The 144,179-nt window shown below is 45.2% G+C and overlaps 1 protein-coding gene across 1 annotated transcript; it reads right to left on the bottom strand.

The window, feature by feature from the left end:
* Positions 1-16,052: 16,052 nt before the first annotated feature.
* LOC311240585 (adhesion G protein-coupled receptor E3-like) lies at positions 16,053-109,927 on the bottom strand (the record flags this gene model as incomplete). Its single annotated transcript, XM_084329160.1, has 20 exons — positions 16,053-16,085; positions 43,704-43,769; positions 45,471-45,630; positions 47,701-47,792; positions 48,518-48,584; positions 50,891-51,132; positions 52,002-52,205; positions 52,291-52,503; positions 52,590-52,765; positions 52,862-52,975; positions 53,241-53,406; positions 56,849-56,886; positions 57,658-57,804; positions 57,934-58,080; positions 76,648-76,891; positions 85,233-85,336; positions 88,379-88,528; positions 95,311-95,406; positions 95,946-96,017; positions 109,819-109,927. The coding sequence occupies 20 exons, from the start codon at positions 109,925-109,927 to the stop codon at positions 16,053-16,055; spliced, it is 2,640 nt and encodes an 879-aa protein (XP_084185286.1).
* Between the last annotated feature and the right edge of the window lie 34,252 nt (positions 109,928-144,179).

Here is a 144,179-nt window from a genome sequence, read left to right on the forward strand (position 1 = left end):
AACCTGTCAATTCACCTTTCACATTCTTAGAGTAGAGAAACCCTACTGCTCTAGCCAGTGTTGGAAGAGTTCCACTCATAATGATACTTTTTTTTTTACTATATCTATAAAGATGATCTTGTGGTGACTCTTATCACGCACAATGGTGCAGACATTCACTGGACTTTAGGAGCGGAGTGAGGGCTCTTTTAAGACTTGGGATTCTGCGAACGGGGAGGTGTATTGTGTAACTTACATATAGCTGTCAGCTGGCTGCTGTCTCTTTGGAGGAGTAACGTTAACGTCTCTGCACTCTGTTGGATGTATATAATTTATGTTGGGAAAGTAAAAGGAAAGACTCGACTACCGTCTCCCGTTTCAGCCTTTCTTGCGCTCCCACATTGGTGACCTGAAGTACGTAAGTGGTTACATCATGACGGACGGAGAAGTGAACCGGCGGATCGTCTATTGTCACTCAACAGTGACGGCAAGCCGTCCGAACTGATGGACAGGATGCTGTCCATTTTGGGCTCGGCAGATCCCCCTTTTTTATTTAAACATGTTTTCATGCGTCAGCTTCCAGCGCCTGTGCGCACAGCTCTGGCCAGCTCTCCCGTCTCCTTCACCAAGGACTACCGCGCGCTGGCTGCCGAAGCGGACATGATTTATCTCGCCAACCGGCAGCAGTTTGTGAATGCGCTGCTTCCAGCCTACCACCCACCTACCCATCTAGTGGACGGTGCGGACGCCGCTGCAGCAGTGACTGCCCATTGCCAGGGTAACAATGGATGGTGTTATTTTCATAACCGGTTTGGCGCCAGGGCCATGCAATTACAGCGACCAGGGAAACGCCAGGGTCAATGCTCATTTTTTTTTTAGTTTAGTTTATTTGACAATTGTTAAAAAATACATTACATGTTACTACAAGTCATGCATCCTAACATTATCAAGGATAGCACAAAAAAGTCACAGACTTATTTCCATTGTGGTCCTTGGTCTCAGCAGCACATGGTATTTTCATAAACATGTATTACACATATTACCATCAGCCTACAGTATATTGCTAAAAATAGAATTAAAAAGTCAAATACAACATTATTAATAAAATATACAAATACAATATACAAATTTACAGACACACTAAAACTACACTTCATTAAAAACTAAAACCTTCCTTAGTTACTCTGGGACATTTTCTAGGAGCCTTTTCCTAACGTTCACCTTGAAACTATACAGGTTCACGATCTGTTTGGTGGTCAAAGGCAACTCATTCCACTCCTGTGCTCCTTTGTGAGCAAATGAGCACTGCCCCATCTTTGTTCTACACCTTGGAGGATGCAGGTTTGCTATGCTAAATCTCGTTCTGTGGCTGTGTGATTCACTAACACTAGTAAAATAGTTACTAAAATATTTCGGGGCCCTGTTATTTATTATTTTGTGTACCATGTTGAGCCTAAGCTGGGCTACTCTGGCCTCAACTGGTAGCCAGTTGAGCTCCTGAAAATGTCTCCTCCCAACATGATCACGAGGTCCTAGGCCCATCACAACCCTGATCAGCTTATTCTGTGACACCTGTAGTTTCTTCTTTAATGAACCTGACAGTCCCTCAAACCAGGCTACACTAGTATAATCAAAATGACACTGCACCAGGCTGTTGGCCAGTAGTCTAAGGCTTTCCCTGTCAAGTAGATTGGCCTTTCTAGCCAAAAACCTTGTGCGACCATTTACCTTACCCAGCACCTGTAAGGCCATTCCCTCCCCCCCCAGACTGTCATCCAGCATACAGCCCAGGTACTTCACTGCCGTTCTTGTTGCTATAACCTCAGACCCTAATTCTACCTTGAGTTCAGGAGCCTTTTTTAATCTGGGCTTAGATCCGAACAAAATAGACTCTGTTTTGCCTAAGTGAAGTGAGAGCCTATTGTCAGACAGCCAATTCCTGACCTTAGAGAGTGCCTCTCCTAGCCTTCTTTGGAGTGTACTCAGATCCTTATGGGAGATGAGCAAAGCTGAATCATCTGCAAATAAGAATAAATTACAAGAACATGCTTCTCTCATATCATTTATGTACAATAAAAATAGCAATGGTCCTAAAACACTTCCTTGCGGCACCCCACAAACTATTTGCTTGGCATTCGACAAAAAACCATTGACCTCTACCCTCTGGTCCCTGTCTATCAGATATGAGGCAATCCACTTTACAGCTGTATCATTCAGTCCCAGAGCTTTCAGTTTATTAAGCAGTAGACCATGATTTACTGTGTCGAAGGCTTTCTGAAGATCAAGTAAGACCATTCCACACAGTTTCCCTTCATCCATCTCCTTTCTCTTTTTTTTTTTTTTTTGGTCTTTTTCCCCCTCCATTTTCCTCCGATTTTCTCCCATCCCAATGTTAGTCGTATGCCAATTCCCAGTCCCTTCCTGGTCGCTGCGCACTTACCCCCCACAGTCAGATCATCTGGGAGAGTGGAGGCTACCACGTGCTTCCTCCGACACACGTCCAGCCAATCACCGCTTCTTTTCACCTGGCAGCGCGGATTCTCATTGAGAGGGCGTAGCGTGTGGGAGGACCACACTATCCCCCTCAAGTCCTATCCGCGCTTAGCAGGCGCCCCGACCGAACTGTAGGAGTCGCTGTTTACAACGACCCGGACCCACCCCGCCAGCTTCTCCCACCCTCTGATACAGCCAATTGTATCAGTGCAGACGGCCAGCCAAGCTGGTGACAACCCCGGAGCTGTGAGCTGGATTCGAACAGGCAAATCCAGCTCAGCTCCGGGGCTGGTGACGAACGCAATCTCCGCTTGGCCACCTAACCGCCCATCCATCTCCTTTCTAATAAATCATCATCATCATATAAAGGATGCATGAGTCTGTAGAATATGACTTCCTAAACCCTGATTGAAATTCATATAGAAGATTGTTCTTGCTTACATATTCTGATATCTGCTCGTGCACCACTCTTTCTAAAATCTTGGACGTGACACTCAAAATGGATACTGGCCTGTAATTACCAGGCTCAGAGCTATTCCCTTTTTTATACAAGGGAATAATCTTTGCATGTTTAGTACCACTTGGTACAATGCCTTGCTCTAGGGAGAGGTTAATAAGATGTGCAACACATGGAGCTATTTCCTGTGCCCCATCTCTTAAAAACGTTGCAGAAATGTTGTCCAAGCCAGTGGCTTTTGCTATATTAAGCTCGGCCAACATTTCTGCTACTTTCTCAACTGTCACTTTGGTCAAGGTAAACGAATTGGCCAGTACCCCTCGGCCAGAATAAAACCTCTGAATAAACTCCTCTCCATATACTCCTGTCTTAGGCGGCAATGCATCAACAAGCTTGTTGGCTACTGAGGCAAAGAAGGCATTAAATTCATTGGTCACCTGTGCTTTATCAAATTCTATTTTACCTTTGATATTTAGGCCAATATTGGGCTTGCCACTGCTGGCTTTGCCCCCACAACCCATGTCTTTCAGAGCTTTCCATAGCTTCTTAGGTTCATTTTTGTTTTCCTTTATTAGATTCATGTAGTACTCCTTTTTGGTTACCTTAATCCTTCTTTGTGCTTCATTTCTGCGTTGTTTATATACATCAGCATCTGCTTGCTCATGGGATTTCTTAAATTTCAGAAAGGCCTCCTCCCTTTGCTTAATAGCATTTATAATTTCTGGGTTAAGCCATGGGCTTGATCTCTGCTTTAACCTAACTTGCTTATATGGAGCCATAGTATTCACTACCTTAAGGAAACAGTGGTTAAACAAATCCCAGGCACCATCAACACAATCATTTTCCAACACTGCACACCAGTCCATGTTCCTAAGCTGCTCCCTAAAGGACTCAACACAGTAGTTCTTGTAAGATCTGATTTTAATGTTTTTATGGCTAGAACATTTTTCTCTATGAACCTTCCTGGTACAGTATGTGATGAAGTGGTCACTGATACCATAAGCAATCACACCATGTTGTGATATGTTGCATTTGTCTGACACCATGATAAGATCTATTATAGTTTGGGTAGTTTTACTTATTCGGGTGGGTTCATTAATCAGCTGAGTTAAGTCAAACAGTTTGCTAAACCTAGTAAAAGCACCATGCGTTGGACAGTCCTTGTTAGATACATCAGTATTAAAATCACCCATCAAAATACATTCGTTTTTCGTCACACCACAGCTAGAAAATACATTCTCTAGATTATCATAAAATGCACTTTGATCAGGTGGTCTATAACAAACTCCCAATAGCACTGGTTTTGTTTTTGTCAGGTGAATGTCCAGCAGCACCACTTCAACTTCATCACCCACGTCAGTCCTAACAGTAAAATTAATATCATTTCTCACAAAAGCACAGACCCCCCCTCCATTACGACTGCGATCCTTTCTGGCTACAGAGTAATTGGGTATATCTATTTCTGAATCACTGATACTGGGATCAAGCCAGGTCTCTGTAAAACAAATAACTCCCACCTGTGTTTTATAAGCCAGCAGACGAATCTCATCTATCTTTGGTAGTAAGCTCCTCACATTCAGGTGCATAAAGTGAAGTCCTTTCGGTCTGAAGACTTCTTCTAAGACTTCATCATGTAGCATTGGGTTATTAGTTACAGGGGAGGGAGGGTGTTGGTCCAGCTGAGCATCCAACACAGAGAAGGTGGTATGTCAGGCCTCGACGCTGGAGATGTGACGTGCAAAGTTTATGGCCAGAGCTGCAATCCCATTGTGATTGGGGTGGAGATTGTCATGTTTGTAAAGATTAGACTCAGTCCAGAATGAGTCGAAGTGGCTGATAAAGCCGTGTCCACAAGCTGAGCTGAAATGTCGCAGCCACTGATCGGCACTGTATAGCCGACTAAAATGTTCTGAGCTCCGTCTGAGGGTGGGGATTAGACCGGAGAATGTACAGGTTTTCCCAAGGCTCTCTATCAGCACTGCCAGTGTTTCGTAATCTTTGGTGAGTTTGCTGTGCCCGTATGTCTCGCGATGTTCTGCTGATTGTCTACACCTGAGGCTGACGTCATTCACTCCCACATGCACGATGACTATGAGCAGATGGGTAGCGCTCCACAATTGATGGGATATGTTGGATTAGATCAAGAATTTTTGCACCAGAAAACGAGTACGAGATGCCCTTGGGAATCGGGACGCTTCTCACTATGGAATCCCCCACAAGGATGTATTCCGGAGGGGAAAACAAAGAGGGCTTGCCAATATTTGCGGTATCCTGGGGAGGTAAATGGCTAGCATCAGCTATGCTAGCTGTAGCAGCGTTATCAGCGTGCGAGGAAACAAGGGAGGCTGTGGGGGCCAGCGGGGAGCATTTGCGTCATGACAGCCATGAGCGGAGGCAGCAGGCTGCTATTTATTAAGGACACCTGATTTGGCCGGCGACTACTAGTCGACTCGGGCGCGCAACGAAGCATCCTGCCTGCTACAGCTGTGGACACTATGGCTGGGGGCCACGGTCCCCCCATGGACGCTGCTAATGGCACGCCTATGCGTATTTACGGAACCCCGTATGTAGAGGTGTGTTTTGGCGGGCGCCGTTTCGGGTGAGAGTTTGTCATGGCCGCTGTGTCAGTTCCTCTCCTGGGCGCGGACTTCCTGTGTGCGTTCAGGCTGCTAGTGGACATTACAAACTGTCGCCTAATCGATGCTGTCTCCTTTGCTACCTACCCGTGCACGCTGGGAGGGGCAGGGACACTAGGCCTGTCCAACATGCTTGCTGCCGGGGATGTATATCAGCGCCTCCTCGCGGAGTTCCCTATCCTCACCATGCCTAAATTTTCCTCAGCAGTCGCTAAGCATGGCGTGGAGCACTATATAGCCACTGTCGGTCCCCCGGTCTATGCACACGCTCTGCGCCTTGACCCAGCTAAGCTCTCCATTGCCAGGGAGGAATTTGCAACCATGGAACGCCTCGGAATTGTGCGCCGTTCGGACAGTCCGTGGGCCTCCCCCCTGCTGATGGTGGGTGATTTCCGACGCCTAAACAACGCCACGACCCCGGACCGCTACCCCGTCCCGCATATACAGGACTTCTCCGCCCACCTGGCGGGGACCACCATCTTTTCCAAGGTGGACTTGGTGCTGTAGTATAATTAATGGTTTTAAAGTGCTTATGTATGCATACCCCCATATCTCCACACAGTAACTCAAATATGGTAAGACAGTATATTTAGGTATTTATCTTGCCATCCAAGTTGATATTTGCTACAATAGAATAGATAATTAGCGTTGTTGGCTCAGTGGTCTGCTGTTGTGGCCCCCTGTCCTGTGCACTTCAGCCCCAGCCTCGTATGTTATCCGGAGTGATGGAGGTTACGGCTCTTTGAAGGGAGCCGGATATTTTGCCTCAGTCTCTTTCCAAGAACCTAAAATAACAGGTCATCGTTCTTTCTTTAGGGGTTTGATTGATTGATTGAAAACTTCATTAACGGATTGCAGAATGGGTACAATATACAGTACAGCTCAATACTAACAACTGCTAAGAGGATGAAGACCAGAAAAATACATTTGTCTTGTTTACATAAGGGTCCTCCATTTTCAATTCATCAAGACATTTATGACAAATATACGGTACTGTGTAAGAAAAAGATATCATAAAAAAATATACATCCGAAGGGGAAGAAACTGTACATTGGAGGGGGTTGGGTGAGTCGGGAGGGGGGGGCGGATTTTGACATTTACCGGGGCCAGTTTCTAATTGCAGCCACCCGTAGGTGGGCAGGGGGGTAAGGCCAAGCAGTAGTCGTAGGGTAGGTGTGGAAGTAACGTTATCAGCAGGCTGACTGATGATGGGGATTTGTGCATCGCCCCTCCCTGCCACAGGAGATTTTTATTAAAAAACAATTACAAAATAATGATGTAGCCAGGGAGTTTGCCAAAGTGAAATCCACACTGAAGTAGGGAAAAAGTTCTGGGCCGGACGGCATTCCCCCAGAGGTCTATAAGAACTGTGACCTTGACAACATCATCCTGGAGTTCTGCAACCATGCCCTGATGAAAAACAACCAGCCTGATATGTGGTCTCTCTCTAACATCATCCCAGTGCCTAAGTCCGGAGATCTCTCGAAGCCAGACAACTACCGTGGCATAAGTCTGACATGTGTTATTGCAAAGATGTACAATCGCATGATACTAAACCGGATACAGAACGCCATCGACCCCCACCTCAGGGAGAACCAAAATGGTTTCCGAGAGAAGAGGACCACTGTGGCCCAGATCTTGTCCTTGAGAATAATCATCGAGGAGGTGAAGAAGAACAACCTGACAGCGGTACTGTGCTTTATCGACTTCAAAAAGGCTTTTGACTCGATACACAGAGCCGTGATGATGAGGATACTCAAGGCCTACGGAGTCCCTCCCAATCTACTCCGGGCCATAGGGACCATGCACACAGGTACAAGGGCCAAGGTGGTAACCCCAGACGGCAACAGTGAAGAGTTTGACATCCTGGCTGGGGTGATGCAAGGGGACACCCTTGCCCCCTTCCTTTTCATCATAGTCCTCGACTATGTGCTCAGGAAGGCCATCAATGGACGGGAGCAGGAACTTGGTCTCACAATAACCCCAAGGAGATCGAGACGACACCCCGCCGTAGTCCTAACAGACCTGGACTACGCGGACAACATCAGCCTGCTCTCTGACAACGTAGAGCAGGCACAGGAACTCCTGTGCAGAGTGGAGACGCAGTGCGCCAAGGTTGGCCTCAGGCTAAATGCCAAGAAAACCGAGGTCATAATGTATAACATCCTCCCGGATCATCCACCTCTAACGACAGGAGGCACTGCTCTAAAGGAAGTCGGTGATTTCAAATACCTGCTGGGCTCGTGGGTCAACTCTTCTGAGCAAGACCTTAAAGTGAGGAAGGCGCTTGCGTGGAGGAGGGCACTGAACGGCATGACCAGTGTGTGGAAATCCAACCTCCCCCGTCAAATCAAGCTCAACTTCTTTCATGCAACAGTTGAGTCTGTCCTTTTGTATGGCAGTGAATAGGGGTGCACCGATATATCGGTCGGGTATCGGTATCGGCCGATAAGTGCCTTGTTGACTGCTAGCTCAAATGTGCCGATAGCAGTCGCCGATAACTAACCAGCGTCAAAAGGCAAAAAAAAAAAAAGTTCACTCGCGACCTACCTGCACAACGCCCGCCGTCCGCCCCACACACACACAAGCTACTGCATCAAAGTTACTATTTATGATTAACAAGGCATTCGTTTTGTGGCATTAACGTTATATAGTTAGTGTTACACGGACAATAACATCAGCATATTATTATTACCCATAGCAGCAAGGCATTACTCCGAGTCCGTTCATAGCCGGGAGGCAGACGACTAACGTTACTGGTGAAAATGTGATTTACGTTGGAATACTCCTTTGCCAACTTGCTGTACTTTGCTTGCAGGTCTGCAGCCATTATTACTGGATTAAGAATAGCCCCAACTTTAGCCAACGTAACGTTATGGCTAAACCTTTAACATTAGTTAACCCTAGCTTTCGGTTAGCTGTTCAATGCTAATGTAATAACACAACCAAGCGAATCCATCAGAGCTCCCCATCAACACCGCTCTGTCGGGAGGATGGCATTTAAGAAAGTATCTGCTGTTAAAATGACACAAACATTCGTTTTGTGGCATTAACGTTATTATAGTTAGTTACACGTTCAATTACATCAGCATAGTATTTACCCGAAGATAGCAAGCAAGCTCGGTTACATTCCGTTGCTCATTCCGTACCCAACTACACATTCTGCAATCTGTTAATAAAGTTTTCAACCAGACAAATGTATAGAAAGGCTTTGTTTTATTATAACATTTGTTGCAGTAAAATCATTGTGTCTCGTTTGGCCATCCTGTGGAGCGCGCTGGTCGGCGGGCACTGCCGGGCAGCTAACTTATTAGCTTGTTGTGGTTCTGAGTTTGACTCGCATTCTCACAAGCAGATCAATGGCGGCATGCCCCGAAGTAGAAAAATGAATAAACGCTTGGTGGTAAGCAGGAGGTGGGTGCTAGCGGTGTGGCGTAATTGGCCGAATCGACTGTCAATCAAAATGGTTCCATTGCATTGGTTGAAAGCTCTGGTTGAGAGAATAGTATCCCGCTGCAGGCCGCCAGAATGGTTCCATTGCATTGGTTGAAAGCTCTGGTTGAGAAAATAGTATCCCTCTGCAGGCCGCCAGACGATACTGGGAGAGGGATCAGTGATACCATAAACATATTTCTTGATGTTTCCTTTTTTAAGTAAGTAAAGAGGCCTACAAATACAAACACACATACAAATATACAGTAGTTTCATTAAAAAAATTTAAAAAATATTAAAAAAAAAATTAAAAAAAACTTATTTTTTGCCACAATTATCGGTATCGGTATCGGCCGATTGTGTTAGTTGAACAATCGGTATCGGTGGCCAATTTTCATATCGGTGCACCCCTAGCAGTGAATGCTGGACCTTGAAGCCCACCCTGCAGAAGTCCCTGGATGGGTGCTACACCAGAATGATGCGTGTGGTGCTCAACATCAACAGGGATGAGCATGTCACTAATGCAAACTTGTATGGGGGGGGCTAAGGGTGAGCGATAAAGTCAGGAGAATGAGGCTGGCAGGTCACTGCCAGAGACACCATGAGCTGCCAACCAGCAAACTTGTGCTGTGAGAGCCAACACACAGGCATCGATCACGAGAGATGCGGGAACAGAATGCACCGGTGAGCTAGCCAGATGCATGTAGGATCGGGATGACTGGAAGCACCGATAGAGGGCCCGTCCGAGGACGACCTCGATGATGATAAATATAATAATAATTTAAGTATAAAACGCCTCTTAAAATCTAAAAACAACCACAAGTAGTGCAGTTCATCACTTAAATAGTATGTGACTGGCAAAGGACATTAATCTTGCATACAGGGCACAAAATCCAAACCTTAACAAGAAATGACTTCAGACAAACATTTTTCTTTATTAAAGGTAAATTGCAGGGACATAACTGTATATAAGACATCAATATGTTACACTTCAAATTAGCAGTGCAAGTCTGTTTAAATCTGTCATACAATATGTTTTTATTGAGAGTGTGTAAATCACTAATAGAACAAAAACAACAAACTGTGCGCGTGCACACGTGTCACAGATATAGCATGTCTGCTGGCCACTTTTTCATATTTGTCTGGCCCTCTTAGAAGACGAAGACCATTTGGCTGCTACATGGCTCGGGTTGACTTGCTCCAGCCTTCCTGATACGGATCAAGTCTTCAGCAGTGGAGGCTGCTGCTGTTCTTAATACCATTCTGGGCTGAAAATCCACGCTCTCACTGAGCCGAGGAGATCGGCATCACAAGCAGTATTTCAGCCAAGTGCAGGAAGTTCTGACATAAAAAGTAACTAGTAGTAAAACTCAATTAATTTATTCTGTAGAGTACACACGACTTTGTAAATTTTGAAGAATATTAAATATTCCCCACAAACCTCTGAACGATATGGCTCCTTGGTGAGCAGTGTCTGCCTCAGCCCTAGGTAGGACTTGTCTGTGAAAGTGGTCCTGATGAGGGTCTTCAGCTGCTGCCATTCCTGAAGGACCTGCTCCGACTGGCATCCACCACTAGGTGTCAGTAGAGATACAGGGAGAGAGATTAGGGGAGAGAATAAGGTATGGGAACATTTAGACGTAACAAATGTGTGAAACTTAAAACATTGAACATGTTATAGATTCATTAGAATTAGTGCTGTCAATAGATTAAAAAAATTTACTAATTAATCTCACAATTTTCTGTAATTAATCTAGATTAAAAATCACATTTTTCTATTTATGACCGAAGCTTGTAACAGATATTTACTTGAGTAAAATCATGGAAATAATGTAGAATCAACACAAAGAAAGTATATTTAGATTCAAATACTATTTTAATAGCTTTCTTTGAATACAGTGTCCTCTCCTGTGAAATACAAATGTTCAACAAAACCATCAACATTGACTCAGCTCTTTCTTATATCCGCAGCGCTAACAGAAATAAAAACAGCCCAGGCCAATGTTAAAGTGCAGATTGGCTTAGAGGACGATAATGTTTTGAATGTCTTATGAACTATCAGTAATATAAATCATATTAACAACAAAAATGTGTTCCATCTTCATGTCAGATGATTTTCAAAAAGGTGCATGAGTCAATGCAAAAAAAGAACAAGTAAAGATACTGTTGAAAGTTCAGAACGTTGAACATTTTTCACTCCATAGATTAATCTAGATTAAGAAAAATTAACGCTTAATAATTTAAATTAATCTCAAGTTAAAGCATTAACTTTCACAGCCCTAATTAAAATACATAACATCTAATCTTGGTCATACCTCTATACTAAAATGAGAATTTGCAATATTGCCCTATCTACTCACTTTCTGAGAAGTTCTCAAATGTTGGAGAAGAGACTGAACCTCAGTCCTGCCATCGTCCAGTAGTGCAGCCAGTGGCGGCTCTACCACTAGGGGCGCTAGGGCGCCGACCCACCTGCTGGCCAGCTGCTGTTAAATCAGAGAAGAAGAGAATAAAACTTTTTCGTTTTTGTGTTTTATAGCCCTATAAATAATATAAACATGTTTAAAATTAATAATATTTACTCATTTTAAGTATGTTTGTATTTCCAATGCACAATATAACGTTATTATCTAAATAAAAAAAACACCGTTTTCCAGAGCAGGAAGTGACATCACGTTTTTTTTATTTTTTTTTATTTTTTCGTATTTCTCGGGGGCAATACGCGATAGCGCTCTGCGTGCGCGTCACAGTTTGATCGCTGTCTCCGTCACAGCCAATCAGTGCATACGGCGTTGTGCGTTGAAATATGACTATTATGTTGGAATCCGAGCGCGATTTGAAGCGGTCTAGCCAGCAGCGTGAACTTCCGTGAAGGATTTTCCATAGCCGCATTTCGCGGAGACGCTCTCTGATTGGCCGACGCCAGTATTTCTTTCCATGGCAGAATTTCACAGAGACGATATCTGATTGGCCGAATCCAATTTCTAGCTTCTAGCTTGGTTGAGATAGTTGTGTTGTTGTGAGATGCATGCAGCTGTTTGCCGTGCCGTGACTGCAAGTTCTTAAGCTTAGGCACTCTTTCAAAGTTGGTTAAGGTTAGAGTTTGTCTTAGAGCATGGCGATAGAACGCCAGGTAGTTTTGCAGTCTGTTCGAGCGGAAATGGACAAAGGTGTACTTGTTGAGTGTTGTGGCAACGAGCTCAGCTGAGCTAACACTTGGCTAACTGCTAACTTGGCCCTGGACGTTCAACTAAACAGTGAGTCTCTCTCTCTCTCTCTCTCTCTCTCTCTCTCTCTCTCTCTCTCTCTCTCTCTCTGTATCTGTATCAATCTTGGATGCAATAATAACGTTACTTACCACACTGACTATCTCGATGGCTCATTGATTTAACTACTGCAGCTCTCTCGGATTGAAAATACGTGGATTATGGCTTGTTCAATATCGTCTATGTTTGAATGAATGAATGAGAACTTTATTAACAGATTGCAGAATGGGTACAATACAGTACGGCTCAATACACACAATTGTTAAGGGGATGCAGACCAGAGAAAGACGTTTGTCTTGTTTACATCAGGGTCCCAGATTTTCGATTCATATCGATAGTTTAATAGCTAGCCTTGGCTCGTTTAACAATATGCAAAATATGTGTACAGCCCTGTACTCATACTGAAGTTATTCTTGGTATATAATAGGTCTGATTGTGTAACGAATCGATTCCACGTCGCGCTGTGTGTGAGAGAGAGAAGGAGAGAGGGAGAGATCTGCCTGTGTTTGTAGACGGGGCGAGTTTTGTTTCTAACTTTTCTATTTATATATTGTGTTTCAAGTTGTGAATTAGAGTCTAGACTATACTTTATTTGACTGGTTGTGTGTTGTTGTAGTAACAGCTGAGCGACTCGTTCATAAGAGCCGATTCATTGCCGTGAGCGTGAGTCGAATCGCTCACGTCTGGCAATGAGTGTTGCGTGGTACTGTACTGTACATGTTTGGTATATGTTTGGTATAGCGCCCCCTAGTGGCGAAACCCACCGGCCGCCACTGAGTGCAGCCTGACTCTCTGACCATGTAGTGTAGCCTGACCTCTGACCCTGTAGTACAGCCTGACTCTCTCTCTGACCATGTAGTGCAGCCTGACTCTCTCTCTGACCATGTAGTGCAGCTTGACTCTCTGGTGTGTCATGGTTGTACTGCAGCCTGACTCTCTGGTGCATCATGGTTGTAGTGCAGCCTGACTCTGGTTAAACATGTTGAAGCTGTCGACTACACCTTCCCCTGACTGACTCATCAAGCAGCTGAAGCGTGATCTCATCTCTTCTACTGTAACAGCTGCTGCCACATGCAGATCACTGAAACACCATCAGTCAAGGAAACATGCAGATTACTGAAACACCATCAGTCAAGGGAACACATGCAGATCACTGAAACACCATCAGTCAAGGGAACACATGCAGATCACTGAAACACCATCAGTCAAGGAAACATGCAGATTACTGAAACACCATCAGTCAAGGGAACACATGCAGATTACTGAAACACCATCAGTCAAGGGAACACATACAGATCACTGAAACACCATCAGTCAAGGAAACATGCAGATCACTGAAACACCATCAGCAGGCACGTGCACACATAGAGGCCAAGGGGTGCTTGAGCACCTGCCTTTTTGAGCTTCATCAAAAAAGTGCCCTTTTTGAAAAAATAAATAAATAAAGATTTTTTCTTTTCTTTTTTGTTACGCATATAGACTGCCCTTCCAACTGAAAAATGTCAGGATAGAATAAAAATATTAGGTAAAGAGAGAGAGATGCCCCATATTCCATTGCAGTTAGCACGGCCTCCTCAGCATGCCTCTCCGCGGACCTATATATTTTATGCATAGCGTGGGTGGTGATGATGATAGAAACCGCTGTGGCGGATACAGTTGAATGCTGGTATTACACTCACTGAGGGACACGAAGAAGTCAAGTCCGATGGGATTTGGGAATCTCGAATACAAATCGGGATTGGAATAAAAAATGCATTTATATTAAACAATACAGAATATACAGCACTTCTTGGGGTCTGTAGGGTAAGCACTTATTCCCTCCCCCCTGAACATTTATGGAGATGTATGGGCCTTTTAAGTCAGTGATAAAAGTGTCTTTCAAGGATAAGTGAGCTTTTGCACTGATTATTATAGTTCAATATTCAATATTTTATCACCAAAACCCCCCAAAAAGCATAAAAAGGGGGCCCCCGCCCGAAAAGGGCCCTTAAAAATCGGGTTTGCGCGCTACGCGTGCTCGGTTAATATATACACACAAGTGTAGTGCCCTTTTCTGCCTTTGAGCACCTGCCCCTCTGAAGTCCTGTGCACGTCCCTGCAAACACCCAATGAGCGTAATTTGATAAGCCATTCGGACAAGTGACCATGTCCAGTTTGACCGGGTCCTGAACAGACCAGTCACCTCTGATGGTAAAAATTATTGAGCACCTTTGTATCCAATGAAATTCTGGAGCCAGGGGTGTCCCACACGAGGGCTGATGCAGCTAGAAAGATAAAGAAGAAGCCGGGAAGTTCTTTGTTTTGACTAGCGCCTCGGAATCAATGGCAGTGGGCGGCGATTTTGGATAATCATGCCGAATTAATGTCGGTACACACATTACACAAACCTTTGTAAAACACAGATTTCCTTGGGATTGTTATCAACTTTGGACCTGTACTAGATAAGACTTCAGGCTATGGAACCGTTATGTTTTCCAGCTCCTACCTCTCAGCTGGAACTCAAAAACAGGCATCTGGCAACAAGTAAACAGAAATGTGAATAAACAAAACTGTTACTTCAGTGTGTTCAAACCTCTGTAACTCTATTTCATTAGCACTCAGAGTGATTATTCCTGTTATGGAAGAAAGTTCAGAATGTTTCCTTTCAAAAGAGACCAGACTCATGCATGTGCTATAAGTATAGAGAGTATAATAAATCGCAAATGACTTAGGGTATGCAATGTATTGACACACATCTGACGTGACATTTGTAGTGAGTACATATTCTTGTTTTGTTTTGTTGTGCTATTTCACCACTGCCAAAGTTGACACAACGCCAATCTTGGCAACGCCAGTCACCTAGACCACTAAATGTGGCTCTGACTTGCTCTCGCTCACCCAGATCACCCCAGCCTGTCCAGAGATTTCACCTTCACCATGAGGCTAAATTACATTGAGTTCAGTTGGTGTCAGACTGAGGGGCAATAGGAGAGGAAACAATGAAGACAGTACTCTACCCCCTCTAGAGACGGGACAAATTCCAAGGCCATGGCCTTATTGGAACAGGCAGGTTGTCTATTCATGCAGAAAAGTGTGCCGTGCAAATGGGACTTTCAATCAAGCGCCGTGTCCACTGTTGCCAACAGGCCTGACACGCTGCTCAATGCATTTAAGAGTACTGTCAAGCTCTTGGCTTCAATGGTTATCTGCAGCACTTCAAATGTATGTGTTCTCTCTTTACCTGAAGTAATCTTTTCACACGCATGTGGTGTTTGACATTGTGCAAAATAAGGGGATGGATATGTATAACATAACATAGAGCTTTAGGAGCAGGACAGACTATCTCCTCCCAACATTCAAAGTGTCTGTTAGTTGGAGGAGTCCTTTGAATGAAGGTTATCCTATAACCCTAGTTATATGAGTACTAGTGAGCGCTCTGCTCTTTAGTGGGATATTCCCCTGTCACCTATTGTGACCTTGAAAGTTTCCTGCCACAATGCACCTACACCTGTCCGGCCACGCCCACTTCCGCCCATGTATTTAAGCGAGGGGTGTGACCGTACTTCCGCTCTTCCCTAGTCTTGACCATTATTCAGAAGACAATTAGGGATCCTCAGTGAGTGAGAGCAGAGCGCTCGCTAGTACTCATATAACTAGGGTTATAGGATAACCTTTGTTATATTTCGTACTAGCTCTGTGCTCTGCTCTTTAGTGGGACACAGGAGCGGAGCAGGGCGGAGAGCCCGACAAATGCACCCGCTGAGGTCCCCTACAACCATCAGAACACAGGGGAGGGTCCCCCCGCCCCCCCTAGTGAGGGGTGGGAGGGGGACAGGACACCGACTGTGTGAAAGAGGGGACAGCACCCAACAAACGCACAGGGTGAGCAGGACAGAAGGGCCTGCGACTAACCGACAGTGCGCCCCGCCCACTACCAGGGAACGTATGTGAAAACATAAGCCTGTGTTACCGCTTCCACACCTCGTGGGGTCGGGGAGGGAGGGGTGAAATGAATGAGAGAAAGAAAACTTTATCTAACAGTTTGCAGAGAAGGTACAATACAGTACGGCTCAACACACAACTGTTAAGGGGATGCAGATCAGATGAAGACGTCCCCCATTTTCAACTCGTAGTGGCATTTTATGACACACAACATTCATGACATCAGCCCCTGTGGCGTCTGGCCCGCCCTGGCATTTTCCCCCTGGAAAAGCTCAGGGCCCTTCGGGTTAACAACATATCTGTGACCCGGCGGGCACCGGGTTGAACTGATCTGGTCCAGTGCGACCAGGATGAGTCACGCTGCCGCACCTCTCCAAAGAAGAGGGGAATAGGTACACGTTTCGATCAAAAGATACCAAAGGAGGCACCACCAAGATTGTCTGCAAACGCACAGCTCCCGGTGGCCCACCTAACGGGCGTGAAACCCCCCTGTCGATGCTTGATCCACCCCGTCATTTCCCCCCGGAAATGTATGCGAGCCCTCAAGCTAGCCTAATGAGCTGGCGCTTGGTAGGAAAAAAAACCTTCCCGGGCGACCGCATAAATGGATAGACCAGGGCACGCTGGCCCCAAAGGCTGTTTCAAATAAACACCTGAGAACACGCCCGGACCAGTCGCTGATACCGGTCCCGTAAGACCAATCGCTGATATCGAACAGTGTGCAGGCTCGGTGGCGGGAGAATTCTGACAAGAAAGAGCCCCCACAACGGTTTCTCCCCCTGTCTGGGTAGAATCAGGAGGGAACCGGTCCCGAAAGGAAGCTGACACGGGGTCTATATACGGAGCCTGGGAAAAAACCATCCGTCACAAATTCCGCTCACACGAGAGGGGAAGACGCCAGGTTTATCTCGGAGAGACCTCACAATCGACAACGTGAGTCGGGACCTGCCATGCAGACCTCAACTCATGGACATATCTCTCGGGCCAATAAGAAAACGTGATAGCCTGTGACGTTAACAATGGCCGGGAACCCCAGCCCCACCCACTAGGTTTGGTGTGGGCATGGGGAATCTCCCCCCTCCCCGTGACGAGCAGGATATGCAACGTCGAGGGAGCTGACGGGCGTGATTACACAAACAAGCCGCATTTCTCGGAGACGCTCTCTGATTGGCCGACGCCTGTTTATACACTGGTTAGGCTTAGGCACTCTTCGAAGTTGCTTAAGGTTAGAGTTTGTCTTATAGCGTGACGGCAAGTTCTTTCGACGGTTAAGCTTAGGCACTCTTTCGAAGTTGGTTAAGGTTAGAGTTTGTCTTAGAGCATGGCGATAGAACGCCAGGTAGTTTGCAGGCTGTTTGGTGTGGAAATGGGCAAAGACACAGCTCGTCACGGATTGGGCAAACGCGTCAGTGGCCAATCAGAGAGCGTCAGTCAGTGCCAATCAGAGAGCGTCTCCGAGAAATGCGGCTTGTTTGTGTAATCACGCAGCTGACGGGGTGGAATCATATGCACTTGCGTGATGACGCCAGAGCACACAAGGGATTCCGAGTGAGAAAAGGTGCGCTAGTTTTGAGCCACGTCTGTTTAAGAGACACGTGCCGTCCACCGAAAAGCCCATGGCTCTGTTTCATAAGCGAAAAAACGTGTTGCCCGCCATGTTTTTCATCTTATCGCGTAAAGCGACATACCGGCGGGATGAAGAGAGGGGCAAAAGCCCTTGGCTACATGCTAATGTACATTGCTTTGCAAAGCTAAAACAAATAGCAACACCACTCGCGGAACAGAGTCTACGTTCGTTTAAAAAACGTGTTCCCACATGAATCGTGTAACTCTCCTCATATACAAGAAACACTACCCATCAATCTTTAGCTGCTTTAAACAGAAAAGACAGCGGGCAGGTCCCTACCTTCCCCCCCGGGTGCAGGGTAGCTGGTACCAGGCCGAGGTACACTGTCGGGCACTCCCCCTCGGTAGCGAGCCTTCTTGCTGGCACTGGCGGCTGCGCTGGCAGTAGCCCTACGGCGCCGTGCGTGGGTGGTCGGCGCCGTGCCGGGTTGGGGGAAGTGCTGAACGAGGACAGGCCGCTGCTTTTCCATCTCCTTACAGGCGACTGTCACTTCATTAGTTAAATATGTATTAGATAACAAAGCAATGCGAACATTGTACTGTGCACTCATATTGCATTATCTTAACTCATTGGACGCCACTCACGAATAAAGTCGGGTTAACTCGCCGACGCTTGAGCGTCAAACCGAAGAAAAGTCGGGTTTTCTATCGTTATTTATTTTATTCGATATTCCTTATTCATAATCCATCGAGGGAGCCTGTGTTATCATTGGGAATGAGTCTGAGATCGCAAACGTACAATACTGCCGCCTGCCGCCTTGCAGCCGGTATTGCACATCCCTTGAAACTCTCTGGCTTAGGCTGTGTGTCGATCTAAAAAGTCCGGGCTGGGTTTTCCTTGTCGGGCAGGACAAGCGTTTATAACGCATGGATTGAGGAGAATCAAGCACTCCCGGTTCATGTTCTTTGATGGATTATGTTGGCAACATGATCGACATCAATACATGGAATGGCGATCAGATAATTGTAATATTCTTTTTGGAGTACATCCTAGTCAAGGTAAGGGCTATATGGTATCAATCTTGCGTTGATCCAAGAATCCATTCACTGCGATCCGAGCGTATGTGTGTAATGTGTGTGTGTAACGTATTCTGTTGGTGACAATCAAAGCATAGAAAAACTACCCCCCACCCTTTCATGCATTCATGATGAAACATAATACCAATAATATAGCGTTGATTTCAGATTGATTGTTGATACAGGCGAGAAACGCCAATTTTTTGGTGAAATGCACTAAACGCTGCATAGTGTCGTTTTCTGGGATTAGACAGGATTACTCTAAAACTATACTCATATTCACCACGGTATAAAACGCGAATGTATGGATGAAAGACTTATTTATTTTTCACAAATTGAACGATAGATACTCGATGTCAAATGGGCAATAGTATTATATCCATAGCTATGATATATAATATATATATATCATATATCTCGGATATAGTTTGAGCCCTGCAAACACCGCCATGTATCCCTATACTTTAAAGCGGTGGCCTTCTTACCACACGGTACACATCTGGCGCTGATTGAGTTCATTACTGTGTGGAAGTATGGGGTAACACCTATAAGAGTAATATAAAACCACTGTATCTCCTACAGAAGAGAGCTATTAGGATTATTTGTAAAGCAGACTATCGAGAACACACCAACATATTATTTATTAATTCGGGATTATTGAAATTGCAAAAGCTAGTTACAGACATTAGTAGTTATGCACAAGGCCAAAAGTAAAGCATTACCAGCCAATCTACAAAACAGGTTTGTCCTCATATCACAGAATGGAGAGCATAGAAGGGAAGGTCATTTTAAACATCAGTGTGCACGGACAACCCTGAAACAGATGAGTTGAAGTACTCTAAAAATATTTTCCAACTAAAAAATACTTTTAATCTAGTTTCTGATACCACCAAAGACTTTCATCCTGTACGAGATGCTATGTTTATGGAAAATAAACATCCTTTAATGATAGAGACAATGTTTCCAGTACATTCTTTTGTCCGGATGCATTAACGGGGGGAAACAGTGTGACAGCCAGTGCGTGGGAGGACTGAATTCCACCAAATGATTGCCTCATCATCAACAACTAAGACACAACGCGGAGACTTAACGGAAGGGCAGATGAAGGCTGATTCCCGAATATCCCAATAGCCAGTCCACTCCTGGTTTTTCAGTGAGGGATGAGGAGGTGCAGTTACCTGCTCTCACCACTTGGGGTATTCCTGTCAGGAAGTCTAAGGTCGTAGTTAAAGCCCAGGTCTCGGAGCTTGACGACGAGCTTGGAGAGGACTATGGTGTTGAATGTGGAGCTGACAATATCAATGAACGAAAGGTTATCCTATAACCTAGTTATATGAATACTGGCAGAGCGTCTCGCTCCTGCCATTATGAGATAACTCTTATCTCCTAGCACCTACTGTGCTCATGAACAAACAATTTGCACCCATGCACCTGACCAGGCCACGCCCCAGCGTCCTCCTATAAGACGCCGGACATGGTCACAAAAGTTTCCAACATTGAAACCCAACCAAGGGACCTCAGGGCGCTGAGAGCGAGACGCTCTGCCAGTATTCATATAACTAGGTTATAGGATAAGCTTTCGTTATATAGCATACTGGTCATTGCGTCTCGCTCCTGCCATTATGAGATATGGGGCAGAGCAGATGCGTGACCCGACAAGTGTACCCCCTGAGGGCCCGTAAGCCCCACTACCAGGGAGGAGGGGAGTCCCGTCCACCCGCCCGTCCTAACGAAGGGGGGGAGGCAGTCAACTCCACCAAAGTGCGAAAAAGAGGGAACCAGGGACCCCTAAAAACGCACAGTACAGGCAGGACCACGTGTGACACAGCACCCCGTGGCACACACCCACACACCCCTGCTAGCCCACCGACTGGCGGGACGCAGGGGAGGTCCCAGACCTCAGAACCGCCTGGGAGACAGAACCCCCAGTCATGTCCATGAGGTAAAACTTAATGAAGGGACCCGGGGAGGACCAGGAGGCTGCATCACAGATGTCCTCCACCGAGGCCCCCCCTAACAAGGCGGCAGATCCACGAGTGGAGTGCGCCCTGACACCCCCAGGGGGGACCTGTCCAGCCAACGTGTAGCAAAGGGCAATGCCCTCACACAACCAATGTGACAGGCGCTGCTTGGACAGTGCCTTACCTGCGCGAGGGCCACCGTAACAAACAACAGTTGATCGGCAGGCCTGAGATCCTGCGTCCGACTGAGGTAAACCCCCAAAGCACGGACAGGACAGATGAACGCTTGCCTCTAACCCACTAGTGTGAGGAGGCGGATGAAACGCCTGAATAACAATATCCCTGGAGTGAAAAGAGCTCCGGATATTCTTTGGCACGAAGACTGGATTAGGCCTCAGAGTCGCACCGCTATTAGCCCGAATAGACAGGCACTCAGGCCGCACCGACAGAGCACACAGCTCAGCCACGCGTTTAGCAGAGGTGATGGCCAAAAAGATGCGGTCTTCAAGACAGCAGATCCAATGGCGCGTGCTCAAGAGGCTCAAACGGGGCCTCCGACAACCGGCCCAGAACCAGTTGGAGGTCCCACTCTGAGACAGAGAGCGTTCCACAGGCTTGAGACGCAGAGCACCAAGCAGGAACATCCCACGAGAGGGTGGCTGAACAACGTTCCGCCCCCACACTCAACCGTACGCCACTCCCCAGCGTAAGCCGCGGTAGAGGATGGAGCGCGCGCATACCGGATAGCGTTAACAACAGAATAGTCAAGACGCATCCCCACCAAGCCTAGAGGCTGCCCCAGAACAGGAAGGCAGAACAGAGTTCCGCGTGACTAAGAGAGGGCCCGCACTGACCACGGAACAGGCCACGGCGGGGCCACCAAGAGCTGAATCAGGGCCGGGGACCACACAGCTGAGCCCCGGCCCGGTGCGACCAGGACCAAGTCCCACGCTCCCGACGTACCCGCCCCAACAGCTGAGCTATCAGGTGTAAGGGGGGGAAAGCGTACAGAATCCCGGACGGCCACGGAATCGGTCCCAGACCTGCCCGACTATGTCTGGACGTAGTCCCCACTTGTCAGGGTGAGGACCGCCCCGCAACATCACACCTGCACCCACATTAACCCTGCCGGGGATGTGGAGAGCCCTCAGGCAGAGCAGATGGAGAACGCCCACAGCCAGAGCCCGACCGCCGCCCGGTGCAGACGGGGGGTGCACACTCCTCCCTGTCCGACAATATACGACGCTGACATCGTGTTGTCCATCCTGACCAAAACACGCTTGCCCACCACAAGGTGGTCAAGCCGTTTGAGGACCAGAAGGACTGCCTTCAATCCCAACACATTGAATGTAGCGCAGACCGGGCAGCATGGCAGCTGCCCCCTACTGCGTTGGTCCGACACGTCCCCCCCCCATCCCATAAGGGAGGCGTTGGTAAGGACCGTGACGTGTGACAGCCTGCTGCCCAAGGGGACCCCGTAGGTGAGAGCACCAGACCCTCCTCAGAAGACGAGGTCCCCCAGTACTGACATGGGAACCTTCAGCCGCTTCCATATGTCTCACACCGGGTCCATTTCCATACTGGAAAAAACCACCTCTGCATCCTCCCCATGAAGAGGAGGCCAAGAGGGACCCCAGCAGCAGGCGCATCACAGACAGCGCCTTAACCGTCCTAGGACGGAACCTCCCGAGCGCGCCGAGAACCCAACCACTCGCCACCGCTCCGAGAGGGATGCCCATATAGACCTTGAGCTTAGAAAAAGCCCAAGTACTCCACCTGTTGACTGGGAAGAGGAGAACTCTACTTCCAGTCTACAGTAAAACCCAAGCTGGTGAGACACCACCTGCCTGGTATGAGACCTGGCGATCTACCCTGACCGGCCAAGGACCAGAACGTCATCCAGGGCAGAAAAAAATTCATAACCCCCGACGACGCAGAGGCCCCAGCGCGGTCTCCACCCACTTGGTGAAGATGCGGGGAGCCAGAGAGTAGCCGAATGGCAGCCTCTGGTACTCGTACGCTAAGCCCTGCAAAGGAAGTGTAGGTAAGCCCTAGGATGGAAGATCGGGATGCGAATACGCATCCTACAGGTCTATGGAGGAGAACCAGGCCCCCACCTGACAGCGTCTAACAGGTGGGAGACGGTCAACATTCTGAACCTTCCATGGGACAGGTCCAGTATGGGTCTGACAACCCCCCCCCCCCCTCCCCCCCGATTTCTCGGGCACCAGAGAATACCGGGAGGAAACGCCACGCATCGCGTCCTCCTTTGGGACCACGACGATGGCTTGCTTCGCCCACAGAGATTTGATCTCGTTGGCCAGAGCTGTCACTGCTGTTGACCCCGACAATAGGGTCTGTACCAAACCTGAAAACGGGTGGGGTTGTGTAAACACAAGTCCCCGCCTCAGCATTCTCTCCATCCACCTCGACATATGGCACTGCTGTAGCCATATGTGATGATAATCCCAAGCGCACCCGCCACCACTTGGCGCTGGTCCGCCAGAAACCGTAGATAGGCGGCCCGTTCCCAACCCTGGACTCGCCAACCGCGCGAGCAGGGCGTCTCATGGAGCTGGGATACCGCACCCTGACACTACCAACGAGGCAATCGCACCCAAGGGGGGACCCCGACAGAAAGGGCCGGTTTGATACGGGGGAAGCTGACATCACACTGGGTGACAAAAGCTCCTCCACTGAACACCTCCCCGGCATGGATTGCTGAGGAACTGTTCTACAGCTGGACATGCAAGACGTGAGGTCCCCACACTGCCCGATAGGGTGGGTTCCTACACACCGTAGCCCTCCAGTGATATTACTACCACCAAAATCACGCGCGCCTGCCAGACCACCGCCAGTCTTCCGGCCGTGGGAGGCACTAACGTGATACCCGGCCTGGCGAGGGCGGGGCTGGGGGAACTCGCGCTGCGACCCCAAGGGCCTCGAGCTCCCCCGCTGACAACCTTTGTTGTTGACAGACACAACACCAGGCTCACCAAACACAGACGCAGAACGTGTGGCGTGGGAGCCGCTTGACAGCACAACATTCTCACGGACAGACCCAGGCCTAGCCAGCAACTGGGTGTCAGCCCCTGTCCCCATGAGAAGCGAAACGTGGGGCCGCTTGCGCTTCATTGAAGGCACGCGGCCCGCAGCCAAAGGAAACAAATCAGAGCCCCACAAGCACGGAGCACCAGTGGTGGCTGCAACAAAAGACTACTACTAGTGAAGCACTGCCTCACTAGTAGGAATGCAGCAACCTCCACTGTGGTGTGCACCCATGAAGGGGTAAATGAATAAATGAACGAAAACTCCACTAACACACCGCAGAATGGGCTAGCCCATACACACAAATGTTAAGGGGATGCAGACCAGAGAAAAACACCAGTCCCGCACACAATTCATAGATTCACAAAAAGCACACCAGCCCTAGGCCTCAGCCCATCCACCCATGAAATGGTAAACAAGCCCCCGTCAAAACTCCCAACATTAGACACCGATTGACCGTCAGCATGAATAGTTAAGAGGAGGGAAGACCTTTTAGTAAAGACAGCCCTCGGCGGGGAACAAGAACGGAGAACCAGCATTGTAGCATTAGCATTAGCTGTGCGCACTAGGATAGCTGGGAAAACACCCAAAACAGAGTCATGACGACCATGTTTTCCCAAATATCCTGCCCCTCACGCCAATACACAACTCGGCTGTCTCACGGGACAACGAGCAGTATCACAAATGCTAGCATTAATGCCTGGCAGCGCAGGCCCTACCTGTGCGCGACCTAGCCCGACAGCTAGCCGCCGCGCGAGGTCCCTCGATCCGCTGTCACGAGGCGAGGAAACCCCAGGACAGGCCCGATGCGCTGTTAGGATGTGCCGAGAAGATTCCAGGGGCTGGTGAATCTCCGGCGAAAACCCAACATTGTGTAATTTCTCTCAGCATTTCATAACAACTAGTTCATGGAGTGCACTGCAGCGTCCATGTTGGAAACAAAAAAAGAGGCAGGTAGAGTGTGACCATGTCCGGCGTCTTATAGGAGGACGCTGGGGCGTGGCCTGGTCAGGTGCATGGGTGCAAATTGTTTGTTCATGAGCACAGTAGGTACTAGGAGATAAGAGTTATCTCATAATGGCAGGAGCGAGACGTGATGACCAGTATGCTATATAACAGCATTCTCACATAGTTCCCCTGCTTCTTGTCCAGGTGTGATGCTGCCGTGTGCAGCACATGGGCTATGGCATCCTCTGTGGACCTGTTGGGGCGGTATGCAAATTGCAGGGGATCCAGGGTTTGGGAGAGAGAAACACATGTAGCCCTTCATTAGCTTCTCAAAGCACTTCATGGCTATGGAGGTGAGATCTACAGGGCGATAGTCATTGAGGCAAGCAGGCATGGGTTTTTTGGGTACAGGAACAACAGTGGATGGGTTAGGTGCAGTGATGGGCAGTAGCTAGCTACAAGTAGCGACGCTACATAGCTTAACTACAACTCTCAGTAGCGTGCTGGTAGCTCGCTACTTTTTAACCAGGGTAGCGATCTCTGTAGCGGAGCTATTTATAGAACGAAGTAGTAACGTAGCGACGAGAAACGTTACACGCTACTTTCGGGAGAAACAGTCTAGACTAGAAGATCTGCGAGGAGAAAAAAAAACTCCCCGTAAAAAACCCACTATGATTGGTTGGTTTGTTTAGATATGAGTGACGACTCACGATTGGGTATGGTAGGCCAAAACATTACGGGTAGGCCAATCAGAGGCAGGATAGGGCGGGACTCCAGCCGCAAAGCAGGAAGTGAAAATCAAAACACAGACGTATTGAATGAATGCAATTTAACGGATTACATGAACCAGTCTGCGCGAAATGGCAGAGGGGTTCGATGGCATTGATGAAGATGATGATGTCAATAACAACAATGACTCTCCATGGCCCTATCTGGGACACATTTATGAGTTTGACTGAAAAAACGGCTAAAACATATGCTGCTCTCTCAACACGTCCAGCACTAACTTGAGGACACATTCAGGTGAGCTGATGAAAATCAACTGTTCCCAAACAGCACACAAGTCAGTACACTTTGTCAACAGCTTTAACTAAGATAGCTGCTATCATGATGTTTCACTGTAGGCAGAAAATGAACAATGTTATTGGGGTGGAGAAAAGAAAAAAAGAGGGAAAAGCAGTGGTTCTCAACCTGTGGGACAGGACCCCCCACATGATTTTGGGGCCATGGAATGTTTTGTGAGTTACATATTTAAATACATTTGGTCATTTAGCTGACACTTTCATTCAAAGCAACTTACAAATTGTGTACAACAAGTCAGTAGGAGTGGTACATATCTAGCAGCCAAGGATAAGTAGTATTGTTTGTCAGTGTCAAGCTTGAGTGTTATACTCTGAGTACATGCTGTAGTAGTATAGACATATTAGCATAGTTGGTAGTAGTATATACATGGTAGCATAATACTAGTAAAATGAAGTAAAACAATTCAGATATTGAAGAAGTGTGTAATACAAGTTCATGTTAAAAGGATGACACAAAAAGCCAGACCGAGGGCTTGTTTCAGTTTTATAATAAACAATCAAACTGAGAATTTTTTTCCCTGCCTATTTGTTTTTCTGGAAACTTGGTCACGAAGTAAAAAAAAAAAAAAAAAAGTAGTGCTGATGTAGCTAGCTATTTTTGCCATGTTCTTGTAGTGTAGCTTGCTACATTTCTTTGGGGATAGCTTCCATTGTAGTTGAGCTATATTTAATCGAGAGTAACTTGTAGTGTAGCTTGCTACATTTTCCAAGTAGCTTGCCCATCACTGGTTAGGTGGGGATGACAGACTGTTCTAGGGACATGAATCAAGAGGTTTATTTGTCACATACATACCAGGGTATACAGTGAAATGCGGGTGGTCATGCCTGCATTGATTGTGCAAAATACAATAATAAAATAGAAAAAATAGGCATAGAAAAAATGATAGATAAGACACAAGATATGCATGGTAAAAAAAGACATATAGGTTCCTGAGAAACTGGTTCTTATATACACTACTATGCAATATACAATTTACAATGTTAACTCTTAATGTATCTAAACTATACAGTACCTCCTTCTTTTAAAGTGTTTCTAAACATAACATTTTTTAAAGTGACATTTTGTTTAAAGTGATGTTTTAGTGGTTACCGCATGAGTGGTGCGTGCGTGCGTGCGTGTGTGTGTGTGTAACAAGTGCCTTGTTGCCTTGTATGGATAATTACACCCCATCACAAAATACACTTTAATACATTCCACTAATAATCCTTAACGTTTTATTTTATTGCTTTGGTTTTATTTCATTGCTTTCGTTTAGTTTTATTGCACTTTTGGGAGCTAAGACTTTTATTTTGAAATCGACACCGCCCCTTCCGGAGCACGTATATCGTCTGGTTCCTGTTTAACACACCAGTGTCTCCCTGGATCGAGACAGGTGAGGTCTAGCTCTATGTTCAATGATAGACTTCGGTCTAAAAGTAGTTAAATATTGTATATAATATTCCTAAACTGTGGAACGAGTTTATAATGTAACTCATGTTGATAATAAGTACCTGTGCAGTTGTTTTGTGGGAGTTTTGACTGGGTTAGGGACAGTGGCGGCTCGTGAATTTTTCTCCAGGGGGGTCGATCGATACCAAAAATGTACATGTACCAAGGCACAATGCCACACTGCACACAAACACGCGAGTGCGCACGCATCGCGAAACCACACACTACTGTGTGCGTCAGAGAGCGTCGGTGAAACCAAAAGCATACGGATATTTAAGTAGGTACAGTTACAGTACAACTATCACCATTGCCATCAATCAATATGATCACAGAGTCCATTCCAAACACTCACACCCCGATCTCAACTCTCTCTCTCGAAAATTAACAACACGCTGTGAGAGAGAGAGAGAGATATCGCAATTCTACCTTGTTGTTAAGTTGGCAGCAGGCAGAAGGGCTTGATAAAGTATATCCACTCCACTGTCCAGACTGTGTTGATGTCCATTGTCCATGCATGTCCATACTGCATCCATATATAGCTTGTTGTTAGCCAACAAGTACTGTATGAATGAAGAGCTGTGTCTTTGTCCATTTCCGCGTCGAACAGCCTGCAAACTACCTGGCGTTCCTATCGCCATGCTCTAAGACAAACTCTAACCTTTGAAAGAGTGCCTAAGCTTAACCGTCGAAAGAACTTGCCGTCACGCTCTAAGACAAATAGCTGCATCACAACACAACAGCTAGCATAGAGTAACTATCTACAGTACTAACCAGAAACAGGCGTTGGCCAATCAGAGAGAGCGTCTCCGCGAAATGCGGCTACTGAAAAAACTGACGTCGGCCAATCAGAGAGCGTCTCCGAGAAATGCGACTACGGAAATTATAGACGCTGCTGCTTAGACCGCTTCAAATCGCGCCCGGCTTCCATCATAATATATCATATTTCAACGCACAGCGCGCTACGCACTGATTGGCTGCGACGGATACAGCGATGAAACAGTGCACGCGCACTCAGAGCGCTATTGCGTCTAGCCCGAGAGAAATACGGCGAGGAGAAATGCGGCTACGGTAACGGAACGTATTCTCTATCAGACAGTGAGTCACTTCCTGTTCAGGAAAACGATTATTTATATTTGATATATTAACGTTATATTGTGCATTGGAAACACAAACATACTTAAAATGAGTAAATATTATTCATTTTAAACATGTTTATATTATTTATAGGGCTATAAAACAAAAAACAAAAAGAAATATTTCTTGTTCTACTCTCTTTTAACCAGGGTTAACCAGGGGGGGCGGCGCCCGAGCGCCCCTAGTGGCCAGCCGCCACTGGTTAGGGAACTTTATAAATGCACTTTAGTAGCCTAGCATGTAGGGGGTTTGCACACACGTGCGCTGGTAACATGCTAATGGTCGTTGCGTCTTCTCTCAATCATACTGTAGCTTGTGCTGCAGATGCCATGATGCCCTAATGCTGCTGCATTTTGTTGCCTTTGTAACCTAACAGGTATGTGTGTACAGTAGCTCCCATGTTTTGGTGTTGGTCCGTTTTGTATTCAATTGTTTATTTTTCTAATGTGTAATTCTTATGAGTGAGAGTGTGTCTCCCTGGATCGAGACAGTTCGTGCTGCAGATGCCATGACTGTCCCTAATACTGCTGCATTTTGTTGTCTTTGTAACCTAACAGGGTGAAAATAAATATGACCAACAGTCTCCCTGTCTGTCATCTTTAAACACAACGCCGTCAGAGTACACCGGTCACACTTGGTGCCGTGACCCGGATGCCCTGGGTGGAGTGAGTTTAGGGGGGTGAGGGTAATGGAGGTACCGCAGTCTATCCACAGTCACGAGGTACAGTAAGTGAAGTGGCTGTGGATGTTAAGCGGTACTGCAAGTAAACTCACTCCCCAGAGGCATCCAGACCCAGTAGCAAGGAGTGAATTCACCTCTTGGTACAGTGGTCTGTGATGCCGCCCGCGACGCAGGAGACCGGGGTTCAACTTCCACTCAGGGCTATCCCTTAACAGGGGTTGAATCAAAATAAACACAACGCAGTAAGATCAGACCGGCTACGCGTGTGTGTGTGTGTGTGTGTGTGTGTGTGTGTGTATTTGTAAGTGGAGAGTTCAGTGTTCTGATGGCCTGGGGGAAGAAGCTGACTGTGTGACTGTAGGCGCTTGCCTGACCGCAACAGGCTGTTGTTGGGATGGTGAGGGTCTTTCATAATTCTGCAGGCTCTGGATTTGCACCTCCTGTTATATAAGTCCTGCAGGGGTGGTAGTGCAATACCCACTCTCTGGAGTGCCTTCCTGTCCTGTGCCGTGCTGTTTCCAAACCAGGCAGTGATGTTTCCAGTCAGAATGCTCTCTACAGCCCCGGAATAGAAGGAGTGGAGTATCTTCCCCGATACTCTGAACCTCCTCAGCTGTCTCAGGTGATAGAGGCGCTGTTTTGCCTTTTTCACCACAGAATCTATGTGTGTAGACCATGTCAGGTCCTCTGTGATGTGGACTCCCAGGTACTTGAAACTGCTCAGCCTGTCCACGATAGCCCCGTTTATCCACAACGGCGTGTGTGTCCCCTACTGTATTCTCCTAAAATCCACGATCAGCTCTTTGGTTTTACCAATGTTCAGGAGTAGGCTGTTATCCTGGCACCAGCGTGCCAGTTCATCAACCTCCTCCCGATAGGCCTTCTCGTCATTGTTAGAGATCAGCCCCACCACCACTGTGTCGTCCGCAAACTTCACTATGGAGTTGGAGCTGAACCTGGCCACACAGTCATGTGTGTACAGTGAATACAGCACAGGGCTCAGAACGCAGCCCTGGGGGGACCCGATACTCAGGGTGATTTTGCTGGAGGTATGACCCCTCACCCTGACCGCCTGGGGCCTGTCACTTAGAAAGTCCAGGATCCAGGCGCTCATGGCGGAGCTCAGACCCAGATCGATCAGCCTGGTGGGGACTATGGTGTTGAAAGCTGAACTATAGTCAATGAACAGCAATCTCAGAGAGCCCCCCTTCTGACTGTCAAGGTGAGATAGTGTGTTGTGCAGCACTTGGGAGACCGCATCGTCAGTGGACCTGTTTGCCCTGTATGCAAACTGCAGTGGGTCCATGTTACTGGGGAGGGAGGCACAGATGTAATCCTTGACCAGCCTCTCAAAGCATTTCATGACCACAGAGGTGAGTGCCACCAGTCTGTAGTCATTAAGGCCTGTTGGAGAAGAGTTTTTTGGCACAGGGATTATAGTGGACATTTTGAAGCAGGCAGGGACCACGGACTCAGCCAGGGATAGATTGAATATGGATGTAAATACTGGGGCCAGCTGGTTTGCACAGGACTTAAGTATTCATCCTGTTATCCCATCTGGGCCAGCCGCTTTCCGAGTATTTATACCCATGAACATTAATCTCACGCTGTGTTCCGTCAATGAGAGAGTGTGTGTCCCTCCCGCGGCAGCCGGCGTGTCAGTGACGTCATTAGCCGGTGAGCTAACGTCACCACTGCTCGCTCCAAACCGTGCATAAAAGGAGTTGAGTTCATCCGCGAGAGAGACATCGGCACTCACTATTGAGGGGGGGCTGACTTCATAATCAGTTATCCTTCGTACTCCCCGCCATAAGCCTCTCGTGTCGCTCTGTTGAATATGTCAGTGAATACCCGGGCCGCACAGACTTTTAGGACGTGTCCAGGGATGCCGTCTGGTCCTGCGGCTTTCCTGGTATTCATTTTCTTAACTCAATCACGGCCAACCACGACTATAGTCGGATTATCTCGCCAACCGCTGAGCGTCAAAACGAGAGTATAGTTAGGTTTTTGATCATTTTCATCGTTTTTTCTTTTATTTGATTTTTTTTATCTATACAGTCTCACGGACCTCTGTGTTACCATTGGAACTCATTCTGAGACCCCGAAAGTGCAATACCGGCCGAATCCTGCTAGGTGGCAGTATGGCCTACCCTTTGAAACCTTATTTCACACTGTGTGTTACATATATCGTTTACTTTAGATTAGGGTACAATAACTTCTGCAAATGATTTATAGATCTTTTAAGAATGTTTTACAAATCATGTATTGAACATGAACAAATAAATGGTGGTACAGTAGTAATCTTTTCATATCCATTTTTCAAAGCATTTACAAATGTGTTACTACTAGTGCTGTAATAGATTAACAAATTAACTAATTAATCTCACAATCTTCGGTAATTAGATTAATCTAGATTAAAAATATCATTTTTCTACTTAAAACCGAAGCTTGTAACAGATATTTACTTGAGTAAAACCATAGAATTTTTATTTTAATAGCTTTCTTTGAATACAGTTTCTCTCCTGTGAAATACAAATGTTCAACAAAACCTCAGCTAGACCTCTTTCTTATATCCAAACAAGCAAATATACTGCTGAAAGTTCAGAACGTTGAAGATTTTTCACCTCCATATGTAGCAGGGTGGATTATCCCTGCTTCGTGGGAACTGTGGTGCACGGTCACTAGGTAGCGAGACACAGTAGAACTCTGGCTAGCTGCACCTCCGCCTTTGGGGTCAGGAGCGTCAACTGGAGGCTGGCAGTGGGGGTGTATGAGGCCCAGGATTTACAAACCTAGTCCGGTACTCTGGTCTTCCTCCCTCTCTCTTGGGCAGTCAGCAGTACTCCCCAACACGCCCTCACTCTCCCCAATTGTCCCCTTAGCACCCCCCCCCCACACCTAATGACCGAATGGTAAATAAATAACTTGGTTCCCCCCGCAAGCAGTACCCTCCCTCATTAACACCAGAAACCTTACAGTGGAAAAGGGAAGGTTGAATAGGAAGGGGTTAATAATAGATATATTACCCGCATCAAAGGGTTAGGATTAGGCTCAATAAAAGACACACACACCGTGCTCCCATTCAGTCTGAGTATTATTATATCATTGGCCTAGTTACACCATAGCTACGTCTGGTGATTATTGCACCATGGTTATTGTTACACAATAATTACAGTCTGATCATTAGGTGATTACGCTCTAGGCACCAAGTGCTCTCGTTGTACCCAGACTAAGTGCGGCCCACGTCTGGGCTAGACACAATATCAATACCTTCCCTAAGGGTTTACATATACTGCTCTACTCCGTAATATGGGGAAAGAAGGGAGGACATAGGGGAGGAATAACAGGGTTCACTGAATGGGAAAATATTATTACACCAACACGGTATCACACTCAAAAGAAATAATCAGAAAACAAAAGAGTGGGCCCACAAAATACCAGTAAAGTCCTATCTTAATGCCGGCATGTATTGTTTGGGGTACCCCTATGGAATGGTAGTAGCAACGTTACTTTCGCCCGCAGGCTGCACCACACTGTATACTGTATAATAACTCGGGAGCATCAATGCCCATTTGTACTCATCCACAATGGCCGCCTCGCCACGCCACTGTTGTCCGGAAAGCAAGATGGCGTCGAACGCTCTCGGTGAGGATGTTAGCAGGCGGAGCTGGGCAGAGAGGCAGCGCCGGCTGAGAGCGTGTGCTGAGCGATGACGACCCCTGCTGGACGGGACAAACTCCCGTAGGCTGCAGGCAGCCGGGTGCAGGTCTGATTGAAGGCAGCCGGAGCAGACTGATTGCAGGCAGCCGGGTGCAGATCTGGTTGAAGTCAGCCGGAGCAGCCCGGTTGTAGGCCCACGCTCGTCTCGGGGCTCGCACTCTATACCGCACACAGTAGCTACTATAACTCGATTGTTAAGGACTTTGATACTTGGTTAGCCGCACGTTACTTATACCGCACACAGTAACTATTATAACCCTATTGTTAGTGCCTGGCTCTGCACTAATTGTTCACACACTATCGCTGGTACTGCTAGGATATCGTGTCCACTAGCAAGTACTTCCTATCACCCGTCGCTATCCCGCGGGGCCCTCCAACATATGTTCTGCAACAGGGCTCTCCGGAGCCCCCGTCCGTTGCGACTGTTCGTGTTCAAGTTCACTGCCGAAGAGGATCTCTTTCCGTCTTCCACTCCCATATATCACGTTCCATCTCTCTCCAACACTCTCTGCCAGACACCGCCCCCTGCTGGTCCCGCCTACTAGTCACACAGGGAAGGATGTTGATTATGGTCCAGCGATACTGTGTATGGTCCATACTTCAGTCGATAGAAGGAAGAGAAACTCATATCATTGCTCGTGGGAATATCAATGATGTCTTTGTGTACAAAGGGGATATAAAACACAAGTCAGCAGTTCTGAATAATAGACAATATTTTCAGACTGCTACACATAGATTAATCCAGATTCATTTATTTTAATGCTTTAAATAATTTAAATTAATCTCCAAAGTTAAAGCATTAATTTTGACAGCCCTAGTTACTACACATTAAACAACATTATTTAATGATGAACAAATCAAGTACAAACAATGTTGATAATGAGTTATAAATAATGTAGAACTAATTTGTAAATGTTATAGTTATAAATTATTTAATAATAATTTACGAATGTATATAAATGGTTTGTTCATGATTAGTACATTATCTACAAATACCTTATAAAGGTCTTATAACTGAGTGTTATTATAAAGTGTTACCAAAGAATGTTGCGTTAACGCATTCACTTTGACAAGCCTTAATATTTATATATTATTTTAATATATTATTATTATGATTATTATTTATATACGCTATTTCTTATGCTGATATTGGCTAATTTTGAGTGAAGAAAAGAAAAGCAAAGCAATCAAATAGTGATTTTCAAATATAGATAAACTACACTGATTCAAAACGCTTGATTCATCATTTTCAAAAACATTGTCTGAGTCTATATGACCTTAGCCAAAGAGAAAAAAGGGGGTTAAAGTTTCACTGCACCAAAAGTTCCAAGGTCCCCAATTTGTCCAGCTCGACAGAACAAATCCAGGACACACAGACTCCCATCTCTCTGTGGATCCCATAGCACTCTATACATATGAGGACTCCCAGGTTAGGGGACAGCCACTTGGGGTCTGGGGGTGGAATTAGGTCAGAATTAGGTAGGAAAAGGGTGGAATTAGGTCAATCAAATTTAGCTTTTAACTCTTGGAAAGAATATAAACCTAATGTCCCCTAATTTATGAACCCCCCCCCCCCCTCTAATCATTTAAGATTGTTAAATATTGGGGAACAAGAATACCAGATTGAAGAGTTGCCACTAAATTTCCACACTGCTTTCCATACTAACATCAACTGACTTTTGAACCATATGTTTTACTAGAATGCTTAGAAGGAACATTAGCAAACAGCAGTTCACGTAGAATGAGGTGAATTAAACTCTCCTCCAAAGTGTGCTAGATACCATGGCTTCAGGGTCAAACCATGTTACTTTATGCCGCTTTTCCACTGCATGGTACCTACCCGACTCGACTCAATTTTGGTACCTGGTACCTCGTTCGTTTTCCACTGCAGATAGTACCCCCTGTCAGTGTAGCCGGTCGTCATAATGAGGGCGCTGTGACGCCATCTTCAACGCGACACACACAGACAGAGGATTTCAATGCTAGCTATGCAGCTATGAAACCAGTACCTTATTAGCTATTGTACACTAGCCGCAATGCTAACAGTTATAATGGGAAATCCCAGTCACATTAGCACATAAGCTAACAAAATGTGCGATATTTTTGTGAGACTAAACTCTTTGTTCTTGGTGGTAAATTGCGTTGCTGTTGGTTTTGTTTCATCAATAAATGAGGCAGAATACACTGTGAATGTATCTTTCTTTGTTATAATAACGAGGCTATTTAAAGATGGCGGGTTTGAGTTTTTGTGCAGGACGCCCCGCTGTGTAGCACAATGATGACATAGTGATGATTCTCTCTTCTGACCAATTAGTGTTTCAGGTAACTTTTTAGTCCCTGTTCTACCCGCTTGGAACCTCGACAGAGCAGGTGCTAGAAAAAGTACCCGGTACCATCCACAAATGTCGGCAATGGAATTGCTATTACTGAGCCAGTGGTTCAAGGGAGATCGCAAACAGAACAGGACAAAGAGGACAACCCTGGCGCAAACTGTGATGGGGAAGAGAGGGGAGTATATCTTACCCATTATAATCAAGGCAGTTGAGTTATTGTAGAGAACCATGATCATGTCAATAAATTGTGTGCCAAATCCCATAGCCCTGAAAAGTGACCACAAATAAGGCCATTCTAACCGATTTAAGGCCTTAATCACATCCAATGAAAGAACTTCCGCTGGTGTGTTCAAGTTTTGAGCACCCTCTATAATGTGGAGGAGCCTCCTCACATTATCTGATGCCAATCTTGATTGAATAAATCCTGTTTGATCACAATGAACCAGTTTCGATTATGCTCTTGCAATTGTCAGGCTAGAACCTTAGCATAAATCTTTACATCCAAATTAAAAAGTGACAAGGGACGGTAGCTAGAACATTCAGTTGGATCTTTGTCTTTTTTAAGCAGCATAGATATCAGTGCTGTGTTCGCATCTCTTAGGGGGGAAAAGCCTCTTTTATTGAAAATGTTATGTCTACCATCGTCTTGTTGACTTATTGTTGTAATTTTCTATGCTGTGATTTCTATGCTGTATTTATGATTGCTTATCTCTGTGGTTCTCACTTTCACAGTGTCAGTGTAATTACCAGTTTGGTCATTTAAGTGTAGTTTCCCCCCAACACTAGACACACACATTCACCCCAGAAGACAGACTCTCAGAGCAAGCAGAGTGGCTACAATATGCACCAGATGTAGGAGAACAAGCAGTATGGACACGAGAAGAAGGGCTACTTGAAGAAGAAAAGCAATGGGTGGGTAAACAACAGAAGGAATAAAGAATCATAGCAGTGTTTTACTATGATGTCTTTTATTATGCTGTGTTTTATTATGATGTGTTTTATTATGCTGTGTTTTTATTATGATGCGTTTTATTATGCTGTGTTTTTATTATGATGCGTTTTATTATGCTGTGTTTTTATTATGATGTGTTTTTGAGGTGGACGTTTCAAAATACACACACACAACCTTTTCCAATAGGGATTTTTAAACCAGATAAACCAGATCATTTTTATATCTTTTATTTTTAAGATAAGGGTCAGGCTTGTAGGGTTAAGGAAATTAATCTATGTCAATACACTAACAGCACACTTTTATTACAGAGTAAATTAGGATCAATCCTTTTTCAGTTCAGTGATTTCAGGAGGTGGATTTTCCTCAAATACTGAAAAACCTTTGGCAGGAAAATATTGTTTTTCCAACCTATTTGCAAGGAAATGAGAATGGATGATTCCATTATCAGCAAGTAAATGATCATTTTATAGGGCTGACAATATTAATTAACACAATTAACAAGTTTTTATTAATTTGAAAACCTTGACGTGTTCAAAAAAAGAGATATTTAACTGCATTACCCTTTTTGACCCCAACTGCCTTCTTTAAAAATGATCGATTAATTTGTTTCAATTTTGAATTGATATAAGCGGATGTGTACATCAAATTACGGCACAAAATGAAAGTAGCCTAAGAAACAAGAAGTAACCTAAGCAACAAGATAAATCAGTATTACATAGTTATACGTATAAGCCGATATCTTCTGTAGTGTATTTCAGAAGCTATTATATATGTATAATATATAAGCTATATTATCTTGGCTTCTAGACTGAGGAAGGTTTGGCAGTGAAGGGATTGTTTGGTGAAGACTGGCACCCTCACCATCTCTCATGCCAAAGTAAATATCACATTACCCACCTTAATTCAAGTCTTTCATGATCATCTAACCAACTGAAGTAGATCAAATTATTTGGGGTGTAGGGTGACAGTGGCTCAAGAGGTAGAGTGGTCTTCTGGTAATCAGAAGGTTACGGGTTCGATTCGATTCCCTGGGAAGTTGCAGAGGATGAGGGACACCTTTTCTATGTTTTTTTGGTATGGCATGTAGGCTCAAATCTGAGTTGCTTGTGTTTTATTCAGAGCGAGAACTACAGGGAAAAGACAAACTGTGTGACCCACTGAAGGGATTTGAAACAAATGATCCTGACTGGGAGACAGTGGCTTAGGAGGTAGAGCAGTCGTCTGGTAATCCGGAGGGTCACGGTCGATTCCCGCTCCTCCCGGTCGATTCCCACTCATCCCACGCAGCGTGTCGAAGAGTCTATGAGGAAGACATTTAACCCCCAACTGCTCCCGATGAGCAGGTCGGCACCTTGCATGGTTGCCTCTGCCATCGGTGTGTGAATGTGTGAGTGAATAGGTAAATGTGAGGCATAAGATGTTAAGCTCTTTGTATAAAAGCGCTATATAAATGCAGCCCAGTTGAAAACACATATCTTAATGCTTTGTCAAAACATGTGACCAACTGGTAACAACTGTCAACAGCCCCCCCCAAAGACATGTATTAAAAAAAAAAATACAATGTCACAATACAATGTTTGTATATGAAATTGCTCGTGTCTTTCTTCTGCACTCGATTGGTCCATCTTATGCTTCAGTCAAGTCCCAAATCCTCAGAGACTGACGGTGCATCTCTCTGTTGAAATACAAGACCGATAAAGACAAGACAATTAATTACCTGGAGTATACAACGTATTCAGACACCTCTCAGCCCTCTCCCTAATGGTAACTGTGTGTGTGTGTGTGTGTGTGTGTGTGTGTGTGTAGGTGTGTGTGTGTGTGTGTAGGTGTGTGTGTGTGTGTAGGTGTGTGTGTGTGCGTGCGTGTGTGCAGGTCATATCTGTGTGTGCAGGTCATGCACACACACACACACAGGCAAAGAGTTCCCTATCAGGAGTGTGATCATGTGCTATACATCACTGGTTCTCAACCGTTTTTATGTCAAGGACCCTCAGGTTGATACGTAGGTTGATCAAGATCTTTCATTAATCTGAGAAGATATTTGTTAGATATGATTTGCTCTAGAGTTCCATAACTGTCTATTCTGTAGGTGTGGAGATAACCTACTATCCGAATAGTCAGTCTTATACATTCTCTCACTGTGCTAACTTCTAGTGGAGAGAAGTGAAATTAAACTTTTCTGCTGGTGACCCACGTTCAAGGACCCCACTTTGAGAATCACTGGTCTGCAGGATACGTTGTCCTCCCCGTGGACCACTCCTCACCTGTCTGTCTGTCTCCTGCTCTCCTCACCTGTCTGTCTGTCTCCTGCTGTCCTCACCTGTCTGTCTGTCTCCTGCTATCATCACCTGTCTGTCTGTCTCCTGCTATCATCACCTGTCTGTCTGTCTCCTGCTGTCATCACCTGCCTGTCTGTCTCCTGCTGTCCTCACCTGTCTGTCTGTATCCTGCTGTCATCACCTGTCTGTCTGTATCCTGCTCTCCTCACCTGTCTGTCTGTCTCCTGCTGTCCTCACCTGTCTGTCTGTCTATTGCTGTCATCACCTGTCTGTCTGTATCCTGCTGTCCTCACCTGTCTGTCTGTCTCCTGCTGTCTTCACCTGCCTGTCTGTCTCCTGCTGTCTTCACCTGCCTGTCTGTCTCCTGCTGTCCTCACCTGTCTGTCTGTCTCCTGCTGTCTTCACCTGCCTGTCTGTCTCCTGCTGTCCTCACCTGCCTGTCTGTCTCCTGCTGTCCTCACCTGTCTGTCTGTCTCCTGCTGTCTCCACCTGTCTGTCTGTATCCTGCTGTCCTCACCTGTCTGTCTGTCTCCTGCTTTCCTCACCTGCCTGTCTGTCTTCTGATGTCCTCACCTGTCTGTCTGTATCCTGCTGTCCTCACCTGTCTGTCTGTCTTCTGATGTCATCACCTGTCTGTCTGTCTCCTGCTTTCCTCACCTGCCTGTCTGTCTTCTGATGTCATCACCTGTCTGTCTGTCTCCTGCTGTCCTCACATGCCTGTCTGTCTTCTGATGTCATCACATGTCTGTCTGTCTCCTGCTGTCCTCACCTGTCTGTCTGTCTGTCTCCTGCTGTCTTCACCTGTCTGCCTGTCTGTCTGTCTCCTGCTGTCCTCACCTGTCTGTCTGTCTGTCTCCTGCTGTCTTCACCTGCCTGTCTGTCTGTCTCCTGCTGTCCTCACCTGCCTGTCTGTCTGTCTCCTGCTGTCCTCACCTGTCTGTCTGTCTGTCTGTCTCCTGCTGTCCTCACCTGCCTGTCTGTCTGTCTGTCTCCTGCTGTCTTCACCTGCCTGTCTGTCTCCTGCTGTCCTCAACTGCCTGTCTGTCTCCTGCTGTCTTCACCTGCCTGTCTGTCTCCTGCTGTCCTCAACTGCCTGTCTGTCTCCTGCTGTCTTCACCTGCCTGTCTGTCTCCTGCTGTCCTCACCTGCCTATCTGTCTGTCTCCTGCTGTCTTCACCTGCCTGTCTGTCTCCTGCTGTCCTCACCTGGCTGTCTGTCTCCTGCCTGTTGTCCCTGTCCTCACCTGTCTGTCTCATGCCTGTTGTCTCTGACCTCACATGCCTACTTGTTGCCTGTCTGTTGTCTCTGACCTCACATGCCTACTTGTTGCCTGTCTGTTGTCTCTGACCTCACATGCCTACTTGTTGCCTGTCTGTTGTCTCTGACCTCACATGCCTACTTGTTGCCTGTCTGTTGTCTCTGACCTCACATGCCTACTTGTTGCCTGTCTGTTGTCTCTGACCTCACTACTGAGTGTAGTGGTAAGGATATACAGATATAGCTCTAGTATCTATCTATCTACAGATATAAAAGGATTATGTGCAGGTGTGGATAGATATATATACGGTGAGAATAAATATACAAAATTATTGTCCATGCTATACAGAGCTATGGGTTATATGCAGGTGTATATAGAAGTATATATATGGGGTTATATGCAGGTATATTCAGACAAATATGTATATATATATATATATATATATATATATATATATATATATATTCATTCAAACCAGACAAATATGGATATATATATATATATATTCATTCAAACCTTTATTTATTTCTGAAAAGACAATTGAGGTCACCCTCATTTTCAATGTCGTCGAGACTTTCCAGACATTTCAATGCATACATTCTTACAATATAATAATAATAAATATTAATAACTATCTATATAGCACTTTCTACACATGGACCGCAGTCCAGAGTGCCCCACAGCTATTTGTATAACAATTGACAGAATAAAAAACAATGCATAAATTGCAGACATAAGAATACAGTAGGTATAAAAGACAATAAAAGTAAACGTGTAGACATAAGAATAGGTATAAAATAAGTACAATAGTACAAAGTCCCCCAAACACCCCACACATCAATCCCTACCACCATAGGCGCCCACTTAACGGAGCAGACGATGCACGTGCTCCAGGACTATTGAACTTGGGGGAGCAAGCTTGTCTCTTTGCTCCCTCACTTTTTGATCATATCATGATATAAATATCCCCCCCCAATATATAAATCTTATCTAACCATAACTACGTAATTTCAATCAAATTAATAATACGCAATGACACTTAATAGCAAGTTTTTAAGTTTCCAAAGATTGCGACACCCCCCTGCCCGATATGGTTTGATCCAGTCCTGCAGACTGAGTGGAGCCCAGCCGGCTCACACTCCAGTCTGCACAGCGCGCCGCTGCCTACAACAGTGCAGCCTCCACTCCAGGTGTAACACAGTAAGCTGGTACACTGAGGCAGGCAGCGTGATTCGTGAACACTAGTTTAGGCACAAGTTCACAACGCACAAGTTACAACAACAGCAGGATTTTCCACTAAGTAAGTTCAGTTGTTCAAACAAACTATTATGTTAGAAGACATGTCTTTACTGTCGAGTGGTAGAACATCTACCACGCAATACAATAAAAGTGTTTCACGGTCCGAAATGCCATCTGGTCATACCGTAAGTCCGTAACTAATAAATAATAATAATATAACGTTGGCGTTAGCCGCTAGCTAACGTTGTCATATTATCTAGAATAATAATAATCTCTGTTCTCTGTTCTCCTCCATCTCTGTTCTCTGTTCAGTGTGTGAATTATGTTAATCCCACAATTACTCAACTGCACTCAATATTTAAATACTAATGCTAGTCTAAATAAATGTAGACAGACAATGTACGCATTAAAATATAATAATAATAATAATAATAATAATAATAATAATAATAATAATAATAATAATAATAATAATAATAATAATAATAATAATAATAATAATAATAATAATAATAATAATAATAATAATAATGCAATAAAAGTCTGAAAATGAAGGGATTATGTCCATGAGTGTCAGTTTTAGAAATGAAGGCCTGCCTCTTATATAACAAGTCTCTCTAATAAAGGCCTGGTGCTCTTTGCAGCTGAGGTAAATAGAAGACCTATATTTGAGGATTTACGGTAAATCAAGATTTTCAATTATCTTAAGGTACAATACCTGAAATGAAAATGTGTGTGTGTGTGTGTGTGTGTGTGTGTGTCCAGCCAACCAGGTACCATGGCAGAAAAAAGAAAAAATACAGACATCAGAGCATTTTTCAGGACACCAAAACGCAAAGTAAGAACCCTAGTAGCCTAATAGCTCAAAGACTTAAAGGGCGGGCTCCACAAATAATGGATTGCACGGTGTTAATTGCACCCTTACTTACAATTCATTATGAATTGTAAGTGGGGGACCCTGATGTAAACAAGACAAAAGTCTTTCTCTGGTCTGCATCCCCTTAACAATTGTGTGTATTGAGCCGTACTATATTGTACCCATTCTGCAATATGTTAATAACATTTTTTATCAATCAATAACAGATTGCAGAATGGGTACAGTACGGCTCAATACACACAATTGTTAAGGGGATCCAGACCAGAGAAAGACTTTCGTCTTGTTTACATCAGGGTTCCCCATTTTCAATTCATAATGAATTGTAAGTAAGGGTGCAATAGAAATGTTTCATAATGATGTTCAGTGTATTCATAAGTGTATTGCTCTCCTTAATGTAGAATGATATGGTGACTGTACAGACTCAGGAAGGAGAGAAAGAGACCCAAGAGTTACAGGTAATGGAAATATCAGACAGTCAGCTTAAAGTGTAGGATAACATAACAAATTAAGACACAAATACTTGGATTATATATCCCCCCCTCTCTCCCTTTCTTTACAGAGTAGCATAAAGATTGTGTATTCAAACCGGTTCAGTGTATTCATAAGTGTATTGCTCTCCTTAATGTAGAATGATATGGTGACTGTGCAGACTCAGGGAGGAGGCAGAGAAGGAGAGAAAGAGACCCAAGAGTTACAGGTAATGGAAATATCAGACAGCTTAAAGTGTAGGATAACATAACAAATTAAGACACAAAATAGGCTATATTTACAGCAGACCCTGTTATTGTTCCTTGTTGGTATTTTTTCTCTCTTTCTTATTAAAAACTTGGCCTATTTGAAAGGAGATTGATTTAATAAAAATAAAAGAGTGAAAAATCAATATACAGTATATATACAGTATATATATATATTAATATATTATTATTATTATTATAGTAATTGGCTATCATACTGCAATATAAACTGAGTTTTATAGTGAAAAGAGCAGCTTTATTAGTCAAGATTGAAGGCCCTATATTGCAGGAAATTGCACGTACAGGTTCATTAAATGAAAAAAAAATCTGCTACCCCTTGCCACCCCTTGCATGTCACTAAAAAAATTTAAAAAAAAAAAAAAAAAAATTAAAAAAAAAGTGCACCACCACTTTCAACTATAACTAGGCGGCCATGCCTACCACATCTCCATCCAAGACATACCCCCGATAAAGCATGCCATGACCGAAGGAAAACACAAACAGCCCGCATGCCACTCACACCGCCATGCACGGCGACGGGAATGCCACCCCCACAGGCTGCCCCATCTCCCCCGGTCCCGGCGACCCCGCCACCATGAGGAAAACCCGCGAATCTCACGGCCCCACCCCCAATCTACACAGAGGAATGACAGGCCATGCGCGCCAGGACCCGCAGCCACGCTAAAGGAGCCACGACTCCAAACACTCAAGCAGACAGACACAACAGCGGCCAAATGAGAAGACACGGAGGACCGCAGCGGTCCGAGATGACACCGGGACCCCCGGGACACCCCGGAACACAGCACAAGCCGCAGTGAGCCCCCCATGCAAGGAACCCCCAAACGCCAGCGAACCGAGGGAACCAAACGACTATATGCAGTAAATATAAAAATATAAATGTAAATATGCGGTATATACAGCACTGTTGTACATGCTATCATACAGAGTATAGGGGTAGACTATAGTATGAGGCCAGAGACCACAGGTTCCCAGACGTTGTCGTGGATGGACTGACCACAAGAGCTGTTATTTTGCTCAGGACCTACCAAACACGCAGAGAATTATCAACACAATTCCAGTGGGTCCTGAATAATTGTTGAAAAAACCACTGTCCAAGACAATAGGAAGCGTAGATTAATTCTTATTCGAGACTACATGTGGTAGGTGCGAATATGGAGGCGTGGATCCATTGGAACTCACCACTGATCCTTGAGTGCTGGAACTTCTGAAAGAGCAGGTGAGCCATTTCTTGTACTCCTCTCGCACCTAGTAAAACAGAGTGAAACTGTGAACGACCTGAGAGACAAAGCAAGAAGGGCTTTTTATGCCATCAAAAGGAACATCAAGTTAGACATTCCAATCAAAATCTGGCTCAAAATATTAGACTCCGTCATAGAACCCATTTCCCTATATGGTTGCAAAGTCTGGGGCCCACTTGCAAACCAAGACTTCACCAAATGGGACAAACATCCAATTGAGACTCTGCATGCAGAATTTAGCAAATCCATTCTCCGCACCCAACGGAAAACACCAAATAATGCATGCAGAGCAGAACTAGGAAGATACCCACTAATCATCAAAATCCAAAAAAGAGCATTTAAATTCTACAATCACCTAAAAGAAAGTGACCCAGACACACTCCACAACAAAGCCCTCACATACAGAGAGACCCTTGAGAGATGCCCACTCAGCCAGATGGTTTTGGGACTCTGCTCACAAACACAAGCAGAGCCACCAGACAGAAACCACACTGGACTAAACCAAATTATAAGAAAACAAAAAGAAAACTATCTGACACATTGGAAAGAATCAACCCAAAACCAGAGCAAATTGAAATGCTATTTGGCCCTAAACAGAGAGTACACAGTGGCAGAATACCTGAGCACTGTGACTGACCCAAAACTAAGAAGATCCTTGACTAGATACAGACTCAGCGAGCACAGCCTAGCCATCGAGAAAGGCCGCCATAGGCAGACCTGGCTCCCAAGAGAAGACAGACTATGCACCCACTGCACACAAGAACTGGTGGAAACCGAGCTACACTTCTTAACAACCTGCCCACTATACCAAGACATCAGAGACTCAAACTCAAAACTCCCATACCTACTGGGAGAAATACAACAATGTGCAAACACAGCAGCAAGATTTGTGAGCTGCTGTGACAAGAAAAGGACATCCAACGGAATACAACCACCATAAAGACTGTCAATCATACACGAAATTCCTTCTGTAATGTACTGATTTCTTTAGATTTCTGTTTGATTGTTTTGTTTTGTTTGGCTTTGGCAATGTAAACGTATGTTTCCCATGTCAATAAAGCCCATTTGAATATAATTGAATTGAAATAGCATAGCTTCAGAAAAGTACTTGACGAAAACTTTTAATTCCATCTGATCGGATCAGATTTGGATTTTGGGTAGTTCAAAACCAAAACACAGGATTAGGATCACTTTGATATCAGATCAGAAAATCAATTCCAAGCTTTAATCTGGATCAAATCTTCAAACCGGGTAGTTCAAACAGACAACACAGGATCAGTTTGATTCCAAAAAACTGGATTATCTTGATCCCACCAGAGGGGTGGATTCCCAGTGGATTACCAGAGCAAAATGTACTATACAATTTATTTAAAAATATGTTACAATATAAATAAAATGGCAACGTTTGTTAACTGAAATAATACACAATTTGTAGCCTTCATGGCAAATACATTTTATTTAAAAAATGTTGGTCACGTTTGTGGTGGCCTATTTTGTTTTCAACCAAATGTTGATGAAATAAATGTTTATGCTCATAAAAGTATCACAACAAAGATTGTCAATCACAAATGTCATTTAGATTACATAAAAAATATCTTACATTATGATTTTATGTCCTTTATGTATTTTTCGGATCTGATTGTGATTAAAAGTTTTGAACTACTGGGCCCGGGTAATCGGAAGGTTCCCGGTTAGATCCCCTGCTCACCTCCTTGTTGAGCAGACAGTGGACGATGTAGAGGAAGGTGCCCTGCTGAGAGTTGATAATGATGAAGAGGAACTGAAAGAAGAGGTTGTTCTGGTACAGGCCCAGTATCCAGGTACAGCCCAGGATGACAAACTGGGCCAGGATCTTGAACACTATCAGTCTGCAAACAAGAGCAAGAAGAAAGAAAGCTGTAAGCAACTACCCGAATTATGCCGAATAGGCCTGTTCGCTGTATACAAACGTACCGTGTTCGAGCCAATCAGCAATACTGATTGTCACGTGACTAAGTTGTCTCGGACTTGCGCAAGCTGCTGCCCTAAAAGAATACGACGGGGCTCTATGGAGAAACCATGGCACTCCCCTGACTAAAAGTAGTTTCAAACGAAAACGGCTGGATGTCATTTAGCCAAATCAATCAGCATGGCTGTGAGTGAGTCTTTCACCTTTTTCGCTAGCATGGCTAACAAATGCAAATATTGTAGTCTGCCCCGTTCTGACCAGGATTACGTTCCTTTCTGCTCTGGTGATGCGCATGCACACTGACTCTGACGTATACAGCAAACAGGTCTATATAATCTGAAAAAGGGGTGTTGACAACAACAGATCGTGCCAAACGGTAGTTCACCAAGTGAGCCACCATGTTTCTCTCTGTATGTACGCGTGTGACCATCTGCAGAGGAGGAGTTACGATACCAATTTTAGGTTAATGGTGATCAACGAAGCAGAGTCATCAAACAACTGTCGAGCAGCCAAGAAAGTGTGTAATTACATTATTTTAACATTATTGTTAGTCATTATTTTCAAATACAATTATTTTCTTTATAAAAACAAGATTTGGTCTCCAAAAATAAATCTTGAAAATGAGGGGTTGTCTTATAATCAGGGTATCTTATATTCTGACCAGTACGGTATTTGGCTAAAGGAAACCACATGCTAAGTATAATACCCATGATCAAGATGCATCCACTAGGGCTGCTCGATGATAATTATTTAAAGGGGAACTATTTTACTATTCCTAGCACTATTTGGGCAACTTTACACAATTCCTGTGAGTCTATTGAAGACATCTGTACGTTTTTTTTTCAAAAAAAAATGCATTGGTTTATATTTCTAATCAAGTACTCAAAACCATCATTTTTCAGCCCCCGGATTTCAGGTTGTTATGGCCTGGCTCCGCCCATAAGCACTTTGAGTGACAGTCAGTCCACACAGTCTGAGAGAGAGCGAGAGCGAGAGAGCGAGAGCGAGAGAGCGAGAGCGAGAGAGCGAGAGCGAGAGCGAGAGCGAGAGCGAGAGCGAGAGCGAGAGAGAGAGAGAGAGAGAGAGAGAGAGAGAGAGAAAAAAACTCTGCGTGTCTCCCGGAGAGAGAGAGAGAGAGAGAAAAAAAACTCTGCGTGTCTCCCGGAGAGAGAGAGAGAGAGAGAGAAAAAAAAAAGAACTGTGTAAACACTCTGCGTGTCTAGACACGCAGAGTGTTTACAGTTCTCTCTCTTTCGGTTCGGGAGCATGGGCAGTGGCGCAGCGCGGTGGTGGACTTCCTCGAACGGGAGAAGGAGAGGGAGACACGCAGAGTGTTTACAGTTCTCTCGCTCTCGCTCGGCTGGCAGCTAGAGGGGGGCGGGCGTTATTATGCGAATGAGGACCATCTGACGTCCCGAATACGCTAATTTTCAGATGACTCACTTGAGGGAGGGACATTATTGTGAGATGAGAATTGGAAGAATGCGCCAAATCGAGAATTAGAGACATAGATCCTATTACTATAAGTCCACATAGCTAGAAAATGACCCTAAACACTGGAAAAGGTCATTTATAAGATAGTTCCCCTTTAATGACTTTGGAAACATCATGCATTTATTGAACTTATTGAAAATGTGTATTTAATTTCACTTTAAATATAATTCAACTGAAAAACAAAAACATGACCTGGCTAAAAGTCGATTATCTTGTTTTCATAATCGGTGGAAGACAAAATTATTAAATAATATGAGCACCAGCATCCACCTATTAATCAAAAGAGGAACACACACACACACACACACACACACACACACACACACACACACACACACACACACACACACACACACACACACACACACACACACACACACACACACACACACACACACACACACACACACACACACACACACACACACACACACACACACACACACACACACACACACACACACACACACACACACACACACACACACACACACACCTAGTGTCTTTAGACTGAGAAACATCACTCTTCATGTTGGCCAGGGTAGGTCTTAGACTCCAGAGAGTGGCACAGAACACGACCACGTTCATCTGGAGGAAGGAGACAAATATATATTGGATTTGGTTGAATCTCCTAAATGTAAAGATTTAGACTAGAGCTCTATTTCCATGCATGGTGCAGATGCAGGCATACGTTCATGGCAGTGGGGCACTTGGATGTGTGCAACTTATTTTTGGTGATTTGGTGATGGAAGGCGCAAGCGCATTGGTGTAAAAAGCTGTAAAAGCTGTAAAAAGAATTATAATAATAATAGAAGATAAAAACACAATTTTAGCAGGTGTGCAATCTGTTAATAAAATGTCCATTCAATCAATCACCTGCGCGGTGATTGATTGAATGAAAATTTTATTAACAGATTGCAGAATGGGTACAATACAGTACGGCTCAATACACACAATTGTTAAGGGGATGCAGACCAGAGAAAGACTTTTGTCTTGTTTACATCAGGGTCCCCCATTTTCATAATGAATTGTAAGTAAGGGTGCAATTAGCACCGTGCAATCCATTCTTTGTGGATCTAGCCCTTAGTCATTTAGCTAAGCAAAGGAACACATATAATTTGGCTTCTGCTCAAATGTAATAGAGTTTCAAACAGCCCAGTTTGGTATATGGTTGTGAGCTCACAATACCAATTTAGATGCATATATTAGATGGTGAGATGCTATGCAATACATAACAGGGATCTGTTCATTTTGATGACAAATAAATCCTAAAAAGTCAACATTCAAATACAGTTGTGATAATATATACTCACTGTGAGGACAGCAATCACTGGCCCTGTTAAAGCCCAGTTGAAGTTACGATCTGTGGACAGCCAGCATCTGCAACGTCATCAAACAAAACACACAGGTCGGTTTTCAAAGGAACATAAGGTGGAGTGTCAGGGTGTAAAACCAATAGAAACACCCTGATGCGTGAATTCACAGCAACCATCCATTCATGCTCTGCCGTTTTCTGCGCTCTGTGCTTACTGTAGCAGCGTGGCACAACACTGAGGTTGGTTTCATTCCAATGTGGTCAATACGACCTGGACCGAGTCATGTGTAACACCTACATGAGCACAGAAATCACCAGGATCCATGTACTTCTACTGTAACCAACCAGGCCCCTCTTGTATTGGGAATCGTGCGAAATAAAAGCAATGCAAGTACAGACATAGAACGAGTATAAAAAAGACAGAATAAGAGCAGAGCAATAAAATACACATAAATTAGCATAGATTAGCAAGATTAAATAGTTATCATCTACAGTAGCTACAATCACAGTCTGGATGCAATGAGTCCAAGCAGCAGAGTGTATTAAAAGGCTATGGTGAAGAGGTACGGTTTTTAGCTTACTTTATACTGTATGTGTATGAGAGAAGCGTCTCTTTTTGTGTTGTGAAGAAGGCACGGCAACGCCTCTACTTCCTCAGGCGCCTAAGGAAGTTCCAAGTCAGTCAGAAGATCCTTAACACATTCCCTGCCACGCAATTTGAGCATCTTATACCATTCTCTGCCAGCACTGTAAGTCTATGGAGATGTTCACCTTCTTTGCAGGGCTATAACTTTTTTAATTGTATTGCTAAATTGACATTACTATGGCCCATTCAACATCGATTATCTATCGTTCAGGATGTAGGAACGTTTTACTTTTTCATCCATACATTCATACGAAAATACCGTCTAGAATATAAATATGTTTTTATCGTTTTCTGCAGTAATTCCTAGAACGTGAGATATAGGCATAAACGCATATATAGATTATCAAATACCGCTTGTTGCCGATCCACGCTATATAAAAAATGTCAACTGTACATGATCCTAAACGTTATGACTGATCATGCGCGGATGAGCGGAGGGGGGGGGTCGTTTATAATTCCGTGATCGTCGTTAAATGCTTTATGTAGTATGGGTGATATATTGATCAGAGCAGTTTGCATGGATAATAATAAACAAACAGGCTGAACGTAACGTCAGCGTCCTCTTACCGTTCGACGATGATACTGGAGGAAAAATATCCCACTTATTTGACGGCAATCGCCTAAATCCATTTCCCGTTTGTATAATACACGGCCAAATCGTATCGATTATTGCGTTATGGCAGCAATCGCTACACACAGACGTGTGTCTAGAGTCCCGCAACAATATGCGAGTGGCCGGACACATTTCGGAGACGTACCGAGATCGACTCGCCCATTTCCGGTTTGGCAACTCGCCGATCATCCACCAGGGGGCAGTATTGAAGCGTTGCAGAGTTGTGCCGGCTCACACTGCATCAGACCAGGCTCCGTGAGGGAAATATGAATAACATGGCGAAAAAATGAAATATGATCTCAATAACGTTGTACGCCGTGGATTGGCAGAATTAGCATGAACTTGAAACACGTTGTACGACGTTTTTGGCGCAGGATGTGTTAAGAACTTCTACTCATGCACAATAGAGAGCATCCTGACTGGCAATATCACCTCCTGGTTTGGGAATAGCACCGCACAAGACCGTAGCAGACTACAGAGAGTGGCACGGCACGTTCTCCAGAACATTTACAACAAGCGGTGCATGGGTGAGGCTAAGAGAATTATCAAAGACTCCAGCCACCCAAACAACTGCCTCTTTGAACTGCTGCGGTCAGGCAAGCGATACCGGAGTCTCATGGCAAGCACAGAAAGACTCAGAAGAAGCTTCTATCCCCAGGCCATCAGGATGCTCAACGAACAATAACACTAACAACCATCAAATGCACTCACAGCACACACATCCAGCACACACATCCACACGCACACACTCACTTTAAACAAACAACTCACTGCAGCACCCACTTTACACACTTTAGAACACCTAAACACACTTTATATGTATTGGTAAAGAATTTGCACTACAACCCATACCTCATTACACCTTACTGTAAATTGTACCTCATCCCATTTCTGCTTTGCACTATATAGTATATTGTATATTAGTATATTGTATGTCTTAGTTATTATATGTCTTTTTGAAAATAGATTCCCAAAACACAAAGCGGAGACCGGTGGGGCAGTTTACGCTACACTTGCATTATTTTGTAAAAATCTACGTGATCATTGTGTGTTTGTTCTTCAGACGTACAGGGAGAGACAGCTCATGTGTAGGTATACCGATCACTACTCACATCTCTGACTTAGTTGCGCCGTAGCCATCTGAATACACCAATGCAGATATGCTCACAATCACAAATGGAACACCATAGCCAGTCAGGTAGAGGTATGGCCAGGGGAGGCCGTCCCTCTGGATGACCTGCACCTTGGAGAGCCTCCGGACCAGCAGGTAGAGCTGTATGGCCTCCAGCAGCATCCATAGAAAACTGGCCACAATCAGGAAGTGTTGTAGTCCAGCCATAACAGTGCAGGCCATCTGTGGAGATACGTATAGCGGTTGTCCAAACCTTTAGCGCCGTTGAGTAAAATTGTATTGCAACGGTTGTGAGTGGACATTTCAGAAAGAAATGTGTTGAGTTCCACATATACTGTCTTAAACCCTTACACCCTTGTTACAAATTGCATGCAGTATTTTTGGAACCAGTGTTTGGTTGATTGGCACAGTTACAAAGCAGACTTGGAGCTGCAAGGCTGTATCTCATCAGAGCCACAGGAGCATTCAAAACGTTGCCATGAAACACTTGGTCCTCGAATACTATCGGTTTAGTATAGAGGTCACTATAATTGTATTTAATGTGTATATTCAATACTCCAACATCCTATTATGTGATGTCAGTAAACTGAGCACAGCAGAAACCAGAGAGGAAAAATATCTGTATTTCTCCTAGGTTTTGATTTGTCAATTCCAGTGCACTAAGAAAATGTTTCTGCCAGTGTCCATATCCGACACACAACATTTAATTTGGGCAAATGGATCCATTTGCCCAAATTAAATTATGTGTGTCGGATATGGACACTTCAAGAGCCCATCATCCCCTTACATTGAGACATGTGCCATAGTTTAATGTCTCTTGAAGAAACCTAATCTGGAACCTGTTGTCATGAGCAAAATTAGACCTATTTCCAAACCATCTTTTTTTTTTATCAAAGAAATAGGCTCCTCTCAATTCACACCGTATCTGGATTAGTTCATCTTTGTGTTCAAAGTATTAGCCTGAAGACCACTAGACTCTTCTCCAGAAGATTCTCTTTGATCCAGTCACCTCTAATGACGTTTGAGAAGAAAGCAAGGACTGAGGACTCTAGGAACCTCTTAAGTTCTGTGACAGCTTTCTTTTCTAATACCTCATATTGGACATATGTGTCATTCCACAGCAGCAGCAGATGGGACAGAGAAAGGCTGACACAGAGATGAAGACGAGCAGTGTTGTTGATCTTGGGGTTCCAGCTACACAGGAGGAAGGTGAGGATGGCCAGAGCAAAGAAGCACAGACCAATAGTCACACACACTCTGTTCAGCCACTCTAGGAATGGATCTTCTGGTGGAGGCTGAGAGGACAGAATAATGCAAATAGACAGATTAGTCAACTTTACCTGGTTTGTCTGACCAAAACACATAAGAGAACCACAGTACCTCTCCGGTCTGCAGGATGAGGGCGAAGGTGGAGAGGTGGGAGCAGCTGCACACTGTGTGGTTCTCATCAGAGTATGCAACCCAACAACCCTCCACTGACCAGCGCCGGCTCTCTTCCTCTTCTTTTCCTTCACCGTCCCTCCGTTCAGCTTCTACCTTCTCTCCTTTGTTCTCCCAGTACACACAGGTCACCAGGCCAGACCCAGACAACCTCTGAGAAAACAAGAGATAACTCAATGCATGGATGAATAGATTTATAGATGGATGGATGATCACTGATACATTTGTCTATGGAACACCTTCTTGTGTTGGATGGTGAAGTTGACAGGTTGTGAGAGCTGGGTGTTGTTGGTTTTTGGCAGGATGGCAGTGATGACATCAGAGAACATCTCGGTCTGGTTCTCTGTTTGAAAGTAGTGATCACTCAGAAGATTCTCCATCCCAGTGAGAATCATGAAGGCGGCTGCTGCAGAACCTGGGAACATCCACACAGTAGATCATCGAGTACAGTATGGATAAACTTTTACCATATTAATCGCCACCATCTTTGTCTTCATCATCACCCGCTCACCATTGTTGTTTTCAGCCAGAGCCTGCAGGTTGATCTCCATGGTGTGTCCTTTGGCCGTGAGAGGAGGACTATCGCCATGGTCACCGCCTGGACCGATGGTTCGTAGACTAAAAGCTGGCACATACACATACCCGGAAATTGAAACAGGTTGATTCAGATCTCTACCTTATACTCAACTGCACACATCTACATGCTAAGAGGCATCTGAATTTACCCCCGGCTGAAATCTGCACACATCTACTGTACACACTAAGTGGCTTCTGTCTTACCCCCGGCTGAAATCTACACACATCTACTGTACACACTAAGTGGCTTCTGTCTTACCCCCGGCTGAAATCTGCACACATCTACTGTACACACTAAGTGGCTTCTGTCTTACCCACGGCTTCTGTCTGCACACTTCTGTTGGTGTTGTTCTGAGTCGGCTCCACCAGGGCAGAAACCAGGTGCTCAGAGATGTTCAGGATCACGCTGCCAGTGTCGTCGTCTCCTTCACTACTCACCACCTTGCTTGACCTATCCTGTGGGCCAATACCTGACACTTCCTAGGAAAATGGTTTTCAATTAGTCATTGTAACTTAAATGGGCATTTGGCCGTGTTACATTTTACATGTGGTAATCATACATAAAACGTACCGACATGTTCTGCGTCTTGGGTGAACTCAGCTGGTAGACCTCTGGTGAACTATAGTCACTATTTCCTCAACTATTTCATTAAGGGTCAAGTTCCCACAGAGCTTTTCCTTGAGACTAATACCAAGGAAATAGTGTATGCAGTTCACTAGATGTCTGCTTTCTGCTGGTCTACGTCATCCAGCTGAGTTTCTGGGGGCGGGGTATATTGGTGAGTTTTATGTACGATGATCACATGGTATCACATGTCCTCCTCACAACAGAACCATAGGATTCAGGTTGAAAATCAGCTAACTTCTCTAGTCTCTATTACTTTATAAAAGAGAATAATATAAATATAACCATAAACAAAACAAAGGAAATTACTAATGAATTTAGTAATTCATTTGTAAACGTTGGACATCATTTGGAGATTGTGGAGCCGAGTGATAAGGAAGGCCTGGATGAGAAAATGGTTAGTCAAAACCCCTATTCCATCTTTATTATGAGTGTAAATGAAAACGAAATACTTGATATAGTTAAAAACTGGAAGTTAGTCAAAGAAATAATATAATGTATAGTAACACCATTGACACACATTTACAACCAATCCTTCCTTACCGGCATCTTCCCCAGCAAAATGAAAACGGCTAAAGTCATTCCCATTTTCAAAAGTGGAGACAGGTATAAACTCTCCAACTACAGGCCAATTTCTCTGCTCTCACAATTCTCTAAAATCATCGAAAAACTGTTTGCGCAAAGACTCAACAACTTCATAGATAAACATAATCTACTGAGTAGCCACCAGTATGGGTTTAGAGCTAACAGGCCCACCTCGATGGCAGTGATGGAACTGGTGGAAGCTATTTCAACTTCAATAGGAATATACTGTGGGGGTGTTCATTGTGTTCAAGCGTTTGACTCCATTGACCATGGATTGCTTCAAACAAAAATGTTGAGGTATGGTGTCAGAGGAATTGCACACTCATGGCTAAAAAGCTACCTTGAAGACAGACATCAGTATGTACACATGAAAAATGTCGATTCAGACTCATTAAAGGTTGTGTGGAGTTTCACAGGGCTCTGTGCTGGGTCCAATACTATTTATTATGTATATAAATGATGTCTGTGATGTGTATAAATGATTAAAATATGTCTTGTTTGCCGACGACACAAGTTTGTATTGATCTGGAAAAAATGTGGAACAGCTCCTGAATGTAGTGGAGAAGGATCTGAGATCACTAAAAAAGTGGTTTGGCATAAATAAGTCGTCACTGACTGAATCTAAGCAAAACAAACTATATCATTTTTGTCAATCGAAAAATGTATAATCAGGTTAAATTAATGATTGATGATGTTGAAATTGAACGTGTGTATGAAAATATTTTTTTTGGAGTGACAATTGACGAGAAACTAAACTGGAAATCACATATAAAAAGAAAAATATCCAAAACCATTGCAATATTATATAAAATGAAATATATTTTAAACAACTCACTCTATTTATTGTACTGTTCGCTCATAGTTCCATACATAACGTACTGTGTGGAGGTATGGGGAAACGCATATAAAACAAACACTAACCAAATGTTCATAATGCGGAATTGTGAACCAAGCAGATTACTATGAATTGACAAACACACTCTTTATTAAATCAAATACCTTAAAATAGGAAGATCTTGTTGATCTTAGCACTGCAATAATAATCGACAAAGCACATAACCACTCACTTCCAAGTTGCATTCAGGAGTTGTTCCAAAACTATGGAATAACTGTGACAAAGAAGTAAAAATGTGTAGTTCGATACATAAATATAAAACTTTATTATTATCCTAATTATATTTTATTATAACCTAACTATTAAAATCATGACAAAATAGGTCAAAATAGGCTGGTTGGCGCAGCGGACTAAGCGCTCGTCACCAACGAGACACTGGTATCGAATCCGGCTGTCAGCGTTGCCTCCGGCTTGGCCGGCCGTCATACTGGCTCAGCGGGAGGGAAGCCGGTGGGTGGGTCCGGGTCGTTGTAAACAGCGACTCCTACAGTTTGGTCGGGGCGCCTGCACAGCGAGGGAAGGATCTGGAGGGAGGTAGTGTGACCTTCCACATGTTACACTCTCCCAGTGAGATTCCGCGCTGCCAGGTGAAAAGAAGTGGTGGGCTGGGTACACATGTTGTCGGAGGAAGCATGTGATAGTGTCCGCCCTCCCAGACCGACGGTAGGGGGTAGAGTGCGCAACGACCAGGAAGGGGATTGGGAATTGGCATAACGACTAACATTGGGACGGGAGAAAAGCGGAAAAAGAAGGGGGAAAAAGATAATCCAAACCAAAAAAAAAACGTGGCAAAATAATATATATATACAAATCATAAATAAATGTGTATATAAAACTATGAAACTTTTGTAACCTTTTGTTTTTGCAAAATGATGTACTGAATCGTGTTTTTTTTTTTTTTTTGTAAATAATGTAATGTGAAAAGGGTAGGCAATTATAAGCCTCGGCTTCAGCTTACACCTTTTTCGTAATTTTCTTTCTTTTATAAATGTTCTACTACTGTACATTGCTTTGTAAAAGAAGACAGAAATAAAATCATTCATTCCTTGAGAACTGAAAGGCTTACAAAACACAAGCACAACATGCAATACAGTTACAAGACACTAGAGGCAGACTACACAATGATACTGCAACATTTTTGTGTCGAATGGTGAATACCATATTTGCTGAGAAGCTATTTGTCACCGTCTGCGAAAAGAAGGAAAAGGACATGGCAAATTATTGTTATGGATTATTATATTAAATTACCCTTGACTCACAATGTAGACTTATAACTGTGTGTCAGATCAGAGGTCGGTCGACTAACCGCTTCTGGTAGGATGATGTCAGTGTTGTCCTTCAGCTGTTGCTCCACATGGCCAAGGAAAGCTCTTTCTTTTGTCTGGCCCTATGGCAAGAACACAGACCCAACCTCATCCACTGACCATATGACCTCATCCATCATCACTTTGGATTATGGCTGATCGTTACAATAGCCGCATCCACCGACCATATGACCTCATTAACATCAGGGACAGAACACCCAGCAGTGATTCTTTACTCTCCTGCCATCAGGCAGATGCTACAGAAGTCTGAAATCCAGGACCACTAGTTTCTACCCACAGGACATCAGGCTTGTGAACAGCTCCCTCAACAACCCCCCCCCCCCCCCCAGCAGCATAGGCACCGTCACAATGGACCGTTTCTGATCGTCTGAGGGCGACAATATACAATATTTCTTGGGATGCTTTGGGCATATATGTTTGCATTGCATTACCTTGTAGTTCACCACTCAAAAGGTTCTATCTTTCAAAACGAAAAGGGAAAATAGTACTCACCTCCAGAGGCTCTATTTCATCTAGAATGTCCTGAAGATCTGTTGGGTGTATGTGGAAACAAAATCGATTTTATTTTATGACAATCGGGATATGGCAGCATACTGTGAGGGCTGTGGGTGTGTGTGTAGGTCACGAGGAGATAATAGGGACTCTTAAAGTTATCCGTGGAACGAATAACCACTAAACTGCTTACGCAGACATTTTAGGAGAAGGGGAAAAATAAACAACACAAAACAACCTTTACAGGTGGAAGCCTCAAAGTGAGTAATTAAGAAAATAAATCAAGTCCAAAAAAAAGGACTACTCAATAAAGAGGTATAGTAGAAAAGTAAATAAGCCACAAAGGCTCCTCCTAATAACGGAGTTTATATTGAAAAAGTAAAACGATAAACCTCCACTAAGGGAGTTTATGTGTAGAATAACGCCAGTAGCCTAAAACAAGAATGACTGCAATAAAGGCTCAATTCTGAATCAGAGATCAGCACTACACTTCAATATAACAAGCCTGACCAAAAGGATAGCCAACACTAGGAAATGAATTAGCAGTTGACACTGCGAGATCCAAACTTAAATAGGCTCAGCATTGCCATAGGCACAGCTGCACTGAATCAGGTGCAATCAAGCCCACACACCTGCCGACCCATGAGGCAATTAACCACAGGGACCAGGGATTGACAGCTATCCCTCACAGAAAGGTGAAATAAAGCAAAAATAGACAGCTGTCCCTCACAGAAAGGTGAAATAAAGCAAAAACCATGCCCAAAGACCCTTAATAAAAGCATACAGGAGATCTTGTTTACTGTGCTCACTTTGACAAGATGTGACGCCCTCAACCCACAGGATTCCGGTGGAGGGGAAGAATTTGTCAGGGCAGGAACAGTGGAAGGTCCCCGGGGCGTTCGTACACACAGCTTTACGACCACACAGACCTGGTGTCTCACTGCACTCATCTATGTCTGTAGAGGAGAGAACACACATTTACAAAGATCAGCTGTCATGGCACCACAGAGATGCAATCTCTAGGCTCTCTCTTTTTATGGTAAAAAGAAAGAAAAACATTACACAAGCACAAACGCCGGACAGACCTTTGCATGGGTCTTTGAAGCTGGCTATAAAGTCTGGGTTGGTCAGCCGGTAACCCGGGTTACAGGTACAGCTGTGAGCCCCGATAGAGTTGGTACAGTTGGCATCAGGTCCGCAGATGGTGGCATCTTTCACACACTCATCAGTATCTGTATCAAAAATACAAGGAAAGATCTTGCTCATTTTAAAGGGTAAGTTCAGAATTTTGGAATCCTAGCTCAATTTCTTACTCATCAATGATGTTGTCAAAGGGTAGAGTCCTTTCTTAGCTAAACATGTGCTGTGCTTCAAACTGGATATCCAGTTCCTCCACAGTTAGCCGCAAAACAAAAGTAAATGAGCTTTGCTTTGAGTGCACTGTGGAGTAGGTTTCAGCATTCATTTCAGTGGCGGTGCGCCATTACTTCAAATTAATTTTGTCACTAACTTGCCAGAGTGTTATCCAGTATGAAGAACAGCTTGGATTGTGCTGGGTCTACCCAGTAACTACCCACTAACAATCATTGGTAAGTACAGTAGGAAATAGGGCTAGGGTCCAGAATTCTGAACTTGCCCTTTAACCTCCCTACTACACATCTATATACACACGGTTCCTCTGGGTTATTGCAGGTTGCATTTTCCATACAGAATTTCAAAAGGCCAGTGACGTAGAATTTAGCCCAGATTAGAACCCCAATTGACAACAAGGTAAACCAGACGTCTATTGGTGGTTAATATTATGGGAAATGATACAAATGTCCTCTCTGAAAGCTATCTGGCTGCAGGCTAGTCTATCTTAGCACAAACAAATGGAAATGGATATGGACCACTAGCTTAGCTTAAAGCTCCGGGAGAGGTGTTTTTGGCCAACAGCTAAGCTAGCTGGTCCGTATCCGCTTGCATTCCTTTGTGCTAAGATAGCTTTCTACTGAATGCACAGAGAGGAAATTGCTGTCTGTCTTCTTGTCTCCCATGATGTTGGTGTGTTAGCGTTCCTTTAACTCATTGGTGGCCAATAACGAGTAAACTAGTTTTTGGATCCTTTGATCTTTTTCCTTTGATCCCCATTCTAAACGATCATCCGGATCACTCTAGCGGTCCCTGGCTCATTTGCCTATGTTGGAATTGCAATGCCGATTGAATTTCACCAGGTGGCAGTATCGCCTACCTTTTGAACTCTGATAGAAAGGGATCAGTATAGACAATGAATGAACTGGACTATCAAGACTCGCTTTGAGGGGGAGGAGCTCTTGCAAAGCAATCGCTAGCAGATCTGCTCGCCTCAAAACCTATAGTTTCCCGTAAACACGTGTAATTACATATAAACAGGTAATCCCGATCGCCGATGGGATCATTGGAATTATTCTTTTTGGAGTACCTACTGGCCAAGGTAAGGACCCCCTGCTGCATGGATAAAGCTAAGAGAATAATCAAAGACCCCAGCCACCCAAACAACTGCCTCTTTGAACTGCTGCGGTCAGGCAAGCGATACCGGAGTCTCATGGCAAGCACAGAGAGACTCAGAAGGAGCTTCTATCCCCAGGCCATCAGGATGCTCAATGAACAATGAACAATAACAGACCATAAAATACACCCACAACACACACATCCACACGCACACACTCATGATGCACACACACACACACTCACTTTAAATAAACAACACACTGTAGCACCCACTTTACCCACTTTAGACACTAACACACTTTATATTTATTGGCATCAATCTCATGCACCTCACCACCACAAGGTGGCACCACAAGCTGAGCTATACTTCACCATTTCGACACTGTACTGTATCTGCATTGTATAGACTGTACATATACTGTATATATGTATATTGAACATTTTTGTTTTGTTTACACTTGTTTACGTACTTGACTTTCTATTTTATACTTATATTATACTATTTTACACTATCTTGTTATTTTACCTAGCACACTCTCAGGAGCAAAACAGAAAGAAGCATTACATGCAAAAGTATTCTGTATTTCTGTATGACAACTAATAAAGAAACTTGAAACTTGAACTTGAAACCTATGTCTATGTTTCTGTAACGATCACAGTGTCTGTGTACATGTTATATACCTTTGATTTGTCAGGGGATCAACCAGAACGATTTGGGCTTATTGCTTATCACGTTTTATCTCGCGATCTATGGAAAAAGACTGGATTACTTTGGAAATGGGCGATGTTTAGCGTGTAATAAACTACAAACTACAGTGTGTAGAAACAAACTATTTTTTACATGTTGGACTAGAAATAGTGTCTGTCAAATGAGCCCTACTATTGTCTCCATAGCTATAATATAGAATATACAATAGCTCAGCAAAGATCGGGAAATATTGTGAAAATGGTCAAGAAAAGCTGGTGCTAGTCAGTGCAGATGGGGAAAGGGGCGTGGCCGTCAATGAGTTAAGACTCTTAAGGCCAGGCAGGCCAAATCTTACCTTGGCAGGGGTTGGTCCAACTGGGTTTTTTGTCTGGTTTGGTTGGTGAGTACCCCTGTTTACAAGCACAGGTGTAGGCCCCAGGTGTGTTGGTGCAGAGAGAGTCAGGACCACAGGGGGTTTTGGATTTGCATTCATCTGTGTCTGTGGAAGAAAGAGTTTAGTTCATATGACTGAACTATTATAGAGCTCCTAGACCTATAGCTTAATAACATGATAGGTCTATAATCAGGCCATTACATATCAATAACTAAATATTGTATCTAACTTCATACCTAAGACAGTGTGCACCCTTGTTAACAGACTCCACCGTTCACACCAGCATATACACACACGCAGAAAGACACACACACACAGAGAGGAGGGGTTGTGGGACAGTGAGTGGAGAGACAGAGAAAGGGGAGAGGAGCAGCGCAAGGTGAGAGCGATATGTAGAACGTCAGCTCTTTGACTGCCAGAGTGGAGTGGACTCAACCTTCATGACTTGGACTCGACTAGGGTAATGGGGACTCAACACTGACTCGACTCGGGCTCTTCTTTGGTGACTCGGACTTGGACTCTAACACTGGGGACTCGAGACTCGACTCGGACTCAAGATTTAGTGACTCGACTACAACACTGGAACTGAGAGAGACACTTTCTCTCTCGGGTCCAAGACAAGTACAAACAGAGACAGAACGGTTTAAAATCATGGATTTAAAATGTCCAAAAGTTATCAAATCAAATCAGATTTATTTGTAAGGCCCGACAACACAAGTTAATGTCCCCATGGGCCGGACACGTCTTCTTTAAACAAGTCAAGAAGAAACATCACAATAAGTCAAGAACAAAACAAGAACACCATAAGGTCCAAAACATTTAAAATAAATGCAACACTCACAGACATACCCCACGCGAAGGTAAGAAAAAACTCACTAAAACCTAGCAATAGGAAAAAATGCACCACAGGCAATGTGGAGGAGAGAAACCTTAGAAGGGTCATTCAAGGGGGGATCTCCCTTCTTAGATGTCGGTGATAGTAGTGTTGCAGTAAAAACAGGCGAACAGTTGGTAAGCATGCACTCATGTGTGTAGTGAAACACAGATAAGTGCATGCGATAGCAACTGAACATTTTGAAAGATTAAAGATAGAGCTGATAGCGATAGCAACTGAACATTTTGAGAGATTAAAGATAGAGCTGATAGCGGATCTATTTGAGGCAAAGGGGCGGCACAAAGAGGGTCGCGTCCTCCCGGTCTTCATCACGGGACGTCCAACACTCCGGTCATAACTCCGAGACAGCCGGAGACAGGGAGACAGGGGGGCGGCGCAAAGAGGGTCACGTTCTCCCGGTCTTCATCACGGGACGTCCAACACTCCGGTCATCACTCCAGGACAGCCATTAACCCAGCAATGAAACCATGTTGATAGACCATGGACAGAAGATGGTAAGAAGCTGATCAAGCTATTTTTAACCCATGACAAATACCAGCTCTACCTGTGATTAATAAGAGCAGCGGAGAAGACAGGTGCTGCTGGTGTGAACAACCAGACTAAGAATTTTCGTTTCAGAGGTGCTTCGACAGCGGTGTGTTTCAAGCTAAGGCTCCCACAGAGTCAGGCGGAACGTACGCGAAACAGACTCTGCAGAGGTCTGCGCAGCATACTCAAAGTGCGAACATCGACCTGCATTAAATGTGACACCGATCTGCATTTTACTCTGAACACTCACTCTGTGCCAAGAGAGAGTAGGGCAGGATCATGGTTCTATGGGTAGGATTGGTCAGGTAAGACTGTGGCAGGTAGATGATGCTAAATTCTGTTTTACTACATTTGGACCATGTCTTTTTTCATCATCTGAAGAAACTTGAGAAGTTTGAAAGTGTGTAAAAAAGCCAGATTTATTTCGAAAGCTTGAAAACAGAGATAACCTAGACTCTTTATTTTGACATCGGTGGATGACACCATGACAGAAAGTGTAAATAGCGCCCAAGGATTGTGGGACATTTTGTAAACTGGCACGAGAAATGTAGGAAATTGGTACGCGGTGGTATGCTCGACTATGAAACCTCAAATCACTGCGGACATGCCGCGCGGAGTCCAGTCCGCTGCTCACAGTACGCCCGACTCTGTGGGAGTCTTTAGTCAGCCTTCTTGCGGTACCAGAGCGAATGAGACGCAGATATTTTCTGCAACAATGGAAAATAGATACGCAGCCACCTCAACCAGCAAGAAACCAAAAATGTGCTCTGCAGAAAGTCTACATGCTGTGGTAGACTGGCTGGCGTGGTAATAGACGGCCGCTATGTGTCGGCCAAGGTACTGGGGCTATATTAGGAGTTCCAGAGAAACTCCCACCAGAGCAGAGCACATCAGCGCAGATGAAGTGCACCTGTGCCAGACGTGCCCGAGACAGGTGAGCGCAATCACCACACCATAGAAAATGGAGACAGAATGAATTGGAGTAGCTGAGGCAAAACCGGTACGAATGTGAGTAAGAGAGAACAGAGGAAGAGGAGGAAGAGTGCTGTCTGTTTGACCCCATGCTGTGTTTATCTGCTTTCAGAAGGAGGACCCTGCTGTGTGCTATATCCCCTGATCGTATGAGAACCCCTGCTTGTCTGACGTCTCTTCTCCCGGATCATCCCTCGCCCGTACGAGAACCGCTCTCTGTGGACTGAACCCCGCTAACGGACCAAGGCACTTCTCTAGGATTACGGACTGGCTGACGATCACACTAACCCCTCCTTTCCCCCTAAACAACATTAAAACGTTAGGTTATGACTATAACCAAGTTCTGTTAATTAGGGGTGACGCTTGGCATCACTCATGCACTCTCTCGCGTACGTGCACGCGCACTGAATAAATTCCACAAATGTACCTTTAATACCAGTATTAGTCTGACCACACCCCTCATCAGCTTACCTTCATAAGCAGGTGTGTGGTCACCTGCTCTCCTCCTTCCCAAGCTTTCACCACAAGGTGAGGTCAAGGGCTGCAGCGGCCGTCGGATGCCAAGCGTCACCCCTAATTAACAGAACTTGGTTATAGTCATAACCTAACGTTCTGTATCATTAGGGGCTATGCTTGGCATCACTCATGCACAAAGGGAGGCCAAGCGGAGCCACTGGCCGACAAATACACCCCGCTGAAGGCCCCCCACAACCAACAGAACAGGGAGGGCCGAGCCCCCCCGACCCCCCCTAATGGAGGGCACCCCCCCTATTAGAGGTTTACCGGGAGGGCGACGGACCCGACCGTGCGAAGAGGCACTCAAGCAACTCAACGCACAGGGTGAGCAGACCGTGGCTTGACCCCACGACTACACACACACGCACAACCCGCATGCCACCCGGGAACGAACGGAGGGAAACAACCTCGTTACTGCCCCCAGAATCACGGGATCAAGGGCAAACCCAACCCCGTGGCAAGGCCATAGCAGCGGAGCGCGAAGGAAGACCCAGACCCACCAAAAGGACTGGACTCCCTGGAATGGGGGCCCGGAGAAGTCCATGATGCCAGCATCAAGACCCCACCAGGTGGGCACTTAGTGACCCCGCCCCCCACATCGCCAGCGTATTCGGACAAAGGCCCCTCAGCCGAGCGGGCCCTGTCCTCCCCAAGAGTACACCGTCTGGCACACTGGCCCTGCAACAGGCAGACAGCATGGCCGTAAACACACAAGAGTTAACCAACGGAAGCAGGCAGTGCACCGGGGAAAAAGACCAGGCAACAGGCTGTTAACCCTAGCCTGGAGACTGCGGACGAGACAGGCGCCAGAAAGGACAGCTGAACACAGAGAAGGGGCGTATGCTGGCGTTGTTGCATGACCAAGCCTCCACAGAGAAGGCTGACACGATTGGCAGACGTCATGAACGTGCAGGGGCACCCTCAACCGGTGAACCCGGGAGTTGACACTGCAGCAACACACCAGAGAACCAACCACCCAGGTGTTACCCTATGCAGTGGTTGGTCCCATAACCCCTCAGGAAAAAAAACCCAAAACACACCTGCAGCACTGCCGCAGCCCGTGTTCCAGTTTCCAACAGGGTTATCCCGGGCCTACGGGTCAACGAAACACTACCCCGGACCGGGCCCGGTGATACGGGGAGCACAGGGTCCCCCGAGGAGGCCAAAACCACCCCAACAGGCCCCTCTTCGACATGCGTAAGAGAAGAGCGTAAAAAATGGAAAACCAGCCCCAGCACCCCGCACTTGGTATTCCCAGGAGGTCACCCAACCAAGTACCAACCAAGACCAACCTGCATGGCGGCCGAGATCCGACGAGATCGGGCGCGTACAGGTTGGCACGGCCGTAAGCCATTACGACAGTGTAGAATACAATGTACCCAACAAGGGTTCCATAGCGCTCAACCCTGTGACACCCGGACCGACCTAGCATTTTTCCCCCTGAAAAAAGCCCAAGTCCCTCAGGGTACCAGAACAGCAGATCTGCATCCCCGGCGGACAACGGGTGTAACTGATCTGGACCAGCGCGACCAGAACCAGTCCCGTGCCCTAACCACGCCGACATGCCAACTCCAGGAGAAGGGGCAGATATGCGTGTTGATCTTAAAACATAAAAAGAAGGCGCCACCCAGACGTTTCGGTGCGAACCGCGCCCGGCGGCCCACCCCCAGGGCGTGAGACCCTTCCCCATATGTTCAGATCCATTCCGTTATCATCCCCTGATATGAACGGGAACCCATCGACAACCACACAGGGTGTCGGAAGAGGAAAAAAAACCCATCCTAATTGCTTCATAAAAACGCTGTTTTAACCCCAAGCAATCAAGGCGCGCCAGTCAGCCAATGTCCAACAGAACATCCTGAGCTAGCACTATGTGTGCGTTTTGACATACCCACATCAACAATAGGCTATTTAGACCATCTTATTGAATCCCCAAGACGCCCAGGGGAACGACAAGAGGGGCGAGATGCAATCAACTCCATGAATGAATGAATGAAAACTTTACCCAACAGATTGCAGAAAGGGTACAACCCAGTACGGCGCAATACACACAATTGGTTAAGGGGAGGCAGACCTGAGAAAGACGTTAGTCTTGTTTTCATCAGGGACCCTCATTTCCAATCCATATAGACACATCCAACTCTTTATAATAATAAAGAAAAAGCATCACCCGTATGAACCAACTGCACAGCTGGGAGTAAAAAACCCGTTTTCACATGATTTTAATCCAGTCACTCTTGTTAATCAGAGTGTAAGACCAGACCCTCCCAGAAACACCTTCCCACATGAGTTTATAGTCATGAAAAAGATATGCCAACTGTGAGTCATGTGACCAACCGACTCAAGTTTACACATAAATCGGGCGCAGCAGAACTGTGAGCCCTACGCCCTAACTCGACACCTTTAAGACACCGTAACTCATGGAAGGCAACACCGCTACAACGGGCGGGGAATCCTGCCGTCTCCTGTCTTGTAATAGGAGTTGGCAGAATAACCCCCCCCCCCCTGCCAAGACGTCCCACCGGCTCGGCCCTGACTGGCTCAGCAGAAGAGATCAAAAATCCCCTAAACCAATCAAGTGGGAAAGGAGGGGTTTATTCGACACCCCCTCACAAAAACACACTTCGTTCCCTACACACAGAAAAACAACCGTAGCCATTTTGAAAACCTCCGGTAGAATGCAATGCATAGCATAAGCTAATACAATGCCCGCTACCCACAAAAAGTGAACAGGATTTACAACAAAACACAAGTCGCATGTGTGTGAATCCTACACCCGTTGACTATGTCGTACATAGCAAAAAACGCTGACCGAGAGTAACGGCTAGGCCGTGGAATGTGCGTGTACGAGTATTACTGCAACTAAACAACACAGCATTGTGAGACACATATACTTAGTTCAAGCAATGGAATAACACCAGTTTCTACCTGCATGTGGAGCATCAAGCTAATAGAACCTATTACTGAGTGTACGTTGCAGACCTTGCTTAACCTCGTAACACAACACGACTCATCTCACAACGTAAAAGTGCAGATTCATATATACACAACCCCACCATATGATTTGTTGAAGAAACACACAGTTTGTTCGGCCAAAACACAGTCCCCCTTATGTCGGGGAACTTTTTTATTTATAATGTTTTTTAAGGCACAAAATCATAGAGGGGCCGGGGAGGGTGTAAAAGAGAGGGGATACAGAGGGGAAAAGTCACTCAGCGGCATCTGCCACCTCGCGCCGCTCGAGTCTTGCCCCCCCGAGGAGCCCCGGAGGGACGGTAGGTTACTGTCTGCTGGACACGACGTTCCCTACCGTCTCCTCCGGTCGTGGATGGGCCGGCGGTGGCAGAAGCGCCGTCTCTTCTCCTGGCCCTCTTGGAAGGGCCAGCAGCGGCGGCGGAGGCAGTGGTAGCGGCGACGGAGACAGCTCGACGTCGCGGAAGCCTTCTGACTCCACCGGCAAAGACGGGAGGCGGAAAATGGGGTTGGAGGATGGATCTCTCCTCTGCCATCTCTCTGCATGTCGAGGTCATCAACCGCAGGGCCTTCCCGAACAGACCAGCGTCGGAGAGGGCGGCCGTCAGAAGAGGAGCTCTCTTCTTCTCTGGCACACGGGCCTGCTCCAGCCAAAGATGACGCTGGCCCAGGGTGGCCAGGGCGCGCACTTTCCCCATGGCTATGGCCAGCACCTGGGAAAGGTGCAGGACAGCTCCTGCAGCCTGGGTGATCTGATCGCATTTTACCTCGTTCAGATCCGTGCCGCCCGTCATGATCCCCGATACAAATCTAGCCAGGTGGGCGATGTTAGACGCCGCAGCCAGCGATTGTGTACCAGCGATGAATGACTGGTCACCCCAATAAGCCAATCGCCTAGCCGATTTCCCCTGGAGGACCGGCTTGCATAGGGGTTCCCACACCATATCCGGACAGAGGAGAGCGGCCATCGGACTGTCAAGCCGAGGCACGCCCTCCCCCATACCTTTGACTAACCCCGACACCCGCGTAACTGGTACGTAGGTGGGAGTTAGTCCCATGATGTTGGACACCGCCTGACCCCGACGAACATAGGCCCCCATCGAGGGGAAAAATGGGTAGACAACGTCCACCCCTCTCACTGGGCGACGCTGCCAGGGATGACCTATGAGATCATCAGGGACAGGTGCAGGCAATGGCAGCGGCAGCGGCACGCCGTTTGCGGCGGCGGCTACCGCCATGAGCTCGGGAAACAAAGCCCGCAGTTCCCCCTGCGGACTTTCCTCCACCGACCCCGCATCCCTCACATGCAGCAGGCTGCGACTGGTTAAGGAGCCACAGTCTGATGTGGCCGACAGTAGGGCATCCTGCTGATGAGGCCAAGGTGGTTCCTCGACATCCTCGAACAGGGAGCCCCATGGAGCCATTTCTCCCCCCTCCGGGGTCTCCTGAGGAGGGATACTCTCCTCCACGGGACCATCATACAAGAATCCGTCCGCCTCTTCCATGAAGTCCTCAGTTTCCATCGGAAATCCAGAGCCGGACGCATCTTCGCTGGTCTCCAGCAGTTCCCCAAACCCAGGCCGTTCGCGTCTGCACGCTACCATCTTGCGACGTGAACGGGCAGACGCGAAAAGTTTGCGTCGCAAATCCTCTGGCTCCAAGACAACCCCCCGTTCACCAACGGACGATTCCCCGGAACCAGAAGAACCAGAGTCGAGATCAGGCCATCGCCGGAGCGACGGCACCGACTCCTCGGCTCTTCGGAGAGGCAAACTATCCATCGGCTGTCTCCTGGGCTGGGTCGGCAACCACGAAAGTGGCAACAGCCCAGCACCAAAACGCACGACGGAGGCGGGAATGGAGAACCGCTGGTGAAGAGTAGGTCTAGCGGGTCTACTCTCCGCGGAATACATTATGACCCAAACTTTTTCTTTACAACAGATGTGAGAGAAGAAAAAATTAAGCACAATGTAAACTCGTCACAACTCTTTTCAACTAACAACACGTCAAGTGGGGTACTACCAGGCACTTCCTTGTGGTGAAAGCGAGAAGGAGGAGAGCAGGTGACCACACACCTGCTTATGAAGGTAAGCTGATGAGGGGTGTGGTCAGACTAATACTGGTATTAAAGGTACATTTGTGGAATTTATTCAGTGCGCGTGCACGTACGCGAGAGAGTGCATGAGTGATGCCAAGCAGAGCCCCTAATGATACAGAACTGCTGTTAAACTTGCTCCTACTGTGTGTTGTTTGTATTTTGTTAAATCCAGTCTAGTGACAACTCAGAACACCCCAGAGTCTGTCACAATGCAAACAAAAAATAAAGCACACGGTTTTGAGACAGAGCAAAGAGGCTTGTGGGAAATGTATTGAAAACACAGAGACAGTAGGTGTCACAGGGGAGGACACGCCCAGCGATGGTCCTAATGAGGACCTAGATGCTTACCTGGCCATTTTAACAGGCAAGTGCATATCCGACTGTTATATGTATGGGAATCTCCTATCGCAGTACTGCGCCATGCTGTCCCTTCTTCCCTGCTTAGATGAGGTCCATGGAGTCCCGGTGAGAGCGGGGGGAGCCGTCCTGTGGGGATGGTGATATGTGTTGGGGCCAGTGACAGCAGGCGAGTACGGGGCCGCCAGGGGGGGATAGTCTATTTCAGTTTTGAAGTCTACACATTAAGTCCCTCTTTCTTACGCAGCCAGGGTGTGCCGCTGGAGGGAGCAGGAGATTGATTGGCTGGCTGGCGTGGAGGGGCGGTGCCAGGAAGCCCGGGCGCTGTTGAAAGGAGAATTCGTTTTGGCAGTATGGAAGACAGAGTCGCAAGGACGACACCCGGGAACGCGGAACTGCGGAGATACGAGGACACGCCACTTTTCTCTTGTGCTTTCTTCCAGTGGAAACACTTCCTGCTCCAGCCTGCTGTGTTCACCCTCTCTGTGGAACGAGTAGAGCCAAAACCAGCGAGATACATTGTAGCCACGCTACCTGCCGTGAATAACTAAACACAAAGTATCAGAATAGTATCGGAATATCCAATTCTCAAAGAATCCGGTCTGGACCCCGATAACCTCAACAACTTCGGCCCCATTTCCAACCTCCCCTTCCTCAGCAAGGTCCTCGAGCGCGCAGTAGCCGCCCAGCTACAGTCACATGGCCCACCATGACCTGTTCGAACCACTCCAGTCTGGGTTCAGGGCTAAACACAGCACCGAGACCGCCCTGATCAAGGTAACAAATGACCTCCTCATGGCTACTGATGCTGGCTACATCAACACCCTCATCGTCCTGGACCTCTCAGCTGCTTTTCGACACCATCTCACACTCAATCCTCCTAGACCGCCTGGAAAGTGTCCTTGACATCACTGGTGTCCTGGTTCACATCCTACCTTACCAACAAGTGGCAGTATGTTTCCCTCAGGGGGTCCAGGTCAGCTCCAGCACCTGTTAAACAGGGTGTTCCCCAGGGTTTGGTGCTAGGTCCGCTCCTTTTTATGATCTACCTCCTCCCACTCTGTGATATCATAAGGAAACATGGCCTCCACTTCCACTCTTACGCAGACGACACGCAGCTTTACCTCCACACCAAACCCTCGGCTCCCCTTCCTCCCCCCTCCCTCACTGCCTGCCTCCAGGACATAAAAACATGGATGACCACCAACTTCCTTCAACTCAACAGCAAGAAGACCGAATTAATAGTTGTAGCCTCCCCAGCCCTCCTCCAAAAGATCGACCACCTTGTTCTCTCCGTGGATGGCTACTCCATCTGCCCCTCCACGGAGGTAAGGAACCTGGGCGTAATACTGGACTCAACCCTCTCATTTCACCCTCACGTCAAGTCTGTCACCAGATCCGCCTTCTTCCACCTCAGAACCATTTCCCGCCTCTGCCCCTCACTCGCCGACACCTCAGCGGAAACACTCATTCACGCCTTCATCACTTCCCGCCTCGACTACTGTAACGGAATCCTTCTTGGTGCTTCCAAGAAGGTTCTGGATCGCTTACAGTATGTCCAAAACTCTGCTGCGAGGGTCCTCACGCGCACCAAACCCTGGCAGCACATCACCCCCACCCTGCAAAAACTCCACTGGCTCCCCATCAACTACCGAATCCCCTACAAGATCCTCCTCCTCACCTATAAATCCCTGCACGGGTTGGCCCCTTCCTACCTGACCAACCTACTCCACCCCTACACTCCAGCACGAGGCCTCCGCTCCTCCAACTCCAACCTCCTCACCATCCCCCGCACCAGGCGTTCCACACTCGCTGTAGCTGCCCCCAGGCTGTGGAACTCCCTCTCCCCCTCCATCCGAGGCTCTGACACCATCAACCTCTTCAAAACCAACCTAAAAACCCACCTGTTCACACTTGCCTTCACGCAACATGGCTCCGCTCCCAAGTAGCCCACCCCTGACTCTTTTCTTTTAAGCCACAGACCCTGTTTGTTTTTGTTTTGTTTTCTGTTTTTTGTTTGTTAATTTCAACCACTTCATCCAATTGGACAGCACCTTGCTTGCTTTTTTTTTATCTTATTTGTTTTTTCCTGTTGTTACTATACACATATATTCATAAAAAAAAGATTTAATTTTTTTTTTTTTTTTTTTTTTACTCTTTCCTTGTACAGTGTCCTTGAGTCTGAGAAAGGCGCTTCTCTCTCTATATTATTATTATTATTATTATTATTATTATTATTATTATTATTATTATTATTATTATTATTATTATTATTATTATTATTATTATTATTATTATTATTATTATTATTATTATTATTATTATTATTATTATTATTATTATTATTATTATTATTATTATTATTATTATTATTATTATTATTATTATTATTATTATTATTATTATTATTATTATTATTATTATTATTATTATTATTATTATATCTGTGCCGGATGAATGTACTGTTTCCCAAGCTATCAGTGAATGTGAACTGTGCTATAAGAAACTTTGGATTATACAAACTGTCATTACAACTGAAGAGAATTGAGAGCACTGCATGCTTAAACGCTGCTACGGGCACGGGCCCGCTCGTTGAAGAGCAGCAAAGGTGCGCATATTGACTGACAAATGAACGTGGGAGCTCGACGTGTGTAATTAACTGTGCTATTTCCTTGCAGCCAGGAGGACACTACTGCAATACCCTGGTCTGCTCTGCACTGGGAAGTACCCTATTCTCCGGTCCTAGTTGGAACACTTTTCAGCCCGAGGCCGTGGGAGAGAGGGAGGGGGGAGAGACCCTCCCCGCCGACGCGCCTTCGGGCTGCGTTATATCCTTTTTTGTCGTATTGTCTATAACTGTGACTGGCGCTTCCACTGCCCCAACCTAGGCTAAACCTCATAGTGCCCCATACCCACTACCCTAACATGCCCTCTTATCTTTATTGTGTGCCACCAGTGTGTATTGTTCTTAATATTAATTAATTATGTGCTGTGACTCTATGAATGAGTGCAAACTTTCTCAACTTAAATGAGCGCAAAACAGAGATAATTTTATTTAGTAATGATTCACCTGACCCTACTGCCATTGCCCTAGGCCCCCTGGGCTCAAATATCTGCTCCTCTGTCAGAAACCTCTGAGTAATCTTCGACAGAAATTTAAAATTTGATAAGCAGGTTAGTTCTGTGGTCAAAACTAGCTTTTTCCACCTCAGACTCATGGCCAAGACCAAACCATACCTCTCCCAGAAGGATCTGGAGAGGGTGATCCATGCCTTTATCTCGACCCGGCTGGATTACTGCAATGCGTTGTATGTCGGCATTGACCAGTTGCTGCTCCGTCGCCTACAACTGGTACACAATGCGGCTGCACTTCTGCTTTCCGGTACCAGGAAACGTGACCACATCACACCAGTTCTGGCTTCTCTCCACTGGCTCCCCGTCCGTTTCCGTATTGATTTTAAACTTTTACTGACTGTTTTTAAAGCACTACATGGGCTGGCTCCACTGTACCTAGCTGAGCTCCTACATCACCCAACCCCATCCAGAGCCCTAAGGTCTGCTGACCAGCTGCTGCTGGAGGTGCCTAGGACCAGGCTTAAAACTAGGGGAGATAGAGCCTTTGCTGCTGCTGCCCCCCGGCTCTGGAACAGCCTCCCCCACATAGGATCTGCCCAGAGCCTAGAGGTTTTTAAATCCTTGCTCAAAACACACCTCTTCTCCCTGGCCTTTGACCAGAGCTAGCCTAGCATCTATACATGACGTCCGCTGTCACTCTGCACTTTTTATCTAATTTTCTTGTCTCTTTTATTGCACTTTGCCCTTGCTTTCTTATATGTACTGTACTCTACATTTTTTGTAATTCTAGTGTATTTTATTGCATTGTATGTGTTTTTTACCATGTTGTGAAGCACTTTGGTTTGGCTGTTAGTCATTTGTAAATGTGATAAATAAAACTGACTTGACTTGACTTGACTCCCTGAGACCAGATGTGTGGTATTTATATTCTCAGGCTATGTTTGTAGTGTAGTGTGCAGTGTGATTCTGGATTAGTTCGTGACCGTTTCCAGACCTGGGTGCAATATAGGCACCATTCACCACGTGTGCAGTGCTTTAGGGGCAGAACAGATAGTGTGGGTGGGAACAGCAGCTTGGGGTTGGCCTACAGTGCAGAGAAGCGCTTCCTCTTTTAATCACCCTAGGCCTGCCCTACAGGCACTGGTCTTTTAGATTAGTTTAGTTAGTAGTTATTTATTTATATTCATGAACTTGTATGCTATATATCTTATATGTAATAAAGTATTTCTTATTGTTTCTTGAACATTCTCCCGTGTCTGTTTGTGGTCTTGGGGAAATTCATGTATGGTAGGTCAGCTGAGCCCTTTGGGAAGTGCATCCGTGCGTTTGCACACCTTAATTATAGATCTGGATGCTTCCCATTGGGGTCTCGTGACATAGGCACCACAAGCTTTAAGATGTATTCATGATTATTAAGAGATAGGATGTTACAAACTGTTATTAGTCTCGTGTAGCCATACCTCTTCGTTAGCACTGTGCCAGCACTGGAGAGAGGTCTGGTTGAACCTATTATCATTCTGGTATAGGAGAAAAAACTCTCTGGCTTGTTTGTATTTATTTAAACCATTCACAATCATCCTGGGTGGTACTAGGATGCAGCGACAGTGTCCTTGCAAAATAGTGTTGCAGATAGCGGAAGGGCCAATGGCAGCTTATACCCACAGTCTCAGTCCTGTGATCCAGACTACCTATTATAGATTAGAACCTGACAGACCTGTTCGCCATATACGTCAGACTCAGTGTGCACGTGATCACCGGGGCAGAAAATAACGTAATCCTGGTCAGAACAATGGGGCAGACTACAATATATTTGCATTTGTTAGCCATGCTAGCGATCTAAACAATCAATCCATGCCAAAGCTAGATATGTAAAAGGTGAAAGACTCACACTCACAACCATGCTGATTTGGCAAAATGACATCCAGACGTTTTTGTTTTAAACAACTTTTTGTCAGGGGAGTGCCATGGTTTCTCCATGGAGCCCCGTTGCACTTCTTTTGGTAGCCCCTTTCAGGACTGTGATGCACGCCAACATTGTTGGACGAGTGAATACACATTCCCTTATACGACCATTGAAAAATCTCACAATTAACTCTGAAGAACTGGTCCTCAGCAAAACGCTTGTCGTACAAGTATCGCAGAGAAAGGTACTCACAGTTGCATGAGGGTTTCGGACAGACAAACGCTAGGGTTTGAAAGCTCGGCGTTGCTAATAAACATTTTAAATCATTTGAATAAACTTGTCAACACGGCTCAAAACTGCTTTATTTCCGGCTTTAGCTGCCTGATGCGCCTGCGCTGTAGGCGCATCAGGCAGCTAAATTAGTGAGTACCTTTGACATTTCTCTGCGATACTTGTACAACGAGCGTTTTGCTGAGGACCAGTTCTTCAGAGTTAATTGTGAGATTGTTCAATGGTCGTATAAGGGACTGTGTTGGCATGCATCAGGGGGCCTACCTGGAAGAGGTCAAGGTCCTGGCGGGATGGTGCCAGGAAAACAGCCTCTCCCTGAACGTCAGCAAAACAAAGGAGATGATTGTGGACTTCAGGAGGTCGGGGGTCAAGGACTACAGCCCCCTCAGCATCGACGGGGCACCGGTTGAGAGAGTCAACAGCTTTAAGTACCTCGGAGCCTACATATCCGAGGACTTGACATGGACCACACACATTGACAGTGTTGTGAAGAAGGCACGACAACGCCTCTACTTCCTCAGGCGCCTAAGGAAGTTCCAAGTCAGTCAGAAGATCCTTAAGAACTTCTACTCATGTACAATAGAGAGCATCCTGACTGGCAACATCACCTCCTGGTTTGGGAATAGCACTGCACAAGACCGAAGCAGACTACAAAGAGTGACACGTTCAGCCGAACGCACAATTGGAGGGGGGCTCCCCACCCTCCAGAACATTTACAACAAGCGTTGCAGGGGCAAGGCTAAGAGAATCATTAAAGACTCCAGTCACCCGAACAACTGCCTCTTTGAACTGCTGCGGTCAGGCAAGCGATACCGGAGTCTCAAGGCGAGCACAGAAAGACTCAGAAGAAGCTTCTATCCCCAGGCCATCAGGCTGCTAAACGAACAATGAACACTACACAACAACAACCATCAAACGCACATAGCACACACATCCACACGCACACACTCACTTTAAACAAACACACTGTAGCACCCACCCCACACACTTTATAGCACACACTCACTTTAAACAAACACACTGTAGCACCCACTCCCCACACTTTATATTTATTGATGAAGGATTGCACTACAACTCGTACACCTTACTGTAAATTGTACCTAAATTGTACCTCATCCCATTTCTGCTTTGCACTATATAGTACTGTACATTAGTACACTGCATAGTATTGTATATTATATGGTAACTCAGTTATGTCTATTCTGCATCGAACATTGTACATATGTCTATACTGAACACTGTGACCTCATTTTCTACTTTCTACTTCTAAATTACATGCTATACTATGTTATTTGATACTATCTTGTCTAGCACAGTCTCTGGAGCGGAACAGTAAGAAGCATTTTGTATGAAAGTATTCTGTACTTCTGTATGACAACTATTAAAGAAACTTGAAACTTGAAACATCACAGTCCCGAAAGGGGCTATTCTTTTGGCACCGCAGCTTGAGCAGGTCTGGGGTAACTTAGTCACGTGACTCAGTTGGTATTGCTGATTGGCACAGTATGTTTGTAAACAGCGAACAGGTCTATATATATATGCTCAATCCACCCTTCCCCAGAAGTCTGCAACCTGGCTGTCATAATGGACTCCACCCTCTCTTTTCATTCTCACATCAAAACAATAACCAAATCTGTTTTTTTCCATCTCAGGAACATATCCAGACTCCGGCCATCTCTCCCTGACTCTGTAGCAGAGACACTCATACACTCCTTCGTCACCTCCCGTCTGGACTACGCAAACTCTGTTCTGGCAGGGCTACCCAGCAATGCCCTGAACAGGCTGCAGTATGTCCAGAATTCTGCTGCTAGGGTTCTCACCCGCACCAAGTCCTGGCACCACATCACGCCCACCCTCATCCACCTCCACTGGCTTCCAGTCAAGTCCCGCAATTTTAAGATCCTCCTCATCACCTACAAAGCCCTTCACTCCCTTGCATCCCGGTACCTAGCTAACCTCCTCCATCCCTACATCCCACCCCGGAGGCTGCAGTCCTCTGACTCCTGTCTCCTCTCCATCCCCACCACCAACCTGTGCACTGTTGGTCCCAGAGCCTTCTCTGTTGCCGCAACCACCCTCTGGAACTCCCTTCCTCCAAACATCCGCAATGCTACATCCCTGGACTCATTCAAATCTCAACTCAAATCTCACATCTTCACCAAATGTATTAACTCATTGACTGCCAATAATGAGTATATTTGTGCAAATTGTTTGTGAGAGAGGTGGCAATATTGATCCAGAAGGTGCATTTTCACCAGACTACGTTGGGAGTCCGCATTTCTGGTAAATCAGAAAAATATTAAAACCAAACCGGCGAGGATGTAATGTTACCGGGACAATAACATTAGTTGGAGAAGGGACGTCTTCCCCCCTGATGTCCCGTAACATTACATCTTCGCCAGTTTGGCTTTAGTATTTTTCTGATTTGAGCATAAATAACAAATGTTGAGGTACAAAGAGCATCAGATGATCCTGACAACATTTCTTTAATTAACCTCCTGAAATTATGCATTTGGCCTGCATGTGCACTTGCTGCATACAAATTGATAGAAAAGTGGGTCCAAAAGAAAGGTTGTCCTATTGTTCAAGAACTTCAAACTTACTTGGTGTTAATCAAAGTTCCCTCTGTCTCTGATGAACCTCGTGAGAGTAATGTGACCAGCGAGTGGGTGGCTGTGATGGAGCTCTGAGATACGCACTGGGACAGAGGGGAGGAGCTCTGAGATACGCACTGGGACAGAGGGGAGGAGCTCTGAGATACGCACTGGGACAGGGGGGAGGAGCTCTGAGATACGCACTGGGACAGAGGGGAGGAGCTCTGAGATACGCACTGGGACAGAGGGGAGGAGCTCTGAGATACGCACTGGGACAGAGGGGAGAAGCTCTGAGATACGCACTGGGACAGAGGGGAGGAGCTCTGAGATACACACTGGGACAGAGGGGAGGGAGGGAGGAAAGTCCAGGTTGTTGATTGGATATTGCACATAATAGGATAGTCAAGTCAAGTCAAGAGTTTTAATTGTCACGGCATACAGGTATACAATGAAATGCGGGTGGTCTAGCCCGCAACGATGTGCAATACAGTGGTACATATAATAGAATCAAAGAAGAAAACAACATTGTGCAGTAACAGGTAACAGGTAACATGGAGTGACATCTCGGTATCTGTACATAGTTATTTACAGAGCATATGGGACATGCTAGTTAGCTTTGGTAGTGCAATACACTGTTCCTGTTATTCTAATTTAAAGTGTCCTTTCCTTTGGCCATAAGCTAGCTGATTCATGATGCAGCTGTCAACCTACACTTTTGCAACAGATAAAAAGGCTCTATTTTGCAAGACTGCATTCATGTTGTGGATTATAATACTAAAACTACAGTTTTCACGCTGCAATTTTTGGTAGGGACAATTTGTCTTTCCGTGGCTTTGGGAGGGACATGTGCCTAGCCTCCCTATATAAAACTATGCCTATGTCGTTTTATAGTATATAGAGCTATTATGAATGTGTGATAAATGTCCAGTTAATGTAAATCATTACCAAATATGTAAGGGATAATGTATAGCTACGAGGTCATTGTCGCAAAATAATTGACCGACACGGAGTTTAAAATACCGAGCCGCCTCGGCGAGGTGTTTTAAACGTCAGTGAAGGTCAATTATTTTGCGATGATGACCGAGTATAGCTATACATTATCCCGCTTATTACATGGCTAACTTACTAACAATATACCTAATTCATTTTACAAAATCGACAAGACGAGATAATGCAGAAGCAGTTGTTCTGTGGCTCTGTCAGCCCAAATAAAGTGATTATTATTATCGCCGGCAGCCCAGCAGGTGTGTCTAATTGTACTGAAACAGTGTGCGTCAGTGGGGCTAAGCCGCTTGATTACTCCAGCTGCGAAAAACAATAATCACCGGTGGTTATCGAAAAATAATTCACCGCTGTCGGGGGCTATTGACCAACCACAATCAAGCATTTCGGCTAATGTTAAAACGCCATGTAATAATTAACGATAATAATAATAATAATAATAATAATAATAATAATAATAATAATAATAATAATAATAATAATAATAATAATAATAATAATAATAATAATAATAATAATAATAATAATAATAATAATAATAATAATAATAATAATAATAATAATAATAATAATAATATTAATATTAATAATAATAATAATAATAATAATAATAATAATAATAATAATAATAATAATAATAATAATAATAATAATAATAATAATAATAATAATAATAATAATAATAATAATAATAATAATAATAATAATAATAATAATAATGCCAGACAAATGATCATCTTATGTCTAGTTGTCTGGGGAATCAATTAAGGACAAGTTGTCACAGCCTTAATCCAAAACCTGTAGACCCTTTCACGATTTGACATCACGGTTGTTTTAGGGTGCATGCCGCAACTTGGTTTCACAGACGTCTCCGGGGACAGTCTGGATGAAAGCACTGGTCTGTTTGTTTGTGCTTTCATTCAGACTGTCCCTGGAGTCTCTCCCCGAAAGATACAGTATGTGCAAGGTTTGGAAGTGGGAGCAGAGTTTTGAGATGAAATTTAAAAGGTCAATACCGCTGTTTATGATTATGCCAGATTATGCCATCTGTTCATGGTATGGTGGCCTGACCAAAATTCTAAAAGATAAATTACAGCTCTCTCAGAATAAGCTAGTCACGGTAGCGTTGGGGCTAGCCTCAAGAGACCATGTTGGTAAACAGCACTTCCAGCAGTTGGGCTGGCTGCCTCTGGAAGCTAGGTCGGTACAACTGCAGCTCAGTATGGTCCATAACATCTGTTGACAGAGTCACTTATGGGGCGACAATAAGTTGGTCATGACGACAAGGTCTTCTCACTTAGCCATTAATCGGCGTGGTTTATTATCACATTGCACCCAACAGTACATGAGACCTTCTCTCAGTGAGAGGTAGATGGGAAGAGACAGAGGGGGAGTTAACATCTCCTTTTATACCTCTTACCTGGCGCCAGCATTAATAGCTCCGCCTATAGCGCCCTCGTGTGGAAACAGTTAGACAGTTACATGCAATCGTACACATCACATAACTTTAACACTCCCACTTACGGCTGTCAACTTTTCAAAAAACAACCTTCAAAGAAAGTAATACAGTTCAGAGCATCAAAAAGGATATGGCAGTCAATACTACATAACAGGCAATATTTACACACCAAACATGACCTCTGCAAATCTTCTCAATTTCAGTTTGGAAACAGGCTTCGTCATAGCGTCTGCTACCATGTCGTCTGTCGGACAACAAATCAGTGTCACCCCTTCTTCCCCGATGACAGATCTGATGAAATTATACTCTATATTCACATGTCTACACCTCTGTCGGCACACAGGGCCTCCCGCAATTGCAATGGTTCCCTGGCTGTCACCACAAACAACAGTTCTCCCATACACACAGGCATCCATTCCCTCGAGCAGTTGCCCTAGACAAACACATTCCTGCACCGTCACAGCCAGAGCCATGCACTCGGCCCCACAAGCTGATTTCCACGAAACCAGTGAGCTGTTTGTGTTCAAACTCACACAATACCCTGTGGTACTTCTTCTGTCTGTGGTGCCTGCCGCCCAATCTGCATCACTGTAGGCTTTAAGCCCTAAGCCCTTGCTGCTCTTTCTGAAACAAAGCTGTTTATCTGCTGTACCTTTGAGATAATGAAAAACATGTTTTGCTGTAATCCAGTGCTCCTCTGTGGGGTCAGCTAAATGCTGTGACAATTTACTCACTACAAAACATAGGTCAGGGCGAGTACATGTTGTCAAATAAATGAGGCTACCTACAGCTACATTTTTACATCTGTCAATTTCTGAGCATCCTCTTGGTAGTCTAGTTTTTGATCACATGGTGTTTCCCTTGTCCTACATTCTTGCATGTCAAAACGTTTCCGGATCTTTTCCACATATCTCTTCTGGGATATTTTTACACAACTGGCAGACTGTTCGAAGTCCATGCCTAGAAAATGTTTTAACATCCACTTCTGTATTTAAACATAGAATCCACTCCTGTATTTAAACATGGAATCCACTCCTTCTGTATTTAAACATGTAGCTACCCTCCTTCTGTATTTAAACATGGAGTACCCTCCTTCTGTATTTAAACATTAAGCTACGAACCTGGCTTTGTACTTGTCGTGGCCTTCAATACCCTCCTTGATTGAGTACACCCATTTTCCTCCCACTGTCTGTCTGCCCTCTGGTAACTTGGTTAGAGTAAAGGTGTGGTTGTCCTCTAGGGACCTCATCTCCTCATCCATTGCTCTCTCCCATTTACTTGATTCAGGGAACACTATGGCCTCTTTAAAGGTCTGAGGTACTCCACTCACTACTCTGTAGCAGTAATCAATGCTGGTAAGTGTACTGTCATCCTCGTCACTTTCTCTCCGGGCATAGTCTTTCAGATACTTTGGGGGTTTGTGTTCCTGTGAGGGATACCTCCCACTGCATGGGGCACATGACGTCACCCTCGGGTGCTCCTCGTCATCGTCCTCTGGGGGTTGCTGACTGTCTGTCTGCACGACTGTGCTAAGTACACTAGGCTGAGGTGTCTCTGTTTCTTCACACCTTACTCTGGAGTCCAGCTCTGGCTCCTCTGTCTGTGTCTCGTTCTCACATGTTGTCTTTGTGACAAACCTGACTAGCCTGTGTTTCTGCCCTTTCCCTTTACCGGGATAATAGACTAGGAAAGCGGGGCTTCCTTTGTCGTGCCCTACAAAGAGTAATTTTTCACATCTGGACTCGAGCTTCCCTCTGTCCTGCTGGTAAGCATAACACACTGATCCAAATTTGTGCATTCTAGCTAGATTACATTTATTTCCTGTCAGTGCTGTATACGGGGTGGTGCCCGTGTGCTTATTAAAACACCTGTTTCTGGTGTAAGCGGCTTCTTGTACCGCATAATGCCATAGACTCTTAGGTAAGTTACCATCTATTAGCTTACACCTAGCCATTTCGAAAAGAGTACATCCTTCCCTCTCTGCCACTCCGTTCTGGTGTGGGGAGTACGGACATGACGTCTGGTGTCTTATCTTTTTCCTTCTCAACAGTGATTGGAACTCTCTATTTGTGAACTTGGTTCCGTTGTCAGACCTCAAGCATCTTATGTTGCCATAAGGGGCGGAATTTTTCCGTGGCCTGGAGTGTGTCACTCTTTGCTTTGAGAAAGTAAACAAACACTGCCCCTGTACACACATCTGTAAAAGACTGTACATATCTAAAGCCTCCTATGGACTCGTTGCTTACTGGACCGGCTAGATCTGTGTTAACTAGCGCAAGTGGTACCTTTACTTTTTCTGTGGTATTTCTGTTTCTCGATTGAGTGAACATCCCCTTTATGCACACTACACATTCTTTGTCAGGTCTACGCTTTTCACCTTCAATGTGCATGCCTTCTGTCACTGCTTGCAGTTTCAGTAAATCCTCGTAATTACAATGACCCATGATCTCATGCCATGTCTGAATATCGTGACTGACAGTCACATTACACATATCATTATTATTACACTTGTCGTTGTCATTACACTCTGTTTGTAGATAATACATTCTCTTGTACACCTCTATGTTAAATCCCATACCGTCAAGCTCTACAAGAACATCTTTACCTTCATTGAAGAACACTTTGGCACCGTTCGCAGTAGCAGATTTTACAGAGAATAGTTCTTGTGGGAACGAGGGTATGTAGAGAGCGTTCTTTAACGTCACTGTACACCGGCGCCCCTCACTGTCTATGAGGCATACCTGTGCGTCTCCTCTCCCTTGCGCCAACCCGTAGGTGCGCTTCCCGTCTGCCAGCTCCATGCTGTGTTTCTCCGGGTCGAAGGTGTTGTCAAAGTTCTTGAATCAATTCCTGTCGTTGATGACGTGGGATGATGCACCTGTGTCCACGATCAGTCCCTTCCTTTGGGCCTGCTGCAGCTGCGTTGGCTGGGTGACGTACGCTGTCTGCGCCCCGAAGATGAAGTCCTCTTGTCCCGCTACTCTCCGGGCGTCGTCTCGACTCGTCTCACGTCCACCGTCGTCGCCATCTTGTCCACAGCTGCCATCTTGTCCATGCGCGTACCGTGCGCTCTGGTCGCGTTTATTTCTGCACACTTTGTCTGTGTGCCCCGTGGATTTGCAGAAGCTACACCAAACAGTCTTTGTGCAGTTATCTTTCCGATGCCCTTTTTCTTCACATCGCCAACATGCCAGCTCCGTCGTGGGCTTGGTCTTCAGCACTCTCTCTCCCGCCTCCGCAGCAGCTGGGTGGGTATCTTCTGAGGCCTCAAAATTCCGCAACTTGGCCTTGAACTCTCCCAGCGACATGTCCGCTGAACCGTGTGTTACCAGTAGTGTGAACGGTTTGTACAGCTCCAGTAGTCCTCTCATAACCATCGCCATCATTAGTCCATCACTTGGTGCTTCTCCTGCACTCTTAAGCGCCGTAATGATCTGCTCAGCTCTGATGACGTATTCGGTCACAGTCTCGGTGTGCCCCTTCTTCAGCGCTGTTAGTGTTATGTAGAGGGATACGATTCGGGGTCTTCCCTGTCCGATATAATGTTCTCTCAACACTTTCAGGCTTTCTCTGCCTTTGTCCTTAGTGTCGCGGAATATCAGCCCCAAGCTTGTGTCGTCTAGCAGTGGTGCTAACTCACAGTATGCGTCGGCATTATGCTTGTTGTCCAGGGCTCACGCGGCCGCCGTTACTTCTCCCGTGGGGGCCGTCAAGATCTTTGTCTTCAGTCCCACACCGTGCATGCAGCACAACATGCGCTCTTCCCAGAGCTCGTAGTCCTTTGCTCTTCCGTTGAACGAGGGCCATTTGCTCTTTCCTTTGGTCGCCATCCTCTTTTTGATGATAGGCGTAGCTTTAGCTCCTGTTGGCCTAGCCTTTAGCCACGCAGTGCTCCTGGTGCTAACCTAGCCTATACTTCAGCTAAACTTGCTACCCTTATTATTTCGCCCCTGCGTGATCTGGGCCCATAACCTGTTGACAGAGTCACTTATGGGGCGACAATAAGTTGGTCATGACGACAAGGTCTTCTCACTTAGCCATTAATCGGCATGGTTTATTATCACATTGCATCCAACAGTACATGAGACCTTCTCTCAGTGAGAGGTAGATGGGAAGAGACAGAGGGGGAGTTAACATCTCCTTTTATACCTCTTACCTGGCGCCAGCATTAATAGCTCCGCCTATAGCGCCCTTTTGTGGAAACAGTTAGACAGTTACATGCAATCGTACACATCACATAATTTTAACAACATCTATTACAACAGGGCCCCCGAGTACCTCAGTGATTATTTTTGGAGGAGTGACACTCATTCTCACCACACAAGAGCCAGTATTGCTGATCTGTGCTTGCCTAGGTTCAAAACCAACATGGGTAAATGTTCATTCAGGTTTGGTGGAGCGACAAACTGGAATATGTTGCCTTTGCCGTAGGAGCAGCCAGCACCTTTTTAAGAAAAAGGTCAAAACCTGGCTCCTTGAAAATGTTAAAGCTTAAGAACATGTTCATGTAAATATTATGTACCAATCCTATTTGTTGTATTGTTTTACAGTATATGTCTGGGACCAAGGACCACAATGGAAATAAGTCCATTTATTGTGCCTATCCTTGATGTTTTGCTTGAGATGCATGTCATGTGTTTTTTAACTGAATGTCAAATAAATCAAATCAAATCTAAATCCGCTTGCCACAAGAGGGAGCCAACAATCAAGGGGACATTAGCCTCTTCCAGAGTGCCCTCACAGAGTGATGTCAACCATTTCACATAATTTACAGTTGCCCCAGGAGAGTTCATTGAATTGAATTGAACAAATTATCATTGAATATTAAAATATCATAATATTTTATAATATACATTTTATAAATACTCTGAAGATCTATCTAAAATTTCAATGAATTCTATTGAGATGCCTAAAGTGTCATCAATGCAACTCCTCAGAGTTTATGATGAGAATTTGAGCAGGAGAGAACAAATCGACTGGGTTTATAACTAAATGTAATCTATTGGCATAATAAGGATAATTAGCCACCTGGTTACCACTAGCTGTCTTCTTACTCTTTATTATAGCTTCATTTATGCTTATCTTTCTTACTGTAATTTAGTATGGGCAAGCATTTTCACAACTAGTCCCACAAAATATTAGTCCTCCAGAAACACTTTGTTAGGATCACATCTCGATCTGAGTCTCGTGCCTCATCTGGCCCTCTATTTCAGAAACTTTCGATTCTAAATATCTATATAATATAAATATGTGTTTTTTATTTTATTTATAAGATTCATTCTAATGAAGGGAACATTTCTGTACAATTTAAGACCTACTTTAAAAACAATTATTTGTCCCACTCATACTCTACTCATCAATCTTCATCTTCCTAAATTACTTACATGCAGAGGTAAATTTTCTAAATATATAGAGGTGTGAAATGTAATGATTTTCTCCATCTGGCAAAAAAATCTTCAAAGACTTACGAACATCTGATTATTATATTGTTAACAGTGTATTGTAACTTGTGTATTGTAATCAGTGTATTGTATTTTAACTTGTGCACTCATGGATTTAGTTACACACTTACACCCACACTCTCACTCTCACTCACGCACACGCACACACACACACACACACACACACACACACACACACACACACACACACACACACACACACACACACACACACACACACACACACACACACACACACACACACACACACACAATTTGGTCCATATTCCCAAATATTGACTGGGCTGTACTAGGGCATAGGAATAACAATAAATAAATAATAATAATACATTAAATATTAACAGGTGAATTCTTAAAATGGGTGTAATTCCCATTTAACATAGTACCAGCGCTGGTTGAGCATATAAATCTCCTAAATCTCTCTCTTTGTGACCATTTTTAGCAGTCAGATATGTGCTACCGTATACATTATACAATTACTATTACTTTACTTAAGTATCACCATAGTGATAATCATAGGTTGTAATATCAGAATATTTTAACTGTTAAATGACATGATCAAAATGATATCAAATGTTACGTTATATATTATGTTGTGTTGTGTTGTGTTGTGTTATGATATATGATATATTATGTTGAGCACATTCACAGATACATAGATGTGCATGTGAGTGCTTTCCATAGACCTTGGCATATAGGAGATCCCACAGGCGCCAGGTGGAAGCCCTGGTTACAGGTGCAGACATAACTTCCTACGGTGTTGCTACAGGACCCATGGTCACCACAGATGTTGCCAAGACACTCGTCAATATCTGTGGGGAGAGAGAGAGAGATACATTACAGTTACAACTTATATGACATTAACCTGTGTATATGTCTAGTTACCTGTATAAAAAAAATCAGTACCTGTGCATTGGTTGGACCTTCCATGTGATCCTGGGTCTTTTGGATAGTACCCCTCTAGACAGGCACAGGTGTAAGACCCCATTGTGTTGTTACATGAGGCGTAGGAACCACAGATACCTTTATTCCTCCCACACTCATCTATGTCTGTTATGAGACGACACAGACAGTGAGAGCATATTAACCATCTGTTAGGAGATGACACAGACTAATAACATAATAACCGTCTGTTAGGAGATGAGACAGACGGTGATAACATAATAACTGTCAGTGTCTATTAGTAGATGAGACAGACAGTGATAACATAATAACTGTCTATTAGGAGATGAGACAGACAGTGATAACATAATAACGTCTATTAGTAGAATAGGAGATGAGACAGACAGTGATAACATACTGTAATAACGTCTGTTAGGAGAATAGGAGATGAGACAGACAGTGAGAACATACTGTAATAACCGTCTGTTAGGAGAATAGGAGATTACACAGACAGTGATAACATACTGTAATAACGTCTGTTAGGAGAATAGGAGATGAGACAGACAGTGATAACATACTGTAATAACGTCTGTTAGGAGAATAGGAGATGAGACAGACAGTGATAACATACTGTAATAACGTCTGTTAGGAGAATAGGAGATGAGACAGACAGTGATAACATACTGTAATAACGTCTGTTAGGAGAATAGGAGACGACACAGACAGTAAGAACATACTGTAATAACCGTCTGTTAGGAGACGACACAGACAGTGAGAACATATTAACTGGCCTGACATGACATCACACATCATTCTAACGCACTGTCAGACGAAGCCCCGTAGGGCTCTGGAAACTGAACCGCCTTCGCTATAGTCAACTGTGATTTACTGTACATGTAGCTCGCACCCGCGTGACGCGACACACTCACCCACGCAGCCATACGAGCCTCCTACCGGGTGGTGTGTAGCAGGGATTTCATGCCCAGAGACACACACACAGCCTCCGCCACTGATGCACGAAGCCAGCGGGCCGCACGAGTCTTCGGTACAATCGGAATGAGCTGGACAGATAGCGTGCACGCACACACGCACACAAACATACAGTTTCACATTAAGTGCATGTGCAAGCACCAACATACACAAGTACAAGTGCACACAGACGCACCACACTTTACATACTGAAGAGGTGAAAGGTGAACAAATAAAGGTGCTATAGATAACATTCAGCCACTAGAGCACCAGCATGTAATTGATCCAATCAGGTGCATTTTTATTTCATCAATATCTGAAAAGAAATTAAATAAAAAATAATAATAAAAAATATGCTAACCTCTGTACTGTCTTTTACTAGTATGCACTATATAAGAATGCTTGCCTATATTATTACCTACTATACTAATATGCACTCAAGTCTGTAGCACTCAAGTTCAACACTGTTTGTGAAACAATGTTATTGACCCTTAGCTGCCAGAGTTGTAATACTTTTATTTATTTTTTATTCCTGCTGACTTGTTATACAGAACTTATACGTCAGCTATATGACTAAATGTAAATGTAAATTAAATGAGATTTAGGGAGGGGATGCATGCACGCGTGTGCAAGGCATCACCAACATGTGCATGTAAATAATTTTGGACCCATTTTTCTTTGGGGGGGGGGGGGCAATACTTTTCCACACCTTTGTAAAAGCTCTGTGGATGTATTCTTTTCTTTATTTTTATGATTACTCTACATAAAATCTATCTATAGCACCTTTAAGACATATTTATTTTTTGTTGGCGTTGGCAGTACATCATTGTGACGTAGCATATGTCCGTGTAAAAAGGATGGTAGGGAGATGCCACATTTTATCGTGTGTTTGGTTGGTCCTCGACAACTCGTAAAGTCGTACATTCTCAAGTTTACCACCAGGAGGCTGCAATCCAACAGCCGGTCAAATGGTAAATACCAGTGGTAAACTTGGGCAGGTTCCATGATACCGAGTTGTGACGTTTCACTGATCCTTCACCTTTTGTGGTGCAAACATACTTTATTATGAACACAGAGTATCATGAGACATAATCAGAAATATGGTGTTTGACAAACTGGGATTGCTAAGAATCAAGAGAGAAAGGTTGAATAATCTGGCTGAATCTGCTGCCTTGCATCAGATTGGTCCTGACCGGACGCTAGAGCTGTCCCCGACTAAGGATTTGTATAGTCGACTTTGATTGGCCAAAATGTGCCGATAGTCGACTGGTAGAAATATTTTTTTTAATAATTGTTTTATCATTCCATTTGGGCTGTGTGGGGTGCTTAATTAATGTCTGAATGAGTCGACTGAAGGCTTCTTGTCCTCTGCAAAAGCATGCAATTGGTCCACTGATGGATACATCTTGATATTAGTCTAGTCTAGTGTGTTCATTAGACAGGTGAAATCCTCTTTCAGTGCCTGTACCCGTTTTCTTAGGCAGTTAGCCTATCTGGTATGCGTGCCATTAGTGTTAGCCACGCTTCTAGGCCTCTTTGCTTTTAGAAAGAACAAAAAAATATATATAAAAAAAATATATATTATAATTTCTTTATATATTTTTTTGCATTAGACTAAGAGGTTGGCAGTCGACTACAGCTCATTTCGATCGACTAATCCGGGTCAGCCCTATCACCAAGAATATACCATTTGGTCACATGATACGTTTCCGACTTGACGAGTCCGAATGCACCATAACACTAGAATAGATAGGGGGTGATGGTGATGAATTGGTACTCACAGGTCGCATGCGCCATATTATATGAACTGTGATAGGATGTCGGCTTGTACACGTAGAATTCTCCTGGACAGAGGACCACGTACAATTGCACAGGATTATTGTTGCAGCTACCTAGATTTGAATATGCGGTCCCTTGTGTTTCAGTCTCGGATTGAGTCGTTGGATGTTTAAAGGCCATATTTATGGGGTAGTTGCTGCCGGCACGATTCACTGGGATGCAACTTCCAATAACTCTGTCTCCCCCGACGCCTGTGAAGCGCCACCACTTGCCAACCAGGTATTGATCGTTTTTGGGGAAGCCGGGAAAGGAGGTCGAGGAAAAAGCTATGTTCCTCCACGGTTCAGTTAAGTTGGTGTATTGGTCACAGGAACCTGTAATAGGGAGACATGATGGCAACAATGATGAACAAACAGGACTTTCGTTTGATCTGCGACAAGTTGTTGTTGTTGTTGTTGTTGTTGTTGTTGTTGTTGTTGGTGTTGGTGTTGGTGTTGCTGAACACCATACATACCAGAAGGAAAGACACAATGGGCAGGGATAAAGAGTGAACCTGAGGAGGACAGAAAAAATTATGGATGTTTAGAACAACAAGTCATCATTGTCCTGAAAAAACACTTCCATCTGAAATGTTACCATTGGCGTAAATGGCATTTAGCACGACAGGAGAATTAACAACAAATTGAACACTTGTTGAATACAATTTACAAATAGTTAGTATAAAATGAAAAGAATATCTTAGATGAGATAGATGGACCATTATACATTTCCCCCCTAAATCCTCACGTTGAAACAAGAGTAATTTTCATTTGTTTTTATACAAATCCTTGAAGCAAGCTTATTTGTATCAGAACAGGGGATATGATCTCAACACACTTGGTCTATGATGATGCAAATAAAGGACTTTTCAAGGTGGAGATTGTTTACAGGTTTTCAACTCTTGACATTTAGACTTTGTTTATTTGTTTGATTAGTTATGTGTTATCAGTAGCAATTATATGGCAATAGTGTGCATCTTATACAGTAATTTTCATGATTGTCATTGTAATATTTTTTTCTTGTTTATGTCTAAAAGATATATAGATTTTAGAGAGGAGACGTATACTTGACTTTGCATGTACATCAAACATAACTTAAATGCTGGTGTGCAGTGGCTAGAACATTTTAATATATGATCGTCAACAGACTGAATGAGTATTATTAGACTTTCTTTGGTTGAAATTAGTGGAATTCTTTCAGGAGAAGTATATATATTTTAAAATGTAGTTGTTATATATTGAACTATGTATAATTGCAAATAGTCTCTAATCTCTCTTGGACTCTATTTGTCTTCATCTATCTTGGTCTTGTTTATGTTGTTGATTTTCTCAATCTTTAGATTAGATTAGATTCTAATGTATGGTCATTATACAGCACAAGTACAAGAAAAAGAGGTTTGTCATCCAACCAGACTGCAAATGTAACAGGAAAGTTCAATAGCAATATGGCTCCTCAACAATGTCAAAAACTAGATTTTAAAATGCATGAAAATGTTGTCTGATATATTGTTGTCTGTGGCTACGTTTGTACTGCATTTAAAATGTTCATGTCTATGTAGTTGTAGTCAAATTGTTATTTATGGTAATGTTTTGTATTGGTTGTCTGTCTGAGACCAAGGACCACAATGGAAATAAGTCTTGACTTTTTTGTGTAGCATCCTTGACGTTTTTCTGGAATCTTGTATTTTTTTTAAATGTCTAATAAAGTAAAATAAAATCAATGTACAGGTGATTAAACTGGGTACAAAATATACAAATTAGTACTACTGAGTAATAGTGCTAATCAAATGTATGTACAGATGTGTAGTATAATATGTACAGTGATACGTGTATAAAGACAGTATGGTATAGTCATACTGGCCAGCAGCGTAACGAGTAAGAGTAGGGTATGTACAGATATAGATATAGTATCTACGGATATGTATCATATTGAATTATGTATTCTTGGTCTCTGAAAAGTTTGTTTGCGTCTTGGACTTGAACTTGGTCTCAACCAGCTTTGCTTGACTTGGTCTCTATTGAGGTGGTCCTGACTACAACATTGGTCATCGTCTCACAAATAATAATAATAATAATAATAATAATAATAATAATAATAATAATAATAATAATAATAATAATAATAATAATAATAATAATAATAATAATAATAATAATAATAATAATAATAATAATAATAATAATAATAATAATAATAATAATAATAATAATAATAATAATAATAATAATAATAATAACAAACATATTAATAAAAATTTACAACAAATATATTGACTTTTAAATCACTTTTAAAAGTGATCATTTTGAATGGGTTCTATGAGCCCTGAAGGGGCTCAACTTGCAGGACCATGTAAGTAAGGAAGCAGCAGAAGAAGAAGAAGAAGAAGAAGAAGAAGAAGAAGAAGAAGAAGAAGAAGAAGAAGAAGAAGAAGAAGAAGAAGAAGAAGAAGAAGAAGAAGAAGAAGAAGAAGAAGAAGAAGAAGAAGAAGAAGAAGAAGAAGAAGAAGAAGAAGAAGAAGTCATTGCTCTCACAGTTCTCGAAAGTGCTTGAAAAACTGTTTTCGCATAAGTTAGATGGTTTTGTGGAAAAGAACAAACTGCTGAGCGAAAGCCAGTATGGCTTTAGGCAAAACAGATCAACAGCGACTGCCTTAATGAATATTATTGAAGAAATAACAACAGCAACAGATAAAAGGAAATTAACAATAGGGGTGTTTATTGATTTAAAAAAGGCATTTGATACCTTAGATCATAATATTCTAATTTCTAAATTACGTTCATATGGTGTGAGAGGAATGGTTCTTGAATGGTTGAGTATAGTTATCTCCACAATAGGCAACAATATGTGCAGTTGGCAGATGTTAAATCTGAGCTCATGAAGATTGAATGTGCATGGGGTACCGGCGTACCGCAAGGTTCGGTTTTGGGGCCCAAACTCTTTCTTTTATATATTAATGATATTTGTGATGTTTCAAAACTATTACAGTTTGTCTTGTTTGCTGATGATAAAAAAAAATTTGTTCTGGAAATAATTTAAAGGAACTAGCCGAATATATTGTGTATGAAATGACAAAGCTAAAGAAATGGTTTGATGTAAATAAGCTATCACTGAATCTGAAAAAAACTAAATTTATGATTTTTGGCAATCGAAAACTAGATGAAAATATAGTACTGACCATAGATGGAGTTGATATAGAGAGAGTTAATGAATTTCGTTTTCTTGGTGTGATTATGGATGATAAATTAACATGGAAATCGCACATAGCACACGTTAAAAAAAGATGTCCAAGAGTATTTTTGTTATGAATAAAGTAAAGGATGTGTTAGAGTATGAGGCAATGAGAACACTCTACTGCTCACTCATCTCACCTTATATCAGTTATTGTGTTGAAGTATGGGGGAATACTTATGGGACAAATATAAAACCATTATATATACTACAGAAGAGGGCTGTACGAATCACACATAAAGTGAGTTATCGAGAACACACAAATATATTATTTATTAAATCTAGAATAATTAAACTTGAAGACATGGTTAAGTTTCAAACAATGTTAATTATGTTTAGGGCAAGAAATAATACACTGCCAGAAAAACTACAAAATCTTTTTCATTTAGAAAGTGAGTTTAGTAGGAGAAAATACAATTTTAAACATCAGTTTGCACGTACCACACTTAAACAGATGTGTCCTTCAGTTATTGGTGTAAAGTTGTGGAATTCTCTCCATAGCGAGCTTAAGGGATGTAACAGTGTTTATCAATTCAAAAAAATGTATACAAAAAAATTTTTTAGTCAGTATGAAAATCAAAATGTGATCTGAATAGTGAGATCTTTTCTTTTTTTTCTCTTCTCTTTCTTTTCTTCTTTCTTCTTTATCATTATTATTATTATTTAAATTTTTCTTGTTTAACTGTGGATTGTGTTTCTTTTATAATGGTATAAATGATTATTTTTGTAAATAAGGTTGTACACCGACCATTAAGAAAATACATGTTAGTTTAGGAATAAGGGGCAGGTAACTATAAGATTTATTCTTCTTCCTGCTCCTTTTGTCCATGGAATGACTATTTATGATTTTTTTTAATGAAGAAACTATGATTGTATTATTCCATGTGGCAAATAAAAAACTCTGAACTGAACTGAACTGAAGAAGAAGAAGAAAAACACAAGAACTGGAGTTACAAGGTTTTCTGTGATATGAAAGTTTGAATTCACTCACCCAGGATAAGTACCACAGCATAGTGTTTCATCATGACAGGTCTCTCTCCAAAGCCTCAATACATGATTTCTCACTCTGTGTACACTAACCATCGCAGAGATTTGCACAGCACCCAAATTTGAGACAAATGCAAAAAAAAGCAATGCAAATCCACTAACTCAGATTGGGAAACAAACTTCTAGAACAACAAAACATACAGAGAGGAAAGAGGCAAAGGGGGTGGGGGGTGAGTAAAAATACCTCTGTCATTGATGATGGATGAGGTGTATTGTATGCAACACATATGCTTTTACATAGCAGTGAAGATCTAGCAATTTGCCATCTAAAATATTCTGTTACAGTTCAATTGGATCACTTCAACAAAGTAATGTAATCAAATTACATTTGATTGATAGATTATATTGCCTCTTGTACATGCTCTTTCCCTTTCAAACATGTGTCTGAACCAGAGCAAACACGTTTTTCACCACCGTCCCAGAACCGTCCCGAAATACAATTTGAACCGTCCCAAAATTTATGTAAACCTTCCCAAAAATCGAAATGTAGTTTTTTGACTTTGGTTTTGTCGTCTATAGTTGTTATTGCCATAAGAAAACACCATTCAAATGATTAGGAAATAAATAATTGTATTTATTTGTATTTATATTCAATATGAGCCTGAGGCTGCAGAGAGTCCCGACACTGTGGAAAACCTCCTGTGTGGTCCCTGTCCCTAAGTGCCCGCGTCCCAGCACGTCCAAGGACTACAGGCCGGTGGCTCTAACCTCTCATATAATGAAGACCATGGAGAGGTTAGTCCTGGAGCAACTCCGCCCGGTGATCAAACCCCGCCTAGACCCACTCCAGTTCGCCTACCAGCCCCGACTGGGGGTAGAGGATGCTGTCATCTACCTGCTGAACCGAGCCTACACTTACCTAGACAAGCCGGGGAGCACTGTGAGAGTCATGTTCTTTGACTTCTCCAGTGCTTTTGATACCATAAGGCCTGGGCTGCTGGGTGAGAAGTTGGAGGCGATGCAGGTAGAGGCCCCCCTGGTGTCCTGGGTTGTTGACTATCTGACGGGCAGACCACAGTATGTGCGCCTACGGAGCTGTGTGTCAGACAGACTGGTCAGCAACACCGGGGCCCCGCAGGGGACAGTCCTCTCTCCCTTCCTCTTCACTGTCTACACCAACGACTTCCACTATCGGTCAGAGTCCTGCCACCTTCAGAAGTTTTCTGATGACTCTGCGATAGTGGGATGTATAAAGGACGGTGACGAGAGGGAATACCGGGAACTGGTAGTTAAATGTGGCGAAGACCAGGGAACTGGTGGTGGAGCTGGGGAGGAGGAGTAGTGCACCTGTGACCCCCGTTTCCATCAGGGGAGTCAATGTGGACATGGTTGAGGAGTACAAATACCTCTGTGTGGACATCGACAACAAACTGAACGGGTCAAAACATGCAGAAGAACACAAGAGGCACAAGAAGGGCCAGAGCCGACTCTACTTCCTCAGAAGGCTGAGATCCTTCAATGTCTGTACAAGGATGTTGAGGATGTTCTATGAGTCGGTGGTGGCAGGCGCCTTCCTGTACGCTGTGACCTGCTGGGGCAGCGGACTGAGAGCAGGGGACACTATGACGAACCAGAAGAGGTTTGTCATATAAAGGAAGTCAACACATGAGAGTTCAATTTAACAACAATGATTTATTTAATCCTATCTAAAAACAATAATTGATTAAACAACAAAAGCATAAACAAATAGGTATGTATCAGAATGGATAAGGATCCCAAGATGGTTCACTTGGTGGCTGATACAACCTGTGGTGTCTGAAGTGGAAAAGCAGATGGGAGAAGCACACAGAAGGGTTAGACAAGGGAAACATATATACTGTGTGTGCAGGCAGCTCTCTGCACTGCCCAGGTGATTCAAATTGGGGTAACGACCTACCCACTCCAACCTGCTCTTTGAGTCAGAAGACTCCCCATTGCAGGTAGAGTGGGGGTCGTCACACCCTCCCCCTAAAGACAAGGGTTCTACCCTGTTAACAAATTACATTTTTATTTATAAGTGACTAACCCAAATGTAACAATAATACTTTTTCCCAAATTCAACATAGGTTTACCCTTCACCCATTCCCCTCACCATCCTGCCTCCGCTCTCAGCAACATAGGGCCCTAGGTAGCTATTTTAAGAGAGCAGGAGACAGTAGGGATTGGGGAACAGACAAAACAAGAGTTGCACACCAGAGGAGCACACAAATACAAATTACAAAGCACAAAAGTCAACAATCAAACACATGGGCCAAAAAGGGATATTTTATCTACAGAGCTAAATGGCGTTTCCAACCAACCTATCAAGCATACCCCACATAGGTTAAGGGTTAGGCCTCGGGTTAGGCCTCTTTGTGCATTATCAAAATTAGCGCTAGGCTTATAATACAACAGTCACAGAATTAACAACACCACAAATCATCTCCAACACCCCTGCGGACCGGTCACCCTTTCCCCTCACCCTCCTGCCTCCGCTCTCTGCAACATAGGATCCTAAGAAGCAAATTAAGAGAACAAGAGACAGAAGAGATTGGGGGAGCAAACGAGACGAGAAGAACAGAATGTTAAAAGGTGAAGCACATCAAAACAATAATCAACCCTATAAGGTCGCCATAAACTTAAATGGTCAACCATGCCCAGACGTAAACTTAAACGGTCAACCATGCCCAGACGCATGTCATCAGGTGCTGGAAAGTTGCGGGCACAACAACATCCTCCATCTCAGCACAACGACCATAAAGAGATTTTATCTTCTTTTTTTTTCTTTTTCCAGTTCTCCTTTCCTTTCTCTTTTTTTCCGTTTTCATTTTCTCCTTCCCAACCATCTCACTCTGAATAGTCATGGGACCACCAACTTTCTCACCAAACCTCAGGTCATCAAGGCTAAACCCTGTGACCTCCTGGGCGACCTCTCTGGAAGCCAGTAGGAGCAATGGCAGTCCCTCCTCAGGAACGGCCACTGGAGAGGTGGAACAGAAAGAAACATTAATGCATTCCCCATTATTCCCCCCCCCCCTTCAGATGGGCAAAAGGTGGTGGGCGTCAGGAGGTCCACATGATCACATGTTAATGCATCTCCGCCTTTGGCAATAACATTTGAGATAACATTTGCCTCATCCATATTCTCAAATGGCACGGCTGTATCTAACAGTGTTTCCCAAGCCGGATCAATTTCCACCCCTGTAGCCAAATCAGACTGTGACATGGACTGAAATGGGTCAGGCAGAACCAAACTAAGATGAACAGACTCAACATCCGCGCCTTGGGCAACCCCCTGCGCATCACACGTTGCTGTCATTTCCTGTGCCACTGCACAGGCTGGATGCACAATGACAACATTTGATATGTTGTCATTGTCAACACCGTCAAACATAGGACTAGGAGAGTCTTGTGGTTCTGGACTAGGAGAGTCTTGGGGTGCTGGACTAGGAGAGTCTTGGGTGACTACACTTGGGAGAGGCCCCTCGGCCCACACCCGCACCCCAGCAAGATTGTTACCCAGGTCGATGTCCACACCAACTACAGGCAACCCAGCGTGCACACCTCTCTGCATAACACCACTTCCCAAACCTGAAATGAGAGAAATGTTAGGCACAGAAACAGGGAACACAGACAATGGTGGACGAGGAGAAAACAATAAATCCAGCTCCCTATGCTGCAGATCTATATATTCGGCAAGCTCAGCCTTCTGCCTAATCTCCTCCAAAGCGAACTCTTGTCTGTGCTTTGCCTCTTGTAAAGCCAACTCTCGCCTGAGCTGCCGTATCAGAAGTTCCTTCTGCCGCTCAAAACTGAGTGCCATAGTGCACTATTGGCCTAAACAAAGTGAGCCGCACTCACAAACAAAGTGCCATACGACACAGGCCTACAAAACAAACAAAACCTATGCTGGGACAATGAAGCGTGAATACCATTAAAAAACAAACAGTCTGATCAAATGAAACCTCCCCCCCTGACTAGCTACAGGGCCTAACTAACTAACTAACTACCTCAAAAGCTCAATCTTCATGCCACTACTTGTAGGGGGTACTGATGCACTAGAACTCTCTGGGCAGAAAAGTACCTGTTATACAGCCACTCCTCTGAGCCAGAGACGTGCTCCCGAGAGGACAAAAGCGCCTATGCCAGTGCCTGTCTCTGCCTACGTTTTTGCGGCCGCCTAAAAAAGAAAATACCAAGACAAGTCCCCCTATTGGAAACCTGCCCTCTTCGCCTACCTGGGGATTTTTGGTACCCAAAACACACAGACTGTATTATTAAGGCATCAAACCCCAAAGTCTCAACACAAGCAATAACAAACAAACAAAACAAAGTAACAAATCTCCACCACAAGAAATCTGCACAAACAAACTGCCACTTCCCCCAAATACCAAACAATCAAACCCCAATAACAAAGACCAAATCACATGAGCTCACTCCCTAACACTGGCATACAAATAATTAGGCTACAAACAAATTCTAGCCAACAGGCTACAAATACAATACTAGCTGCAACCCTCAGGCCACAGACACTAGACACTTGAGTAATATACTCAAGTTCAATACGGGGCTCTGTCCAGACACGACCAAACCGATCCAAGTCCAATGTCGAAGAGGCTGGTTCCTCGCACTTCCGTCTACTTCCTTCTCCGTCTCTCTCGTACGCTCTCTGCCTGCCACCGCCCCCTGCTGGTACCGCCAACTAGGCACACACGGAAAAGGCTGATAGAGTAGGGTCCAGTAATACAAGGGAAACATATATACTGTGTGTGCAAGCAGCTCTCTGCACTGCCCAGGTGATTCAAATTGGGGTAACGACCTACCCACTCCAACCTGCTCTTTGAGTCAGAAGACTCCCCATTGCAGGTAGAGTGGGGGTCGTCACAAAACAAACATTCTATTTTATTCTACTCTTATCTTAGGCAATTTGATTCGTTTTATTATTCTTATTCGTGACCTGTTCTGTCTAAATGTTTAATGTTGAGCAATTTGCAGTGTCAAATTTCCCTCTGGATAATAAAAGCATTTCTATTCTATTCTATTCTATTTGTAGCAGGGTGGATTATCCCTGCTTCGTGGGAACGGGTGGGCACAATCACTGGGTAGCGAGACACAGTAGAGCTCTGTCTGACTGCACCTCCGTCTTTGAGTCTGGCGCTTCAACCGGAGGCTGGTAGTGTGAGTGGATGGGGCCCGGGATTTACCAACCTGGTCTGGTACTCTGGTCTTCCTCCCCTGCAGCAGGGTGGTCAGCAGTACTCCCCAACACGCTCCCACTTCCCCCAATTGCTCCTTTAAACCCTCTCACACCTAGTGACTGAATTGTAAATAGATACCCTGGGTTCCCCCCGCAAGCAGTACCCTCCCTCACTGACCCTAGAAACCTTACAATAAAAAGGGAAAGGTAGAATAGGAAGGGGTCAAACATATATACGTTACCCACACCTAGGGTGACCAGATGCAAAAAGTCCAAAAGTGGGACAACAGTAAGATTTTGGTGGGACAAAGTGGGACAACAGTAAGATTTTGGTGGGACAAAGTGGGACAAAGTGGGACAGATAGATAATGTACATTTTTGTATTAGAATAACTGCCATGGTCTTCACTGAATAGATTTAAATCAAAGGTTAAAGGTTAAATCAAAATAAATACAAATTAAATACCACCTAACATCTGTTTTAAATATTCAAACGTCATCACTTGACAGGAATGTCTTGTGTTTGATATTCCCTGTTAACACAGAACTAGGGAAAACAGTGTAGTATAATACAAAAATAATAATACAAATAAATTGTGTTTCTATATTAGAATAACTGCCATGGTCTTCACCGAATAGATTTAAATCAAAGGTTAAAGGTTACCACAGTCGGCTGACCTGTATGAATGGGAGTGTTGTACTGTGTGATAGACACTTGTTATCTCAGCTGCAGTGACCTTGTCCGTCTGGCTATCATTGTTTGGTTTAAAAAGAAAGGTATGTTTCTTTTTGGTGAGCCACTTTCAAGTGAGACTCACATCCACTGTGGCGCTTCAAGTCGTATTCTCCTCCATGCGCAATTGAAAATGAACTATGACACAAAACACAGAAAGCCTGCTGCGGATTGCCTGCCATCTGCCTCACCCAGTCATGTGTCGTTTGCCAGTCTTGGTTGTAACTGCAGGTCCGTTTATTTTTACTGCTTTCCATCTTGAACTAGTTTGCTTGTAATGTTGTTGTGTTTTTTTTTACCAATCAGATTTGCGATATGAGGTAGCGTCACGACTCAGTCTCAGTCACGTCACAAGCAGGCAAGCAGCGCGCTAAAGTACTATAACCAATCAGAGCAATGTGTGTGGACAAGAGGCGGGTTGCTACGTTTACTGTCTGTAGGGAGGGGCTTTTAGACACATGTTTTTTTTGGCTTCGAAAAGAGGGACATCCTCTCAATATGAGGGACGCGGGACATTTGGTCAAATGGTGGGACAGTACAACCAAAAGGGGGACACCTGGTCACCCTACCCACACCAAAAGAGTTATTAAACGGCTCAGGAATGGACACGCACACAGAACTCCCATCTAATTCTTTACTGTTATTTTGTACTGTTTAGTTACAAGGATGAATAGGAGTGCTCTAATGGACTGTAGTCCTACTATAACTCCATGTGCAACTCAATACCTTATGTCTACGTATATTCTACACACACCTCTGTGTTAGTGCCAGGAATAATATACTTTAATGCCTTTGACTCCTCGCCCACGTCTGGGTCAGTACCATGTATACTACATTTTACCAGGCTTTAATTATATGGTGAGAATAATACCTCTCTGGGCTTTACTTATGATGCCCCAGGTCTGTAACCCCCCCACAGGGAAAGGGTTAATTAGATGGGAAAATATTATTAACGAACCAAACACGTTATCACACTCAAAGAAAATGAAAAGAAATCAAAAGGTGGGCCCACAAATACCAAACACAAGTCCTATATTAATGCCGGCATATATTGTTTGGGGTTCCCCTTATGAACTGTAGTTAGCAACGTTAACCTCGCCCGCAGGCTGCACCACACTGTGTACTGTGTAATAGCACCGGAGCATAGATGCTCAATTGTACTCAACCAAAATGGCGGCCTCGCCGCGCCACCGTCGTCCGGAAGGCAAGATGGCGTCGAAGGCTCTCGGAGAGGGCGCTAGCAAGCGGGATTGGAACAGAGGGCAGTTTTGGGCTGAGAGCGTGTGCTGGGTGGTGGCGACCTCTGTTGGTCGGGACGAACTCCCGTGCTCTGAAGGTGTGGTAAATTCCCACAGACTTTCTACAATAATTTGAGGTTATTGTAGTACAATACAATGAGATTGATTAACTGGAAGGAGGAGAAAGGGATAATTCATACTAATAGAATCGTTGGTCTCCTTATCTGACTTTAGCAGATGAGGAATAAAACGTTTACGCCAGACAAACCAGAACTGTATTTCAACTCAGCTGATTTATTTGAGTCAGGGCCAAGAGTGAATAAAAGGTTGACTTTTACATACAAAAGATTATCAGAAAACATTAACAGCTGTCTGTTGTACAGAAATATCACAATCAGGTTTGCATCTCCAACCTCAATAATGTACATAAAACAGTCGGTAACATAATCTGAACATACATTGACCATGCTGCACCCATTTATACATGAGTAAATCTGGTTTCAGATATTTAAGGATTTACACTAAACTTTAAACAACAAATGGTGTTTTCCCATGATTTTACTCACATAAAATGCAAACAGCACAGCAGTTCAGTCTCTCTGGTGGTGAAGCGGTGGAGCTCAACAGACCCCCTGGGTTGTGTTTGGTCTGAGAGCTCCAGAATAACCCTATGTAGGCCCTTATATCCTATCATTTCTAGCCAATAATACATATGGCTGGTCCAATCCAGCGTCTTCTTGTGGGGGTTGATCTCTTGTGGGGGGTGTCCTTGTGGGCGCTGGCAGCCCCCCCCCCCCTGGGGTTGTGGCGACGTTGATGGGACAGAGACAGAAGGGGCCCATCGGTGGCCCACGTCCGTGTGATCTTTTGCTGAGATGAAGGGGCCTGGCTTGTCTCACGAGGGGGGGTGTGACATGATCGCTTTGACCCTTTGGGCCCTATTTACCATACAGTACTAATCTGATCACCTAGTGGGGGTGACCTTTGTCTATTCAACTATCCCTGCCACCACTTCTGCTAAACAGTATACAAGGCTGTTTATGAAATTCAACTCAATATTACCACATTCCCCGTTTTGACGATTCTTATCGTCACATATGATATATTGACTTGATTTTCTATACATACTAGCCATAAAATTTAACATAATTACAAAAATCATAAATTTTGAATTTTTCACAATTTTTCTTCTCAATTTGTTCCATTCTTCTTTGGTACATCTCATCAATTTTTGCCTTCTTGTCTTCTTCTTTTCTTTCCCCCATTTCCCCTGACTATGGCCCCCTCCCGGGGAATCCAAATGACCCATTCATCCAGAACCCCAATTAACCTACTCTGCCTTAAATGAAACAGTGTTTACCACTCTTTCATCCGGCCTCGTCCTCTGGGCACATTGAATATGCTAAAAACAATTAAAACAATTTAATCTAAACATTACACATTTCAAATAAAACACAATTTTTTAAAATTATGGTATCCGTTTACATGATCTGGGGAGACACAGAGATTATTATTCATTCTTTCATACATTTTGCTTCTCCTCTCCTGTTAATTCCTTTTCCAAGTCAGCCCAATCACATTTTGCATAATCAACTCAGTTGGTCTTCTCACCTCTCCCCCCTTTATGAACATCCCATGGACATAACACCCATGGACATAACAATACCTACCACCTCAGCGCACAGTCGACAGGGAGGGAGGAGCATCACGCAAGGAAATTATTTTTTCATCATGTCGGCCATAACCTACACCTTACTTTTTACTCCACCTATGTGTATGTGTTTAGTTTAGTACTCTTGCGTTGTGTCATAATCTATACCAGTTGTTACCGTTCAGTCACCTCCCGTCCAACATACCAATCAATCACACAGAGGCCCTTGTTCAACGCTTTGGCTGCACAGTCTCCGACCGTTTTCGCCCCCCCCCCCCTCCACCCCATGTCGGCCAGCCTCAGCTGAAGCCAATGTTTGTAGGCCTGGACCTCGTCATATTCTGTCCCATGACTGTATTTCCATGGATCTACAGACGAACGACTCCGTCAGTCTGGAGGTTTGTCTCAACCTCCGGCCTTTGTATCCGGGGCTATATTGAAGGAGGGGCCGCGTCTACAAGCGACCTCTTTCCACAGTCCAACAATCTCCCACAGGAACTGACTGAACGGGTTCACACCATCGTGTCATAATCTAATGAAATGTATTCCTACACATTTTCCCCATGATCCCTCCACTTGTGATGGTCCATCCTCCCTCTCCGACTGAACTGCAAGGGAACAAGAACACAAAACAAATTTTCTTTACACAATATGTCAAATATTTCTCAAGAGAAACCAAATGTTTAACCATTATGCAAACGTAATGGGACCACTTAACTGCCATCGATCTGTCCCAATGCATCTCACGCTCCAACAGTCCTCTCACCAGATCATGACAGAGAAACAACAAACAAAAGGCAAATAATCAAAAAAACATTCCAACAGATGTGAAAGCAAATCAAATGAAAATAACCAGCTCCAACCGCAGACCACCTTAATGGTTATTTAGAAAGAAAAGAAAAGAAACCAAAACTCTACATCTAAACCTTTCATACCTAAAACAGTAAATCAATACATCTCATCACCCAACCGTACCATCCACATATGTCAGTGACTTTGACACCTCTTAAGCCAGCACATTCTCCCTCTACAGGCCCCATTCACACCCATTCAGGCCACACAATCATAGATCAAAAATAGAAAAGAAATCTAAAAATTTTTACTTCAATACCTCATCCCTGCAAAACATTCAACAGAAATCAAATCAAATGAAAGTAATAAAGACAAACTCCTTCAGTAAAACAAATGATATGAAACAAATGATAATGGTATAACCCAAGTGGTTCGATACACCCCTTACCTAAACACATTTTGTTATTTCTAAGACTAGTTTCACCTTAAGTGAAAGCTAAGTTGTGTGCGTGTATGTATGTGAAATCAGATCGTGTGAATGTGTGTCTGTGTGTGTGTGTGTCTGTGTGTGTCTGTGTGTGTGCGTGTGTGTGTCTGTGTGCGTGTGTGTGTGTGTGTGTGTGTGCCTGTGTGTGAATGGGTTTTTAAGGCTTCCTGGCCACCATCCCCCGCTCAATCATTCACCGAAATCAAAAGGACCTCCCAATCTCACACATACATACAAAAATTAAATTTAAATAAAAAATAACATCTGTACCAACTCAACCAAACCTCCACTTTCACAGTGCCACAACACATTCTAAAAAAGAAATAAAAGCTAAAACCCACCAAACATCACAATTCAACATCATCCACGCCTCATTCATATTATAAACATATACCCTTCACCACACTCGTTAATCATCTCACATTTCTGACAAACAAAGGTTAGTTCTTCTGCACTCATCTCTTCTGCTCTCTCATCAGGCTACACTCATCTCTGGCTAATACAATTCACACTTAATTTCTACACTCCTACCTACTGCCAGAGAGAGTCTAGGAACTCTCCCTCAACGACAGAACCTCAAAGCATTCCTAGTACCTTGAGAGTCTACCGCTATTCTCCCTAACCAAAAAGCTAGCCCTTCAAAAGTCATAACCCCATTGAACGACTACCCCCCTGATTGTCTCACTCACTGACCCACCTGTGTTCTGTATTAGCACGCCTCCTGTCTCAACATTTCCCCCGTCATAAAAATAACTGCCAACTGTTCTCTCACTCTACAACTGTCTCCTGCATCTTCACCTCTGACCCTCTCCTGTTGCATCTAATCTCACGCCATCCTGTCATATAAGAACCAACAGCCATTGTAAACAACAGCTGTATGCACGACCCCCCTTGGGCCCTCCTGTAAACACCAAAAAGGGTCAAACTCACACATTTCATCCCCCAGGGGCAGCTGTCCCCTAGAGTCTAAAAGTAATACACCATCATACAGTCATCAAAATAGCATATAAACCAAACCCCTTGTCACTAAATTACCCCACTGTGACCCAAGGATTTTGCAATTGGCATTTAAAGACATAACATTCTAACAGTATTTCAACATAGCAATGAAACTCATTAAGGATTAATAAAAACAATCGTTTCGATCACTGTAAACACAACGTTCTAACCATATTAACAGTGTATTAAAAGATTTAACAATCTAAAACAAGCATCAGCAAATTATCCTGCTTCACAACTGGGCCTGTATCAAATTCCACTATAAAACATTTAGCAAATAATATAAACATTATCCTATTTAAATCAATGGTGTCATTAAAGCTATATCAAGTATCAACATCTGACATTTCAACATCAATGCATTCTATACAAGCATCTTAATTCAAGCTACATAAAACACAACATTATTATTCCAAGCTTACAATTGTACACATTACCCCTATTATACATGTAAGCATCATTCATTTCAGCATAACATTTATAGTGGTTAGTCCTAAATGCTCCTTTCTTCATACACATGTGATAAATTGATTTTACTGCAAGCATTGTGTAACTCTAGTGTAGAGCCATTTTCCAAATTCAGCCTATAGCTACTCTCAAACTACCGTTTATCTGTGTATCATGTATGCAATAAAAGTTATGATGTATTTTAACACGGGTGACTGAATTTGCAAATCTGGTATGTAGTTGTAGCAGTACTGACTATCTGATAAATTGAAACTGGGGGACCCTGATGTAAACAAGACAAAAGTCTTCCTTTGGTCTGCATCCCCTTAACAATTGTGTGTATTGAGCTGTACTTATTTCTAATCTAACCACCATACATGTTACACCTCTTCCCCTCCTTACACAAAAATACAATGCACAATATACAAATATAACCATATTACATAATGCAGAATATTCTCTTACCCGTTATTCCTGTCCCCCGAGCGAACTATCACGAATGCACCAGACCCAATCCACGTTGTACCGCGCATGCGCAGTTGCAACCGAAGCGGCTGTTATAACGTCGTTTACGACAACCAAAATCTGCCACGACATTCATAACATGCCCCGATATTCATAATCTGCCACGACATTTATCACGTTATCTACCACGTTATCTACCCCTTCCCCAACATCATCAAAACTCGAAACGTAATGTCTGCCGCCCGCAAACGCCACAAAACAACGGCATGCAAGCTAACTAGCTTTAGCCAGCTCTAATGCGACGTTCAAGGCCCTCACGGGAGCCGTGCCTTTCAAGATCCGTTCATCCACGCAATTCGCTCAGTACCATCCAAAGCATAAACAACTCACACAAGCTTAAAATAACCAACCACTCTAACAGAAAAGAATTTTTAAAACATTTACACCGACCAACGCCGCACATATAGTTCAACACGAATCCTTTCTCCTACCTACTCCGCCTCACTCCATAGCACCGCGAACGTTACATACTCCCCACAACACCATGACGTCACCAAGCAGCGAATCCCTAATATCATATTATACCATCGTTACTGCATCAATAATAACCCTCAAAACGGCCACAATTTCTCCCGTCCACGTCTAGATTCGCCTCTCACCTGTACTCACCGCCACAGCGTTTAATCAATCCTCTCATAACGCCATTGTAACGTCCCCAGTTTCACCGCGGACTTTTCCACAGAGCTAAGCCAGCTAGCCCCAACCAACAGTAGGACTCGCCTCCAACATATGTCCGTTGGTCTATTAAAATATCATAACAAAATAACAATAAGCTCCTACGTTACGCCAATCATTCCCAACCACAGCCATAATTCATTCATGCATTTCTTAACCATAGCCATAGTACCCACATACAATCATTACTGAATGTTTAAGCTTACCATAGCACTGTTGTCGAATTTCTAGAAGTACTTTATCAGTCATCTTAACCAAATGTTTTTAAGCACATTGTTTTCGTATCACAGCGCACGTAATTGAATCAACACGCCGGTTTCGCTCAAGATTAAAAAGGGATCTCCGGACCCAATTCGATATTATACCTAAGGACGAATATATATCTTCATTTAATTCGGCCGATTGGTTCCCGCAGACACGTCCTGACTATCACGCGATCAGCCAGTAAACCATTCTATTATTGAGCCTCTTGAACACACCGGCACCCCTACCATCTATTAATTACTACGTGTTATTCCTGTAATCGCACAGACCAAGTTCCCCGATCATGCAGGGGCCAAACTCATCTTTACCATACCTGATTTGCATGTTCTAAATAACAACAGAGCTCTTCTTATACACAGCTCTCTCCCCATTCAGAACAAAAAAATCTTAATCAACCATTACCCGCGCCCTCTTCCTGAGAATAATTTTTAGGGAATCTATATACTCAGAACGCGCCCCTGTCGCACACACCAGATCGCCGCGCTTCCTAGCCAGAAAAGCCTTTTACCTGCCGTCATGCGACGCTATCTCCCTTTACATCATGACCAGATAGTCTGTGCGCCACCAACCTTCTTGGTGCAACTCCCCCGTATAGTTCATAGAGTATATTCCATACGAGTTAACCAACCCAACCCCCGTGGCCCGCTGGGCCGAGACCGGCCTCCTGTGTCCGAATAAACATACAAACATAAAAAGCCCACGTTTGCATGTTCACTGCACAACAAGCGCGATCGTCATACCTCCGGACATCCTAACCTAAGACACCGCAACCCCCAACCCTGCATGCAAAAGCCATATTCACCGTGGGCCCCAAACAGTGGCGTACACAACCAACCTTCATCCTGTCCTTCTCTCTCCTCCATTCAGACAACAAGCCCATCGTTAATCACTTCAAACGCAGCAACACCCCAGCTCTTTGCCCCGTGTCCCCAACACACAGCATGGTCCAGATACGACACATATGACAAGACCCTACCGCACCTTTTCAGGGGGAGACACAGAGGATCCGGGTCACGGCACCATTTCTGTGGTAAATTCCCACAGACTTTCTACAATAATTTGAGGTTATTGTAGTACAACACAATGAGATTTGACCATCTGGAAGGAGGAGGAAAGATTCATACTTGTAGAATCGTTGGTCTCCTCATCTGACTTAGCAGATGAGGAATAAAACGTGTACGCCAAACAAACCAGAACTGTATTTCAACTCAACTGATTTATTTGAGTCAGGGCCAAGGGTGAATAAAAGGTTGACTTTTACATACAAAAGATGATCAGAGAACATTAACAGAGCTGTCCGCTGTACAGAAATATCACAATCAGGTTTGCATCTCCAACCTCAATAATGTACATAAAACAGTCGGTAACATAATCTGAACATACATTGACCATGCTGCACACATTTATACATGAGTAAATCTGGTTTCAGATATTTAAGGATTTACACTAAACTTTAAACAACAAATGGTGTTTTCCCATGATTTTACTCACATAAAATGCAAACAGCACAGCAGTCTCTCTGGTGGTGAAGCGGTGGAGCTCAACAGACCCCCTGGGGTTGTGTTTTGTCTGAGAGCTCCAGAATAACCCTATGTAGGCCCTTATATCCTATCATTTCTAGCCAATAATACATATGGCTGGTCCAATCCAGCGTCTTCTTGTGGGGGTTGATCTCTTGTGGGGGGTGTCCTTGTGGGCGCTGGCAGCCCCCCCCCCCTGGGGTTGTGGCGACGTTGATGGGACAGAGACAGAAGGGGCCCATCGGTGGCCCACGTCCGTGTGATCTTTTGCTGAGATGAAGGGGCCTGGCTTGTCTCACGAGGGGGGGTGTGACATGATCGCTTTGACCCTTTGGGCCCTATTTACCATACAGTACTAATCTGATCACCTAGTGGGGGTGACCTTTGTCTATTCAACTATCCCTGCCACCACTTCTGCTAAACAGTATACAAGGCTGTTTATGAAATTCAACTCAATATTACCACAAAGGCAGCCGGGTGCAGATCTGGTTGTAGACAGCCGGAGCGGACTGGTTGTAGACAGCTGATGCTGGGTCGACGCGCATGTCTAACTTGCCCTCACTCACACTGCAGCTACACTCTGGGTCCCAAACAGCCCTCCTGCTAGACGGGAAATATCATAACGCAGGGTGTCCCTAAACACCGGTCCTCTTCGCGCCACGCTGGCGGGGCGCTTCGCTAGAGGGAATAACTTTAACTTAAACCCCTCAGGGCGATACCGCAATTCTTCTGGGATAACTTGTTGTATCGCTAGGGTATTCAGTAGGGAAACATGCAACACGCTTCTACGTTTACTGTTATAGGATAACCCGTAATATACTCAAGTTCAATACGGGGCTCTGTCCAGACACGACTGAACCGATCCAAGTCCAATGTCGAAGAGGCTGGTTCCTCGCACTTCCGTCTACTTCCTTCTCCGTCTCTCTCGTACGCTCTCTGCCTGCCACCGCCCCCTGCTGGTACCGCCAACTAGGCACACACGGAAAAGGCTGATAGAGTAGGGTCCAGTAATCCTGTTCATAATCCATATTCCAGCGAGTAGAACAAGGAGGGGCCTGCGTCATTGTTCGAGAGAATATTAGCAGAGACTAATTAGAATGTCTTGGTGCATCAGGGGAGATAAAAAGGCAAGTCAGCACATCTGAATAATAGGCATATTTTCAGGTTGCTACATTTCCCCCAACTTTGAACTCTGCAAGTTAACACAACGAAACACCAACTAACGCATGCATGAAAACGGTCCTGAGACCAACAGTTTCACGCATAGATCGACAATCACACACTATGCTAACAGTTTCACACACTCCTTCATGAGTTGGACACACTGTTCGACAAACACACTCTTGAGCACGTAGTCCTGGCGATACCGAGCGGGTAGCCGACCTCTGGTGCTCCTCTGGGGCCGGGTGGGTTCCACCCGGGGAGGTTCCACTTCCCCCACCTCCGACTCCGTGTCGGATGATTCAGTGTCCGTTGGCGGGTCATGGACCACAGCCTCGCCCTCCGGGGCCATCGGTGGACCGCCAGCGGCCTCTTCTTCGACTCCGTCTCCGCCGTCTTCCCCCTCCTCTCCTGAGGGGGTCGATTCCGCCTCTGACTCGGCGTTCGCTGCTTCTTCAGGGGCGTCCCATATGGGCCCGGGGTGGTTACACGCCCTAGGATGCGGTTCTCGCCGGTGCCCGAAAGCCTCTCCGATGTCTGATTCGGACGAGCTCCGCGGTGCCACCGGGATCCGTCGAGGGGCCCTCGCCCGCACTTCCGGGTCAGAAGCCGGGAAGGGACAGGTCTTGAGCTGGTTTTGATGCACGGTCCTTTCTGGACCCCCTGCTTCGGGCCTGACCGTGAACACAGGCGTCCCTTCGTGGCTCTGCTTAACCACCACATACGACGTAGGCTCCCACTTGTCCTGTATCTTATTACGGCCCCGGATTCGGTGGTCGCGTATCTGGACCCGGTCTCCGGCCCGCAGGAGTGCACCTCTGCTCTTCCTGTCGTAAATTCTCTTGCATCGATGGGACGCCTGCTTCGCCGTGGCCTCGGCGGCCTCCGCGGCAGCCTTTAGTCGCTCGTGGTGACTCTGCACCCACTCGTCCAGGTCCGCCGCCCCCTCCTCAATGACGTCTCTGCCCCCCAGGACATCCCGGGGCATCCTAGCGTCCCTCCCGAAGAGCAGGTAGAAGGGAGAGTATCCCGTGGAGGAGTGCACGTGGCAGTTGTACGTAAGTACCAACTCCGGTAGGTGCTCCTTCCAGTCCCGCTTCTTCTCTGTGGGCAGACTACGCAGCATGTCATGCATTGTCCGATTGAACCTCTCGCATTGCCCATTCCCCTGGGGATGGTAAGGCGTGGTGCGGCTCTTTGAAATTCCGTACAGTCGGCAGAGCTCCTTGATGACGCTCGACTCGAAATTTCACCCTTGATCGGCATGGAGTCGGGCAGGGCAACCGTAGTACACGAACCAGTACTTGATGATGGCGGCGGCGGTGGTCTTCGCAGTCTGGTCTTTGGTCGGTACGGCAATAGTGAACCTGGTGAACATATCGGTCAGCACCAGTACGTTCTCGTAGCCACCTGCCGACCTCTCCAATACGGTGAAATCCATGGCCAGGACCTCCATGGGTGCCGTCACGTTAGTGCAGGTCATCTGGGCCTGGGCTTTAGGGAACACATCGCAGGCTAATGCACATCGCGTCCCTCGTCCCCCGTAGTGTCCCGCATCTTCGTGCTGGGTCTCGTAGATCCTCCGTCGCAGGGCTGTGGGCACCACAAGCTGGAGAACCTCCTCCCCGTCGCAGGGATCGCTGACGCGCCGAAACAGTACTTGTTGGTGCAGACGGAACCGCTCCCACTGCCCGTATAACTTGCGGAGTTTCGGGTCTCCTTCTTTCAGCTGTACTTTAGCGGGAGGGACCCCCTGCGTCACCGCCCGCCACACCGGACCCAACTCGGGGTCGTCTGCCTGAAGTTGCCGCATTTCCGCCCAGTCATATCCGCTGTTCCCCTTCTGTGCCGCTATCTGTCGTGCACTGCCGCTCGGGACCTCCCGCGTCTCTGTCAGTCTCCCGGGGCACAGCAGAGCCCGTACTTCCTCCGCGGGGACCACGACCTAGCCATCGCGGGCGACTGGGGCGGGGACGGACAATGGGGCGGTCTGTTCTTGGAGACCCTGACGGGTGTGAGTGCCGGTCGCGGGTATCGTTAGGAAGTCTTTCTCTGTGTCTTCCACTTCGGGTTCTGATCGCATCGGCATGTGAGACAGGGCGTCTGCGTTCTGGTTGAGTCGACCAGGTTTGTAGTGCACCACGAAGTCGTACTCCGCCAGCTTAGCGTTCCAGCGCTGCTCCACTGCTCCCAGGTTGGCCGTGCCGAGGTGCCTCAGCGGGTTGTGGTCGGTGATCACGGTGAACTGGGCGTACATCAAGAGGTCTCTGAACTTCTCAGTGACTGCCCACTTCAGGGCGAGGAGTTCCAGCTTGAACGCACTATAATTTTGGTCATTCCTTTCGGACCCACGCAGGCCTCGGCTCGCAAAGGCGATGACTCGCTCCACACCCTCTTGTTTCTGACTTAGTACCGCTCCCAGTCCCAAGTAACTCCCGTCTGTGGTCACTATGAAGGGGAGCTGGAGGTCGGGGTAGGCCAGCACTGGGGGTGTCAAGAGGCACTTCCGCAGATGGTCGAAGGCCGCCTGACACTGCGGAGTCCACTTGAAGGCCTCGGGCCGGCCTTTGGCAAACCCCTTTTTTTCTTTCCCCATCAGGGCGTGCAGTGGCTGGGCCACCTGGGCGAAGCGGGGCACGAACCGCCGATAATAGGACAGGAACCCGATCACCTGCCTCACTTCCTTCGCTGAGCGTGGCGCCGGCCAGTCTTCCAACGCCTTCACTTTGTCAGTGTCGACCTGTATGCCTGCTGCGGAGACGATGTGCCCCAGGAACTTGACCTCGGTCTTCAGAAGGAAGCACTTTCGGGGCTTGAGTTTGAGTCCATGCTCCCGAAGCCGTCCAAACACCAGGTCCAACTTCTGACAGTGACTCTCGAAGTCACTGGCGAACACCAAGACGTCGTCTAGATAGACGAGTAGGACGTCGAAGGCCAGGTCCCCCAGCACGGCGGTCATCAACCGCTGGAATGTCGCTTGTGTGTTACACAGCCCAAAGGGCATACGGGTCCACTGGTAGAGGCCGAAGGGTGTCGTGACGGCCGTCTTCTCTTGGTCTTCTTCTTTCACCGCCACCTGGAAGTAGCCGGTGGTGAGATCAAGCGAGGAGAAGATCTTGGCCTGCCCCAAGGCGTCTAGGGACTCCTCGATGCGAGGTAGGGGGTACGCATCCCGGTGCGTCACGTTGTTTAGGCGGCGGTAGTCGCAGCAGAACCGCACGGAGCCGTCCTTCTTTATGACAATCACGGCTGGTGACGCCCACGGACTGCAGCTCTCTACCAGGACCCCCCGGTCCACCAGGTCTTGTACGTGCCGCTTCACTTCTTGGAACACGTGGGGCGGTATTCAGCGGTGTCGTTGCTTGACCGGGTGTGCGTCACCGGTGGGGACGTAGTGAGTGACCGTGGTCGTGTAACCATAGTCCCCGTCGTCAACGGAGAACACCGCCTTGTGTTTCTCCAACACTTGATTTAGCCGGCTCACTTGGGCCGGTGTGAGATCCTGCAGGTTCGCCTGTACGGCCACGGAGAGCCCTCGGGTCTCCTCGTACAGCTCCACTTCGGGCGGGCTGTCTCGAGTCTCAATTGCCGTCACTCGGACGCCTCCGTCTACTTCTTCCACGATCACCCTCTCCTTAGGCCGTACCCGACGGGGGCAGTGGAGCTCCGCCAGCCTGGACCGGGGTCGGAGCACCATCTCGGCGTCGGTCGGGTTCAACACCCTCACAGGCACTCTTCCCTGTCGGGCGTATGCCACCACGTTCGCCACTAGTAGTCCGGGGGGCAGGTTGGCACTCGGCGTGTTCTCTAGCATCACGGGACACCGCGTCCCCGCCGTCGTCTCACAGCGGCCTGGGACGATCACTTCGATGTGTGGGGGGATGACCACCGGCTCTCTGCCGGCCACCTTGACGTACCCCATCCTTCCCGGGGCGGTACACTCTCTGGCTTCTTGGGCTATGGCGGCGACCACACGGCGGATGGCGATGCTTCTAGCGTCGACACGTCTTCGGTTCGCCGGCCGCATCCCCTTGATCCCCTTGAACTACCCCGCCGAGCACGTTCATGCCCAGAAGTCCCTGGATGTCGTCTCCCGGGGCCACTCGGCCGGACTCGTCTTTTAGTATGAATATGCATTTCCCCGTAAATGTCATATCTAGGCACTTCACCTCGGCGTAGAGACACCCCACCACTGGGATCTCCAACCCGTTGGCGGCGATGAGAGTGATCCAGTTGGAGGGGGTCAACCTCGACCGCGGGAAGTGTCTTCGGAAGTGGCTTTCGTTCATGGTGGTGACTTCGGCGCCGGTGTCGAAGAGGCAGCGGGTCTCGACCCCGTCGATCTGGACGTCTAGGGTGAGGCATCCCTGTGCATCCCTGTGCACGTCTTGCGTCTCGGTGCCCTCCGCGGCTGAGTCGGCGACTCCGGTTCCGACGGCGTCGACTGTCCTTCGTGGTCCGGGTCGGTACCCGGACGGGCCCGGAGCTTCGGGGGTGGGAGTAGGGGCGGGGCGTGGCTCGCTGGCCGAGCGGGGGCAATCCCTGCTGATGTGGCCCGGCTGATTGCAGGCATAGCAGATCAACCTGCCGTCTTCGTCTCGGCGGGGCAGTTCCCGCTTGGCGGCAGGCGCGTCGTCTCGCCGTCGCCGTCCGGGGCCGCCTCTCTGGGTCCCGTCTCGCGCCTGTTGGAGGGCCTGAAAGAGTTGTTCCTGCCCTGCGAAGAGCTGCTTAAGAGCTTCCTGTAGTGCGTCTCCGCTCAGCGGGGCCTCTCGTCCCTCTGCGGCCGCGGCGTGGACCTGGGCCCGGACGCCACTCCTAGTGGGGGGCAGGACCATCTCCTCTTCGGACCAGTCTATCGCCGCCATCATCAATTCAAGAAACGTCCGCTCCCCGTCCTCCTTTACGTACTTCCTCATCTCCCGTCGCAGCATCCCATCCCTCAGGCCTATCACGAACTGCTCCTGCAGCTGGGCGGCAGGATCTGCGACTCGTTGGGGGTCTCGGCCCTGTATGCAACGCATCCGCTCCTGTAGGTCGTAGGCAAACTCTCTCACGGTCTCGCCATCTATTTGTCGGCGGTCGAGGAACTCTCCCAGGCGGACACTGACCGGGGTTTTGTCTCCGTACGTCTCCTGCAGCAATCGGAACACGGCGTCCGGCTCTGGGGGCCCCTTTCATCACGAAGCGCACCGTCCGTTTAGCCTCGCCTTTTAGATGCTGTTGTATGAACTCCGCCTGTTCGTCGCCGGGCACTCTGCTGATCCGGAAATGCGCTTTCATGTCCTGGATCCATTCCTCCACCAGCGGCTCTCCTCTCTCTTTTCCCCCACCGAACTCGCTGCACTTTCGGTCCCGTTGGACATACACGGTCGAGGGCGGCTTGGGTCTTTTCCAGGGCCAGCGCCTGTCAGTCCAGGAGGCCGGCTTGTGTGTGAGCCCTGTTCGCCAAGGCCTTCACTTGTGCCGTCAATTCCTCCATGGTGTCGGCCTCCTCTCTCTTTACCTCGGGGGCGGTGTCCTGGCCGTCTCGTTGCTCTTTTAGGACCGCCTGAGCGTAGCGCTTCTCTTGGAGTGCCTGTTCGGTCATCTCCTTCATCGCCTCAGCTTGCCGCGTCAGTAGGGCCGCCTGCGTCCGACACTCCTCCTGTAGCTCCTCCAATTTCGCCACCCTCTCCTGCACGGCGTGGGTCTCCTCTTCCTTTACCTCGGTAGCGGCGTCTCGGCCCTCTCGTAGCTCCTGTAGGGCCGCCTGAGTGTAGCGCTTCTCTTGGAGTGCCTGTTCGGTCAACTCCTTCATCACTGCGGCTTGCTGCTGTAGTAGCGCCGCCTGAGTCTGACACTGCTCCTGCAACTGCTCCAACTTCGCCGCCATCTCTTGCGCGGCGGGGGTCTCTTCCTTGGACATCGTGGGTCTCTCTACGGGTCTCGGTCAAGGGAGTAAGTTAGGATGTTGATCCTGTTCGTGACGCCAAATGTAGCAGGGTGGATTATCCCTGCTTCGTGGGAACGGGTGGGCACAATCACTGGGTAGCGAGACACAGTAGAGCTCTGTCTGACTGCACCTCCGTCTTTGAGTCTGGAGCTTCAACTGGAGGCTGGTAGTGTGAGTGGATGGGGCCCGGGATTTACCAACCTGGTCTGGTACTCTGGTCTTCCTCCCCTGCAGCAGGGCGGTCAGCAGTACTCCCCAACACGCTCCCACTTCCCCCAATTGCTCCTTTAAACCCTCCCACACCTGAATTGTAAATATATACCCTGGGTTCCCCCCGCAAGCAGTACCCTCCCTCAGTGACCCTAGAAACCTTACAATAAAAAGGGAAAGGTAGAATAGGAAGGGGTCAAACATATATACGTTACCCACACCAAAAGAGTTATTAAACGGCTCAGGAATGGACACGCACACAGAACTCCCATCTAATTCTTTACTGTTATTTTGTACTGTTTAGTTACAAGGATGAATAGGAGTGCTCTAATGGACTGTAGTCCTACTATAACTCCATGTGCAACTCAATACCTTATGTCTACGTATATTCTACACACACCTCTGTGTTAGTGCCAGGAATAATATACTTTAATGCCTTTGACTCCTCGCCCACGTCTGGGTCAGTACCATGTATACTACATTTTACCAGGCTTTAATTATATGGTGAGAATAATACCTCTCTGGGCTTTACTTATGATGCCCCAGGTCTGTAACCCCCCCACAGGGAAAGGGTTAATTAGATGGGAAAATATTATTAACGAACCAAACACGTTATCACACTCAAAGAAAATGAAAAGAAATCAAAAGGTGGGCCCACAAATACCAAACACAAGTCCTATATTAATGCCGGCATATATTGTTTGGGGTTCCCCTTATGAACTGTAGTTAGCAACATTAACTTCCCCCGCAGGCTGCACCACACTGTGTACTGTGTAATAGCTCCGGAGCATAGATGCTCAATTGTACTCAACCAAAATGGCGGCCTCGCCGCGCCACCGTCGTCCGGAAGGCAAGATGGCGTCGAACGCTCTCGGCGAGGGTGCTAGCAAGCGGGATTGGAACAGAGGGCAGTGTTGGGCTGAGAGCGTGTGCTGGGTGGTGGCGACCTCTGTTGGTCGGGACGAACTCCCGTGCTCTGAAGGCAGCCGGGTGCAGATCTGGTTGTAGACAGCCGGAGCGGACTGGTTGTAGACAGCTGATGCTGGGTCGACGCGCATGTCTAACTTGCCCTCACTCACACTGCAGCTACACTCTGGGTCCCAAACAGCCCTCCTGCTAGACGGGAAATATTATAACGCAGGGTGTCCCTAAACACCGGTCCTCTTCGCGCCACGCTGGCGGGGCGCCTCGCTAGAGGGAATAACTTTAACTTAAACCCCTCAGGGCGATACCGCAATTCTTCTGGGATAACTCGTTGTATTGCTAGGGTATTCAGTAGGGAAACATGCAACACGCTTCTATGTTTACTGTTATAGGATAACCCGTAATATACTCGAGTTTAATACGGGGCAGTGTCCAGACACGACCGAACCGATCCAAGTCCAATGTCGAAGAGGCTGGTTCCTCGCACTTCCATCAACTTCCTTCTCCGTCTCTCTCGTACGCTCTCTGCCTGCCACCGCCCCCTGCTGGTACCGCCAACTAGGCACACAGGGAAAAGGCTGATAGAGTAGGGTCCAGTAATCCTGTTCATAATCCATATTCCAGCGAGTAGAACAAGGAGGGGCCTGCGTCATTGTTCGAGAGAATATTAGCGGAGACTAATTAGAATGTCTTGGTGCATCAGGGGAGATAAAAAGGCAAGTCAGCACATCTGAATAATAGGCATATTTTCAGGTTGCTACATATTCTAGAAATAATAATTTATTTTAACAATAGGCACATTAGATCAACAGGCAGGCATGGACTGGCCATCGGGAATGTCGCCCACCTCTCGTGTTTTATTTTGTTTTTTTTACATATTATTTATTGGCGGTTTCTATGTAGGATATGTCTATATCAGGGGTTCCCAATAGGCGGCCCGTGGGCGACATCATTTTAATTTGGCCCGGCAAAGTTCTATCAATCAAATGCGGAGAATTAAAAGTACTATGTACGTTTCTGATATGACAATAGAGGACGCTTTTATTATGAAATTCGTAGCGCAGAGAACTTATATTATGAAAAAGGAAACACCTCCACCAATGCCTCCGCCTTGCCAGTGCACATCAAAACACCCACCAAGGGAAGCAGATGAGATTTGGCTTCAGACCAATCAAATCGCATTAAAAGCTAAACTTCATCATAGCCTTCGATCTAGCTAGCTAAACTATGGATGGTGACGGGGATGTACTGATGATGAGTTTCTGTATAGTGAACGATTTCATGAAGTTAAGATTTTGAACAACAATTGAAAATTTAAGAAAATGGAAGGCCCACATCACAATTGTGTATTGTTCAGACAAGAGGGAGTAAGGGACAACGTTCTTTTAATATCGAAAACTACAAACAGAATGGCTAACTGGATCGGCTAAGCGAGGGAAGCTATTTTGAAAGAGAGAAAGATGTAATTCCTTCTTAGTAGGATGGGGTGACTAATTTTATAAAAATAAATTAAACACACACCTGTGTGCTTTAGCTCAGTTTATTTGATGTATTCTTCCATCTTCGCTGAAACTGATGGTTATAGGCATGGTGGGATAGGAAGGATATTTATCTGACTGGCAACATCACCTCCTGGTTTGGGAATAGCACTGCACAAGACCGTAGCAGACTACAAAGAGTGACACGTTCAGCCGAACGCACAATTGGAGGGGGGCTTCCCACCCAACAGTAAGAAGCATTTTGTATAAAAGTATTCTGTACTTCTGTATGACAACTATTAAAGAAACTTGAAACTTGAAACTATCTAGCCTCGACTGGGGGGCATATTCTGCAGATTCATTAAGGCTTGTGATTTGTAACTTTAATCCAAAAACGTTACCTTGTATTTGATTGTGCTGTTGTAACTGATTGGAAATATATTCTGTGTTTTTGTGTGAAGATCTATCATTGTATTGCATGGGTGGAACCGTAATGGGAACTAATGCATACTATACGATCACAACACTGATTGAATGGAAAAAAATATGTCGTTGATTGGCACTTTGGCTGCATTTGATAGCAGTATTGAAGACTGGACATGTTATGTTGAAAGAGTGGAGCTTTATTGCCAGGCGAATCTTATCGACGATGAACAAAAAGCTGCCGTTCTGTTGAGTGTGATGGGCGCAAAGACTTACGGACTGCTGCACAATTTGCTAGCACCTGTGAAGCCCGCAGAGATGACATTCAAAGAAATTCAGGATACTCTTCAAGACCACTTGAGCCCCAAACCATTGGTAATTGCCGAGAGGTTCAAATTTCACAAGCGAAATCAGGACAAAGGGGAAAGCATATCTGAATATGTTGCAGAGCTACGCAGATTGTCAGAACACTGTGATTTCAGACTAGACCTAAATGATGCGTTGAGGGACAGACTAGTTTGTGGTATGCATAATGAAGCCACACAAAAGAAACTACTGTCAGAGAAAGACCATGATTATAAAAAGGCGCTCAACATAGCAATATCTATGGAAACTGCAGCAAGGGGAGCATCAGAAATACAACAAAAAGGGATAGAGTGTGAAACCAATAACATTTCACTGAAACCAGGAAAGCAATGTTATCATTGTGGCAAGACATCACACGATCCAGATGAATGTTGGTTCAAAGACAAAGAGTGTAGAAAATGTCAAAAGCAAGGTCACATTGAGAGAGTGTGCAAATCAGGAAAAAAACAGTACTCTGACAAAACGCAAAGTAGCAGGAAAGCAGCACCCAAAGGGAAATACAAAAAGATGCATAAAGTGACTGAAAAGAGTTCAGATGAACAAGAAAGTGATTCAGAGAGCAGTGACTTAGCATGTCTAGAGCTGCATCGCATGAAAGAGACAAATGCACGTAAAATAATATGGATCACTCCAGAAGTGGCAGGAGTGAGACTCAAAATGAAGTTAGACACAGGCTCCGCCTTAGCAGTGATTTCTGAGAACGACTACAAAAGACTGTATCCACAGATAGCTCTTAAAATTACAAAGGTGTTGCTGAAGACTTACACCGGAGAAAGTGTGGCTCCAAAAGGGAAAATGCGGGTCACAGTGAAATACAAAGACAAAACTAAGGAGCTGGACATGTACGTTATACCAAATGGGGGACCTCCGCTGTTTGGCCGTGAGTGGCTCAGAAGAATTTAACTGGACTGGCATGCTGTTAAATCTTTGTGTGTGTCAGTGTAGCGTGATCCGCTCTGCGTTGTGTCTGGTGGTGGTTAGAAGTAGACTCCGACAACGATAGACTCAAGTTGCATCCAGTTTTATTTGTGATCTGTTAGCAAACCAAAAACAGCACACAAGATGGCGTGAGCTACCGTCATTCCCAGGTGTAGTCCACCTCTGCTCTCCTCTAGTCACAGTCAAAGAGCGCACGCAAAACAGCGCGCCATCCACATTAACAGCAAATGTTGGGTACTACCAACATATACATTTAACTCAATACAATTTAACCTCAGAAAACATATGAAATAATATGAAATGAAAGACAGTGTGTAATCATCAATTAAACCGAAATACAAAACAACGGTTCATACCTGTTAGCAAACCAAAAACAGCACACAAGATGGCGTGAGCTACCGTCATTCCCAGGTGTAGTCCACCTGTCATTGTTAACAGAATACGAGTTATTACACAACGGTACTTTTGCTGTTTGACACAGGACGAATTAATGTCATCACACACATGACAATTTCAGAACCAAAACCAAAACATAAATCACAATTACAATGTATACATAGCAATTCAACCAATTATTAGTTCACCAAAAGTCCATACCTCTGCTCTCCTCTAGTCACAGTCAAAGAGGCAGCTCACTTCCTTCGCCGTTTCTCCTACCGTCGAACCGGTCAAACCATTATTTACATTATTTAAAGTACACCAAATACTCAACTAAAAAGATGACCTATAAACTCTAAACCCATTATTAAAGACCAAATGGGATCTCGTTTGGAGAATCAGTAACTCAATATAAAGAAATTAATATAATCTAATAACCAAGACACCCCTCCAAAACATTAAAGTGAGCTCGGTCCACTTTGCTCCTTCAAAATAAGAGTGTATCCGTTTTGACATACTCATTTAAGATGAAAATAAAAGTTTCTGTCTATAATCTAGCATAACAACCTCACTCTGCTACATCAGCAGGAGATGAGAAGAACGCCACGTCTAGGAGACTGTCAAAGATACTTGCAGAGGCACATGAAGTGTTCGGAAAGGAACTGGGAACACTAAAAGGTATAAAGGCAAAGATTGAGATAGAGGAGAATGCAAGCCCGAAATTTCATAAAGCCTGGCCCGTGCCTTATGCAATCCGCCCTGCAGTAGAAGCGGAGTTGAAAAGCTTGGAACAGACAGGAGTGCTGTCCAAGGTGGAGTGGAGTGAATGGGCAACGCCCATAGTCCCAGTAATGAAGAAAAACACAGACACAAAGCCAGGAAGTCAAAGTAAAGTGTGCATTTGTGGGGACTTTAAAGTAACTGTAAAGGCAGTGCTCCACACCGTACAGTATCCTCTGCCCCGTATAGAGGACATCTTCGCCTCCCTGTCAGGAGGGGACCGTTTCACTAAAATTGACCTGGCTCAAGCTTACCTTCAGATGGAGGTTGAAGATTCATCAAAGCCGTATCTGACTATCAACACACACAAAGGCCTTTACCAATACAACCGCCTTGTGTTTGGTATAGCTTCAGCCCCAGCTATCAGAGGACAATGGACCAAGTACTACAAGGAGTCCCAGGTACACAGTGTTACCTTGACGACATTCTTGTCACCGGCAAGGATGATCAGGAGTATCTATCAAACCTGGAACAGGTGCTCACAAGGCTGCAGGAATATGGACTTTGAGCTAACCAACCAAAATGTGAGTTTTTCAAAAAGGAAATATCCTACATGTGATCAACAAGAACGGCCTACACAAATCTCAGATTGAAGCTGTGCTTAAAGCACCACCACCAGAGAATGTGTCTCAGCTCCGTTCTTACCTTGGACTTGTAAACTACTACCACAAGTGTTTACCCAATCTATCAACTGTGCTGCACCCTCTGAACACGCTGCTTCAGGCAGGAACACCCTGTAAGTGGACTGACAGCTGCAAGAAGGCTTTTCAGGAGTCTAAGAGTCTCATCACGTCAGAACAGGTGCTCGCTCACTTCAATCCGTCTTTACCCATTAAATTAGCATGTGATGCCTCACCTTACGGCATTGGAGCGGTGTTGTCACATACATTTCCAGATGGCTCAGAGAAGCCAATAGCCTTCGCCTCAAGATCATTGACTAAAGCTTAGCGCAACTACGCTCAAATTGACAGAGAGGCCCTCAGTCTCGTATGGGGGGTCGAGAAGTTTAACCACTACCTGTATGGTCAAAGGTTCACGCTTCTGACAGACCATCAGCCTCTCATATCTATCTTCAATCCCCGGAAAGGCGTTCCGATAATGACGGTGCAGCGGCTACATCGGTGGTCACTCTTCCTGGGGGCACATCAGTATGACATCGAGTTCAAGGGGACGAAACAGCATGGGAATACTGACAGACTGTCACGTCTACCCCTGCAAACCGCAGAGACAGCCGCAGCTGTAGACCCAGCAGAGGTGTTTCACACCACAATCGTCAACCAGCTGCCAGTGACCAACGCTCTCATCCAAAGAGAGACACGCAACGACCCCACGCTGTCACAGATCTATGACATCACTGTGAAGGGGTGGCCACGACACGGTAACTCAATATATCCAGCATTCTCAGCGAGGAGAGAGCAACTGTCAATGTGCCAGGGAACGCTGATGTGTGGTTCACGAGTAGTGATTCCGTCCAAGCTGCGCACCAGAGTGTTAGAAGCATTACATGAAGGACACCTGGGAACCGTAAAGATGAAGAGCCTGGGCCGCAGTTATATGTGGTGGCCAGGAATCGATAAGCAAATCGAGGACATGGCAAAGAGCTGCCCCGGATGTCAGAAGATGCAGAATGCACCACCACAGGCTGCTTTACATCCATGGGAATGGCCATCATCACCGTGGCAGCGAGTACACCTTGATTTCGCAGGACCATTCAAAGACTCAATGTTCTTGATCGCTGTAGATGCGCATTCAAAATGGCCGGAAGTGATAAAAATGAAGTCAACTACATCTGAGAAGATCATTTCTGTGCTGAGGACTGTATTCGCCAGGAATGGTTTAGCACAACAGATATGCACAGATAATGGTTGCCAGTTCGTTTCTGATGAATTCCAGATGTTTGTAAAGAAAAATGGAATCAAGCACTTCACATCTGCACCATACCATCCAGCCATGAATGCCTTAGCAGAAATATTTGTGCAGACATTCAAGAAAGCAATCAAAGCGATGGATAATGAAGATCTACTGATCCAGCACAAAATCGACAAATTCCTCTTTGCATATCGCAATGCCACACACGCCACTACCAACCAGACGCCAGCTATGCTGTTTCTCAAAAGAAACCTAAGATCCAGGGGTGTAAAGTACTTGAGTAATTGTACTTCGTTACAATACTTAAGTACTGTTTTGGGGGATTTGTACTTTACTCGAGTATTATTAGGTTTGTATACTTTGTACTTTTACTCCATTACATTTCAGAGAAAAACACACTTTTTACTCCTTACATTTAAAATGCAGACCTACAAAGTACAAATCTCACAGGTCCAACTATTTTAATTAGTATATTTGAATTGTTTATCTGGCCGAACTAACGTTAACGTTATTAATCCTGCGACCGCAGGTAAACAGCCAATCAAATCCCCATCAATGGAAAATGAACCCGCCCATGCCCATGCTGATTGGTCCTTGTGCAAGACTAGAAAGCAGGGATCTTTGAACACCTGCTATCAGAAGAATAGACAGTCAGATCCGCATTATACTGTGGTTAATATTGTGATATTATTCAGGGTACTCCAGTATTCTGTCTTTAATATTGTGATATTATTCAGAGTACTCCAGTATTCTGTCTTTAATATTCTGATATTATTCAGGGTACTCCAGTATTCTGTCTTTAATATTGTGATATTATTCAGGATACTCCAGTATTCTGTCTTTGATATTGTGATATTATTCAGGATACACCATTCTGTTTTTAATATTGTGATATTATTCATGCTGTGATGTGAATGCCATCCATGTTAGTTTACCTTCAATGGAGAAGTGCATTAAATAGTGTAGTATATTCCTATAGAATCCTACAATAATCTAAGGTTATTGTACAGTACAATGAGATTGCTATCTGGAAGGAGGAGAAAGGATCATAAGTGATAGAATTGTTGGTCTCCTCATCTGACTTAAGCAGATGAGAAATAAACGTGTAAGCCAGACAACCAGAACTCTAGTTCAACTCAACTGATTTATTTGACCCAGGGCCAAGAGTGAATAAAAGGTTGCCTTTCACATACAAGGATTATCAGAAAACATTAACATGTCTGCTGTGTACAGGAATCAACAAGGTTTGCATCTCAAACCCCAACATAGGTACATACAACAGTCATTCGTTAACATAATTTGAACATACATTGACAATACTGTAAGCCCTTTTTGCATATAAGTAAGCCTGGTTTCTAAGCTAAGTTACATTCTATTCTAACCAAACATAATGGTTCCATCCGGCTTACTTACATCAAAAGCAGCACCGTCTCTCTGGTGGGGAGGGGTGGAGCCGCAGACCTGGGGTTTCTGCGGCTCCTGAACTACCAATATGTTCGCTCTTAAGTACTCTCATTTCGGGCCAATAATAGCACATTTTACTAATACAGTTGGTCCAATCAGGCGGTCTTCTGAGGGCGGTCTCCTGTGGGGCTGGCTGCCCCCACCTCTGGGTTTCTCTGGGGGGGGCCGGCTACCCCCACCTCCTCGATCTCCTGTGTGGATCTTGACTCAATAAACCGAGTGGCCCCCGTCATTGTCTTCCTGTCGGGGCTGGTTCTTGTCCCCGGGTGTGGGTTGGTGTCAATGGCCCCCGTCGGTGTGATCTTTTGCTGAGTACAGCGGGTTTCTGCTAGTGGCCCCCGTCGGTGTGGTGGTAATCTGGTCACAGTAGGTGTGACCTTTGTCTGTTTATCTGCTGCAACTGTCTCTAGTATCGGTCCTCATTTAGCCCTGCAGCCCACTCTGCTGCTAACCAGTATACAAGGCATAACGTTATGGTTTCCTAATTATTCACACATTTTAGTTATGGAATTCAAAGGCAATATTACCACATTCCCCACTTTGACAATTCACATTGTCATATACTGTATATTGACTTGATTTTCTATACATACTAACCATACAATATAATAATAAAAATAATTTTTTCAAATGTTTCTCAATTTTTTCTTTCTTTTTCTCACATTTTTCTTTCATTATTCTTTAGTACATATCATCAATGAGTTTCTTCTCCTCAAGGCTCATTAGCCAGAGGCCCACCTTTTAAACAACAACTTTTGGGTTTGTTGAAAACAATAAAACAATTCAATCTAATCATTATACCTTAAAATAAAACACAATTTTTAAAAACACAATTTTCTTAAGTTACAGAACGTTTGGTTCCACATTCTTTTATATGATCTGGGGGAGACAACATGCATTAGTATTAATTTGTACATTCATTTGTTTCTTCTCCTGTTAATTCTTTTTTTAAATAGTACAATCACATTTGCATAATCAATCAATTGCTTCCCACCTATCCTCCCCCCATTATGACACATATAATGGTCATAATCTTACCAGCTTGGTTTCCACAGCCCAGTCTGGTAGAGGAAAGCAGATTTTCAACGAAAATGTTTCACTTACTCTGGCCATAACCTCACTATGTGAATGCGTCTTTACCTGTCCCTGCGTTGTGTAATTTATCCGCCCTTTGTTTGCGCGTCTTACCAAATCAATGTGCACAAAACAAAGCCCATCAGTAGCTATTTGTACAGTCACCCCCCTGTCCCCCACAGTCCACTCCATCCATAATCTCTCAGAGACTCTAGCCCACATTCACCAGCTCAGCCCTCAGGCCGGCTTTGCCTCCCAGGCCAGGCATGTCCCCAAGTCCAGTCATCCATCTTGGCATGACAACCTGGTCGTCAGACGAGTTTCTTAGCCTGGAAATTTGTCCCAAAACCCCATCTGTTCAGTTATTACAACCTGGCCCCACCCGCATGGGGTCCTGTAGAGACGGGGGCGAAATGCATACAAGAATCCTCCTACCACAATTTGGTAACCGACCACCGCTGGACTGCAGAGTAACAGGGAAGATGAAATCCTACGTTACCGCTCTAATGTAATGTATTCATGTGTCCTCCCGCTGCTGATCTGCAATCCCCCTCGACTGAGCTGTTGAAGAAACACAAGCACAAAGCAAATCCTTTTACACCATATGTCAACATACTTTATAAGGGAAGCCATCAAAATCCATATGCAAACGCGGTGGCACTACTTATCTGTCATCGATCTGTTCCAATGCATCCCAGCCTCCAACAGTCCTCTCCTCTCACACCCAGACCATAAAAAGCAGATGAGAAATAAAAACAAAAGGCAAATAATTAAAAAAATATCCCAATAGACCACATCCTTTAACCACATGTTCTGCACCTCCTACACATGAAATTACCATTCATACCTAAAACAGTAAATCAATAAAAACAACAAGCTCCAAACTCCACATGCACACAACTTTGTCACTCATCACCATCACACAACTGCCCCATTCAAACATGTCTCTGTGACTTGACACCTCTATGTTAGCACAGTCTCCCCTACAGGCTCCATTCAAACACATTCAGTCCACACAATCAAAAATTAAAATAGACATATGTACTGACAACCCATTCTAAAAGAAACAATATCAAATGAAAGTAATAAAATAAAACTCCTTCCCTCCAATATCTCACAGTTTCAAGCACCCACTGAAATCAAGACACCCAGACATGCACTCACACGCCACTCAATTCATTCCAACCATGTCCTCTCCAACATACATCACTCATATTATAAACAAATACTCTCAACCTGCTCCCACACTTGTTAATCAACCAACATACAGACACACAATGGTTAGTTTCCCTGCCTGCTCTCAGCTTCCCTGTTAATTCAGTGCACACTTTCCTACCATACAGTTCTCACTGTATTTTCTACTCCTCACATCCAGAGGAAGTCTGGGAACCCCCTCAGCGATAGAACCTCAAAACATACCCAGTGTCCTGAGAGCCTAACGCTAATCCTTCTAATCAAATAGTTAGCCCTTCAATGTAATTAACCTCATCTGAACTGCCTATCCTAATTAAATTACTGTGCTCACTCCTCCCTCAGCTGTGTTCTGTATTAGCGCTCCTGTCTCCTCCTCCTGTCACTTCCTGGCCCCCTCATGCTATCCCAAACTAGCACCTTATCTTCCTGTCTTCCTGTTGTAAAAATAGCTGCATCTGTTATCTCACTTCTCCAACTGTTCTCTCCTATCTTCACCTCTGACCTGTCTTCCTATTGTAAAGATAGACTAGGTCCCCTCTCTGAGTGTAACCGCGACCATAAACAACAGGTTTTAGCCCTCCCTCGTGGCTTCCCGTGTCCTGTCTCAAAAGGATCTCTACCCCCCTGGGCAATATAACCTCCTCAACTTTTGCCTCTCTCGTGGTGCCTAACCTGACCAGCTCTGCTCTGTCTACCTGTCGTAAAACAGCCCCTGTAACAGCTGCCCATCTCGACCCCCCTTGGGCCTTGTGACCTTTTCTAAATTGCTTTACCACCCCTCGACCCTCCTGAAATTCAACAAAGGGTTAACCATTACACACAAATCATTTATAATAACTGCAAAAACACAATCTTACATCAAAGCAGCATCTAAACAAGTCCCCCGTCACTAAATTATCCTATTGTGACCCAAGGACTTGCAATCAATCTTAATATAAAACATCAGCCTATGTAATCCAATGGCATTAAAGAAAAACAATCTCTTCAACTTCTGTACTCACAATCATAACCATTAAATCGTCATTGCATTAATAAAATTGTTTTCTAACACAGACAGCAAGCCTCCATCAATAAATTATAATTTCCTACCAGTCTGAGGCTTGTGTCAAGCATTAAATATCCTAATCACATTAACAGTGTATTAAAGATTTAACTCATAATAATTTCATACTATACAGATATCAAAATCATTTCTTCACACAACACTAATCATGCATAATACAAATATAAGCATCTCTACCAAACGCCACTCATTAGAAATTAAACATTATTATTAGTTAAGTTCCAATCATGCTAAGACTCAAAAACTTTAAACAGAATATTCTGGGAACGTTAGCTCTGTATATAGTTGACATGTGATTCTAATGTAGATGTATTTAATCAAATATAACGCAAGCAATATGTCTTCTTCAGTGTAGAGTGCTTTCCCAACTCAGCTCTCAAACCCCACTCGGTCAAGACTATACTCTTGTGTAACATATTCTTGCCCAGTGTTACAGGTTCAATGTGCAGCTGGTCTGTGAATCCCAGTTTAGTATGGGCATGTATATTAAATCATCTCCTCTTTGTTTGATAGGCTCACAGCATTGTTTGCAGCCCAAGTAACCCCTCATTGACTATCTCCCCTAGTCTAATCATCACATACTGCACCTACTCTCCCCTTTTGCCACACAAACTTGTAGCAACACAACCAAAACCACTCCCAGAACATTGTTTACAACCCAAAGAATGCACAACATACAAACACAACCATTTTACACAATGCACAATATTCCCTCACCTGGTATTCATCCTCTGAGCGAATTAATATGAATGCAGTGATCCGCGCCTGCGCACTAGCGCAAACGGCGCACACAGAACGATGTATCATGACAAAGTACAACTATCATCATAAAACACTCCGTTTCAACAATGCCACGACAACCAAAAATTCCACGACAACCACCGCATCCTCTAATACTCCCTAACCATTATTTCCCAAACTCTAATCATCCCACATGTCGCCCGCAATTTCACAAAACATCCGCATGCAAGCTAAATAGCCTAGCCAGCCCCGACGCTGTTCCCCTTCCCTAGGTCCCACAATATGACGTCAGAAGCGACCAACTTTTGCATATAACTCCCAATCAACGTTATTATCACACAATCGCTTCACACATAAACATCGCTCACTCAACGCCACCACGCCGCTTCTAACCATAATATTGCACGAGCCCTCTCCACGGCGCTATCTCCCAAACTCTCAAACCAGCTAAACAGCTAGCCAACCTAATGCGACGTTCAATGCCCCCCGGGAGCCGCGCTTTACGTGCTGTTCGAGATCCGTACATTCATTCAATCCGCTCAGTACCAATCCAACTCTAAACAACTTACACATGTCTAAACAACAAGCTACTTTAAAAGAAAAGAATTTAAAACATTCTCACATACCAACGCCGTTTACACAGTCCAACACGAATCATAAACCAATTCTCCTACCCTTCTCTTCGCCCGGCTCCACGCACAGCGGACGTTTCACACACTCCATTCAACTCCATGACGTCATCAAACAGCGACTTCTTCCTCCACCATAATAACGTACACAATTGTTACCGCATTAAATATAACCCTCAAAACGGCCACAATCTCCTCAACTTACACCTCGATTAGCTTCTTACCAGCAATTGCCGCCACAGTGTTTCGTCAATTCTCCTACCTCGCCGCCTTAACGTCCCTAGATTTACCGCGGTTCTTCCACAGAGCTAAGCTAGTTAGCCCCAATCTCCAATATGATTCGCTCCAGACTCGTATACCACCCTGATCCACGTTAAAACTACACAACAACCCGGCCAAGGCTGCTCTGCATACATGCAATGTACACTTCGAAAAAACCGGCGTCCAACTATTACATTTCCCCACGGTTGTTGGTCATTAAAATTTCATAATAATACAACAATAATCTCTCACCTTTCGACAAACATTCCTAACCAATAGCCATCATTCAAACATACATCGCACGACTATTAAAAACGAGATTAAGTGCAACCGTTCACTTTAATTTTACCTAACGTTTAGAATACAACCAGTCTTTCAACCGAATCGCTACCAAGTACTATTTGTCCACCAGTCATCACGGCGGACGTGCCTCGTAATATGTTCCGGAGTAACACGCACTAAAAAGGATCTTCCGCGACTTTGGGGTTTCTGTAATCCACAAACTCAATTTGTAGACAACCCCCTCGTCGTCTTGATCTATTTGAATTACACCCTAATGTGGGCATAATCTTCATTTAGTTCGGTCGATATTAATGCAGAGAGCACGTTTCGTCGAATTGAAACAGCCACGGCTGCCTCTGTTTTAACATGTTACAACCTGCGTCTACGTCCAGTCAGGCCCCCCTCATATTACTTGACTCGCTTATGCCCCGTGATCCATAACAAGCCCCCTGTACCATATTGATCGCTTTTCGTACTTACAACTTCTGATTACATAATCCAAACAACGTTGAACTATTGCATCAACGTCCGATGGAACATGTCTCACCCGGGCGCTGCTTGAGTCACAGCTTCCGGCCGACACTCGCCCCATCTCACCGGCGCAAATACATATCTCACTCATTGTTCAGATACGCAAAAAATTTCCAACTTCGCTGCGTCCGGTTCTGGGTTAAATGATTAGGTATTTCCATTCCCCAAAATGCGCCCTGTCGAATCTTGCCAACAACAGTTTTACCAAGCCCACGATTCAATGGGCTTTCCAACTCGATGTAGTCCGACGCTTCAATCCCTGATTGAACTAATACAATATGATCACAGTAGTTATGCCCTCACCTATCCCCTTAAGCTATTACTTCCAACCAGTGTTGGGACTAACGCGTTACAAAGTAACGCGTTACAGAAACGAAGTTACTTTTTGCCGCAACTAGTACTCTAACGCATTACTTTTGAAATTCAGTAACGCTACTTACGTTACTGAATGGTTCGTCACTGCGTTATTTGCGTTATATACGGCGTAGATTGATAGCGAGCGGTAGTGATTATTATTATTATTATTATTATTATTATTATTATTATTATTATTATTATTATTATTATTATTATTATTATTATTATTATTATTATCCTCATATCCTGTCTGCCTGGCTGCGGGGAACGCTATGCTGGGGGCGTGTTTTGTTTACTATTCCTAATAATGGCAGCGCCCAGGCAGAGCACTCGCGTATTTCTCTTTTGTCGAGCGAAAAGAAAATAACGTTTTAGTTATGTCATTTGTGTTTTGGCTCAAAGATACTGGAGTCCAGACCAGAGAGCGTCAGTCAGTGGCCACTGGCCATCAGAAATGCGCAAACCAGAAATGCGGCTACGGAAAGAAATAGACCCTCTATTGTAAACAAAACAAAACGAAACGAACTAACAAACCATTTAGCAACTACTTGGAGAGATAATTAATATACAACATGGAAACGAGATAAAGAACATGTTTGAGGCGCTGCTGGAGTCAACTGGACTAACGCTACTACATCTCGACCACCGCAGACTTTGGTGAGTCAGTGCAATGTGTTTACTGAAACTAAGTTGATCAACGGATTTTGACTGTACGCAATCTGCCAGGGAATCTCATAATACTAATCAAACAATATAAATATAGTCCTTTCATGCACAATTGATATCCTAACTATTCTAACGTTGCAATGCTTTGATTGATATCTTAAACAACGTTGCAACTTGCAAGATGGTGAATGAATGAAAACTTTATTTAACAGATTGCAGAATGGGTACAATACAGTACGGCTCAATACATACAATTGTTAAGGGGATGCAGACCAGAGAAAGACGTTTGTCTTGTTTACATCAGGGTCCCCCATTTTCAATTCATATAGACATTTATGACATACACAACATACATGACATTTATGGCATAGGGACATATAGGTATTTAGTACTGATACATTTGTGACAAACGGTATTCAAATATACAGTACTGTTGTCTGTTACCCCTAGCTTTGGGTAGGGCGTTCCACATTGATGTGGCATAATTGCGAAACGTGTTTAGTCCCTTGTTTGAGCCGAATCTGGGTTTTACATGATTTGTTGAGCTTCCTCTGGTGTAGTGGTTGTGGTATTCACTGACCTTTGGGAAGTATTTTGACATGTACATGGGTACCCCGGTCGTATAGTGTATCTTGTAGACCAGGCCCATTGCAAGTTGCTGTACTCTGTCGTCTACTCTAAGCCATCCTAGGTTGTCAAAGTGGGCAGGGGTGAGGTGGGTTCTGGGGTTCAGGTCAAGTAGTAGTCTGACCAGTTTGTTTTGTGATGTTTGTAATTTTGTTTTAAGCGCCTTTGAGGTGCTTTGGTACCATGAGGTGCACGCATAGTCGTAGTACCCTTGAATTATAATGGTTATAATGAAACGCTCCGGCGACATCAAGGCTGTTCCTTCATGGGCATGGGACTCTGGAGCAATCTTTTTTTTTTGTTTTTTTTTTTAAATAACTAAATAGTTACTTTTCACAGTAACTCATAACTTTTGGGTGTAAGTAACTAGTACAGTAACGAAGTTACTTTGAAATGAAGTAACTAGTAAAGTAACTGAGTTACTATTTTTCAGTAACTAGCACAACACTGCTTCCAACTAAAAAATAAAAAATACTATCCCCCTGTCCGCAAGAGCCTGGCACCAAACACGCTGCTCATACTTACTGCCATAAACCTCAAACGAATAGGCCGGGAACGGCCTCTTGTGTCTGAATAAACATACAAACATCAAAAGCACATGTTTGTATGTTTACTGCACAACAAGCGCAATCCCTTTACCTTTGGATATTCTAACCTAAACTAACCTAAACACCGCTCCCCCATTCCTGTACGCAAAAGGCTATATTCACCGTGGGTCCCAACTAGCGGCGTACACAACCAGCCTTCATCCTGTCCCTCTGTCCTCCATCCAGACAGCAAAACCCTGCACTGCAACTATCCTTATTGAAACGCAACAACCCCCGGCTCTTCTCCTGCATGTCCCCAACATACAAGCAAGGTCATGGCTCTGAGCAGCCAGCCACATAGACCTCACCGCACACCTTCAGGGGGGGGGGGGGGGGGGGCACAACAGGGCGGGTGGAACGGCACCACTTCTGTAGTATATTCCTATAGAATCCTACAATAATCTAAGGTTATTGTACAGTACAATGAGATTGCTATCTGGAAGGAGGAGAAAGGATCATAAGTGATAGAATTGTTGGTCTCCTCATCTGACTTAAGCAGATGAGAAATAAACGTGTAAGCCAGACAACCAGAACTCTAGTTCAACTCAACTGATTTATTTGACCCAGGGCCAAGAGTGAATAAAAGGTTGCCTTTCACATACAAGGATTATCAGAAAACATTAACATGTCTGCTGTGTACAGGAATCAACAAGGTTTGCATCTCAAACCCCAACATAGGTACATACAACAGTCATTCGTTAACATAATTTGAACATACATTGACAATACTGTAAGCCCCTTTTGCATATAAGTAAGCCTGGTTTCTAAGCTAAGTTACATTCTATTCTAACCAAACATAATGGTTCCATCCGGCTTACTTACATCAAAAGCAGCACAGTCTCTCTGGTGGGGAGGGGTGGAGCCGCAGACCTGGGGTTTCTGCGGCTCCTGAACTACCAATATGTTCGCTCTTAAGTACTCTCATTTCGGGCCAATAATAGCACATTTTACTAATACAGTTGGTCCAATCAGGCGGTCTTCTGAGGGCGGTCTCCTGTGGGGCTGGCTGCCCCCACCTCTGGGTTTCTCTGGGGGGGGGCCGGCTACCCCCACCTCCTCGATCTCCTGTGTGGATCTTGACTCAATAAACCGAGTGGCCCCCGTCATTGTCTTCCTGTCGGGGCTGGTTCTTGTCCCCGGGTGTGGGTTGGTGTCAATGGCCCCCGTCGGTGTGATCTTTTGCTGAGTACAGCAGGTTTCTGCTAGTGGCCCCCGTCGGTGTGGTGGTAATCTGGTCACAGTAGGTGTGACCTTTGTCTGTTTATCTGCTGCAACTGTCTCTAGTATCGGTCCTCATTTAGCCCTGCAGCCCACTCTGCTGCTAACCAGTATACAAGGCATAACGTTATGGTTTCCTAATTATTCACACATTTTAGTTATGGAATTCAAAGGCAATATTACCACAATAGTTTTAATGCAAAAAAAGTGTCCTCTGTTCTTTCATTTCAGCATTGTCTATCACAGAACACATTCCATTGTGGGCAGAGTGTATGCTTGGTTTCATTCCAGCCTTGCCTAAACACCAGCTGATGATTTCACTAATTGGCTCACCTCTTCAACTAACTCACCTGGTGCAATGTGTAGTTAAAATGAAAACTTGGCCCACGATGGAATGAGTTTGAGACCCCTGGTCTATCCCTTTAAAAAAAATTGCTTTAACTTTTTAGTACTTAAGTACATTTAAAAGTAGGACTTTTTTTTACTTTTACTCAAGTGTGTTTTTAGCCAGATACTTTGACTTTTACTTGAGTCAGATTTTGAGACAGTACCCATACTTTCACTTAAGTATAATTTCTGGGTACTTTTTACACCCCTGCAAGATCTCACATGAACCTTCTCAAACCAGATGTGCGACATGACGTGGAGGACAAACAGTTCAAACATCTTAACGACAAACCAACAAGGAGCTTCAAAGTAGGACAGACGGTTCTCGCTCGTGATTATCGGAAGGACAAGTGGAACACCGGAACAATCACTTCATGTGAGGGACCACTGATGTATACAGTGGACATGGGAGATGATTTATGGAGATGTCATGTTGACCAAATCCTGGACACTCGGGTACAGAACAGTGTGTCACCTGGCCTGGACTCACCTGAGCAGGAAATAGACAATCCAGTTTGCTCAGACAATCCAGTTTGCTCAGCACCACCCACCGCAGCTCCGTCCAAAACTGAGAGCTCTAGTGCTGATACCTCAGCACCTGCGATGTCTCCACAGCCTGCAGGTTCCCCGCTCTCAAGCGAGCCAGTGAGACGCTACCCAGAGAGGCAGCGTAAACCGCCTCAGAGACTTGATCTGTAGCCTAAAGGCCATGTTGTTGTGTATTCAGACATGTTTGAAAACATAATGTCATAGTTATTTTGTTTATTTTTTGTTATTATTTGTGTTCATGTAGGCCTACCGTTAAGCTCAAGGGGGAGGATGTGTAATGTATGGAGTTAGTACAGGGACTACTTAACATTAGTGTATACATACGCCCCTCTTGTCATGCATGCTTACGTTACGCATAGGTCATATAAATGTACTGCCGGGTTGGGGGTACGTCATTAAAGCCATGAGTTCAAAGCTATCAACATCTCCGTGATTCTTGTATTATGTAGTTGTGTAATTAGACAACAGTTTTCTTTGTTTCTTTTTTGCCTATTGTCAGCAACTTTGGGTGTTTGAAAAGCGCTATACAAAATAAATGAATTATTATTATTATTATTAGGTGTGTGTGTGACGACCAACCAGTGCCACTGCACAACAGCGTTTAAAAGTAATTGTAGCATACAGTAGATTGATCCTTGATTGATTGATTGATTGATTGATTAGCTTGATATGTTATTTCGGACAAATGGGGGCCGATTGACCGCAAATTCCCGGGCTGCTTTTTGTTGCCAGTCCGCCCCTGGCACCCCTCAACAGGTAACAACCAAGAGAGAGAGAGAGAGAGAGAGAGAGAGAGAGAGAGAGAGAGAGAGAGAGAGAGAGAGAGAGAGAGAGAGAGAGAGAGAGAGAGAGCATCAAATCTCAATCTCACTTGCCTCAGTCTTTGTATCTGTAGAGAAAGAGAAAATAAATTGATTTAGTCAAAAGGCTCCCAGGTGGAAAGATTTTCCAAGAATCGTTATGATAAAAAAATAATATATATATATTGTTAGTGTTAATGTCTTGTTGTAGATTATTATGGATATTTGCAACTCTATTATTTCAAGGACTGATAGGATAGTTTATGAAGTAATAAAACATGTAGTGAAAAGTACAGAAATCAACTGACATATCTAAGGGAGTCAAATGGCGCTTTTCCACTGCATGGTATACCTACTCGACTCACTCTACTCTAACCAGCCTTTTCGGTTTTCCATTGCCGAAATTTGCAGATGGTACGTGGTACTTTTTTCAGTACCTGCTCTCTCGAGGTGCGAAGTGGGTAGAACAGGGACTAAAAAGTGACCTGAAACACTGATTGGTCAGAAGAGAGAATCATCACTACTTCGTGCTACACAGGGGGCGTCCTGCACAAAAACTCAAACCCGGCATTTTAAAATAGCCTCGCAGCTACTAAACATTAGCATTAGCGTTATTTGTTTGCAGCGAGAACAAAGTGCAATAAACAAAAAAAAGATAGATTCGCAGACAGTGAGGGTTAGTGTGTGTGTGAGTCTCTTTCTCTCACACAAACAGGCTTCGGGGATAGCTCTAGTTTATCCATACAACACTGTATAATAAGCATTGCCCTTGATTAAGGGCACTGGCATTATAACTGGAGTTGGTCCCTGGGTGCTGGTGTAGGTACCGGATATATTTGGCCTGGCTGATCACTTTGGGGTCCGTTTTTCAATTGAATCACATAGCAAATGTCAGATGTTGATCATGCTGTACCAAAGATCAGTATGTACTGTACCCTCACGGCAATAGCTGACTAGCTGACATTTCTACAAGAGATATATGAGAAATAAACACTGTTTGTCTTCATCACTTGAACTGGCAACGGCCCGTATACGGGCCCTCTTGAGAACGATTTGCCCACCGGCGCGAGGCGCCACTTTTCCGACCTCTAGTGGGTGTGCATATTATTTAATACAATACATAGATCGAATTAAAGCCCTATTTGTTGCCTGTCGATTACAAAATCCGTTCAGCGGTTCTCGAGTTACATGCCGATATGTGAGGCGTACGCCAAAGTCTTTAGCAGACTTTACATTTTTTCGAATACCAATCCCAGCTCCCGACACTCTGCTCCATCAATCAATTGGCGATCTTGGAAATTATTGGACAGGGTTGGAACCAATGAGTGTGGCTTTCCAATGATACCCCAGGTCGGGATAAGCAAATCAGGGATCAAGGTGAAAAGTCATGAGCAAGAACAGGAAGTAAAAATGCGCTGAATGCATTGGAGTCTAAGAGGAAATGGAATCCTGCAGACCTTTTTTTCTCACATTTTACCAAGATCGCTCTATATCACTAATTTCGGAACGGATTTTTATGAAATTCGGACATGTACTACACAAGACTTCAGGCTATGGACCCATGGTGTTTTTCCAGCCATACCAATTTATTTGGAAATATACTTTTGGATATTGCAACTACTACAGAAAAACGTGAGTACAAGTCTGTCAGTTCAACTCAAGTTCAGACCTATATGTTACTCTATTTCATTAGCACTAAAAGTGAATTATCTTTATTGTATCAGAAACCTCAGAATGTTAACTTTCAAAAGAGACCAGGCTCATCATGCATGTATAGTATATAAAGTATAGTATTTTGGTTTGCAAAAAAAGTATGCAGTCCTCAAGTTTAAAAATTGCCACTTTTGGGGGTGCCAGTTAAGAACAACTGTACAGAGACTTCCGGTTTGCGACCTTCTGGTGAGCAGCCACATGAAAGAGCTCCCGGTCAATGAATATCAAAAAAAGGAAGTAAAACAATTCAAAACGAAATAAAAAGTGAAGATTCGAGGACAAAAGAAAGAAGGAAGAATGAACACGAGGACAAATGAAAGAAAAGCAACCCCAGATGAAGTAAATACACAGATGGAAAAGACTCAACACAAGGCAATGATGCAACAGGTAGAACAAGCTAGCGGGACGCTGAATGTCAATGCAGAGAAGCTACAGGCTAACATACGAACTAGCTTACAAGCTAACATAGAGGCTAACCAGGCCACCACGCAGATTGGATTCGATTAGGAGCAATGTGGAGCATACAATGTAACACTGAAAAATCCAACGGAGGTGGCAATGAAGCGTCGGAGCTATGTAGAAATAAAGAAAACTCCGAAAAAGAAAGGAACCAGGTCCCGACAACGTGCAGGAGGCGGCGAAGGGACACAGCGCGGAGAGGATGGAAGGTGCCGGGAGGGGAAGGAGAGAGGCCTATGGCCTAGGCCTACGCTGACGCAGAGGATGCAGGTGGACCAGAACCGAGAGACGAGGATGAGGAGAGGAGGATGGGAGGAGGATAAGAGGGGACCTGAACCGATTCAAAGCAGATCAACTATGAAGAACAACAAAGGGACACGAGAAAGGGGCATGAAGGGACACAGTGATCCAAGGAAAGATACAAGACAAAATCAACGTGGAAGAGCACCCAATACAAACATACACACGGGGACCTGGAGATGAGAATAGATACAACAGAGGAAAGATAATTGAACAGTTACCCCAAGTAGTATAAAACTATAACACCAGAATTTAGAATAATTAACACTATGATGTACAATACACATGTTATAGACAAACGATTTGAAATTTATTTTAAAAAAGGGACACGCTGATTAGGAAACATATTGGGGAATAATACACGGTGGACTGGTATGAAGGAACTACAGGATTACACGTGACACACAATACAAATGAACATGTGTATAATAAAGACAAATTCGGGTGGGTGGCTAAGTGGGCAAAGCGCCTGGCCCAATTAAATTCAAGGGACCCGTGTCGCTGAGTGCTCGGCCCCACGTGGGACGGACCTGGGTGAGGGAGCCCTATTTCTGGGGGTGGATGGCGGGAGGGGGGGTCCCTCTTATGGGGTCTGGGAGGATGAACTGTAGCACATCATGGAACCTGTCCTTGTTAGGGTGGTGGTGGCTATAGAACCCAAGAGCAGAACACAAGGCACAGGAGAATGAGGCGGTTTAGGGTATTTAATGGTAAACCCGGCAGATGACAAGGCAGGCAGTGAGGGAATACAAGTGAGGGATATGTGTGTCCATGAGATCTCGGGATAGTCCAGGCTGGTGATGTCCAAGGGTGGGGGTGTAGGCCGGAGAACAGGGGTTAGAACGACACAGGTTACAGAGCTCACAAAACACACTATAAATATTGATGGTCCGTAGCCAGGGTTTACAAATTAGGGAGGTCCATTTATTCTTTTTATACAAACTTTATTATCTAGAGATCAACTTAAGGTCAGTCACTCACAAAGTAATTTACAGGACGTGGGGGCACTTACAGGTGAGTGGCCTAAAGAGTGCACCAAAGCCCTGTGGTCTCTTATGCATTTATAATTTGGTGAATGGGCAAAATTCATACCAAAATGAGACCTAGTTATACAGTACAACCCAACCTATTAATTCAAAATGCATTATCTATAATAAAAACCAGTCGCCTGTTGTTGGTAAAAAATTATTTTACTGAAGTATTAACATATTTCTCCACTTCTTGGCTCACTGAAAGTACACAAAATAAGGACAGACAAAGACAGAGACACACATGAGTTAATGCAAATGTGACAAGGGAAATAGCACATACTACTATACTAGTTAATCTTTACACAACATGAATTACCTTTTGGAGGGCTAGCTGGATCGTCCTGTGTCCAGAGGCATCCCATCGCCTGAGAACTCTCTCCTTGTCTATTGACACATTGGAGTGAACATGCATGATTGCTAGTCCTGAGAGACGTTCATTGGACATACTGGCTCTCATGTTTTGAGCCTTCTCATGGCAGAGAATGATCTTTCGCAAGCACATGTTGTCACTGGGAGAGTTAGAAACAATTTTTCAGGACACATTGTATGTTCGGAAAGAATGTTGCTTGCTGAGTTTCTAAAGCTGATCCAGGCAGGGCGTCATCTGAGTTGAACTTGTGTCTCCAGCGTTCTATTTCCTGTTTCACAGTATGTGGGTCAGGTCTTCTTGGTACCACTCTACCAGCTCTTCCTCTTTTTCTTTGGTCAGCTTTTTTATGTCTTTTGGTACCAGGTATAATTTATTTTGGAGAACCTGGCAAGGAAAGGATAAAAAAATATGTATCCTGTAGTAATCTTCTACTGACTCTGTGGGTACATTAGGTCTATAGTTCTGTTTCACAGACACTCTTCGTTTGACTGGGACAACGTTTACAGAGTTGGCCATGGATGAGGCTTTTTGAAAACAGCTGCTGAATGCTTGCTCACATCTCTGTGTGGCTATGACCTCACGTACATTCCTTGCTTCCTTGTATGCTGTGATGATGTCCAAGTTAGTCGACTGTAAGGTTTTGGTGAGGGGTTGCAGGAAACCCAGGACATAGTTATCACAGCAGTAATGATGGTCTCAAATGATTCCATACAATGCCGGAGATTGCAGGCCTTTCCAGAGCTTGAGGTTGGTTGTGTCTCCATGGGACACTGGAGTGTCTGGAAGATGATGATCATTCTAAAAAACCTCCACCGGTTTTTGTATTGGGAGTTCGCGCCGCTACATGCCTTCCAACTGCAGTCCTTGCTGTGGCTGGTTGCGGTAAAAGCACAGCTGGACTGTAGGACGCGCCGCTGTTGTGAGAAGCGGTGGGTTCCAGGTTGGTGAGTAATGGTTTGCTTGCGAGCTCCACTTGTCTGTTAGTGCTATGGGGGCTAGCTGACAATGTTTACGAACACCGGCTCCAGATTAGGGTCTTTTGTTCAGCCTCTTAGGCAACGGCGGAAGACCTTGGTCTGAAGCTCATTATAGTTAACTAGTGGGCCACGACCAATAACATTGGTGATCCCTGTGTTTTCTGGACGAGTGGATGTTTCTCTGTCACCGTGAGGCCCCGTCTTTCATATACAAATGAGAGTATTCCCTCACGAGGAAATATGGGCATGGATGTTCGTTAGCGGAAGATCTGTGTTCAAGTCAGCTACAGCCCAGATGGGAATTGTGCTGGCTCCGTCGGGTGTTGGTAAAATCACCGTTGTAAAACTGTGTTAACATCTTGTTTCTCTCTTCTCTTAAAAAGTTAGGAGGGTTTCAGAACGGCGGCCTGTCTGAGTGTCTTGTTGTATCGTTGTGTACGAGTTCCGGTGGTAGCTAATTAGCTTGCGTGCTAGTTGTGGCCTACTGTGTTAGCCAGTCAGCTGTTAGCTGCGGGGCTAGCTCGCTGTGTTTACCAAGCCTGTTGTGCTAGGCTAGGTAACGTTAGCTTGCTGCTATCGGCCGAGAGCGGCCGTTGGCTTAATGCTACACTGTTGAACGTGCTGTGACGATAACATGTTTTTAACACTCTTGACTACAACGTCATCTTTGACAGAGGATGTTCGTCGAACCTGCCCTGAGCCAGGCCGGCAAGGACTGCGTCAACAAGGAGCACCGTAGCGGCGGGTTGGAGCAGCGAGCTGCCTGTGTCGTCAAACACAGGAGGCTGTGTTACTTCGGTGCCATGTTAGAGACTGCAGTTTCGCTTGATCTGCGCTCAAGGTAGGCAAGGTCCTGACCAGACCTTGAACACTTCTTCTTGCTTTCCCTTCTAAATGTTTTGTAAATAACGATGTTTTCCAAAACGAGTGTTGCTGCACTACATTTAGGATACGACACGAGTTATGTGTGAATTGTCTTGTCATTGGTAGTAGCTTCTCCATGCAAATCGGGTTGTTTGTTACAGATGTGAAAATGATCTGGTTTGTTGTGTTGAGAAACATTGTGTGTTCATGTACTGTGTACTCACAACTAAGGGGGTTAAACTAACCTATAAAGCTATGCTTAGTGACATATGAGTAAAGAATGATTCTTTTCTCAGCCTGTAATGACAATGAACAGTGTGTTCACATATTAACAGGTTTACCTGTTTAACTGGCCGTATTAAGGGTAAAGTAGGAGGGTTGTGTTTCCCCCCGGTTCCCTGGGGACTTCTTCATCCTCCTCTCAGACATGTTGTTACACTATATTGTGTCACTGTGTGGTAGGGATACGATGTAACCCTTAGCTTGATTGCTGAGGTTGTGCTAAAACAGCTTGAGGAACTTTATTTTCCTAAAAGAAAAGATTGTTTGGTCGCTTTTCGTGTGTGCTTAGCAAGGCCTGTGGCCGATACTAATCGGGAATTATGTATTCTCTCATTATGAAAAACGGCGTTCCTCTGTAGTGTGTTTTTGCCATTTTTTTGTAGGTGATAATGGGTTGTGTGTGTTGTGTGACCTACAACTGGGTTGGGCTGGCCACAGAAGCACATGTGTAAGTTTGGTACCGGGGCTCTTGGAGGGCCCTCTCTATTCTGTGTTTTTTCCTTAGTAAAAATCAGATAGCAGGTTAGCACATGCGCTGTGTGAAGCTGTTAGACGCTTCATGGAGCTGACTATGACTGCGTCATACTCTTTTTGTCATTACATCGTATCATGGGTGTGGGGTCGTAAAGGGGTGAACTGGTAACCTTTCCTCCCCCTTTTTTCTGTTGGTCAGGGGTAAACCCACCTGTCCTTCAAGGTTCCTGTCACATTGCGGTTCGGCACGTTACAGGGTGAGGGGGGGGGGGGGGGAGGGAGTTTCCTGGTCCCACGCCCTGGAATATTGGGCGTGTGCACCGCAGAAATTCCCCCGCCATAGAGTACGTCACTGTGCGCGTCTCTGTTGGTAGGACTTCCGTGTGCTGTTCAGGTCCATATGATGGATCTGTTTCGGGGGGTGGTCAGGGCTCCTCCTCACGAAGCTCCTATTCGGGCCTTCTGTGAGTTGGGACTCTCCTTCCATGTGAGGGAGCCTCAGAGTACAGAGCCTCCTCCTCAGATTGTCAAGGTGAGTGGAACCTCAAGAAGGAGTCCTACTCTATTGTGTGTGTATTCGATTCAATTCGATTATTGAGTGTGTATGGGTTCAGTGCCTCCTCCCCGGAGAGCCCTAAAACCAAACTTTTACATGGCTCAAGGTGCAATATATTCTTTTCAATCTGTACAGCTCGCGTGGGAAGTCTCTCTGGGGATTTCCGTCTCCTTCCTATGGGAGGGTGGTGGGATGTAAAAATGTGAAAAAATGTTACCCCCGGCTGTGTAGACTGGGATACATACTATTGGTGCTTCCTTCTTTTCTATTAAAAAGAGTTGGAGTTAGGAAGTATCACACCCCTCTTGTCGTTCCCCTGGGCGCCTTGGGGATTCAATGACAGGTCTAAATAGCCTGTTCATTGATGTGGTTGTGTCCCGACGCACGCATGTAATCAGGCGACTGACTGGCACGCCTTGGTTGCTTGGGTTTAAAACTGCGTTTTTATAGAGCAACTGGGATGGAGGTTTTTCCTCTTCCGACGACCTGTTTTGGTTGTCGACGGATTCTCGTTCATATCTGGGGGATGATGACGGAATGGATCTGAACATATGTAGAGGGGTCTCACGCCCTGGGGGTGGGCCACCGGGCGCGGTTCGCACCGAACGTCTGGGTGGCGCCTTCTTTTCATGTTTAAGATCAACACGCATATCTGCCCCTTCTCCTGGAGTAGGCATGTCGGCGTGGTTAGGGCACGGGACTGGTTCTGGTCACGCTGGTCCGGATCAGTTAAACCCGTTGTCCGCCGGGGATGCAGATCTGCTGTTCTGGTACCCTGAGGGACTTGGGCTTTTTTCAGGGGGAAAATGCCAGGTCGGTCCGGGTGTCACAGGGTTAAGTGCTATGGAGGCCCTGGTTGGGTACACTTTGTACTCTGCACTGTCGTAATGGCTTACGGCCATGCCAACCTGTACACGCTCGATCTCGTCAGATCTCGGCCGCTACACAGGTTGGTCCTGGTTAGTACTTGGTTGGGAGACCGCCTGGGAATACCAAGTACGGTGTGCTTGGGGCTGGTTCTCCATTCTTTTTGCTCCTCTCTCACGCATGGCGAAGAGGGGCCTGTTGGGGTGGTCTTTGACCTCCTCTGGTGACCCTGTGCTTCCCGTATCGCCGGGCCCGGTCCGAAGTAATGTTTCGTCGACCCGTAGGCCTGGGTTAACCCTTTTTTGTAAACTGAAACACTTGTACTGCGGTATAGCCGGTGTATACCCGCAGGTGTGTTTTGGAGTTTTTTCTTGAGGGGTTATAGGAACAACCACCGCATTGGGTAACACCAAGGTGGTTGATTCCCTGGTGTGTTGGAGCAGTGTCAACTCTTGGGTTACCCGGTTGAGGGTGCCCCTGCACGTTCATGACATCTGCCAATCGTGTCAGCCTTCTCTGCCTCAACCCCTCTGGGTGTTTTTTTTTTAAATGGAGGCTTGGTCATGCAACAACGCCAGCACACGCCCCTTCCGCCGGGGCGGCTGTGTTCAGCTGTCCCCTCTGGCGCCTGTCTCGTCCGCAGTCTCCAGGCTCGGGTTAACAGCCTGTTGCCTGGTTTTTCCCCGGTGCACTGCCTGCTTCCGTTGGTTAACCTTTTTTGTGTGCTTACGGCCATGCTGACTGCCTGTTCTGCAGGGTCAGTGTGCCAGGCGGTGTACTATTGGGGGGACAGGGCCCGCTCGGCTGATGGGCCTTTGTCCGAATACGCTGGCGATGTGGGGGGCGGGGTCACTAAGTGCCCACCTGGTGGGGTCTTGATGCTGGCATCATGGACCTCTCCGGGCCCCCGTTCCAGGGGGTCCAGTCCCTTTGGTGGGTCTGGGCCTTCCTTCGCGCTCCGCTGCTACGGCCTTGCCACGGGGTTGGGTTTGCCCTTGACCCCGTGATTCCGGGGGCAGTAACGAGGTTGTTCCCTCCGTTCGTTCCCGGGTGGCATGCGGGTTGTGCGTGTGTGTAGTCGTGGGGTCAGGCCACGGTCTGCTCACCCTGTGCGTTGAGTTGCTTGAGTGCCTCTTCGCACGGTCGGGTCCGTCACCCTCCCGGGAAACCTCCAATAGGGGGGGTGCCCTCCATTAGGGGGGGTCGGGGGGGCTCGGCCCTCCCTGTTCTGATGGTTGTGGGGGGCCTTCAGCGGGGTGTATTTGTCGGCCGGTGGCTCCGCTCGGCCTCCCTATGTGCATGAGTGACGCCGAGCGGATCCACTATGATACAGAACGATAGGTTATGACTATAACCAAGTTCTGTTAATAGTGGTGACGCTCGGCGTCCGACGCCGCTGCAGCCCTTGTTCTCACCTTGTGGTGAAAGCTTGGGAAGGAGGAGAGCAGGTGACCACACACCTGCTTATGTAGGTAAGCTAACGAGGGGTGTGGTCAGACGAATACTGGGATAAAGGTACATTGTGGAATTTTATTCAGTGCGCATGCACGTATGCGAGCGTCACCACTATTAACAGAACTTGGTTATAGTCATAACCTATCGTTGTTGTTGCTGCATCTTGTTTTATTAAGGGACAGAAACCAAGAAAATCCTCTTTTATCTCAACTTTCTCTTCCTCCTCACTGACATAGTGGATACATATGGACCATATCTGTTCAGTTCCACTTATGTCCATGGACTTATCAGCTAATACAGTGAAGTACTTGGCCTCTTTTATTTTCTTTAACAGGGCCTCTCTGATTTCCTGAGCACAGCATTCTATGAACTCATTCTGAGTTTGGGGGGAAATGTACTTCGCATGTTGGGGTGCTGTCTTCAGATGTTGCTTTAGGATGGAATCAAATTCTGCTTTCCAATTAACAAAGTACATGAAGTTTCCATTCTCACTTTTCCTGTCCCAGCTCCCCCGGAATGCCACATTTCTCTGTCCAAGACACACAATTATGTCAATGATGGATAAGAGACTCTCACGATTGCTCCTTACTTTTTCCGCATATGTCTGGCTAAGTACTGAGTATATGTCCTTTTTCTTTCCTTGTACTACAGACACGGCACGGTGGTGTAGTGGTTAACACTGTCGCCTCACAGCAAGAAGGTCCAGGGTTCGATTCCTGCTTGGGGACCAGCTTTCCATGATGCCAGGTACCCAGGTGGGGTATCTCCCAGGCCTTTCTTTGTGGAGTTTGCATGTTCTCCCCGTGCTCGCAAGGGTTTCCCCCCGATAAGATAAACCCAATGAAAAAACATGCACAACAACAGATCGTTAACGCTGTGGCGTCCTTGACGAAGACGGGCAACGCCTGTCTGGTCCCGGCTGCCCTTGGAGGGAAGGACGACGGGATGGGTTAAGTGCAGAGACTAATCGCATCGGCGATCCTACAAA

Source organism: Notolepis coatsorum (genome assembly GCF_963971535.1).
Source record: "Notolepis coatsorum genome assembly, chromosome: 14".
NCBI lineage: Eukaryota > Metazoa > Chordata > Actinopteri > Aulopiformes > Paralepididae > Notolepis > Notolepis coatsorum.